This window comes from Homarus americanus, unplaced genomic scaffold, assembly GCF_018991925.1.
Source record: "Homarus americanus isolate GMGI-L3 unplaced genomic scaffold, GMGI_Hamer_2.0 scaffold5589, whole genome shotgun sequence".
Classification (NCBI taxonomy): Eukaryota; Metazoa; Arthropoda; class Malacostraca; order Decapoda; family Nephropidae; genus Homarus; species Homarus americanus.
Window position 1 is genome coordinate 7148962 of NW_024736650.1, and position 123732 is coordinate 7272693.

Genomic DNA, 123732 nt, shown 5'->3' on the forward strand with positions numbered 1-123732 from the left:
AATTGTAATTTACATATTATTCATATTATGCTAGAAACAACAAACATGAGAAACGCTTTGAGTACCCTAGTAGATGTCCGCTTCATCCACCCAGGATGTCCGCTTTTGTGTACTCGCTTCAGGGACTCAAGTATTTTATTACAGGATGATAAGGGAATTTGAATTTATTTGTTTATTACTTATATATATAATATACTGTAATATATTAAATATACTGCAAGTATTTTCTTTAATTTATATACGGTTTCGCTATTGTAAAGGGAGCTACATTTATGGTGATCGCTATGACCAAACTCCTAATCCATGACGTGACTTCTGTTCATTATTGGTATTCCCAATTTACCACTGTAGGGTAGTTTCAAGTAAATTAATGCAGTCATTTATCAATGATTTTGCAGAAAAATAAATTTTAAATTAATGATGAGTAGGAGATAAATATTACCAGTAACATACAGATATGCATTACTGACCACCTCCTAACACACAAGGACTGCTAAAAATAGCCACAGCGGTCACAGTCAAGGTCACTTTCCTTTCTTGTCACTGGCAAATGGGGGGTATGATAGCAGCTGTGTTTATTACGGTATGTCTGGGATTGGTTTATAATACATTTTTATTATTTTAATATACCGAAATCTCTATTTTAATCCAGCTTCCCAAACGAAGTTTCAGTATATAAAATAATGCGTACTGTAGGACCTTGTGGAGTGGTTTACTATACAATATTGATATTAAATTATTTCTGCAATTTTTTCAAACAAAACACATTATAAATCAAATTGAATATGTGATGTCTAACGTGAAACTGTAAACACTGTGTATGGGATGTAAAGAGAGCGGTGTAAAACGCTATGTAATTTGGATTTTCTTTATGTAAAATTTCATAATTTACTTATAATATATAGGTATACTGCATAAATATTAAGGCGCATTATTTCGCAATTGTTCACAAACAAAAACACATAACTCAATTGAACATGTGATGTCGAACGTGAACTGAAGTCACAACAACCGCTCGATTCGAATTCATAAATCGCGTTCGATCAAATTCGCGTTATCAAAACACGCGTTATAGCAGAACTCACTGTATTTAATGGGAGAATGAAGAGTCACATGGTCTGTCTGGCTGGCTGTTTATTCTCTGTTCTTAGAACGTGCCTAACACATTTCGTAAGAAGTAACATAATATATAATATATACATTCAATAAAGGCAGCATATAAACATACATATATATATAACACCCTCCCTACCAGAGAAGCTTTGGGAGAAAATAGTATATTTACATTTTTAGTAATATAAATAATAACTCAGACTAAAGTTAGGATAATATAATTGAGATTTCGGGATTCCTTGCAGGTCAGGGAATATTTTGAATGTAAACTTCAAATATTCTGCACAAAGGATAAAATATTTGCTTTGTGTAAACCAAATTATTACATAATATTAAAATTTGTATGTCTAATGCATAATCCATGATGTTTATATTCAAAATGATTATCATATTGTAAGAATTCCAGCTTTGTAAATTATATTCTGGCCGGGTAATTTGTATGAATTTTATGAGCTAAATAAAAAAATAAAAAATTATACTTCACCACAGAGTATGAGTAGATGCACCATGAAAGTGAAAGTCTGGTTCTGGCAAGGTATCGTAAATGAGAAATCAGGAAAGTGAAACCATGTAAAGCGGGTAATACTGTACACTTTTACTCTTAAATCACTACTGTAATGTGATGGATGATTAATAATATTTATCTCTCTTGTGCAAAAATACATGATGTTTATATTGAAATTGTTACTGTTTACAAGAAGTTCCAGCAAAACAGATGGGGAGAAGAGGGTGGGAGCGGCGAGGCGTGGGGGGAGGTAAAATGCGTTGACAGTTGGCACAGGCCCAGGTCTAACGTGTATATTTATCAGATCTTTGGTGACTAAGCTTCTCTTATAAAATGCCAGTGAAATGACCTGGGTGAATATAATTAACATAGCTGGGATTCTTGTAACATACTGATTAATTTGAATATAAACATGCTATATTTTGCACTAGACAAAACAATTTTAGTACTGTATTCAAATTAGTACATGTGCACTCAGCTTGCACTAAGAAATCTATGTAAATCTACCCAAAAATACAGTTGAAAAACTTTTTATAAAATGTACTACAGTACTGTACACTAATGTACAACAATTTTTATTTCTTGAGCAAAATATATGACGTTTATATTCAAATTATTGGCTGTCTTGCAAAGGATTCGGCAATGCAAATTATTATCTCTAACTTTAGTCTGAGATATTATATAAGATAAATACTAGCAGAAAGCCTAAGAGCCTGGTTGTGGGGGGAGGGACTGGCCGGAACCAGCCACGCCACCAGCGAGGGTTTAGAGTTGGGGGTTGAGGTGATAAGTTTGAGGCAAAGGTCTCTTGTGTGTTTATTTAACAGTCCTACTAAGCTTCTCTCATTTTAAAATGCCAGTGATATGACCTACGAGAATATAATTAACATAGCTGGGATTCTTGTAAGATACTGATTTATTTGAATATAAACATGTTGTAATTCGCACTAGACATAACAATTTTAGTACCGTAATCAAATTAGTACATGTGCACTCCAGCTTTGCACTAAGGTCATTTATTAATTTATTTTACGTTTATGTTAGTATGGTGTGTGAATGTAAATTGGTGAAAATAAATGAAGAAATTTATGTAAATCGACCCAAAAATACAGTTGAAAAACTTGTTATAAAATGTACTACAGTATTGTACACTAATGTACTACATTTTTTATATCTTGAGCAAAATATATAACGTTTATATTCAAATTAATCTCTGTCTTGTAAGGATTTCAGCAATGCAATATATATTATCGTAACTTTCGTCTGAGATATTATATAAAATAAATATAAAGAAATCACCAATCTTTTGTCTGGGGTGGGAAAACAGGGGAGGTGGGGAGGTGAGATGACAGAATGTCTGGTATTTGTTTGTTTATTTATTTAAGATAAGATTTGACAGTTGGCGCTGAAGGCCTGCCTGCGTGTTTATTTATCATTACTTAAGAGTGACTAAGCTCTTCTCATAATTTTCCACCCAAACGACCTGAGTGAATATAACTTACATTGGAGGGATTCTTGTAAGATAGTAATTTATTTGAAAGTTTTTTTTTTCAATTTAAATTTTAATTGTTTATTCCTTGATGGAGGAAGCGGGATCCTAGTGCTGTCACTTGGTACCCCTGTACCATAACACCAGAAGCAACTGGCCAGTGTCACAAGTATATACAGTCATCCCTTGGTTATCGCGCCTATTTGGGACCCCGCCGATAACGAAAGTACAGAACCTATGGGATTTATTCTAATTGGCTCAATCACCCATTTTATGACCATTTAGACCCACTAAATATATATATAATGTTATGGTAAATATCATAAACACACATAGGCATGGCCAGGTTTATTACAAAGTGATGAAAAGGGTACGCTTAATACTGTAGTCCACAAAAAATGTAGCTATGCTTTTTTTTTTATTTGGTATCCCGTCATACGAGTCCGTTTCCTCTCACACCAGGATGCCTGAGTCCTCCGTTTTCTCTCTTAATCTTAGAGTGCACCAGAAACTTTACTATTTTTAGTAATACCACAGAATTTGAAATTGCAACCCCCAAATGCAACTTGCAATTGTTGAGGCAACTAGATATGTCTGATTACAGCAAATGTGTTATTGTCAATTTGTAGGTGAAAGATTTTATCCTTAATAGATGTATGCTAACATTTCACCTGTAGGCAAATGCTTAGAAAAGCCTATGTAAGGAAGCATATTACTTTAACACAATATCTGACCAGTATGGGGAGGATCATCGTGTCTCCGTCAGGGGGTCGTGGAGTGGTGGTCCAGCAGGCGTCACGTGTTTTTATTTTTATTTTTGGGGGGGGGGGTTGGGGGGCCACGAATGTATATGCGATCGGACGTTGTTCGGTCGGACGTTAACCGGCGCATGACTGTATATGTATACAGTATATATAAATAGATATATTCACATATTCTCTTTTTAGTGAAGACGAGCCCGAGAGGGCGCAGCGATATTCACCGAGTGACTTAAAGGCAAGGAATAGTCACAACGATCTAAACGACTCACAAAGAAAATTTGTTTTGGTCGCCATGCTGACCCAAAGTCGTATAAGAAATTGTCCCAAATACAATAATTGAGAGACATAACAAAATAAAAGTCACTCTACTTCATCACTGTGCTATTAAGTACAAATACCGTATATAATATCCTTGCGGAGGTGAGTATTTCAGCAATTAGAACACAAATTCGCGGAGCTTCCCTTTGTGTGTATTATAGCTGAATCGTCAGGCAAGAGATGAGCTTTGCAGTGCGCATGGAGGCTGGATGAGGGAAGGACTTTGAAAATAGCAGTTAAATGCCAGGTAGCGACGTGTCCTCCTAATATTACAGTCGACCCTCGTTAAAGCGGACTAATAGGGGGGGGGGAAGGGTGTCCGTTTTAGTCGATTGTCCGAATTAACCGATTTAGGGGTTTATATTGCATTATACAGCTATGTGTATGTTCATTTGAGTGCCCCGTCATAGGAGTCCGTTTTCTCTCACTTCAGCACTTCTGAGTCGTCTGTTTTCTCTTAATCTTAGAGTGCACCAGAGACTGTTATATCTTAGTAGTGACACAGAATTTGATATTGCAACTGGGGTTGCAATTGTTGAGGCAACTTCGGTATGTCTGATTACAGTTGGAATATTCAAGATCCATTGTGAGTGATGTTTAAAGCTTCAACTGTCTTTATGGTTGGTAAAACTTGTCAAGTCTGTCAGTCTGAATGGCATGTGTGAGGCCTTGTGTTTCTACAACCGCTAAATATATAAATATATAATGTTATGGTCATTATCAGAAACACATAGGCATAACGAGGTTTATTACAAAGTGATGAAAAGGATACTGTACAGTGGCTAGTCCACAAAACATGGAGCCATGTATCTTTATTTGAGTGCCCCATCATAGGAGTCCGTTTTCTCTCACTTCAGGACGCCTGAGTCATCCATTTTCTCTTAATCTTAGAGTGCACCAGGGACTTTGTTATTTCTTAGTAGTGACACAGAACTTGAAATTGCAACCCCAATTGCATCTGGGACAATCCCAGAACCAGAAATTTGATATGGACAGTTCAGATTTCGTCCGATTTATCCGAAATCCAGATTAAAGGGGTCTGAATTAACAAGGGTCGACTGTACTTATTAAGTAATTATTAGATGTTTTAATTGCCTGTTTGTTGGCCTGTCGAATTGGCTAGGAATTAACATACCTAGGTAGCTTTGCTGAGCGTCGCATTCGAGCTATATTACAAAAACTGGTTTTTAGAAAAAAGCTGCTTTTTTTTATATTTATTTATTTATTTATTTTTTATCTATGTCGGACTTACGGCCTGGATTTAGGTCCCTAACCCCGTCGTAAGTTGGGGAGCACCTGTACTGGACTTGCCAGAGCTTTACTAAATAACTAAATAAATCAAGTAACACTTGGGTATTTACTTTTTAAAAAGTACTCTTATATTTTTAGTACATTTACTTATACTTAAGTATGGTTTTCTAATACCTTTACTCCAATACAATTGAAAAAATAAAAATCGTTACTCATTACTCATATATTTTTTAATTAATTAATTAATTATTAACTACGTATAGTAAAAGAGTTGTGTGGGTAGAGGGTATGGTGTGGTTGGAGCCATGAATGGTATGGTGTGGGTGTGTGGAAACACCACGCGGTCACATACCTAGAAGTCCCTTGAGGTAAGGTAATGTCAGGTCAGGTCCGGTGGCAGTGGTAACAACAGCACAATTTCCCTTTGATCTTCTTGTGTCCATTAGCACCTTGACAACCCACCTTACCTTGCCTCCCACATTGAATCCCCTCTCTTCTCCCCCACCTTTCTTCAGGGGCTTCCTCTTTCTGTTAGACATCAATTGCTCTTGCATATACCTGTACCTAAAATGAATTTGGAAGAGGCTGTGATTCTAAAATGCTTTATATAATTCTATCTTAGATATAAAGCCTGTATCTATACATACAGTATGTGTGAGATTAAGTGTATTTAAAATTCTGCTTGAATAACTAAGTACCACTACCCCCTACCCAAGCACCCGCCAGATATTACGTGGTATGAAAAATTCAGCCACTCATCAATTGGAATCGAAAAGTGATGTCACCACAGCCACACCCCCAATTAGAGAGATAGTTCACGGTGAGTATTGGTCAGACTTAGTCACTATGGAGGCAACAATCATCTTCAAACTCCTCAACTGAAGGAGCTTGATAGCTACTTGGCATGCCCAGGGGATGGAATGGAGCTACTTAGGGCTCTCCCAACATTATGTGACTTATCTCTCAAGCTTAACCCCCCACTACCTGCATCTGCTGGTTGCGAGCATCTCTTTAGTCATGCTGGTTTTATTTTTTTATTATTTAATTAATTTATTGCACCCCATGGGGTGACAAGCCTAGTCACAAGACCAGGTGGTCAGACATTAATACATTGGTATGTGTGTCTCACAGGATACGCTGTGACTTATGATATGTAGACAATATTAATATGATTTAAGGACAGTGATATGGAGACAATATATATGATTTAAGGACAGTGATATGGAGATAATATTGATACGATTTAAGGACAGTGATATGGGTACACTACAATCATGCGCCGGTTAACGTCCTAGATACGTTCTTGGAAACGTGACGTTAACTGAAATGGACGTTGTCCGATCATCACAAACTTTTTATTTATACTTGTACTTACGTGTATGTGGAATACTATATACGTACATATACACTTTTACTATTAAATCACTACTGTAATGTGATACAGGTGATTAATTTTTATCTCTTGTGCAAAATACATGACGTTTATATTAAAATTATTCACTGTTTTACAAGGATTCCAGCAACGCTGGGCAGTTGGGGGAGAGGGAGGGAGGGAGGGAGCGAGCGAGGGAGCTTGCAGGGAGGGGAGGTAGTACGTTTGACAGTTGGCACCGGCCCAAGGTCTAACGCGTGTACCTGTATATTTATTATTTATCAGTTCTTAAGTGACTAAGCTTCTGTCTTATAAAAAGCCAGTGACATGACCTGGGTGAATATAATTAACATTGTTGGGATTCTTGTAAGATACTGATTAATTTGAATATAAACATGCTATAATTTGCACTAGACATAACAATTTTAGTACCGTAATCAAATTAGTACATGTGCACTCCAGCTTTGCACTAAGGTCATTTATTTCTTTTACATTTCTTTTAGTATGGTGTGTGCATGTAAATGGATGAAAATAAATGAAGAAATTGATGTAAATCTACCCAAAAATGCAGTTGAAAAAATTTATATTATAAATGTACTACAGTACTGTACACTATTATGCAACAATTTTTATCTCTTCAGCAAAATATATGACGTTTATATTCAAATTATTGGCTGTCTTGCAAGGATTCCATTAATGCAAATTATATTCTCCTAACTTTAGTGAGCAGATTAGGGAGAGAGGGAGGGAGGGAAAGCGAGGAGTGGGGGGGTGTGGGGGATTGGGATGATAAGTTTCAGCCGAAGGTCTCTGTGTGTTTATTTAACAGTCCTACTAAGCTTCTCTCATTTTAAAATGCCAGTGATATGACCTAGGAGAATATAATTAACATAGCTGGGATTTTTTTTGTAAGATTCTGATTTATTTGAATATAAACATGTTGTAATCGTACTAGACATAACAATTTTAGTACCGTAATCAAATTAGTACATGTGCACTCCAGCTTTGCACTTTGGTCATTTATTTCTTTTACGTTTCTTTTAGTATGGTGTGTGCATGTAAATGGAGAAAATAAATGAAGAAATTTATGTAAATCTACCCAAAAATACAGTTGAAAAACTTTTTATTAAATGTACTACAGTATTGTACACTAATGTACTACATTTTTTATATCTTGAGCAAAATATATGACGCTTATATTCAAATTAATCTCTGTCTTGCAAGGATTTCAGCAATGTAAATTATATTATCCTAACTTTAGTCTGAGATATTATATAAAATAAATATAAAGAAATCACCAATCTTTTGTCGGGTGGAAAAACAGGGGGGGGGGGGTGAGATGACAGAATGTCTGGCGTTTGTTTGTTTATTTATTTATTTGAGATAAGATTTGACAGTTGGCGCTGAAGGCCTGCCTGCGTGTTTATTTATCATTAATTAAGAGTGACTAAGCTCTTCTCATAATTTGCCACCCAAACGACCTGGGTGAATATAACTTACATTGGAGGGATTCTTGTAAGATAGTAATTTATTTGAATACCTGTATAAACAAGCTATATTTGCAATAGACATAACAATTTTAGTACCGTAATCTATAAGAATACGCGATGCATACGTGACTGTGCCCGCTCTAGGGCCATTTAGGTTCGCTAGGTCCCATTATTTGAATGTTTTTTTTTTTCAATTTAAATTTTAATTGTTTATTCCTTGATAGAGGAAGCGGGATCCTAGTGCTGTCACTTGGTACCCCTGTACCATAACACCAGAAGCAACTGGCCAGTGTCACAAGTACATACAGTACAGTACAGTCATCCTTTGGTTATAGCGCCTTATTGGGACCCAGCCGATAACGAAAGTACAGAACCTATGGGATTTATTCCAATTGGTTCCAGGCACCTAAGACCCAACCCCAAGTTTCCCATTTTACGACCATTTATACCCACTAAATATATATATAATGTTATGGTAAATATCATAAACACACACAGGCATGGCTAGGTTTATTACAAAGTGATGAAAAGGGTACGCTTAATACTGTAGTCTACAAAACATGTAGCTATGCTTTTTTATTTGGTCCCCCATCATACGAGTCCGTTTTCTCTCACATCAGGATGCCTGAGTCCTCCGTTTTCTCTCTTAATCTTAGAGTGCACCAGAGACTTCACTATACAGTACTTAGTAATGCCACAGAATTTGAAATTGCAACCCCAATTGCAACTGGGGTTGCAATTGCTGAGGCAACTAGATATGTCTGATTACAGCAAATGTGTTATTGTCAATTTGTAGGTGAAAGATTTTATCCTCAATAGATGTAGGTTAACATTACACTTGGAGGCAAATGTTTAAAAATAGCCTAAGATAGGAAGCATTTTCCTTTAACACATAATATCTGACCAGTATGGGGAGGATCATCATGTCTCCGTCAGGGGGTCGTGGAGTGGTGGTCCAGCAGGCGTCACGGAATTTTTGAAGTGCCCGCAGATAACGGTTGTACCCTTAGCGATCAATTGAACCACAGAATTACGTGTCAAGTGAAAACAGCAATTGATTGATATGGAGATAAAGGTTAAGTTAGGAAAAATAAAGGTTAGGTTAGGAAAACTAAAAGTTATGTTGAACACTTACGTTAGTAGAAGAGATGGGTCGGCATACGGGGATGGAGGCTGGTTCCGAGGCAGAGGGCAGATTACTGGCCCTCAGGTGAAGCACCATTACTAGGTGCATCACCATCACTGTCACTTACAGTTGTCAGGGCTTCCTTGACAAATCCCTCAAAGTCACTTTCACTGTCACTGGCTCTGGCGGGTTGCGGGTGAAGAACTCGGTAATGCTTTTTTGACGGCTAGTGTTAATGTTGTCTTGATACACCATGATGTACGGCTCCATAGCTTGCACCAGCCGGGTTTGGAAGACTTCATAGCGGTCATCGTCATTGTCGCGGGAAAGGGAGGACTTCATTTTTTCTGCACACTCCATGGCACCCTTAATATTACTATGACTTAACTTGTGTTCTTCGGAGAATGACGCACCTTCTTCCTCTTCACTGACGTGCTCATCTTCCAATCTCATTGGCAGTCACTTCAGGATCTCTGATCACCTCCAGGATGTCTTCGTTGGTGGTCTCGGAGAAGCCTTCAGCTGTAATATTGTGCGCAGCTTCTCTGGCAAGGTCCACTGCTACTGCAACAGTCTGAACCTCACCAGTCACAGGTTGACTCCTCCTCTCACCTGGTATGCCATGCAACACATGTCTCCATGCGTGACGAATCGTAGCAATAGACAGCTGATCCCATGCCTTCACCAAGAAGTCTACAGCTTATTTGACGTTAAACTTCTTCCAAAACTGTTTGACGAGTACTTCTTGAGTCGCCACCTCTTGTTCCTTGTCCTCGTCGCTTTTGCTCTCGCTATCGGTGTCACCCAGGTTACGCAACTCATCCTTGGTGTTGGTAGAGTCGTTCAGGAGCTTGAACTTCTTTGCAGAGTATGCAGCTTTCACATTGCAGATCAACTCCTGGTCCATAGGCTGGATTAATGACGTAGTGTTGGGAGGAAGGAAAACCACTTTTACGTTTGGGTGACGATCCATAAGTATGGGCGAGTGTCCAGGTGTGTTGTCAAGGAGCAACAAAATGTTGAATGGAACATTCTGTTGCTCGCAGAATTTCTTCATGTCGGGAACAAAACAGTCGTCAAACCAGAAGAGGGCATCCACGCCTTACGTGCGGTTAGCCAGTGGACATTAAGCTTGTTCATGTCCATGCTCTTGTAGGCGTGCGGCTTGCGGGCTGTGTGAATCACCGATATCTTTGGTTTACAGATACCGGAGGCATTGGTGGTAAAGAGGACGGTGATGCGTTCCTTCTGCATCTTCCGACCCCTTACCTTGCTGGCAGACTGGACAACGAAGGTCTTGGAAGGTAGCTTTTTCCAGAAAAGACCAGATTTGTCCATGTTAAACACCTGGTCGTCAGTGTACTGTCCTTCCTCCATAACCTCACGTAAGAACAGAGGAAAATCTCTAGCCGCCACACGGTCAACACTCGCTTCCTCACCACCAATGTTGATGTTGGTGATCTTGTTCCTCTTCTTAAACCTATGCAGCCAACCAGAGGAAGCACTGAAGGGTTTGGGCTCTGCAATTCCCAGCTTACGTGACACTGCTGCGTACAGTTCACGTGCGTACTCCTGCACTGAGCGCGTGTCCACCGCCATGTTGCGTCGCGCCTGACGAATCAAATAACTCACCAACAAATTTTCCACCTTTACCAGCACCCTGTTCTGGCAATACTTGATCATTGAAGCACCTGCAGACTTTGTGATTTTCATGTGTTCTTTAATCTTGGCTGAATCCTTCTTAATAGTGCGAATCGTAAATTCGTTGACGCCATGCCGGCGCGCGAGATCAGCTTGACGTGTTCCTTTCTCCAAATCTTGAATGATCTGGTATTTCACTTCGTAGCTTAGGCCATGGCGTGTCTTCTTGGGCTTAGGGCGGCTGGGTCCAGGTAAGGAAAGGTTTCTCTCTGGTGGTGGTCCGGTGGAAGCCACTTCACAGAACAATGGATGCACGTATACACGGGGTGGCCTGGAGGGATGAAACTACCGCGGCAGCGTCCTCTTTCCTCCCTCCCTCCCTCCCCGGGTGGACACGTCATATTACTTTAAACCAATTACAGCTAGCAGCAGAGCGGGGTAGGGATGCATGGCCAATCACAGTCCGATATGTCATATGACGTCAGTGATAACGCAACAAAGACACACACTGCGCAACCTTACAGCGCGGCTTGCCCAGGCGGAGGGAGGTGGGAGGGGAGGGAGGGAGGAGGAGGAGGAGAGAGTGGCGAGGCAGGCGGGAGCGGGTGTTGGCGGGTGGGGCGAATCTAAAAATAGCGTCGAGCCGGACACTCTGCGCGTATATGGGTAGATGAACCGCATTAAGTGAAAGTTCGGTTCTGGCGAGGCACCGCGTATATGCGAAATCGCGCTAAGTGAAACCGCGTTAAGCGGGGTAATACTGTATTTGCGATCGGACGTTGTTCAGTCGGACCTTAACCGGCGCATGACTGTATTGATATGATTTAAGGATTATTGGAGTTAGCACCCACCAAAGTGTGGGTAGTATGCAAGAATTAAATCTAAATTATTACGAATAAGTAGGTGGTTATACAGGGTGATTCAGCTTAGAGTACATTGAATTGGAGGATGAAATCCTTGGATAATTCTAAACCACAATGTCTCTATTGTAAAATGTTAGATTCTGCATATTCCCAAGTGTTCGTGACAGGTGTGAGCAAATTAAACATAGTCCAGGCATTCTGGAACACGTCAGACAATCAGTGGTACTACGTGTACAGGCCTGCATTGAGGCAGAAGGGGGCAACTCTGAACATTTCCTTTAGGTTGTAACAAAGAGGGGTTATACTGTAGAGATCTGTGAATAAATGATTACAAAAACCTATGGGGGTTTCACTTCAAATTCACTCTCATTAATACATCTTAAATGTATTGTAACATGGAAACTATGCAGAATCTGACGTTTTACCATAGACAGTTAGACACATTGTGGTTTAAAATTATCCAAGGATTTCATCCTCCAATTTAATGTATAGTACTCTTTGCTGAATTAGCCCTGTATATAGTGGTTAGTGACTCGTCCTGTGGTAGGAGGTCCCTGACAGTGGGACAGTCAAGGGAATAGTGTTAAAGGGTGTTAATGTTGGGACAGTTACAGAGTTTACAGGAAAAGAAGTGTAGGTCATCCCCCGCTTCAGATACTTGCCAGATAGGTCTGCATCCTAACCTAATGCGAGCAGAGACAACATTATGTCTGCAGACCATAAGCCCATATCGACGATACTTGTGTGGATAAGGAAGAAAGTGATCATAGTGTAGGATGGGTATATTTTCTGCCTGTTTACCATCCCTGTGATGGATTGTAACGAGAAGAGTGGCTGAACATATCTTCTTTTGGTAGGCCACGCTGGGCTTAAATTTAGGCCTTAGAGATCCTGATTTGACAGCCACAATTCCGAGAATAAGTTATTGATTTATCTCAAAAGAAAGATTTGCAAATAAACATGTGTAATGCTATGTGTCGTATTTTTATCTTTAGTTAACTACTTTTTTATAATTTACTGTGGATTTAGTTTAATATTTCAGAAAAATAATAATTTTTTTGTAACTTTTTACTTTCAGTACTTGAGTACTTTATGAATAAGATACTTTTTTACTTATACTTGAGTAACATTTTGCCATTGTAACACTACTGTACTTTTACTTAAGTAACAAATTCCAATACTTTTCAACTCTGAGAACGACTATAGGTAACCAACTTAACCTTCTTAAAATGTAAATAATCTCACCTAAATTACATCTACATTATTAAATAAACATTTCAAGAAAGCCCACAATGCTAATTATGCGATACTCCACTGTCTCCACCGAATAGTAGAGGTCTGGGAAGCTCTGGGAGATGATGGAATGCCTGGGGATTTCAGGGACTGCTACGCTGCTGGGAGACTGCTTTCGCTCACATCCACATTGGCCTCGCACTGCTGGCTCATGGTTTTGTAATGGAGAGGATGCCTCCTCCACATTGTGATGACTGCCCGGTCACATTGACTGTTCGACACATACTGATGGAGTCCCTCAATCTTAGAAATCTTCATTGTAAGCACTTCTCTGCGCAGGGGGTGTCACCATCTCTCTTTAGTGCTGAGGAGGTCTTACCATCTCTCTTTGGTGCTGGGGGGCGGGTCTTACTGTCTCTCTTTGGTGCTGGGGGAAGCGGTCTTACTGTCTCTCTTTGGTGCTGGAGGGAGAGCGGGTAGCATGGGAGGGGACGTCCACTCCTTCATGGAGGAAGTCGGCCTTCTATACAAGCTTTGAGTTTTATCTATTAATTTTTATATGGTTTTTATGATAGTTTTATGCTAATTAATTTTTTTTTTTGCCAGCATTATTAGTTATTAGCCTTTTAGGCTTTTATTTTAAATCGGTGGCATATGACCTAAGTTGTCGTGTCGCCAGGAATAATCACCACAATCAATCAATCAATCAATCAATCTTTGAGATCTTCTTCGTAAGCACTTCTCAGAGTTCGGGGGAAGGGGGGTCATAACATCTCTCTTTGGTGCTGGTGGTGGAGTGGGTAGCATGGGAGGGGACGTCCTCTTCATCGTGGAGGAAGCCAGCCTTCTACATAAGCTTTGAGTTTTATCTGTTGATTTTTAAATGAGTTTTATGAAAGTTTTATACTAGTTATTATTTATGTTTCTGCCTTGCATTATTTGTTAGAGCATTGTAATTTTTTTAGTTCAATTCGGTGGCATATGACCTAAGCTGTTGCACCGCCTGGGATTTTATTACCACAATCAAATTAAACCCATAATCTGGTATCAATGGTAGTAACACTTAGTCATCTGAGGTCATAACTCCTGTCACCCTATGTCTACAGACTCTCAGCTTGGTGGTTCCTTTTAAGTGTTGAGAACTTGCCACGACCTGAGCAGAGGCTACTTGGTGGCTTAATGTAGAGATTAAATACCTGCACCTGATGTAGGTCATTAATCCTGCTATACTAATGTGCCGACCTGTGGTGTAATAGTCAGCATCCTCGCCTTGCCTGCGAGTGGACCCGGGTTCGATCCTCGGACAGGGTGAAACTTTGGGCAAGTTTCTTTGTGCCATTTGCCTCTGTCTACCCAGGAGTAATTGGGCACCTGGATATTAATCGAATTGGGGGTCGTATTCTGAGGTAGTGGTTAGCCAGTGCAGTTGGCGAGTTGTCCAGTCTTCTCGGACTATTCCTTGACACTGGGTCATGCAGCTCGTTAACTTAGGGCAATGGTTCTCAACCTTGTTTGCCCCATGCACCCCTTTCACCATATGTCAGAATGTCATTCCCCCCTCCTTTCCAAGATTGTCTGCCTCAAAAAGTGCATTCCAAATAATATGCATATAATACTGAAAATCCTTTATTTTTTCCATATTAGTATCAGTTCCCTGAAAACCTGAGGGGGGAAATTCCCCCCTGGTTGAGAACCCCTGACTTAGGGTGTGGTTGTTGTGTTGGCGACAGCTTCTACACCTTAAACAAATTCACACCTAGGTGGCCCTTGGGCTGGCCATCCTCGATTTCGAGGGGCTCCCATTATATATACAGTATTACCCCGCTTAACGCTGTTTCACTTAATGCGATTTCGCATATACGCGGTGCCTTGCCAGAACCGAACTTTCACTTAACGCGGTTCATCTACCCATATACGTGGGAAGCGGCGCGGGCACGATGCACACAAGGTCGCCCAGTCATCAAAACATTACCGAGTTCTTCACCCACCACCCACCACAGCCGGCCCAAGTCAGTGATAGTGATAATTATAGTGAGGATATGGACTTATATGGACTTTGAGGGGTTTGACAAAGAAGCCCTGCAAGCCTCTGTGGTGGATAGTGATACAATTGATGCAAGTGATACAGGTGAGGGCCAATAATCTGCCCTCTGCCTCGGAACCAACCCCCCATCCCCGTGTGCCCAGCCATCTTTTCTACTAATGTAAGTGTTAAAAAACCTAATATTATTGATATTTCTCTTAATTATTAATTGTGTGTGCATACCATCATAAAATTAAGATAATATTTTTACTACAACATAGTTGTGTCGTCAAAAAGTGGAGTTTGGGGGTCGGCCCGGTCTCTATTTCAATTAATCCCATATGTTCTATTTATTCATAGCAGTTTCATAACGCGGTACCTGTGAGTTCAATTGACCGCGTTAAAAGCGAGGTACTACTATACGGTGCTTGTGATCAGCGTTAAGTGAACAAACTGCTTAACTTTATGATGGTATGAACAAACACGTAATATAGAAGAGGTTAGGTTAGGAAAAATAAAGGTTAGGTTAGGAAAACTAAAAGTTAGGTGTAACACTTACGTTAGTAGAAGACACACACTGCGCAACCTTACAGCGCGGCTTGCCCAGGCGGAGGGAGGCGGAGGCGGGAGTGGAGGGAGGGAGGAGGAGGAGGAGGAAGAGGCGAGGCAGGCGGCAGGCGGGAGCGGGTGGCGGGTGGGGCGAATCTAAAAATAGCGTCTCGAGCCTGACACTCTGCGCGTATATGGGTAGATGAACCACGTTAAGTGAAAGTTCGGTTCTGGCGAGGCACCGCGTATATGAGAAATCGCGTTAAGTGAAACCGCGTAAAGCCGGGTACAACTGTATATATAATAATGTGTCATATCACTAGCCAGGAATGTTTATGAATTGGTAGGGAGAGAGTTGGTCTTGGCTCGAGTGAACACTTGACCTGACAAGATTTTGTCTAACGTGACACCAGGTGAGTCTTAGAAGAAAAGTGAGGTTCGACTGAATCATCCCCTGGATCCTTCACTTGTGTTTGATGAAGACCTTTGAATCATCATCAAAATAATTAGTCCTGTGCCTTAAATTTCAACTGACTGGCTCTGAAACTGAAAATGGGTGGAGCAAGTTTGATTGAATATCTTAAATCAGACTATTTTGTCAAAATTTTTCTTGAAAGTCACACGTAACATTTGAAAGATTGCCGACACAAAATCTGAAGGCTCAGTTTAGAGAGTTAAATTGACATCCAGAGTGGATCACTTGACAGAGCTTGGATTATGATCTCCCTCACAACATTGACCTGATCAGAATATTCATCATCTTTTCCATGAAACTTTATCTGAGTATCAAGATGGGTATACTGCATACATTTTGTCATTGGTTATTAAGACTGTCACTGGAATCAGTCTCTGATTCATCTGTGTTTTTGTATAGAACCAGAGTAAGCATGCTCATGAATGTACCATAAGTCAAATGTCGAATAAAAATTGCATAGAACAGGCCAAATATTGTTCACAGCTACAGTGCAGTTAAGGCTGGTATGACAAAGTGCTGGTGTAAGAAGTCCAAGAAAGAGTTTGTGGCTCATTGTAAGAGTAAATGAAGAAATTTATTATCTTATCCAAGAGTGGTTGATGGCACGGTAAAGGTAACTTTAGATTTCTCATTCATGCTCAGAGCCGCATCAAGACAATCTAGGGCCCGGGCACTTTTTTCAGGAAAAAGAAAGACATTGTAAATTTCAAATAAAGGTAGTTTATTTAATTTTTTTTTTTGTGAATTCAACTTATAAAATAATAAACTTTAAGGCCATTTTAAGTGTTTTCTCTTTAAGTTTTAGGTTGCATACATTCATTACCAGCAGTCGTACTTAGATTACTCAGAAACAAAAATTTACCTCTCAACAAAATAAAATCTGACAAAATTGTAGTAATCAGTATGTCTGATTTTAATTAATTTATTGGAAGAAACACCTGTATCTAGATGAAGTACTTTATAGATGTATTTAACTGAAAGTTAGCCTTTCGAGCTTTCATAGCAGCAAACTGGGAAACCGCATCTTCAAAGTCAATCACACGTGTTAGATCGCTTTCAATGGACATGATGGCAAGGCAGTTCAGTTTATCTTGTCCCATTGTAGCACGCCTTTTACTTTTCACCAGTTTCATTTTTGAGAAGCTGCGTTCACACACTGTGACAAGCAGTGACAGAAATATTCTCAGAGCTATGCTGACATTTGGAAAAGTTACTTCCAAATTCTGATGTTTTATGAAGTTAGCATCGACAGTGGTGAATCATTTACTCTTTTAATCTGTCATAAAATTAAAAAAAAATTCAAATTCATCAGCACAATCAGAATCAAAATCATCTCTGTATTTTGAGTGAGATGAATTACTGGCAAATGCTCTTTTGTTTTGATCTGAGAAACAGTTTAGAAATGCAAAATCATCTGCTTGTCCTCTAAAAGCTTCTTTACAAGTCTGCAGTTTATCTATGATTACAGTGAAAGTTTGCCCTCTGAACATCTGACCTGGGGATTCTGTGAATTCTTCATCTGCTGATTTGCTTTCATCAAAATATCTCTTTCGTTTTCTCTGACATTTTTCTTCATATTGATAATGTTGGTTTATGCATGGCATGGTGTTCTTTGCATCATCTTCAATCTCGTCAAATTTTTCACGCAGTTTCTCAGTGAACTCCTCTAAAGACTCGAGCAATGATGTGGCTGTCAGCAAATCCACACATTCATTTTGCAGAATTAGGCTCACTTTATTGAACCGAATAAGTATTCTATTCCATATTTTTGCCATGAAACCTGTTTCAAGTTTTTCTAGGCCAGCAATTAATCCATTTGCCTCTGATCTCATAGATTCAAGTTCATCATCATTAGCCACAAAGTCTTTCAGGTTTTCATATAGGCTTTTGTAGTTCAGGCACAATGCTTTTGTAGCCTCAGCATGGCAAGACCATCGCGAAGTTGACAAGCGTTTTAAAGTTAAAATCTTGTTGTTTTCATTTGGAGTGAAACCCTTTGTCAAGATAGCCCAACGATGTGTTGGTCCTGCTCAGAAAGCTTAACGTTTGTTCAGCAAACCAAAAAATTTTATGGCTTCCAAACAACAACTAACACTATGTACTCCTACCAGGTTCAGTGATTGGACAACACAAGGTAAATAATCAATGAGATTATTTACATCTTTGATTTTTCTTTGGAGACCTTCATATTTCCCAGATATATTGGCAGCATTATCATACGATTGTCCACGACAATTTTGAATATCTATGTCCAATTCATTCAATGTGTCCAGAACCATATCACACACATTTTCTCCTGTGTGACTACCGATGGGAAGGTAAAGCAAAAAATGATCCACTGGTTCACCAAACGAAGAAACATACCGAATAGTGAATGCAAGTTGGTCAGTTCTTGAAGTATCGGGTGTAGAATCTAAGCATAAAGAGTAGTATTTTGCACTCTGAATCTTTTTGGAAACAGTTGACAAAACCGTTTTTCCCATTACCAAAATGAGTTCATTACAAATGGTGGAGCTCAAGTAACTTGGATTTCCTTTGCTTTTATTTCCAAACTGTGAAATGTGATCAGCCAGAAATGGATCAAACTTGCTTATTAGTTCAAGATCCTCTAAATGCTAATCCACGCTCACTCAAAAACTTTATTACTTCTACCAAACGGAAAGATAATGAATGCCAATATTTCCTCTAATTTTCAGTTTGATGACAGAGTCCACTGCCAATACAATTACCAATTTTTTATCGCTGTACATAGGCTAGAGTTGTTTTTCTGTGGTCCACTGAACATTCGATTTACCCAAGTGCTCTAGTGGTGTGTGTACCCAGTCATTGAAACCATGCACAAATGGTGAACTTGTAGATGTACTAGAGAAGAGCAAACATGTGAAACAGCATAGTTTACCTTGTGATTTAGAGAAGAGTAACCATTCTCTCTTTACTGATTCGCCATTACTCATAAGTTCTGAAGAATGCAGACTTAGGGAGGAAATGGCATTTCTGATGCTCACCTGAACCATACACTCTTAATGTTCCTTTAAACACAGTGATGATGCTGACAAGCATCTGGCCCATCCTTTGACCAGTAAATTTGAAGTTCCTGTGATAATGGTCTTTTCCATTTCCCAGGATCAGTTTCAGTGTACTGAATATCTTGCCATTTAATTTCATCACCTTTCTTTAATTGGTCAGTTGTATGTGTAGCAGCTGAGGTACTACAGCCAGGTAAGTTTTCTTCGTTTTGTTGGTCAGTTGTAGGTGTAACATCAGCAGACAAGGTACTACAGCCAGGTAAGTCCTCTTCCTTCAGTTGGTCAGGTGTAGGTGCAACATCAGCAGACGAGGTACTACAGTGTGGCAAGTCTTTTTTTCTCACTGGCTTATATTTAATAAAACAAGTAACTTTTCTTATTTTAAGTTCAGCAGAATACTGTTGCTGTTTTTGTTTTCTGGCTTTGTGCTTCGCAGCTCCATTTAAACCTTTGCCACTCATTATTTTAATAACTGAAACTGAAAGCCTGAAATGCAGAATAAAATATGATAAATATCATAAATTCACAAATTTCATGCATAGGTAGACTGGTAGATATTTGCAGTTCCCCAAATTCACATTATACCATAACTCTAAAGCATAGAGCCATATTCATCCAATGCACAGTAAACTTCATAAAGACATAAAATTCAATGATAAATATGAATCAATGAGTGTCACGCCGAGCAGCTCTCACACAACACACCCAAGCAGGTACGTGGCGATCGAACGTGAACACAACGAGACTGAACGAGTGACAGATGACTCGGCGTATTTCTGCTCCGGGGTTGGGGGTGGGGAGGGGTGTGTGCACTAGCATTCATATTTAGATGAAAAGATAGTGCAAACTGAGAAATACCAGCATATATATTTATTAGTACTACTACTAATATAAATAATATAATGTGTCCTTATACAATACAGTACTGCAAACATTTACTGTTTATGCTGCAATGTAATGGGCTCCAAATTCTACATTATTATTACAGTGGTCCCTCGGTTAACGAACACAATTCGTTCCAGAAGGTTGTTCGTTAACCAAAAATTTCATTAACCGAAGCCATTGTTTCAATGGGTTTTTGGGTAATTGGTTCCAGCTCACCGAAAATTACCTAAAGTAAAAAAAAAAATGCAGGAAAGTACACTTACTTTGAGGTGTGTATGTAGAAGGCTCCTGGATGATGATGCTGATGTGAATTTGAAGTGGGAGGTGGAGAAGGGAGAAGAAGAGGAAATGGAGGTGGAAGAGAAGCATTTTACTGCTTCTTGGAAGGTGAGTCACCTTCCATGAAAATGTCAGGAACCTCTGGACTGACAGATTCTCCATCCTCTCTCCTTCTTGATGTGGAAGGCTGAGGGGTAGCATCTTTTTCCCGATGCCTTTTAGTGAAGAAACTGTCAATTTTTGGTTGTGGGGCATTTCTTCTCCTCATCATTAACTGATTTTTGAAGGAGGAGACCACTCTGTCCTCAACTTTACACAAAATAGGTTCTGTAGTTTCCACATCTGGGTGCTTTGAAGCCAGTTTCCTGAACTTATCCCAGTAGTGAACAACATCTTTCAAATGTGAAGTTGACATATGGTCATCACTTTCCCTTTCCTCCTCACCACTGTCAGCCTCTAACATCTCATCCAGTTGCTGCATGTCATCAGGAGTAAGTTCCTGCTCATGAGACATCACAAGCTCTTCTACATCATCTTCCTCCACTTCGAGGCCCAATGACTGACCAATGGACACAATTTCCTTGTCCAACTCTGCTTCTTCCTCAAATCCCTCAAAATCATGGACTGCTGATGGCCACAGTGTTTTCCATGCAGAATTGATGGATCTAATGGAGACTTCTCGCCATGATGACACAATCAATTTTACAGCCTCCAGGATGTTGAATTGTGTCTTCCAGAACTGTGCCAGTGTTAGTTGAGGATCAGTGGAAGTTGCCTGATAACACCTCCTGAACATTTTCTTCATGTACAACTTCTTGAAGTTGCTGATCACATTTTGGTCCATTGGCTGCATGATTGATGTAGTGTTGGGAGGCAAAAACAACACTTTGACAAAGTCGTCAAATTGAGCCTCCAATGTGCTGGCAAGTTCAGGGTCATGATCAGGGGCATTATCCATAAGGAGAAGAGCCTTTAAAGGGAGTTTATTGGTGGTTTGGTAGCTCTTCACAGAAGGGCAAAACACCTCAACAGCCCATTCATTAAAGAGCTGTCTTGTCACCCATGCCTTACGGTTGGACTTCCAATAAACTCCAAGCTTTCCTCTTTCCACTTTTTGTTGCTTGAACACCCTAGGGTTCTCAGAGTGGTAAACAAGTAAAGGCTTCCATCAGAAATCCCCTGAAGCATTGGCACCAAGCAATAGAGTGAGATGGTCTTTCATGGGTTTATGCCCAGGTAAAGAGGCTTCATCTCTGGTGATGAATGTCCTTTTGGGCATTTTCTTCCAGAACAGCCCTGTTTCGTCCACATTGAACACTTGCTGTGGAAGATAATTTTCTTCATCCACCAGTTTCTTAAACTTCACTACAAACTTTGCTGCTCCTTCTTTATCTGCACTGGCAGCCTTACCATGCATAATAACACTGAAAATGTCACTTCTTTTCTTAATTTTTCAAACCAGCCCTTGCTTGCCCGAAAATCTTCGAACTCTGTGCCAGAAGTACCAGGTTGATCTTCCTTTAAATGTTCGTAAATCTCCCTGGCTCTTTCACAAATAAATTCTGTAGAAACTGAATCACCTTTCATTTGTTTTTCCCTGATCCAAATGAGAATTAACCTCTCTGTTTCTGATATCATTGATCTACCTTTAAACAGTCTGGTAGATTTGTCTCTCACTTTCACTTCCTTGAACTTGTCTTTCTGTGCAAAAATTGTCGACACAGTTGATGCCGACATCCCATAGTCTTTACTAAGCACATTTGTTCTAATGCCCTGTTCATGTTTCTTTATTATTTCCTGTTTTACCTGGATTGAAATAACTTTTCTCGATTTCTTTAGAGCCATGCTGGATTTGATTTCAACACTGAAATTTTAAGTTTTATTGCTGTAAATAAAGAATATTTTCTTCAAATCAACGCTGCACTGCGCTATATATTATCAATATGTAAAATATATTTCAAAATGACCAATAATTTGACTGTAAAAATGGAAAAATAGTTAATGTTCAAGAGAGTTTCAAACAAGATGTTCCCTCCACTGAACAGATACATACACTGACGCCAAGCTTGGTGTGTTCAGTGGCTGTTTGACGTGGAAAAAACTAGTTTCCTGTAATTCAATTATGTTCAATGATTATTAAAGTGACTAAAAATTTTTATATAATTTTTTTTAAATTATTGATATTTACTCAAATGGTACGAATTTTAGCCCTAGAACTGATTACTGTATTGGCGGACTAATACTACAGCTGGTAAGCAAGCGAAAACATGTTGGGAAAAATTAGTAAGGAAGTCGTTAACCGAATTGAATATTCTTATGGAAGGTAATCCGTTAACCGAAATTTCATTAACCAAGGGGTTCGTTAACCGAGGGATCACTGTATTACTATTATTATTATAACAAATATTTGCAAGCTCAAGGGCCCCCCTGGACCCAGGGCCCCTGGCCCGGGCTCCTTGGGCACTGTTGTTAATGTGACCCTGTATCATGCTCACCTCTTCGTGTAATTTAACGAAAAATGTTTCTGGTACAGTAAAATGAGCTAGTCTTATGTTATTTCTGTTCTAATGAAAGTTAAAAAAAAAATGGCTTGGTTGATTTTTTCGGAGGAATGTTGGGAATTACATTTTAACAAATACCCCAACACCTTCACAGTTACAGTTGCATATACTGTACAAAACATTTTATCTGGCCTTACCAAAACTTATTATATAGTATATTACCTTGATCCATACTTCGAATACATGTCCAGTAATATTTACACCCGGTAAGTATGTCACCCTTGGTGACACTAATGCATTTAGTATTTCTCTTGAGTTATTGAGACCATTGATTTACTAATTACTGTACTTGGTAAAAGATGAAAATTTCATTAGTGGGAAGGATTGTGGAAGCAGTTGCATAATTACTTGCAAGAGATGTGAAACATTTCTTTCCTTGTTTTAACACTGATTTTTATTTTGTTTCTTCAGCTTGCCCTAGAGGAGGAAGATGTATGGCGTGGTGTATTGAATTGGGCCAAATATGGAGCAGGTGTTGCACAGCCCACCCCACATTGGACTGAGGAAGAAAGGTTGCGTGTATGTCAGCAGTTACAGGGAGTTATCAATCATGTGCGACTTTTGCTTATTGGTAAGTTAGAGACAGTAAGGAATCAAGCCCGTCTCTGTTGACGAAGTAAAGACTTCTCTACTGTTTGGGCTGAATGTGTGGCCTGCAGGAATACCAGGATATTATTTCTTAAGCGATTGTAATTGATATTTTCACCACATTTTAATCAATAACAATAATAATGAAACTGTAATAGCTTACATGATGTACAGTCAACAGCAGAAGTTTATCCCAACTCAGTAGTAAGATATGAGGTCGGTGATCTGGTAACACTGTTGTTGATTGTACAGCCATGGTCAAAAGTAATCATCCATTTCACCACCTAATCCCTGTACCTGGCTAGTTCCTTTCTGTACGGTAAGTCACATGGAGCGGACCTGATTTTATGATTATTATAATGTACCATCCATTTCCTTTTTAATAATTTTATTTTCAGGTTGTTGTTTCAGGTTTTAAACAATGGTAATTAGATATATGTAATAATGTTGATATGAAGAGAAATATTGAATACGGTGGAAGTCACATTTATTTTTAATATTTACCAACACAGGTCATACAGAATCTCAATAACCCATCCACTGCCTTGCTCTCTTATTAATTGTGGTCTTCCCGGCCTAAAATTATATAATTTATATGAATAAGAGTTCAAATATATTTTGCTTACATTACACATCCAAAATAAGTCATTTTAATATATCAAATGCTAGCTGGTTTCCCAAGTTCCCAGACTCCTCCCAGCAGGTTAACCAATGTCTCACAGTGACCTCAACCTCCCTTTTAATTTCTGACACATTGTAGCCAACCGTGCACAAACCGATAATTTGCCAGCGAATCGCCAGTCGACATTCTTTAGCGTCCATCCTGTGCTGAGTATGGAGCAGTGGCCAAATACCATTCCCAGTACCACCTCATCACCTTACATTGATTTTCACAACTCTAATAAACATAGTACAGGGTGGATAAGTCACATTCTATCCAACAATTCATTATTCATTTTTTTTTATCACTTAGTAGTGATATTTTTCAAGAACTGTAATGGTGAGAGGTGGAAGTGATGAAGTAATAATTTAGTCTTAATTTTTTCAATTGATATTGATAGTTCGAAGTGATCAAGTAACAGCCTAGTTTAGTGTTACTGGTGGTGAGCAAGCCATGCCACCCCCCCCTCTTATGTTGTCATATCAGGGGCCTTCCCTCACGGAAGCCAGACACCTTATCAACCCCTGTGACACATTACCTGCAAAAAGCTCACTCACATTCATCCCCGGAATCTCAAGTAAGGGCATAGATAACTACGAGAAAAGTTAATTCCATTTGACACCTCCCCGGACACCTGCCCTCCTGGTTGGTTGGTTGTTTGGGCCTTTGGCCTATCAACTGCCAGGGTCATTAAGGCCGTGAATGTCAAGCTACATCCACCAACCTTGACACCTTCTTCAGGTGTTAAGGATAATTCTAAGACTACATACGCACTCACTACATATATGGCCCTTTTTGTGTGCCCTCCTACCATACCTGAGTCCACCACCCCTAGCTCTGCCCCCATCAATACCTCCCCCCCCCATCAATACCTCCCCCACCTTATTGTAACCTGTCATGTAGAAAGGCCTTAAGCTAGCGGGTATGGTAGTAGGAGCGGTGGAATGTTCTTAATCTCCATTTCACTGTTGTTTGTCAGCTGTTGTTCCTTCACCATGTTTGTATCTTTTAATTATGTAAAATTTCATCTCTAGTATGACACAATTTTAGTGTGTGATTTGGGGCATCTCTCTTCTTTTACATGGTTTTCAAAGGAGGTTTTGGATTCTTTTAGCATGACTTTGCACAGTATGATACTTTTTAGGAACAACTTTTGTGTTAAGTGGAGACTACCTGTATAAGTTTAAAAATATGTGTGGGGTGTAGATAGCATAGCTACAAGTACAGGTCGACAATCCCTTATCTGAAACATTTTGGGCCAGATGTATTTCAGAATTTTTGGGATTTCAGAGCGGTAGTACGGTATATATAAAGTACATTATGGTAACACCCTACCAGGTTCTGTGGCGGCACCCCGTAAGCAAACACATAAATATTTCTGCAACGAATCTAATGAATATGAATTAAAAAGTACTTTCAAAGTACTGTATACCAGTAATAGAATAAACAAAACATTAAATATAAACAAAATACAGTACAGTTGGGTCTTCATTTACGCGGTCAATTGAACCCACGTTGTACCGCGTAAAACGAGAAACGCGTAAATGAAATTACAGAACACATGGGATTAATTGAAATAGAGACTGGGCCCTCCCCCAAACTCCACTTTTTCCGACACAATACCTACGTTATAGTAAAAATAACATCTTAATTTTATGATGGTATGCACACACATACAGTTTTACCCCGCTTAACGCGCTTTCACTTAACGCGTTTTCGCATATACGCGGTGCCTTGCCAAAGCTGAACTTTCACTTAACGCGGGTTTTTTCCACATATACGCGGTGAGTGTCCGAGACGCTATTTTTAGATTTGCCCCACCCGCCACCCTGCCTGACTGCCTGTTTTAGCTCATAAAATTCATACAAATTACCAGGCCAGAATATAATTTACATTGCTGGAATTCTTATAATTTGGTGATCATTTTGAATATAAACATCATATATTTTGCTTTAAACTTACAATTTTTAGATAAAATTTTTTCTCTAGGTAACTATGGTATCTTTTGTCCAAAATATATGACATTTATATTCAAAATATTCCTGGTCTTACAAGGAATCCAGCAATGTCAATTATATTATCCTAACTTTAGTTTGAGGTATTATTTATTAAAATTTAGTGGTTATCCCACACATCTCCTTGGGACGGTTGGTGGGGGGTGGGGGGGAGGGAGGGACCAACTGACCATCTGTTACGGTGTGAAGAATTATTATCTTTGTTTATTAACTGAAGATATTTGTTTTAGCTCATAAAATTCATACAAATTACCCGGTCAGAATATAATTTACATTGCTGGAATTCTTATAATTTGGTGATCATTTTGAATATAAACATCATATATTTTGCTTTAAACTTACAATTTTTAGATAAAAATTTTTCTCTAGGTAACTATGGTATCTTTTGTCCAAAATATATGACATTTATATTCAAAATATTCCTGGTCTTACAAGGAATCCAGCAATGTCAATTATATTATCCTAACTTTAATCTGAGGTATTATTTAATACTAAATGTTAAAAACTCTGGAAGGGAGGATTGGTGGGGGGTGGGGGGGAGGGTTGGGACTGACCGCGCGGTTGGAAGAGGGGGGGAGGCAAGGTGGGGTACTTTGATTGACAGATAGTGTCGTGAAGATTATTTTTTTTTTATTAACTGAAGATATTTGTTTTAGCTCATAAAATTCATACAAATTACCCGGTCAGAATATAATTTACATTGCTGGAATTCTTATAATTTGGTGATCATTTTGAATATAAACATCATATATTTTGCTTTAAACTTACAATTTTTAGATAAAATTTTTTCTCTAGGTAACTATGTTATCTTTTGTCCAAAATATATGACATTTATATTCAAAATATTCCTGGTCTTACAAGGAATCCAGCAATGTCAATTATATTTTCCTAACTTTAGTTTGAGGTTATCCCACACATCTCCTTGGGACGGTTGGTGGGGGGTGGGGGGGGGAGGGAGGGACCGACCGACCATCTGTTAGCCGGCTGTGTAGTGTGAGAGGGGGAGGGAGTTGAGTCCATTATTTGAATGGACATTAACTTGGCGACTGTATTTCTCTATTTCTCTTAAGTATTAATTGTGTGCATGTACCATCATAAAATTAAGATGTTATTTTTACTACAACATAGGTATGTGCCTTCAAAAAGTGGAGTTTGGGGGTCGGGCCGGTTTCTATTGGAATTAATCCCATATGTTCTGTTGTTCACTTAACGCGGATTTCACTTAACGCGGGACCCTCTGGGTTCAATTGACCGCGTTAAGTGGGGTACAACTGTAATATAGAAGAGAAATATCAATAAGAGAATAAAATACTGTACCAGGTAAAAGAAAATTCAAGGTTTAACACGTATATCAGGTTAGGTTAGGTTAGAAAAAATCAAGGTTTAACACTTATGTAAGGTTAGAAAAAATCAAGGTTTAACACTTATGTTAGGTTAGAAAGAATCAAGGTTAGGTTTAACACTTACGTTAGTAGAAGAGATGGGTCGGCGTACGGGAATGGCGGCTGGTTCCGAGGCACAGGGCAGACTACTGGCCCTCAGGTGAGTCACCATCACTGTCCTCCACATTTGTCAGGGCCTCCCTGACAAATCCCTCAAAGTCACCATCACTGTCTCTGTCACTATCACTGGCTTGGGCTGGCTGTGGTGAGTTGCGAGCGAAGAACTCGGTAATGCTTTGTTGACAGCTAGTGTTGATGTTGTCGTGATACACCTTGATGTACGGCTCCATAGTCTGCAACAGCTGGGTAGTGAAGACTTCATACCGGTTATCGTCAAGGTCATCGGAAAGGAGGAGCTTCAGTTTCTTTGCACCTTCGATGGCACCCCTAATATTACCATGCGTTAACTTGTGTTCTTCTGGGGATGACGCACCACCTGCCTCTTCACTGACATGATCGTCTTCTAACATCTTGTCGGCAGTCACCTCAGGATCCCTGATCACCTCCAGGGTGTCTTCGTTGGTGGTCTCGGAGAAGCCTGCAGCTGTAACACTCTGTGCAGCTTCTCTTGCAAGGTCCACTGCCACTGCAACAGACTGAACCTCACCAGTCACAGGTTGACTCTGCCTCCCACCTGGGATACCTTGCAACACATGCCTCCATGCGTGACGAACCGTTGCTACAGACAGCTGATCCCTTGCCTCCACCAAGAAGTCCACAGCTTTCTTGACTTTAAATTTCTACCAAAAGTGTTTCACGAGAACTTCTTGATCCGCCAACTGTTGTTCCTCGTCGCCCTTGCTGTCGGTGTCACCCAGGTTACGCAACTCATCCTTGGTGTTGGTACAGTCGTTCAGGAGCTTAAACTTCTTTGCAGAGTATGCAGCTTTCACATTGCAGATTAATTCTTGGTCCATGGGCTGGATTAATGCCGTAGTGTTGGGAGGAAGGAAGACCACTTTTACTTTGGGGTGACGATCCAACAGTAGGGGCGAGTGTCCCGGTGTGTTGTCAAGGAGCAACAAAATCTTGAATGGAACATTCTGTTGCTAACAGAATTTCTTCACGTCGGGAACGAAACAATCATCAAACCAGGAGAGGGACAGAGCAGAGAACATCCACGCCTTACATGCGGTCAGCCAGTGGACATTTAGATTGGTGGTGTCCACGTTCTTGTAGGCGTGTGGCTTGCGGGCTGTGTGGATCACCGATATCTTGAGTTTACAGGAACCGGAGGCATTGGTGGTAAACAGGACGGTGATGTGCTCCTTCTGCAACTTCCGGCCCCGACACTTGCTGGTAGACTGGACAACGAAGGTCCTGGAAGGTAGCTTTTCCAAAACAGACCGGATTAGTCCATGTTGATCACCTGGTCATCGGTGTACTGTCCTTCGTCCATAATCTCACGTAAGAACCGAGGAAAATCCCTAGCCACAACACGGTCAGCACTTGCTTCTTCACCACCAATGTTAGTGTTGGTGATCTTGTTCCTCTTCTTAAACCTTTGCAGCCACCCAGAGGAAGCATTGAAGGGTTTGTGCTCTGCAATTCCCATCTTATGTGACTGCTGCGTACAGTTCACGTGCGTACTCCTGAACTGACCGCGTGTCGACCGCCATGTTCCATCTTGCCTGACGAATCAAGTAACACACAAGTAAATTTTCTGTCTTGAGAAGCACCTTGTTCTGGCAATACTTGATTATTGAAGCACCTGTCGACTTTGTGATGTTCATGTGTTCTTTTATCTTGTCTTCATCCTTCTTGATTGTCCGGATCGTAGATTCGTTCACACCATGCTGGCGCGCCAAATCAACCTGTGTTGTTCCTTTTTCCAACTCTTGAATAATCTTGTACTTCACATCGTAGCTTACGGCACGTCGTATCTTCTTTGGCTTAGGGCGGCTGCGTCCAGGTAATGCAAGGTTTTTCTGTGGGGGTGGTGGTCCGGTGGCAGCCATTCTTACGGAAGAATAGATACCTGTATACACGGTGTGGCTGCGAGGGATGTAACTGACGCGGCTACGTGAAGCACCTTTTACCCGCCAGCGGGAATGTACGTCATATTACATTAAACCAATCACAGCTAGCGGCGGAGGGAGTTAAGGATAATTGGCCCAATCACAGTCCGATACGTCTTATGACGTCAGCGATAACGCAATAGAGGCATCCACTGTGCAGCCTACTCGAGCTGCGTGCCCAACAAGGCGGGAGGTTTGAATCCAAAAATGGCGGCGAGGCAGGACCGCCAGCCGCTCTCTGCGTATATGAGTAGATGCACCGTGTAAAGTGTAAAGTGGGCATTCCGGTTCTGGCGGGGTACCGCGTAAATGTGGAAACTTGTAAACGGGAACCGCGTAAACCGAGGTATTACTGTACTACACTACAGCTGCTCGACTTACGATGGGGTTAGGGACCCAAATCCAGGTTATAAGTCGAATTGGTCGTAAGTCGAAAATGCGAAAATTATACAGTGGTCCCTCAATTAACAAACACAATTCGTTCTAACTCACAGAAAAAGTACATACAAAGTAATGCAAAAAAATGCATAAAGTCAGAAACACTCCTAAAAATTCCCAAAATTGGCCTTAAATCACTATACAGTCAGTTCTGCTACAATGGAATAGTTGTGTTCTTGTAAAACCTCGCTTTCTAGAAATTCGCGCTATAGAAATGACAGGGCTTATGGAGAAAATAGGGTTAGATGCAGATTACTCGAAATCGAAAAAAAATTAGTAGTTAGCCTAACACAAAGGATAGCATAGTCTAAATAAATGCTACATTCATATCTAATAATGAAATCATACAGTGAATGTAACACTTTACCTTGAAAAAAATATGAATATAACTTGATGGGGGAGAAGGTTGATTTTGAGATTAAGGAGTCATGCAGACAGGAGTTGAGTGTGTTCATCGTTATCATCAGTATCATCATCATCAGGTGCGGTTTTGGTTGCATGGTTGGGACGAAAAAAACGTTTAATTCCAGAAGTGGATGGCTGTGGTTCAGTGTCTTCAGACTGCTTCTTTGGGGTTGACTTAAAAAAGACGTCTAATGTTTGCTGTATTGCCGCCTTTCTTCTTTCACAAAGAAGCTGTTCATAAGGTGCCAAAAAAGATTTAACACTACGAACTACAATCCTGCTCTGATCTGCAACTGCTTATCAACTTCCCTCAGGATAAAAGACAAAAGAGAAGTGGGAAGCTCTCGTGGTTTTGCATCCTGGACTTCATCATCTTCGGCATCTTCAATTTCACCAGTAGCAACAAGTTGTTGTAGATCAGCTGTAGAAAGGTCTTCATAATGGGACTCAAGCACTTCCTCAAGATCAGCACTTTCCACTTCACCAAAGCCAACTTGCTTTGCAAGAGAAACACAATTTTCTTTTATTTTGGGGAGCTCCTCTGATGCATCAAAGCCTTTAAAATCATGAATGAAATCTGCAAAACATTATTTGTATTTATTTTTTTCATACAGTATTTATGGGAACAGCTAAATTTGCAAAAAAATTACAGAAGTCCAAAAATCCGGATGCCAGAAATCCGGACCACCTGAGAATCCAGACTTTTTGAAAACTCAAACTTTCTAAATTTAGCGGGCTTTTGTGTGTGTGCGCGCATGCATGAGCGCCACAGCTGCAGAGCAACAACAAGCGACCACACGGTCGCCATTTTAAAACGAGCAATCAAACTGTGACAATGTATGTAATATTGTGTCCTATCTCTTTCCATTTACCATATACTATAGCATACGTATTTACAAGCCCATAGTAATAGCTCCTAAAATAGATGAACTTCGTTGTGTGAAGAGAAAGAAGAACACGTTGAAATTGAGTGACAAACTTGAAATAATTAAGAAACTAGAATGTGGTGTGAGCAATACTGATCTAATGGAAACATATGACATTGGAAAGTCTACAATTTACGATATAAAAAAGGCAAAGAATAAAATTTCAGAATTCACAGCCTCGTCTCAGTATTTGCTAATAATTAGACTATCAAAATTTACCTGTTCATCTCTTCTTTATTCCTCCTTAAATTTGAATTTTAAAAGTACTGCCCGAGAATCAGGAAAATCCGAAAATCCGAAACCGACCCAATCCTCGAGCAATCCGAATTTTTGGACTTCTACTGGATGAAACTTATAGAGTTCCTATCAAATAACACTTCACAAACAAAACACATGAATCAATTGAACATGTGATGTCGAATGTGAACTGTAAACACTGCATAACCCTGGGCCAAGCGACAGTACACTTAAAATGTTCGAGTGGAATCGCGTTACAGCCAACACGTGTTCGTGTTTTACAAATATCGTTTTTCTATTCATCAATCGCGTTATACCCAATTCGCGTTGACAAAACACGCGTTGTAGCAGAAATGACTGTATATATATATACACGTCGTACATGTACACTAGACTCTTAAATCACTACAGGTGATTAATTTTTATCTCTTGTGCAAAATATATGACGTTTATATTCAAATTATTCACTGTCTTGCAAGGATTTCAGCAATGCAAATTATATTCTCCTAACTTTAGTCTGTGATATTATATAAGATAAAACTGTAAGCCTAAAACCCTGGCTGGGCAGATGGGGGGGAGGTGAGGTGATATGTTTGACAGTTGGCACCGAAGGTCTGTGTATTTATTTATCAGTCCTTAAGTGACTAAGCTTCTCTTATAAAATGCCAGTGAATTGACCTAGGAGAATATAATTTACATTGCTGGGATTCTTGTAAGATAGTGATTAATTTGAATATAAACAAGCTATAATTTGCACTAGACAAAAATTTTAGTACCCTAATCATTTAGTAAATGTACAGTACAAGTTTGCACGTAGGTCATTTATTTCTTTTACGTCTCTTTTAGTTTGGTGTTTGCGTGTAAATGAATAAAAATAAATGAAGAAATTTAAGTTAATCTACCCAAAAATACAGTTGAATTTTTTGTACATTATTAAATACTAATGTACTAAAGCTTTTATCTCTTGTGTAAATTATATTCTCCTAACTTTAGTCTGTGATATTATACGGTATAAGATAAAACTTAAAGCCTACTGTATACCCACCAAGCCCTTGCTGGGAGGGGATGGGGGGGAAGGGAGGGAGGGGGTGACAATGACATGTTTGACAGTTAGCGCCGAAGGTCTAGTGAAGTATTTATTTGTTTATTTATGTCCTTTAGATTAATTTTTTCTTTTGCTTATAAAATGTCATAGAAGTGACTGGGGAAAATATAATTTACATTGCTGGAATTCTTATAAGATAGTGATTAATTTGAATATAAACGTCATATATTTTACGCAAGAGATAAAAATTTGAGTACATATTACGTTTTAATAGTGTAAAAATTTTTCAACTGTATCTTTGGGTAGATTTACATAAATTTCTGGGTGTCTCTTTTTCTTCTCCTCAGCACCGAGAACTCTCACTTTTACGCTTGCCAGCCATTTTAAAGGGAATTACAAACAAAAATTTTGTCAGTACACCGCGCAATCACTAACGTTGGGACTCGAAAATACATAATTAATTTTTTTTTTGTACGACTGGAGTGGTCGTATGTCCAGGTGGTCGTAGGTCGAGTATGTCATAAGTCGAGGAGTAGCTGTCCAGGACTAAAATTTTTATCTCTTGTGTAAAATATATGTTGTCTATATTCAAATTATTCGCTGTCTTGCAAGGATTGCAGCAATGCGTCACTCTGGGTATGTCGTGAACACGAGCGATGCTCCACGAAAAAACTTTCGGTTTTCATAGCTTTTCGGATTTCGGAATTGTGGATAAGGGATTGTGGACCTGTAATGTATAGTATTTTAACCTTGGAGATCCATTTTATATTTTAATGCTTATTAATCCAGTTACCATGATGCTGAGCTGTAACTATAAACAAAGTGTAACAATCTGCAATCCTGCCTCTAGTTTTATTGATGTTGTAGCAGAATTTTCTGCAATTTTCTTGTTACAGTATTCACTAATATAATTCTGAAGTTTAATATAGTATAGATATGTCTTATCTAAATTTAATGTGCCTAAAATTCCAGACAGTCAAGTGTTTGCTGAGGAAGTAGAACCCACAGGTGCAGTACCTATGGAGCTGTCCTTAGAACGTTACCGCTATGCAGCTCTTCCCAACAAATTCAAGGATAATTCAACCAATGAAGATAAACGGCTTCAACCTCGTGTTTCACTCAAACTTTTTGCAGGATCACAGATTCTTATCAATGTAAGTCTGTTTACACACACACACATACATATATGAATTCTCTTTATTTTCTTAACATACTTACATAGTGATATCCCCATTAGCTGCAACAATTGGTGCATAGGTTTTCTGGTGATGTGAGATTTCTGGGTAATGAGACAACACTCTCAGACACGGAAGAATCCCACATCCCCGGAATTTTTCTGGGTATAGGGGTGCGTCGTTTAGCGATCGTAATGCGTTCCTGAAAAGCTTATCGCTAAGCAAACAGAAACAAGAAATGATATCTTAAGCAAGAAATAATGAGGATTAATATCTGTGGAGATGGCCGACTCTCACCTAGTAGCACTCAGAGCAGGTGAGGCTGAATTGTGAGATATGTTATTTTTCAATTCGTAATTTCAGGTAGATATACATAATTTTTTTTCATTTTCTTGTACAGGTGTACCTAAATAACCAACGCGTACAAGGACCGGGAAAAGTCTTTGGTTAGTGAATCAGCGGTTATCGAAGCAATTAATCCCATAAAAACATAACAGTTTTGGGGGGGGTTAGGGACCAGCCACCCTCCAAAAACTCCCATCTACCCTTGATACAGGGTATATCTTTGTCGTACACACTGTCAAGCAAGAAAATAAAACAGACTTATAAAGCAAGCATTTATAAGCCTTACATAAGCAATGTACAGCATAAATTGAGAATGCTATTTACCTGCGTAGAGAATGGTAGAGACGGTCTAGGGTGGCAAGTTCAAGTCTTAGCCACTCTTTGCTGGTCCATCATCATTCTTATTATGCCTTATTATGCTTTATCACATCACATCAAGCTGTCCAGCACAACAGAAACTATCACTGTGGTGTTTAGGCATGACTGAGTAAAACACTAAGTCAGAAATAGCAAAAAAACATGATCAGAGACACATTACATAGTTAGTGTAAATAAGAGCAAAGATGGCAGGAATGAATCAGGACAGTGCGCAGAGTCCTGTTGTGGTAAGAATTCACACCACCTCACTGCCCGCCAAATTCAAAACAGCTCTGCCGCTCCTCTCCTGATCGTCGGAGCTCTGGGTTATTCAACGAAACTCTTGGGGTAACGCAGTCATAATAAGTTGTTCCACACACCAACCTCCCATAAGGTAATGTACCAAAGTTAAGCAGTATTTTATTATTTTTTCATGTATTCAGTAGTTATTTCATGTTTTAGGCAGTAAGTATGCAGATTATGGGAGAGGCAGAGAGTGCAGGTGGTGGGAGTATACTATGGTGTAATAGTTCATCTGGGATTGAGTGTGGAATTTGGGGGGGGGTGGGGAAATTAATTATTTTTCAGTATCATAAAATACAATTGCACATATTTTATGGGCAAAAAATAGCTGCTTCCACACTTAAGCATTCCTCTGAGTGATGCAACACAGTCACCCTGCTGACTCACAGATTTGTGGCTGCCGCTTTGGTGGCTGTGTGTCACGTCAGAGGGAGCTCAGCCACACATAGCCCAGTAACCCACTGCCACATAACACATTTACTTCCCACATATGCTCTTCATTTTTCTTATTTTATATTTTTATATTATATTTTTCATATTTCTAAGCCATATTAAAGTACAGTATTGTAATGATTTTTTTTACATCTTTTGTAGTTTCATTACAAGTAACAATAAATGCAGTAGCTGGGCTGACGAGTCGGAGATGTAGTTATAGCCTATCACATACACACATGTTCAATTCTCACACATGTACAGTAGTGTCGGATATATAGCGACTTTATATAAAAAACAATTATATCGCAGCTTCCAAAATTAAAGATATTTTCCTATACTTGTACGTATATAGCGATAATTTTTTTTTATTTTGCGAGGGAAATTGGGCAGGAAATATTTCAAATTTATCACGACTATCAAAATTATCAAAATTTTCCATTATACAGTAAAGCCTCCGATAACAACGGTTCGACCAACAACTTTTCATATTTAAAACCCTAGTTAATTTAGGACTCCATTCAATTTACGTCCTTATTTCATTCGTATTTACGACCAAAATATAATAAGAATATAATAAAATTACATTTTCATACCTGTACCAGTAAATAATAACTTAATCCCTATATGAATTATAAAAGAAAAAAATTACTGTAAAAAAAATGAAGAGCGCCTTGCACAAAGAAGCTGCCTTGCTAATTTTTGGTAAACAACAGTCGGAGCTTGGCAGGCCTTTTGTTTCCACACATATGGAACAGGAACTGGAGAAAAGCTTTCTAAGGTTTCTTACAGCATTTTTGCATCCCTATTCAACATGAGCAAGAGAGCAAGTGATGGTAGCGTTGTTTCAAACGCTAATAGAAAATGTCTAAGCTTAGCCGAGAAACTAGATGTGTTAAAACGATATGAAAAGGGAGAGAGGTCTGTGGATATTATATGGAGAAAGCAATGAACATATTTTCTGAAGTGGATCCATTAACAGAACAAAGCATTAAAATTTAAATAAATGCAAATGACCTCTACATAAAGATGTATAATAAGAAAAGAAAGCAGCTGTGCAAGGTTCTTTCGACAGATTTATTATTCGAAGGCCTAAACCATTAACTTCAGCTACACCATCAAATTCAGCATCAAAGCAGCTTCAACATCAACTTCAGTTTCAGTAACAGTTTCAGCAACAGCTTTATGGAAAGCTACAGCTTCAGCCAGAGTTGAACCTACAGCTTCAGCCAGAGTTGAACCTGATGACTTCGTCATCTGAGTAAAAACTTGCACAATTTTCATTGGCTGTCCTTATGTTTTCGACTTTACCACCATTGGTGAATAGAATTTTAGTTTTACATTCGCAAATATTGTTTAAAACATATATGAACAGAAAATAAGTGTTGCTTCCATATTCATATGTAGAGAAATGACGATATGTTTTCACATGTACACACTTACTGTTCATATGTTGGCATTCCCAATCATCTCATTGTATTTCTTTACCATTAGTGGTTAGCTACTCCAAGTGTTCCATTTATTAACATTAAATAGCATTACTTAAAACGTACGTAGATGTATTAAATTTTTTTAAATTAAGTTCACTACAGCTACAACCAGGGTCTTACCTTTTTCAGTTTCTTATGTAGAACCATCGTCACTCGCGAAAACAATGCCGTCTTGTCTCCTCGTGTGTGTTTTAATATTCTACGTATTATTAATGAATTGCATTGTTCATTTCACATATATAAACATTAATTCAATCAAATACATATTCAGTAATAAACAATAATGAATCTTTTGTACATATTCTTAACATAAATGATTATGTTTCCTTGAGTGTGCACGTATGCATTGGGTGTAAACACTGACAACAATGTCATCTCTTATCCTCTTGTGTTTTAATATTCTGCGTATTAATGAATTGTATTGTTCATTTCGCATATACAGTGGTCCCTCTGTTAACGAACAATTCGTTCCACAGAGTGGTTTGTTTACCCAAAATTTCGTTAACCGAGTCCATTGTTTCAATGGGATATTGGGTAATTGGTTCCACCTCACAGAAAAGTACATACAAAGTATAAACAAAATGCAGTAAGTACACTTACTTTGAGGTGTGTATGTAGAATGTTGCTGGTTGATGATGATGATGGGAATTAGAAGTGGGGGGAGGAGGAGGAGAAGGGAGAAGAGAAGGAAGTGCTTTGGTGGGTGAGTCAAGCGGTTGATGGGCGCACAAAAAACTAGTTCCCTGTACTGCATATATTATCAATATGTTAACTAAATTTTAAAATGACTAACAATTTTAATATAAAAATGCAAAAATATTAAAGAGCACAACTTTCTTGATATTTACTCCACTGGAAACGAATGTAAACATAAATCAGATTACTGAATTGGCAGACTAGTCGATCAGCTGATGCTCACAACAAAACGTGTTTGTCGTAAGGATTTCGTTAATCGAAGTTTTGTTCATTAACCGATTTCAAAATTCTTATGGGAGCTAATTCGTTAACCGAAATTTTGTTAATCGAACCGTTCGTTAACCGAGGGACCACTGTATATAAACATTAATTCAATCAAACACATATTCAGTAATAAACAATAATGAATCTTTTGTACATGTTCTTAAGATAAATGCCTTGAGTGCGCACTTATGCCTTGGGTGTAAACACTGACAACAATGTCGTCTCTTATCTTCTTGTGTGTTTTAATATTCTATGGATTAATGAACTGTATTGTTCATTTCGCATATATAAAGATTAATTTAATCAAATACATATTCAGTAATAAACAATAATGAATCTTTTGTACATGTTCTTAAGATAAATGACGCGGTATCCTTAAATGCACACGTATATGTTGGCGTACCCAATCCATCTCTATTTTTTTTCTTTGCCATTAGTGGTTAGACAAGTGATCGCGGGCACGTTCGTGCCCTTGTTAGAGTTTGAACGCTCGTGAAAGCGTACAGCGAATGAGGGTGTGCTAAGTCCGTAGACTTGCATGGTTAATTAGGGTGCGCCAAGTCCGTAGACTTGCATCGTTTCCCATCGTAAATAAAATTGTTAACTAATGCCTTCCTAAAGAAACCATCGACATGGGACCAGGTTTGTTCTACTCTGTGAATTTTTTGTGATTTTTCCACCAAGTTTGATGAAAAACGATTGTGCCGTTTCGGCTGCCCAGAACAGACACACACACAAACAGACACACGCCTAGTTCTATAGTATATTAGATACTTCGATTTTTCCATTTATTAACATTAAATAATGTTACTTAAAACATATAAATTAATTTTTTTACATTAAATTTACTACAGCTACAACCAGGGTCTTATTTTCTTCATTTTCTCGTGTAAAATTATCGTCCCGGACTCCCGGCCGTAAACCTAAACGAAAACAATGGCTTCCCATCTCCTCTTGTGTGACCATATTATTATTCATTTATATTGTATAAGGTGCATTCAGACACATTATTTAAAGAATATAGTTTGTAATTTTCGTTAACTGTATTGTTTTGGGGGGAAAAGAGGGTAAAAACCCACACAAAAGATATAAAAAGGTCACTCTTGGGAACGCATCTCATTATTATTGCTTATTTTATTGGTAATTAATGATTCGCAATAAGACGATTCACCTTATATTGCAATATTGGAGGACACCTTTACGTTGTTATTCGAGGGTTTTCTGTAAGTCGGGGAGGAGACACACACACACACACACACACACACACACACACACACACACACACACACACACACACACACACACACACACACACACACACGTCCCTCGGTTAATGAACTCAATTCGTTCCAGAGGGTCGTTTGATAATCTAAAATTTCGTTAACCAAAATCCATTGTTTCAATGGGATCAGTGCCAGATTTAGACCTGTGGAGGCCATGGGCAGCCTCTTTGTGGAGGCCCCCCTCATTATAACTACCCAAGAGGGTGGGGTGGCGAGTGAAGCGAGCCTAAACATCTGGGAGTTCCGGGGGGCGCTGTAAGCCCCCCAGGAAAATTTTGAAATTTGAACATTTCTTTGGAGAATTTTGAAGCCAAATGCAGTTATATTGAGGAAATTAGAACATTGAGAAATTTTTAATTAACTGTATATTTATTGATAGTGTACAAATTCCCAACACACACACACACACACACAAAAGTGAGACATGACTGGAGTCATTCATGTGGTTTCAAGTTGACCAGCCCTGATATAGCTACTACCACACATGTGGAGGCCCCCAGATTGTGGAGGCCCCTGGGCAGCTGCCCACTTTGCCCACTCCTGAATCCGGCCCTGAATGGGATATTGGGTAATTGGTTCCAGCTCACAGAAAAGTATATTCAAAGTAAAGCCAAAAACGCATAAAGTCGGAAACTCTCCTAAAATTCCCCTAAATTGCCCTTAAATCACTATACAGGTACAGTATTACCCCGCTTTACACGGTTTCACTTTCCGCGATTTCTCATTTACGCGGTACCTTGCCAGAACCGGACTTTCACTTTCCGCGGTGCATCTACTCATATACGCTGTGAAGTATAATTTTTTTTATTTTTTATTTAGCTCATAAAATTCATACAAATTACCCAGCCAGAATATAATTTACATTGCTGGAATTCTTACAATATGATGATCATTTTGAATATAAACATCATGGATTTTGCATTAGACATACAAATTTTAGATCTAATGTAATAATTTGCTTTACACAAAGCAAATATTTTATCTTTTGTGCAAAATATATGAAGTTTACATTCAAAATATTCCCTGACCTGCAAGGAATCCAGAAATGTCAATTACATTATCCTAACTTTAGTCTGAGGTATTATTTATTACTAAAAGTTAAAATCTATTTTTTTCACCCAACATTTCTCTGGTAGGGAGGCAAGGTGGGGGGTGGGGGCGAGGGTTGGGACCCACCGACCCAGCTGGTGTGAGTGTGAGGAGGCGGGGAGGCAAGTTGGGGTACTTTGATTGACAGATAGTGTTGTGAAGAATATTTTTTTTTTTTATTAACTGAAGATATTTGTTTTAGCTCATAAAATTCATACAAATTCCTCGACCAGAATATAATTTACATTGCTGGAATTCTTACAATATGATGATCATTTTGAATATAAACATCATGGATTTTGCATTAGACATACGTACAAATTTTAGATCTAATGTAATAATTTGGTTTACACAAAGCAAATATTTTATCTTTTGTGCAAAATATATGAAGTTTACATTCAAAATATTCCCTGACCTGCAAGGAATCCAGAAATGTCAATTATATTTTCCTAACTTTAGTCTGAGGTATTATTTATTACTAAACGTTAAAATCTAGTGTTTCACCCAATCATTTCTCAGAGAGGTAGGGGCCAGTGAGCTGGGAAGAGGGGCGACTGTATTTCTCTTAAATATTAATTGTGTAAGCATACCATCATAAAATTTAGATGCTATTTTTACTACAACATAGGTATTGTGTCGGAAAAAGTGGAGTTTAGGGGTCGGGCCAGTCTCTATTGGAATTAATCCCATATGTTCTGTTGTTCACTTTACGCGGTTTTCACTTTCCGCGGTACCCTGTGGGTTCAATTGACCGCGTAAATCGGGGTACTACTGTATATATATGTACATTACACTCTTACTCTTAAATCACTACTGTAATGTGATACAGGTCATTAATTTTTATCTCTTGTGCAAAATATATGTCGTTTATATTGAAATTATTCACTGTCTTGCAAGGATTCCAGCAATGCAAATTATATTCTCTTAACTTTAATTTGAGATATTATATAAGATATAAACTGTAAGCCTAAAACCCTGGCTGGGTAGAGGTAGGGAGGGAGGGAGGGACAGAGTGTGGGGGGGGGGAGTGGGAGGTGAGGTGATATGTTTGACAGTTGGTGCCGAGAGGTCTAGTGAAGTATTTATTTGTTTATTTATGTCCTTGAGATTGAGTTTTTGTTTTTTGCTTATAAAATTTCATAGAAGTGACCGGGGAGAATATAATTTGCATTGCTGGAATTCTTATACGATAGTGATTAATTTGAATATAAACAAGCTATAATTTGCATTAGACATAACAATTTTAGTACCATCAGTGCCGTTAGTACATGTACACTTGGGTTGCTCATTTTTCCCAATTTTAGAAAATTGTGGGTGGGGGTGTCTTTTCCCATTATTTCGTTACTCCTAAATTCATTGGTGCCAGAATTAATGAAATCCAACATGTTCTAGGGGTCGCGAATCCAAATATAAAAAATGAATTTTTGCGAAAAAACGTCAAAACTCAAGCTTTTTCTCTTATAGATCAGCAATCGCGCTGCTTTTCACTACTTAACCCTAATGGCTGGCTAGAGCAGCTATTCAGCTTTCCATTGACACCTAATTCGATTGCATGCACCTCTTAGTTGACCTTCTAGTTCAGGTCAAAGGCTTTACCTGCGTTAAGGGAACCAGATTCCAAAATATTCATAGTTTTGACTTTTCCATTTATTCGAAAACACATATCAATATTTTGCCATCACAGTCTTTTCCATGATATATTTCCCTCTTAAAAAAACAAACATCATTGAAATAGGTCAATAACTCTAGGAGGAGATGCAATTTGAAAGTTCAATCCCCCCTCTATTCAACTCTCACAGTTGCATCAGAGCAGACTTGCTGAAGCCACTCATCTGCTTCCTGTGCTTTTCCACAAGTTGCATGACATCCTGCAGCTGCTGCTCATCCTTCGTGACTGAACCAATGCAGTCCTGCATAAGCTTTATTCCCCTTTCGGCCACGTCATTGGTTACCTTCAGGCTTCTGGAGAAATCTTTCAGCTTCATGAACTCTTCGTTTTTCTCCCAGTCTTCCACCGGTGACATCAGCCATGCTGTGCCGCACACATGATGCTCCTTGAAGATCATCCATGAACGTTCATCTATCAGGTCGGAAAGCCGTGTAGTCTGTTGGATGACCAAGTTGTCGTTGGCGTAGTCGTTCGTTTCTTCTAGGCAGCTCAATTTGGTCGCCATCTCCTTTTTCTCTGCCGCACTCAACTTCTCGCTGCACAGCGACAGAACGACGGTCTGTGGCCTTAGATACCACAGGTGGCGGCTCGCGACCGCCAGCGCCGCATCAGCCACCTCACAGTCCACGGCCCTGTAGCGGAGGAGTTCGTGATGCAGTTGCAGGTCATTCACAGGCGCATCCTCGGCTACTGGTGATTTCAGCCACGCCGGTGTGTACAGCAGAGACACAAAGATCGCCATCCTCTGCAGCTTGATGCACAGGTCACTGCTGAGCTCTAGCTGGTGGCTAAACATGTAGATCTTGAGGTAGTATATGATCTTCGCCATCCAGCGAGCGTGGTGACATGCGCCAGGACGCAGAAAGTGCGTGCCGCGCGGAGGATTCACACCGAGGACGAGGAGCGTTAGTTCTGCCGCTTCTCGGTAATCCTCTCTGGCCCATTCTGTGACGGTCAGCAGGTAGCTAACGGTCCTGTGTCGGAGGTGACTGAGCCAGTCAGACTCTGGTAGATTTGCAATGTCCAGCCTGAGATACTGAGAGTGATCTAGTTGACTCCACCTTTTCTTAAGAGTCTGGAAGAGAGGGTCCGTAGGGGCCGATGTTTTGCCGAAGATGTTGCTGGCAGCGGCTCTCACCACCAGTTCCATGACGTGGTGTCTGCACCCAAGCCTCAACAGCTGTTTTTCCAGCAGCGCCTCCAGATGGACAACCGCACCTTGGACTCGCCCTGTGTTGGACGACGTTGTATCAAAGCACAGTGCCTTGACGTTTGAAGCGCAGCTCCAGTCCTCGATAGCACGAGCTGTTGCGCGTGCCTGGGTCAGGCCAGTGCCGTCCTTCACTGGCAAGACAGCAAGCAGCTTCCCTTCCTCATGGCCGCGCCCTGAGATGAAGATGGCCTGTCGGTGTTCTTCTTCTCCCACGACGTTCTGAAATAAGAGAAATATAAAAATTCAGACAGATAATGAAGAATTATCAAGGCTGCCTTTTTCTCCAAGCTTTTTGTTAATGATTTGATACATTTCTAACAATATATTACAATAGTCTAGGCTTTGGTAAAATATTAATGTAGTACCTAAACGTGTTCTCACCTTAACCAGCTTACCATCCCAGTGCACCACTGCATGTGGTGGAGGCGTGAAGGCTTCCCTTTGTGCGGCAGCTACCTGACGACGGTGTGAAGCTCGCGCCCGTCTCGCAGTCTCTCTCGAGATCCGGAACTCAGACAGATCGCCTGGCGGGTTAGCAGAGCGCAGCACTGCTGCGACCACCGAAACTATCTGCGAGCAAAAGCAGGCAAGGGTGTCAGTAGAAAATGTCGACTGTTTAAGTGCTTATCAAATAATTAACAGAAATTTCAAACATTCCAAACACATTTATGGATACACTTACTTCGTTATTGGATATCCGAAGACGGTCAGCGAGTTCCTTTAATGCTGGCTCTTGGAGAATGCGACGTGGAAGCTGAACCGTCACATAAGGGTGCTTTGATGTGTACCTGCCAGGTTGTATCGCTGTGTCCTTTTTCTCCATTTCTACTTCCGTTGGGGTGTCAGCCACCACAGAGGTTTGAGGTCTCGAATCACTGCTGCTTGGTTCACAGGCTGCGAACCTTCCCTGTTTCGACCTTTGCTTCTCGACTCGTTCCTCCTGCTTTCTCTTCTTAGCGGCAAAAATCTTATCGTTACCACTCATGAACGCTTTTCTTTCTCCGCGTTGGTCTTGATAGAAGGCGATGTCTTGTTGTTTGTCGGCCGGTGTAAGCAGCCGGTTCTTCTCGATGTCCTCTACGGCGTCCGGTGCTCCGATGTCCCACAACAGGTCAAGTTGAGACTTGAAGTTTTCAACCTTGTCCTTTGCAGCCCTGTCCCGACTTTTTTGTAGACTTCTCCAGTGCTCCCATAACCTTGTCAGCTTCTCCCGGCACCCCCTCTCTGAGATAGTCTTGATGCGAGCTAAATTCCAGAACGTGAGTACGTTTCTCACTGTTTCTTTAAACGTCTCCTGTCTGTCACCAGATTCATTCACTGTGTGAAAGAAGAACTTCAGGACTTGACGCATCGTCGGGAGTTTACTGCCTCTAATTGACGATGCTGGCTGGCCTACTAGATAGATTTCAGTGGCAGAACGGGTAGTGGATGATGTTGGCCTGACAGTCCCCTTAGCATTCTCCCCCGACTGCGACTCACTCTCTTCCATGATTGTATGTATATAAACAGATGAACTCTGTAAGAAAAAAACGTTTTGTAATAAAACAAAATAGGCAAACAAAATAGGGTCACATAAGAGCAATTTAATCACCTGTAGAAAATACAACATAAATAGATAACCATAAATTTACTGCCACACTATATAGCAGATTTGAGTAAATTATAAAATAACACCACAGTACCAACAACAACACAACACATGTCAAAACACTGCAAAGAAGCGCAGGGTTTTAAAGCTGCCAATGTGAACCTAGTGAATTTATAACTCCGTTAACGCAGGTAGGCTACAGCCTTTGACCTGACTTAGAAGGTCAAATAAGAGGTGCATGCAATCGAATTAGGTGTCAATGGAAAGCTGAATAGCTGCTCTAGCCAGCCATTAGGGTTAAGTAGTGAAAAGCAGCGCGATTGCTGATCTATAAGAGAAAAAGCTTGAGTTTTGACGTTTTTTCGCAAAAATTCATTTTTTATATTTGGATTCGCGACCCCTAGAACATGTTGGATTTCATTAATTCTGGCACCAATGAATTCAGGAGTAACAAAATAATGGGAAAAAACACCCCCACCCACAATTTTAAAAAAGTGTGAAAAAATGAGCAACCCTAGTGTACACTACAGGTTTGCTCTTAGGTCATTTATTTCTATTATGTTACTTTTAGTATGGTGTGTGCATGTAGATGAATGAAAATAAATGAAGAAATTTATGTAAATCTACCCAAAAATACAGTTGAAAACTTTACATTGTAAAATGTACTAATGTACTAAAAATTTTATCTCTTGTGCAAATAATATGACGTTTATATTCAAATTATTCACTGTCTTGCAAGGATTGCAGCAATGTAAATTATATTATTCTAACTTTAGTCTGTGATATTATATAAGATGAAAACTTAAAGCCTACTCAAAACCACCAAACCTTTGTTGGGAGGGAGGGAGGGGGGTGACAGTGACATGTTTGACAGTTAGAGCAAAGGTCTAGTGAAGTATTTATTTGTTTATTTATGTCCTTTAGATTGAGTTTTTGTTTTTTGCTTATAAAATTTGATAGAAGTGACCGGGGAGAATATAATTTACATTGCTGGAATTCTTATACGATAGTGATTAATTTGAATGAAAACATGCAATAGTTTGCACAAGACTAAAATTTTAGTATTCATTTTGTACTTTATTTTGATTACATGTACAATACAGCTTTGCCCTTAGGACAGTGTATGCATGTAAATGAGTTTCAATAAATGAATACAGTTACATATATCGAGCCAAAAATAATAGTTGAAAAGCTTTATGTAGACTGAGCTTGGATGGCTAAATTTTAGAATGACCAATAATTTTAATATAAAAAATGCACAAATATTAAAGAGCACAATTTTCTTGATGTTTACTCCACTGGAAATGAATATAAACATAGAACAGATTACTGAATTACTGAATTGGCAGACTAGCTCAGAACAAAATGTGATGTTAGTAGGATTTAAGTTAATGAATTTTGTTAGATTAACGATTGAAGACTCTTATGGAAGGTAATTCGTTAACCGAGGGACCACTGTATTACGTATTTTCGAGTCCCGTCAGTGTACTGACAAAATTTTTGTTTGTAATTCACTTTAAAATGGCTGGCAAGCTTAAAAGTGAGAATTTTGTGGTGTCGAGAATAAAAAGAGACACCCATTTTAGATTTTTTATGTATTATTTAAGCATTTTCGACTTACGACCTAGATTTGGGTCCCTAACCCAGTCGTAACTCGGGAAGGAGCTATATAAATATACATTGTAAAATGTACTAATGTAGAAGTCCGCGTGCTTTATTGGGCTAATAAATATATATATATATATATATATATATATATATATATATATATATATATATATATATATATATATATATATATATATATATATATATATATATATATATATATATATATATATATATATATATATATATACAGTAGTACCCCGATTTACGTGGTCATTGAACCTGAGGTACCGCAGAAAGTGAAAACTGGCGTAAAGTGAACAACAGAACATATGGGATTAATTCCAATAGAGACTGGCCCGACCCCCAAACTCCACTTTTTCCGACACAATACCTATGTTGTAGTAAAATAACATCTAAATTTTATGATGGTATGCTCACACAATTAATATTTAAGAGATACAGTCACCAGGCTAATGTCCATTCAAATAATGGATCAAATCCCCCCTCATCCCAGCTCACTAACTCCTACCTCTCTACTAAAATGATTGGGAAAACACTAGATTTTAACGCTTAGTAATAAATAATACCTTAGACTAAAGTTAGATAATATAATTGACATTTCTGGATTCCTTGCAGGTCAGGGAATATTTTGAATGTAAACTTCATATATTTTCCACAAAAGATAAAATATTTGCTTTGTGTAAACCAAATTATTACATTAGATCTAAAATTTGTATGTCTAATGCAAAACCATGATGTTTATATTCAAAATGATCATCATATTTAAGAATTCCAGCAATGTAAATTATATTCTGGCCGGTAATTTGTATGAAATTTTTAGAGCTAAATAAAAAATAAAAAATTATACTTCACCACGATATGAGTAAATGCAACGGGAAAGTGAAAGTCCGGTTCTGGCAAGGTATCACAGAATGAGAAAAAATGAGAAATCACGGAAAGTAAAACTGTGTAAAGCGGGTAATACTGTGTGTGTGTGTGTGTGTATATATATATATATATATATATATATATATATATATATATATATATATATATATATATATATATATATATATATATATATATATATATATATATATATATATATATATATATATATATATATATATATATATATATATATATATATATATATATATATATATATATATATATATATATATATATATATATATATATATATATATATATATATATATATATATATATATATATATATATATATATATATATATATATATATATTGATAAAATCACAGGAAAAGGGAAACAGTTGCCCTGAAGATGTCTTGAATAAAGATAAAGCTAAGGTGTCCGCTGTTTCTTTTCCCGTAATTTTATCAAGATTTATCTTATCCACGCTTTCATTGTGGATCTACATGAAATATATAAATATATATATATACAGTATTACCCCGCCTAACGCGGTTTCACTTAACGCGTTTTATCATGTACGCGGTGCCTCGCCAGAGCTGAACTTTAACTTAACACGGATTTTTTCCACATATACGCGGTGAGTGTCTGGCTCGAGACGCTATTTTTAGATTTGCCCCACCCCCCACCCTGCCTGACTGCCTGTTTTAGCTCATAAAATTCATACAAATTGCCCGGTTAGAATATAATTTACATTGCTGGAATTCTTATAATTTGGTGATCATTTTGAATATAAACATCATATATTTTGCATTAGACATACAAATTTTAGATAAAATGTTTTCTCTAGTAAATATGTTATCTTTGTGCAAAACATATGACATTTATATTCAAAATATTCCTGGTCTTGCCATGAACTAAGCGTCGCTCAATTATATTATCCTAACTTTAGTTTGAGGTATTATTTATTAAAATTTAGTGGTTTTCCCCACATCTCCTTGGGACGGTTGGCGGGGTGGGGGAGGGAGGGACCGACTGACCATCTGTTACCCTGTGAAGAATATTTTTTTTTTTATTAACTGAAGATATTTGTTTTAGTTCATAAAATTCATGCAAATTACCCGGTCAGAATATAATTTACATTGCTGGAATTCTTATAATTTGATGATCATTTTGAATATAAACATCATATATTTTGCATTAGACATACAAATTTTAGATAAAATGTTTTCTCTAGTAAATATGTTATCTTTTGTGCAAAATATATGACATTTATATTCAAAATATTCCTGGTCTTACAAGGAATCCAGCAATGTCAATTATATTATCCTAACTTTAATCTGAGGTATTATTAAATACAAAATGTTAAAATTTATTTTTTTCACCCACTCTTCTCTTGAAGGGAGGATTGGTGGGGGGTGGGGGGGAGGGTTGGGACTGACCGCGCGGTTGCAAGAGGGGGGAGGCAAGGTGGAGTACTTTGATTGACAGATAGTGTCCTGAAGAATATTTTTTTTTTTATTAACTGAAGATATTTGTTTTAGCTCATAAAATTCATACAAATTACCCGGCCAGAATATAATTTACATTGCTGGAATTCTTACAATTTGGTGATCATTTTGAATATAAACATCATATATTTTGCATTAGACATACAAATTTTAGATAAAATGTTTTCTCTAGTAAATATGTTATCTTTTGTGCAAAATATATGACATTTATATTCAAAATATTCCTGGTCTTACAAGGAATCCAGCAATGTCAAATGTATTATCCTAACTTTAGTTTGAGGTATTATTTATTAAAATTTAGTGGTTTTCCCCAAAAAATTTCTTAGAGAGGGAAGAGCCAGCAGTGTAGTGTGAGAAGAGGGGGAGGGAGTTGAGTCCATTATTTGAATGGACATTAACTTGGCGACTGTATTTCTCTATTTCTCTTAAGTATTAATTGTGTGCATGTACCATCATAAAATTAAGATGTTATTTTCAATACAAATATAGTTGCGTTTCAAAAGTGGAGCGAGGCCTCGGCTTGGTTTTTGGCTGGAATTAAATCCCTATATGTTCTGTTGTTCACTTAACGCGGATTTCACTTTTAACACGGGACCCTCTAATTCTATTGACCGCCGCTATGGGGTACAAATCGTATATATAAATACACACACACACACACACACACACACACACACAGCGTCAGTCACAGCTTCTGCGCCGTTAACGCCCAATCCCAACAATGTCTGGACGTATATACGCCCTGCGCTTCAAAAAAAAAAACCACTTCCATCACGCCTGCTGGACCACCACTCCACGACCCCTTGACGGAGACACGATGATCCTCCCCATGCTGGCCAGATATTATGTGTTAAAGGAATAATCTTCCTTCCTTAGGCATTTGCCTCTAGGTGTAATGTTAACCTACATCTATTGAGGATAGAATCTTTCACCTACAAATTGACAATAACACATTTGCTGTAATCAGACATATCTAGTTGCCTCAACAATTGCAATTGGGGTTGCAATTTCAAATTCTGTGTCATTACTAAGGAATAACGAAGTCTGGTGCACTGCACTCTAAGATTAAGAGAAAACGGAGGAGTCAGGCATCCTGAAGTGAGAGAAAATGGATTCCTATGACGGGGCACTCAAATAAAGAGAGACATGGCTACATGTTTTGTGGACTACCCACTGTACAGTATTGAGCGTATCCTTTTCATCACTTTGTAATATACATAGTCATGCCTATGTGTGTTTCTGATAATTATCATAACATTATATCTTTAGTGGGTTTGAATGAAAGCAGTTGTACAAACACAAGGCGTCACACATGTCACTCAGACTGACAGACTTGACAAGTTTTACCAACCATAAAGACAGTTGAAGCTTTAAACATCACTCACCATGGATCTTGATTATTCCAACTGTAATCAGACATATCTAAGTTGCCTCAACAATTGCAACCCCAGTTGCAATATCAAATTCTGTGTCATTACTAAGGAATAACGAAGTCTCTGGTGCACTGTGCTCTAAGATGAAGAGAAAACGGACGACTCAGGCGTCCTGAAGTGAGAGAAAACGGACTCCTTTGACGTGGCACTCAAATAAAGAGAGACAGCTACATGTTTTGTGGACTACCCGCTTTACAGTATCCTTTTCATCACTTTGTAATAAACCTAGCCATGCCTGTGTGTGTTTATGATATTTACCTTAACATTATATATATATATATATATATATATATATATATATATATATATATATATATATATATATATATATATATATATATATATATATATATATATATATATATATATATATTTATTTAGTGGGTCTAAATGGTTGTAAAATGGGAACTTGGGGTTGGGTGCCTGGAACCAATTAGAATAAATCCCATAGGGTTTATGTAATTTCGGACAACGTCCATTTCGGTTAACATCACGTTTCCAAGAACATATCTAGGACAATCCCTTGTCCGAAATCCTTGGGGCCAGAGGAATTTCAGATTTCGGAATTTTTCGGTTTTCTGAATGGTTAGTTATTTTTTTTTTTTAATGTGTATTGGCCCATCCGTGCGTGGATCACTGACCCGCATCGGGGCCTGGGGGGGGGGATATAATAAAAATTATAATAATAATAATAATAATTCCTAGGTCTAGGTCGTGTTTCTCACTTTTGATCTTTTTTTCATTCTTGTATTTCTTTATTATTATTATTATTATTATTATTATTATTATTATTATTATTATTATTTTATTATTATAGTACTCCTGTATTATTGTTATTTTTGTTAATTTTATTATTATATATTTTTATTATTAATGTTATCATATTATTTTATTTTGATGTATTTTTATTAAATATTTTATTTACGATGAATAATTATTATAATTATTATTATTATAATTATTATTATTATTATTATTATAATTATAATTATTATGACTATTACTATTACTATTACTATTACTATTACTATTACTATTACTATTACTATTACTATTACATTTTCGCCCCCCAGGCCCTGATGTGGGTCAGTGATCTGTGCCCGGGTGGGTTAGTCCCTGTTGGAAAAGGAAAAAAAAAATAATGCCCCACAAAAAGAACTTTCAGTTTTCAGAGCTTTTCGGTTTTCGGAATTTCGGATAAAGGGTTGTCAACCTGTATATACAGTGAACCCTTACTTTACGCGGTTAATTCAACCCACAGTGTACCGCGGAAAGTGAGAAACGCGTAAAGTGAACAACATAACATATGGGATTAATTGAAATAGAGACCGGGCCGACCCCCAAACTCCACTTTTTCAGACACAATACCTACGTTGTAGTAAAAATAACTTCTTAATTTTATGATGGTATGCACACACAATTAATAATTAAGAGAAATATCAATAATATTAGGTTTTTTAACACTTACATTAGTAGAAAAGATGGCTGGGCACACGGGGATGGGGGGTTGGTTCTGAGGCAGAGGGCAGATTATTGGCCCTCATCTGTATCACTTGTATCAATTGTATCACTATCCACCACAGAGGCTTGCAGGGCCTCTTTGTCAAACCCCTCAAAGTCCATATAAGTCCATATCCTCACTATAATTATCACTATCACTGACTTCGGCCGGCTGTGGTGGGTGGCGGATGGAGAACTCGGTAATGTTTTGATGACTGGGCGACCTTGTGCGCACCCTGCTCGCGCCGCTTACACAACATGGCGGATGGCAGGAGAGATGGCGGGAGGTTTGGATCCAAAAATGGCTCGGCTCGCCTGCCGCTCTCCGCGTAAAGGGCTACACGCACCGCCGAATGTGAGCATTCCGGTTTCGGCAGGGTACCGCGTAAACGTGGAAACGCGGAATGTGGGACCGTGTAAAGCGAGGGTTAACTGTATATATATTTTATTTTATTGTTTTATTTTTTTTCTTAGGTTTTTGATATAATACAATCAGTAGTCAGGCTCTTTTTTGCCTTAATATTAGTGAAATGTACCTTACCCTAATGTAAACTTACCTAACATAACCTAACCTAACTTTACTTAACCTAATCTTTACCTAACCTAACCTAACTTTACTTAACCTAATCTTTACCTAACCTAACCCAACCTTTACCTAACCGGTAATTATTCAGGAGTAACCCGCAGCCGAAATTGATCGAAAAAGAATATATAAATGCCAGATTTTCACTGCTTTTATAATGGACACTGTTGTAGTTTGTGCAAATGTGTTAGAAAATGCATATTTCTAAAATAACTTAACAACATTTGTTGGTGTGAAAACAGACCTCACCAACCTAACCTTACCTAACTTCCTTCCCGGGGGCTGTGCCCCCTTTCGGTATATCAAACAGAAAGAACTCACTATAATATGGTGAAATTTGAGGCATTTTCTGAACGTGAATTGATACGGCTGCATCGGCGTTTATGCAGCTCGGTCGGTGGAGTGATTTGTTGTGATGGCGGGAAACATCGAGCGTTGAGGAAATGCTGAACAAATTTCTTTCCAGTCTGAAAGCACAGGGATTCCAGCAGTGTGCATAGTTCCTATTAATGGAACAATGTCGTGGTCTTTGAACAATTGAAGGGTCTCGTTGTCTTTATCCCTAAATTCGCATATTACATCCAAATAAGACCAGAGCCACCTCCACGCATCATGCTGAAGCTGAAACTGCCGTGAGCCCGGGGAAAAGCGCTGCAGCAAAGCGCGGGCTCATTCCTGCTGGGAAGACAAATTAGTACACCTAACCTAACCTTTATAGTTTGGAGAAATGATTATAAAAAGTATTTTGTCTTTGCAAATGTATTTTTTTTTTAAATATTGAAAATTTTCTAGATAACTGAATTGTTTGTCATGTGCATTGCGGCTTTCTTAGGTTAAGTAGGGCAACGTTAGGTTATGTTAGGTAAGGTAAGGTAAGATTAGGTAAGGTTAGGTTATGTTAGGGTAAGACACATTTCACTAATTTCGCAGCGAATTAATCACTACTGAATGTATCGGATAGAAAGTTTATAAACATAATTCTTTTTCTAAGAAAAAATGCGATACCATTGTTAATTTTTACCCCCGTTTTTTATTAGTTATGATGAACTTAGATTGGGTTTGGGTTAAGTATTATTTAATTATGAGTCATGGGTACATTAATAAGGCCTATCTGCCATATGGCAACAGGGTCTACCATTAGACAATACATTAAGCTTCCAATATCTTCCCAAGCAGTAGTACCTCCCTGTTTGCTAGCTGCCTACTACCTCTAGTTATAATGGTCAATAGGTAAATCAGGTAAATTTAAACAGGTGTTCAGATTCATTCATATTTTTTTTTATGTTGGTTATGAGTGTTCGGTCAGAAATGACAACTTCCAGTTTCTAGCATTTCTGGGTGGGTGAGGTAGAAACTTGGTTAAATTCAAAAGTAATATAGCTCAGTACGGTATTTACTCATTACACTTTCCAAATTAGAAGATCTACCACCAATCACATTTCAGGACGCAATCATTCTGCCAAGTTGTAAAATAGATATACAGTACACTGTACTAGATCTCACCATTTCCTCTCATATGTCATGGAAATCACACATCCAAAACATTGCTAAAGCTGCCTCCTGAAAGCTGGGAATGCTGTACAGAAGCCGTAGCTACTTCACTCCTGAGTAGTTGCTTCACATTTATAAGGGACTCATTCATCGTAACCTGGAGTACTGCTCTCATATCTGGGGTGGCTCTTCTGTCCAACTGTTAGATAGGGTGGAATCAAAGGCTTATTGACTCTCCTCCTTTAGTTGATAATCTTTCTTCCCTCTCTCTCTTTGCTGCAATGTTGCTTCACTCTCTCTTTTACAGGTACTTTTAACGGGAAATATTCGGTGGATTTGGCATCCTGTGTTCCTCTGGCAAGGCCGTGGATTCGTAACACTCGTCTTGCCTGCAGTGCTCACAGTTTCTCTCTGGCTGTCGGTCACACTGGAATAACCCATTACTGTATACAGGTCCACCACCGATTTTCCGGCACCCTTAGTTCCAAAGCCTTGCCGTATTATCCGTTTTGCCGGACCAACCGAGGTCAGGTAATAATAATTCAACAATACACCTCTGACCCACTAATTATACACCTCCTGTGTCTCTAAAGCACCATGGACTGCTAGAAACTTAAATTAAACAAATATTAAATGTAAATTAAATGTGAAAATGCCATAATTTTGAGCAACATTACTGTACACACATTGTACTCAAATGTACTTCATTAGACTAAAAATTTTATCTCTTGTGCCAACTATGTGATGTTTATACTCAAATTAATCACTATATTACAAGGATTCCAGCAATGTAATTTATATTCTGCTAAGTCTAGTCTGCGACATTTTATAAGATAAAAACTTTAAGCCTAAACTGCCTTCACCCTGGCTGTGAAGGAGGGAGAAGGTTGAGATGTTGAGAGCTGTCAGGGAGGAGAGATAACAAAGTGCGTAGTTATTAAAACAGAAGGAGTTTTAGTTTTCCACTTATAAAATGTCATTGAATTGACTTGGCAGTATATAATTTGCATTGGTGTAGTTCTTGTAAGATAGTGATCAATTTGAGTAGAAACATCACATAGTTTGTACTAGACATAAAAATTTTAGTAATTAACTTCTTACAGGTTTACCCTTAGGACAATTATTTCTTTTACTTTTTCACAATATATATATTTAGGGTGGTGTGTGCATGTTAATGAGTAAAAATAAATGAAGGAAGTTTCATATATCTTCCTGAAAATATGAGTTAAATAACTTGTACACAAATGTACTACACCAATCTAGAATTTCTATCTCTTGTGCAAACTATGTGATGTTTAAGCTCAAATTTATCACTATCTTGCAAGGATACCACCAATGCAATTTATATTCTGCTAAGTCTAGTCACCTACATTTGATAAGATAAAAAACGTTAAGCCTAAAACTAGCTTCACCCCGGCTGGGAGGGAGGGAGGCAAGTGCCGGACCATCAGTTCCCGGATAATCGGATAATCGGTGGTGTACTTGTAGTACATCCTTTTTTCCTCACACAGCCAAACTGTGGAATGCTCTGCCATCTTCTGTGTTTCCATACTCATGCAATCTGTCTCGCTTCAAAAAGTTGGTTTTCCGGCATCTTCGTGGTGTAGAGTAATATAATCTATTTCTTTTCTATTTTTAATGTTTACTCCTATTTTTTCACCCCCTAGGTCCCATTGTGGGTCGATGACCTGTGCCCGGGTGGGCTATTCCCCGTTAAAAAAAAAAGAAAAAAATGCTTGGAGCATAACTGAGCCCACACACTTATAAGTGACATACATTATTTTGCTTTGTAGGTGTGTCCAGTTGTGTAACAACCCACATGATTGATTATCTAGCAAGATAAGTGCAGGGCTAACACAATCATACACTAAGAGAGAGAGAGAGATTATCTTGAGTCTGACTATACCCCTCGACCATAGGCCCATGATCCAAGTGTTGCACCCATATAGGGATGTTGGTTCTTTGTTATTGCTCCCATTAAGTCACAGCAGTTCACTACATGAATTTTCAGATGAAAGTCATTGTTAGATTATGTAATATAATGTTATTTTGTTATATTTAATGGCTTATTGATGTAATTTTTCTACTTGGTCATGATTCCCGTGGGCAGTACAGCACTTTGTTTTATTACTATATATTTCCTTCTATTTACTGTTTGATTTGTCATCTTCATTTTTTTCTTACTTTCTTTTTTCTCAGAATGAGCAAGTAGTTGGTGTTTGTTTCACTCATAATTGTCAGTTCAATTTATTAAAGTCTTCTTAAAAACTTCCAAGATTTGCTTCTCAGTACAGTATTATACTGAAATTAAGATTGCCACTCAAGCTATTTTAACACTCCATAATCATCTAACAATACTAATGAGCTTGTCATATGATTTTTTTTTGTGATCAGTAGATTTTGCTGCATGCTCCTTTTATTTTGCTATTATTGTTCCACTAAAATTTTACATTACAGTATAGTCTCGTTTTACGCGGTCAATTAAACCCATGGAGGTCCGCGTATAACGCGAAACGCGTAAATGAAATAACAGAACATATGGGATTAATTGAAATAGGGACTGGGCCGACCCCCAGACTACCCTTTTTCTGACAGAATACGTACGTTGTAGTAAAAATAACATCTTAATTTTATGATGGTATGCACACACAATTAATATTTAAGAGAAATATCAATAATATTAGGTTTTGTAACACTTACGTTAGTAGAAGAGATGGCTGGGCACACGGGGATGGGGGGTTGGTTCCGAGGCAGAGGGCAGATTATTGGTCATCACCTGTATCACTTGTATCAACTGTATCACTATCCACCACAGAGGCTAGCAGGGCCTCCTTGTCAAACCCCTCAAAGTCCATATCCTCACTATCACTGACTTGGGCTGGCTGTGGTGGGTGGCGGGTGGGCACGAGGGAGACAATGGGACTGACGCAGTCAAGGTCATCGACTCATCGCCCCTGGTGGCAGGGCAAGCAAAGTTAAATAGACCAATCACAGCTCGAGGCGGAGGGGGTGCGTGGGTGGTAAGAATACGTGGCCCAATCAGAGTCCGAAACGTCATCTGACGTCAGCGGTGACGTAAGAGCGACCTAGCGCGCAGTTTGTCCGCGCCGCTTCCCGCGTAAATTCAGGAATGTACCGCGTAACTAATAATTGGCGCATCTGGACAGGTGCCGCGTAAATGACCAACCGCTTATAAAAAATCCGCGTAAACCAAGACTATACAGTGGTCCCTCGGTTAATGAACACAATTCGTTCCAGAAGGTCGTTCGTTAACCGAAAATTAAGTTAACTGAAACCATTGTTTCAATGGGATTTTGGGTAATTGGTTCCAGCTCACTGAAAATTACATACAAACGAAAAATAAATGCAGTAAAGTACACTTAATTTGAGGTATGCATGTAGAAGGCTCCTGGTTGATGATGATGATGATGGGAATTAGAATGGAGATGGGGGCGGAGGAGAAGGGAGAAGAGAAGGCATTGGGGTGGAAGAGAAGTCACCCCATGCCGCCATTTCACCCATAAAATTTTAGTTCACTTGGTGTAATTCAAGATTATTTTCTTTAAATCAACACTGCACTGCATTATATATTGTCAATATGTAAAATAAACTTCAGAATGACCAATAATTGTACTGTAAAAATGTAAAAATAGTTTATGTTAAAGAGAGTCTCAAGCAAGATGCTTCCACTGAGCAGACACACAAACTGATGCCATTCTGGGTAAGTCAAGTGGCTGTTTGGCACGCTAAAAACTAGTTCCCTGTACTTCAATTATGTTAAATAATTGTTAAAATTACTAAAAACTTTAATATAAGAATTGGAAAATTATTGAAAGTACAACCTTCTTGATATTTACTCAAATGGTAACGAATTTAAACCCTAAAACCGATTACTGTATTGGCGGACTAATACTGCAGCTGGTGAGCAAGCGAAAACATGTTGGGAAAAATTCGTAAGGAATTTGTGAACCAAAATTTTTTCATTAACCGGAGTGAAGAATCTTATGGAAGGTAATTCGTTAACCAAAATTTCGTTAACCGAGGCGTTCGTTAACCGAGGGATCACTGTACTGTATAAAGATTTCATGTCCTCATTTATCATGTTCCCCAAATTAATTTTTTGTGTTATGTATGCATGTTGTAAAATAACTGCTGTTTCTCAGGAAAAGATGTCACTACAACGTGTGCTAAACAGCTGGTACGGTGTTAACAAGCAGATGTGGCGCCTTGTGTATCGAGCTTCAACTCACGGTTATTCTGCTGATGCATTTCATCGCCACTGTGATGGTGTTGCTCCAACTTACACAATAGTTATGGTCAGTAACATATACAGTTCTTTATTTATTTGGATTGATCTTTTAATTTCCTGTAATGGTCTTTTTTATTGTATCTCATTCACAGAGCTATTTCTTGATATTAAAGTAAAGTAAATGTATCAGGTTAATTTATTAGGATGAAAATGATCCAGAATAGTGAAACGAATGATCTTGACACATTTATTATATTTAATATTCCTTTAGAAAACAAAATCATCAAATACAAAAACCGGTTTTACTACTACGACCCGGTGTTGCTGCACACCATAGAGAACATGTCTTTCTTGCTTCGGTTTCTACTCATCACCTCCCTGCTGACCACCTGAGCTCGGATGTAGCCTTCCCTCCTCTCCTGGCTGTACACGTGACTGCTGGCCTCGCTCACTTGCTGTACACAACGCTCTATACTCTGGGTGTACGAGGGCCAGGCAGGGACATGCATGGGGTTGTCCAGGAAAGCTCTGACTTGAACATTGGTGAGGCTGCAGGTAAGAAGGGGCTCACTGCCAGCCTGGATGTTATCCAGATCTATGAGATCAGTGAGGGTCTTGGCACCTAGATTGACTTCAGGAGTCTTCCTGACCCTGAAGGAATCGTCACCAACTGATTCGTCATGCCCAGATCCTCTCATAAGTCTCATATCCAAGATCTTTTTGACTGCCACTCTTCTCTCCTCCTCATCCTTACTGCAGAGCATTGTCTGCAGAACTGCCTCAGGATGAGCATACCAGGAAGATCTCCTCACAGTCTGCTCCACAATCTGAACAACCTTCCTTGGCTGACTCCTCAGGAGCTCAAGCTGGAAGAGAACATGCCTCGGACCTTCGGAGAACGATGACTTGACCTTGGTGTTGAACCAATTTGGCAAGTAGACACTCACGATGAATTGGACAATAAGTCTCAGGTTGTGAAGCTGGTTCCCTTTCAGTTTATGATGAGCGACCCAAATTCTGCAGAACCTGAGAGCCGTTGTGAGCCACCTAGAATGTGAGACTGGACCTATCTGCAGGTAAGCAAGTCTATCAGGCATGACCCCAGTTTTGATGGCACTGCAAATCATGTAACCATAGTACTGGTCAGTACTCAGGTCGTCAATGACAGTATGTGCAAGCTCAACGAGTGGAGGGCCAACTGTGATTTTTTTCAAAGCTCGGATTTATTTCTAACTCAGTGGCAGAGTCCAGCATCTTGCCAAGAGGACCAGACCATCTGTTGTTTGAAAGAGTCTTGCCATCCAGCTCCTGGATCAGATGTCTGAGTGGCAACTCATTGGTGTGGAGGTCACAAACAATCCAGACCAGCTTCCTCCCAATCTTCCGCTCTATCCACTGTATGACCCCCCCTTGCCACCCTGTGTTCGTGTTGGTGCTGTCCCCTTCAATGGCCTGCAGGGTCTGGTCTACGTTCTTCTCTCTGAGCCAGTTCACAATGTTATCTGCCACTATCTCAGCTGGTTTCCTGATGTCATCTTTCTCTGGGGTGAAATGCCACAAATACTTCCCTCCTGGTACACTGCAGCAGGAGTAGTGTTCCTCCTTCACCATGGCAGGGAACAACTTGTCAGAATCTCCAACTTTCATGAACACTTTAGTGTCATCCCTTCTCCCATCAAAGAACAAACAATTGATTCTATTTTCTCTTATCCCCTTATCAAACTCCTCTTCTAGGTTACTGACAAGTTTCTCCTGAGCTCTCCTTACTTTGTTATGATCTATCATCAGGTGTTATCAAACCACCGTCAACCCAGGCAGCTGTTGCTATCTCTGCAGTTTCTCTGAGACCAGTGTGGTGTCGCATGCTGGCCAGAGCTATGCTCGGGATATCTTTCCTATTTCGAATCTTATGCCTGGAAAGTTTGGGATCATTATTTTCTGGGTTAGGGACAAAGTCACCATTCTCCTGGTCAGCACTCGGATCAGCCATGGGGAAGTCATTAAACTCTGAATCAGCTTGACTCCAATCATCGGCCTTTTTTACCTCACCCTGGGCCTTCTCAAGTCTCTTTTCCTCGGCAACTCTTCTCTTCTGTCTCTCTGTGGCAGCCTCCTGTCTCTTGGACTCCGGAATATCTTGGCTAGAAATCATGAGAGCCCCTATGCTGCCAGTCTTCTCTCTCTGTGCTTTGACAAATGCCAGTTCGATCACAGGAATCTTCAGTTCACGCTTGCAAATACAGGAGATGTGGGCCTCGGGTTTACAGTCACGATCGCATCCAAACTCAGGACAGAGAACAATTGGGCACTTGCAAGTAATTATGTCAAATAACTGGTCCAGTTGCTTGGCAAAGCTGTCCTTAACTGCAAGTTTTCCTCTCCCAAGAGAGATATCTCTTGCCTTTTCCCAACTGGCTAGCAGTCTCTCACTAATCTTCTTTTGACTTGTTATGACTGGAGGCTTGAACTGAGCGTTAGCCAGAGTGTACTGTGCCAAAACAGCTTTGGTCATATCACTGGCAATGTCTTTGTTTGTGTAAGTTCTTTGGTTCTTTTCACTGATTTGCCTGATTAAAACACCGTATCTCAAAGCATCTCTCAATGTAGACAACTCCGACTTCAGGAGCTCTCTCCCAGACCCAAGATAGTGACTGAGATGGCTGGATTTTTGGTTCCTCGTCCTGACACAAGCAGCCATCGCAAATATTATCAACTTATAAATGCATCAGAATCTGAAACAGAAAAAAATATTGTTAGTTGGGTTGTTAAAGAATGAAGTCAGAAAGCAATGTTCACTATTTAATTGTAATGCACTAATGCAGCTGTACGTTAGATTTTCGATAAATTTCACGCTAAAATTTACCTAGCAAAAGGTTGCAAAATATTGAAACTGAAATTATTTTCTGTTTATATACACTAAAATCTACCAAAAAAGTGATGGGCCATTAGTTTTAGCTGATCTTCCCTCCTATGACACACCCTATTATGGGAGGTAACTCGTTAACCGAAATCTCGTTAACCGATGCGCTCGTTAACCGAGGGATCACTGTATAAATGAATAATAATATGGTCACACAAGAGGAGATGGGACTCCATTGTTTTCGTTAGTGTTTACAGTCGGAAGTCCGGAACGATAGTTCTACATGAGGAAATGAAGAAAATAAGACCCTGGTTGTAGCTGCAGTAAAATTAATGTAAAAAAAATTAATATATATGTTTTAGTAATGTTATTTAATATTAATAAATGAAACCATAGATGTAGCTAACTACTAATGACAAAGAAAAAAAAGTGACATGGATTGGGAACGCCAACATATACATGCGCATTTAAGGATACCACATCATTTATCTTTTTAAGAATGTGTACTAAAGATTCATTATTGCTTATGACTGAATATGTATTTGATTGAATTAATCTTTATATGCGAAATGAACAATACAATTCATTTATAATGCATAGAATATTAGAACACACAAGATTATAAGAGACAACATTGTTGTCAGTTATCCACCTGTATGTTTTAGTTAGTGTTATTTAATGTACAGTAGAAATATCCACTGATATTAAAGAAAAAAAGTGAGACTGATAGTGGAACGCCAATGTATACAGTACGTGCGCACTCAAGGAAACATAGTCATTTATCAATTCAATTTCAATTTCAATTGTTTATTCCTTGATAGAGGAAGCGGGATCCTAGTACTGTCACTAGGTACCCCTGTACAATAACACCAGAAGCATCTGGCAAGTGTGACAAGTATATACAGTATAAATATTATAAAGGGGCTTACTAAAGCCTAAGGAAGGAAGGAAGGGTATTCCTTTAACACATAATCAATGTTATTTACATAATATCTGGCCAGTATGGGGAGGATCATCGTGTCTCCGTCAGGGGGTCGTGGAGTGGTGGTCCAGCAGGCGTCACGGAAGCGTTGTGTGTGGGGACATCTTAGGAGGGAGTGGATAAGGGTGTGGCTGTCGGGTCTTCTGCATAATGCACAAGAGCGTTGCTCAGGGGATGCGGCGATACCAATCTCCCAAGCAAAGTCATACCCAATGATGATACGGGCATCGTCATTTATCTTAAGAATACAGTCATGCGCCGGTTAACGTCCTAGATATGTTCTTGGAAACGTGACATTAACCAAAATGGACGTTGTCCGATCATCACATAAACTTTGTCTTTATACTTATGTGTATGTGGAATACTATATATGTACATATACACTCTTACTCTTAAATCACTACTGTAATGTGATACAGGTGATTAATTTTTATCTCTTGTGCAAAATACATGACGTTTATATTAAAATTATTCACTGTCTTACAAGGATTCCAGCAATGCTGGGCAGATGGGGGAGAGGGAGCGAACGAGCTTGGGGGGGAGGGGAGCGGGAGTTGAGGTGGTACGTTGGACAGTTGGCACCGGCCCAAGTTCTAACGCGTGTTTATCAATTCTTAAGTGACTAAGCTTCTCTCTTATATAGCCAGTGAAATGACCTGGGTGAATATAATTTACATTGCTGGGATTCTTGTAAGATGGTGATTATTTTAAATATAAACATGCTATAATTTGCACTAGACATAACAATTTTAGGACCGTAATCAAATTAGTACATGTGCACTCCAGCTTTGCACTAAGGTCATTTATTTCTTTTACGTACATGTAAATGGATGAAAACAAATGAAGAAATTTTTGTAAATCTACCCAAAAATACAGTTGAAATACTTTATATTATAAAATGTACACTAATGTACAGTATAGTCTGGATTTACGCGGTCAACTGAACCCGTGGAGGCCCGCGTAAAATGAGAAACGCGTAAATGAAATAACAGAACAATTGGGATTAATTGAAATAGAGACTGGGCCGACCCCCAAACTCCATTTTTGCCGACACAATACGTACATTGTAGTAAAAATAACACTTAATTTTATGATGGTATGCACACATAATTAATAATTAAGAGAAATATCAATAATATTAGGTTTTTTAACACTTACTTTAGTAGAAAAGCTGGATCGGCACCCGTGGATGGCGGCTGGTTGTGAGGCAGAGGGCAGAGTAGTTGCCCTTCGGTGAATCACTTTCACGACTCGCAGAGGTTTGCAGGGCCTCCCAGACAAACCTCTCAAAGTCCATATTGTCACTATCACTATCACTGACTTGGGCTGGCTGTGGTTGTGGTGGGTTGTGGGCGAGGAAGTCCTCAATACTACGTTGACGACTAGCATTGATGTTGTCGAGATAGATCTGGATATACGGCTCCATAAATTTCGTCAGATGGTTATTAGACGCTTCATACCAATGCTTGTCTGGGTCATTGTTAAGGATGAGCTTAATTTTCTCCCCCAACTTGATGATTTCCTTCACACAATCATGGCTTGGTCCAGGTAATTCAATGTTTTTCTCTGGTGGTGGGGGTCCGCAGAAGCCATTGTGAGTTGTGAGGGGAATAGCGGGCGCAAGAGAGAACTGTATACGCGTAGAACTGAGAACAATGAGACAGGCCTTGCTAGATCAACGACTTCTACCCTCTGGTGGCAGGGCACGTCATGTTACATTAGAACAATCACAGCTAGCGGCGGAGGGAATGCGTGGGTGGTAAGGATGTGTGGCCCAATCACAGTCTGATACGTCATATGACGTCACCGATAACGCAACAGCGACATACTGCGCAACCTTACTCGCGTCGCTTGTTGTCGCCTGAGCCGCTTGAATCCAAAATGCCCGGCGCATCTGGACCCTCCAGCGACTCGCCGCGTAAATGACCAAATTTACCGCGTAATTAAAGCATTTCAATTCTGGCAAGGCACCGCTTAAATGACCAAACGCGTTAACCAAAACCGCGTAAATCTAGACTATACAGTACTACAATTTTTATCTCTTGAGCAAAATATATGATGTTTATATTCAAATTAATCTCTGTCTTGCAAGGATTTCAGCAATGCAAATTATATTCTCCTATAGTCTGAGATATTATATGAAAAACTTAAGGCCTAAAACCCCCCACACGAGGGAGCGTGGGGGGAGGGGAGCGGGAGGTGAGGCGATGTGATTTCACAGTTGGCGCTGAAGGCCTGCGTGTTTATTTATCATTCCTTAAGAGTGACTAAGCTCTTCTCATAATTTGCCACCCAAACGACCTGGGTGAATATAACTTACATTGCAGGGATTCTTGTAAGATAGTGATTTATTTGAATATCTGTATAAACAAGCTATATTTGCAATAGACATAACAATTTTAGTACCATAATCATTTAGTACATGTACAGTACAGGTTTGCACTTAGGTCCATTGTTAACCGAGGGACCACTGTATTGCAGTGTACTTGTACTATACAATATTGACTAAATTCACAAGATAACGTACACAACTAATGGTTGGTAAAACTTGTCAAGTAAGTGAGTGTCAAGTCTGTCAGTATGAGTGGCATGTGTGAGTGCTTGTGTCCCCCATCATAGGAGTCCGTTTTCTCTCGCTCCAGGATGCCTGAGTCCTCCATTTTCTCGCACCAGAGATTTTGTTATTCCTTAGTAATGACACAGAATTTGAAATTGCAACCCCAATTGCAACTGGGGTTGCAATTGTTGAGGCACCTAGATATGTCTGATTACAGCAAATGTGTTATTGTCAATTTGTAGGTGAAAGATTTTATCCTCAATAGATGTAGGTTAACATTACACCTGGAGGCAAATGCTTACTAAAGACTAAGGAAGGAAAGGATATTCCTTTAACACATAATATCTGGCCAGTATGGGAAGGATCATCCTTTCTTCGTCAGGGGGTCGTGGAGTGGTGGTCCAACAGGCGTCACGGAAGTTTTTTTTTTTGGGGGAGGCCACGGACGTATATGCGATCGGACGTTGTTCGGTTGGACGTTAACCGGCGCATGACTGTGTGTACAAAAGATTCATTATTGTTTATTACTGAATATGTATTTGATTGAATTAATGTTTATATACAGAATGTGAAATGAACGATGCTGTAGTGAACTTAATGTGAAAAAATTTAATACCTTTATGTACTTTTTAAGTAATATTATTTAATGTTAATAAATGGAACACTAGAAGTAGCTAACTACTAATGGTAAAGAAATAAAGCAAGACGATTGGGAACGCCAACGTATGAACAGTAAGTGCTTACATGTGGAAACATATCGTCATTTCTCCACATATGAATATGAAAGTAACTCTTATTTACTGTTCATATATGTTGTAAATAATACAGTCATGCGCCGGTTAACGTCCGACCAAACAACGTCCGATCGCATATACGTCCGTGCCAAAAAAAAACAAACGTGACATCTGCTAGACCACCACTCCACGACCCCTTGATGGAGACACGATGATCCTCCCCATACTGGTCAGATATTATGTGTTAAAGGAATATGCTTCCTTACTTAGGCTTTTTTTAAGCATTTGCCTACAGGTGAAATGTTAACCTTCATCTATTGAGGATAAAATCTTTCACCTACAAATTGTCACTAACACATTTGCTGTAATCAGACACATCTAGTTGCCTCAACAATTGCCACCCCAGATACAATTGGGGTTGCAATTTAAAATTCTGTGGCATTACTAAAAATAGTAAAGTTTCTGGTGCACTTTAAGATTAAGAGAGAAAACTCTGGACTCAGGCATCCTGATGTGAGAGAAACCAGACTCGTATGACGGGGGATCAAATAAAAAAAGCATGGCTATGTGTTTTGTGGACTACAGTATTAAGCGTACCCTTTTCATCACTTTGTAATAAACCTAGCCATGCCTATGTGTGTTTATGATATTTACCATAACATTATATATATATTTAGTGGGTCTAAATGGTCGTAAAATGGGAAACTTGGGGTTGGGTCTTGGGTGCCTGAACCAATTAGAATAAACCCCATAGGTTCTGTACTTTCGTTATCAGCGGAGTCCCAATTAGGCGCGATAACCAAGGGATGACTGTTCCCAGGTGACCTCACCTGGGTACCTTCTTAATTCCTGATAGTCCACCAATCGAAAGTTTGGGACTCTGACCATATTGTCATTGTTTTTCGTTTCCCAATTTAGGGTGAACCTGACTTCTCTGTGATCACTGTTCCCTACGGTAGTTCTTCCCCTATTGTGATATCTCTGATACAATTTTTTTTATTTGTTAATACTAGGTCTAATATATTGTCACCTCTAGTAGGTTCTGTAATTAGTTGTTTTAAAAATTTTTCCTGTACTGCATCTAGGAAGTCTTCAGATTCATAGTCACCTATAATGTTGTCCCAGTCAATATTTCTGAAGTTGAAATCCCCCATGATGCACAGGTTGTTGTATTTTGCTGCCCTACTCATTTCCTGCCATTTGAGCTGAGCTGCTTCCTTCCCAAGACTTTGAGGCCTGTAAATCACTCCCATAATTAGTTTTTCTCTTCATTCCGCAATTTCTACCCATACAGACTCGGTTCTTATTTCACCCTTTATTGAATTATTAATACAACATTTTATTGTATCCCTGACGAAGAGTGCGACCCCTCCCTCCTTCCTACCTTTCCTGTCCTTGTGAAAAAGGTTGTACCCTTCTATGTGGTACTCTGATAAAATGTTCTTGCTCGCCAGATTCATCCAAGTTTCGGTGATTGCTATGACGTCTACATTCTCGGTACATTCAACCGCTCTCAGCAAGTCTATTTTATTTCTAACACTCCTATTGTTTGTATAGTATACTGTACATTTAAACCTACCCTTCCCTGGTCCTGTTTTACCCCTTGTCCTGAGTAACCAATTTTACTCCCCTGGACCTGCTTGTTTTATGACTCCCACTTACCCTGACTTCTCTCTACTGGCAACACCCCCCCCCCCCCCCCCACCTTTGGAGTGACAATTTCACGCTCCAGGGATGCAGACAACGTCTTTATCCCCGCGCGAGACAAGTGTACTCCGTCACGACTGTACAGGTAGTCGTTGCCATAGAATCAGTTATCAATGAACGCCCAACCAATGCTTTCACAATGTTTTTCCTGTTGACAATTTATAGCAATTTCCCCTGGACAGCCATTCACTGCCAACTCCTCTTCTTGGCAAGACACCACATATTATCGGTATCCCTCCCCTGTCTCTAACCTTCCTTAGCGTCTCCCTATACCTCTTGAAAAGTTCCTCACTCCTAATATTTCCTATGTCGTTACTTCTTACACTAAGACACTACTGGCTTGGTACCCTCCCCTGACAAAACCCTACCTATCCTCTCAGCTACATGCCATATCCCAGCCCCAGGAAAAATCACCCTAGTCCTACGTTTCCTGTCTCTTGCACAAAAAGTCCTATCTAAGAACCTCACCTGGCTGTCCTCAACTATCACGAGCTTACCACTGGGCAGGGTTTGAACAACTGCTCTTTTCCTCCCTGGCACCACACCGTCCTGCCTCTTCTCTTCCTCATAGTGTTGCTACTATTAGTAGCAGCACCGTCTACTAGTTTGACTGTGTGTGTATGTTCTGTTGTAGCAACATCTTCTACTCCAACAGTATGTGTGTGTTCTGTCGTAGTTCCACTGGCACCATGTGAATGTAGGGGTATGCCTATAATTTAGTAGCTGCTGCTAGTCCTAAGCAAATGTACACAGTCTAAAGTATACTTAATTGTCCAATACAAGGGCATATTTAAGGGGGGGAGGGGGGTTCAAAATCCCCCAAAATGAAAAGAACTATTCCATCCTGCCTCTGGGCTTTTAGATCTTGTGATCCCTGCCCCTTCCCAACATAATTCATGGATCTGGCCTTGGCTTAATAAGCCAATTGGATGAAGTACTTAATACTAACCTTAAAATATGTCCAAATACCCTTTGCTTTGCTCGCTGACTGTGGGGGCTGGTCTGAGTGAAAGTCCAGGGCCACTTTTCAGTCCCAGTCCGTCCCTGGTCGTAGATGTTACTCTCAGGTGAAGGTGTAGGTTCCTGTGGTGCTGAAAGTGACGAAGGAAGGTCTGGTAGGTTAACGGAAGTCTCAGCTTGTTTAATGTCGTCCTCAGAACTCAGAGCAGGTGAAGGTGATGCTACTGGCATGGAGTGTGGAATTGGAATGGTTGACGTGGGCCTGAAGTACTGGGTAACAGTGGTCTGTTTTGCAGCTCGTTGCTTCTGAGAATAAAGTTGTTTGTAGGGTGCAAGGGCAGACAGTATCACATGGTTGAAATGCTGGCTCCTCTCTAAACTATGGTCCATGTCCATAACACACTGTGCAAACTCATCAGCTGACTTGAAAAATTCAGCCATCTGCTTCGTCGTCATCTCCTTTACCTCCAGAACAATATCATCATCCGCTTCCTCCTTGTTTTCTTCTGTAGCAGTCAACATTACTAGATCGTCAACACTAAGTTGCTCATTGTGAGAGTCAAGGAGGTCAACAATATCTGAAGTCTCAAAGTCTGAGAACCCCTCACCACCTACTTTTCATCTGAAAATAAGTCTTGCACAGTTGCAGCTAAAGAAGGGAATCCAGTGAAGGTATGCACACACACACACTCCGGCTAGAGTGACTTCCAGGATGCTTTGAAAGTTGATGACCTTACTTCTTTCCAGGATTCGTCAATGTAATTGATGGCACATCTAACATTGAATGACTTCCACCACTCTCGGCTAGCAACACACCTTTTTGGTCCCCTTTTCCAGCTAGTCCGGCAGCTTGGTTGGGCCCAATCAAGTTATTCGGCTGGTCACAGTGTGGCTATAGGGTCAAGCAGGCATTAGGGGACTTGGCACTTCTATGGTCCAGGAGCTGCCATCTTGACCATCTGGTGGTTACCCACATATTCTCCCCCATTACCTTTGGGGTCACCAGGGTCTTATCTCTGGCATTGACCTTCCTTTGATGGGCTCTGTAATGGGTAGGGGGGGGTGGAGATGACCCTGCACCCATCCTTGGACATCCTCTAGATTATCAGATTGGAAAAGGTGGCTCTGGATCACAACAAACAACAACAACAGCACTCACCACCACCAATACTCACCACCACTCACCACCATTACCAACATTCCCTTCTGACTCCCACCCTTCCCTTCCCACGATTGCACTTGAACTACCACTGACGTAAGAACTGTTTTTATTGTCTTAATGTTTTTGACCTTGTGATAATCATTTTTCTTCTTTTTTCTTTGTTTTTTTTGTTCATTCTATATGGACATTTCTGTGTGTATGTAACAGAGTAAAAGAAAATTAATAAAAATACATATACAGTCTCTCCTCGACTTACGACAACCGGGACATACGATGGCCATGGTCGTATAAAATATTTTTCACATCACGTATTTTCGAGTCCCGACGTTAGTGGTCGTGCTGTGTACTGAAAATTTTTTTGTTTGTAATTCCCTTTAAAATGGCTGGCAAGCGTAAAAGTGAGAGTTCTCGTGGTGCTGAGAAGAAAAAGAGACACCCATTTTAGAATTTCTATGTATTATTTTCGCCTTTTCGACATGACCAATTCGACTTACGACCTGGTCGTCGGGACGGAACCCCATCGTAAGTCGTGGCGAGACTGTATCTACTCAAAATTGCTAGTTGAAAAATAACAATATCACATCTCCACCTGGTAGGAGGAGAGATAAGGCTGTGTAGTTATGGTGACATCTAACTTAGCGACCTGCCAAGTCCACACACACACGTTCTTGGGAGGTAAATTAAAATATTTTGTGAAAATTTATTGATTTTATGTCTTACTTATAAATTATTTGAGTTATTTAGACATTATTTAATCATTATAACAGCAGGATATAAAACTTGTTTGGGCTCTTCATGGGGTCAGGAGCAGAACCTATTTTCCCAGATTTGTTATTAATATCAATATAATAATCAATCACTTACCAATGGCTTTTTGATGTCCCATTCCCCATTGTATAAAGGTCATTGGCTGTATGAACCTGGTTCGAATGGGTCAGAGTGCCCCTTAAAGTCGAGGTCCATTTGTATCTCGAGGGATACCTGTATGCTGTATACAGTGGGGTCGCATTTTATGCTGGTCTCGCATGCATGGTTATAACTTATGTAATTACCGTATATACTCGTCTATAACCCCCCCTCGTTTATAAGTCGATCCTGATTTTTTGACCAAGAAATCGTTAATTTATGATATTCCTCGTTTATAGGTCGACCCACGTTTTTTAGGGTAATGGAACAACAAAACCTTCAGTAAAAACGCTCTACGTCCTATAACCTGAGGCTAGCCGTGCCCGAGACACCGAGTGCCGAAGGCAAATTGTTTACCATTTATTATTACGACACGACACTTTACACCACTTTACACTGAAACGCGGGTAGTTTCAACAAAAATATTGTATATTTCCATTCAAGTATTTACTCAAGTCAATTAGGAGGGAATATTATTGTAATACAACAGTTTTTTAACTAAACCATTCAAAAAGCAGTTACGGTAACATCTTTTGAACGAAAGAAAGCGAAAGTCATTGTTTTCGTCACGATTTTATCCCACTTTCCACTGTAATACGTATGTAATTTCAGCAAAAATATTACATTTCCGTGAATGCATTATATCAAGCACAGTATGAATAGAATATCATTGTAATATAACAGAATTTTAACCGAAAACTATTAAAAAAACGAGTAACATCTCAAGAACATCGGAAGCTTAGGTAAAGTCTTTTGTTTTCGTCATGTATTTTATCCTATTTTACATTGAAATACATCACGTTTCAGCAAAACTACTATTTAGTTCCGAGAATATATTCATTCAGGCGCAGTTTAGGTAAAATATACGTGTGATGTAATAGTTTTTTAACTGAAAACGATTAGAAAAACACGTAGCCTCTAGCCCAGATCAATCAGAGGATTGGGAGAAGCTGTTTGGTGCTGCAGACGATGACAAGGAAAATGATTTTGATGGATTTTAATGAAAATATTCAGAAATATTGTATCGTAGTATTTATTCAAGTCAATTAGGATAGAATATTATTGTAATACAACAGTTTTTTAACTGAAAACCATTCGAAAAGCGATTACGGTAACATCTTTTGAACAAAAGAAAGCGAAAGTCATTGTTTTCGTCACGATTTTATCCCACTTTCCACTGTAACATGTATGTCATTTCAGCAAAAATATTACAGTATTACCCCGCTTTACACGGTTTCACTTTCCGCGATTTCTCATTTACGCGGTACCTTGCAAGAACCGGACTTTCCGCGGTGCATCTACTCATATACACGCGTGAAGTATAATTTTTTTTTTTTTATTTAGCTCATAAAATTCATACAAATTAACCCTGCCAGAATATAATTTACATTGCTGGAATTCTTACAATATGATGATCATTTTGAATATAAACATCATGGATTTTGCATTAGACATACAAATTTTAGATCTAATGTAATAATTTGGTTTACACAAAGCAAGTATTTTATCTTTTGTGCAATATATATGAAGTTTACATTCAAAATGTTCCCTGACCTGCAAGGAATCCAGAAATGCCAATTATATTATCCTAACTTTAGTCTGAGTTATTATTTATTACTAAAAATGTAAATTACTATTTTCTCCCAAAGCTTCTCTGGTAGGGAGGGTTGGTGGGGGGTGGGGGGGAGGGAGGGACGGACCGACCGACCGACCATCTGGCCCGGTTGGAAGAGGGGGGAGGCAAGGTGGGGTACTTTGATTGACAGATAGTGTGTGTGAAGAATATATTTTTTTTTTATTAACTGAAGATATTTGTTTTAGCTCATAAAATTCATACAAGTTACCCGGCCAGAATATAATTTACATTGCTGGAATTCTTACAATTTGATAATCATTTTGAATATAAACATCATAGATTTTGCATTAGACATACAAATTTTAGATCTACTCTAAGTATTTTCTTTTCTCTGAGTAAATATGTTATCTTTTGTGCAAAATATATGACGTTTACATTCAAAATATTCCGTGACCTGCAAAGAATCCAGAAATGTCAATTATATTATCCTAATTTTAGTATTGAGGTATTATTTATTACTAAAAGTTAAAATCTAGTTCTTTCACCCAACATTTCTCTGGTAGGGAGGGGGGGTGGGGGGGGGAGGGTTGGGACCGACCGACCATCTGGCGTGGTGTGCAGAGGAGGGAGGCAAGGTGGGGTATTTTGATTGACAGATAGTGTCCTGAAGAATATTTTTTTTTTTTTAACTGAAGATATTTGTTTTAGCTCATAAAATTCATACAAATTACTCGGCCAGAATATAATTTACATTGCTGGAATTCTTACAATATGATGATCATTTTGAATGTAAACATCATGGATTTTGCATTAGACATACAAATTTTAGATCTAATGTAATAATTTGGTTTACACAACGCAAATATTTTATCTTTTGTGCCAAATATATGAAGTTTACATTCAAAATATTCCCTGACCTGCAAGGAATCCAGAAATGCCAATTATATTATCCTAACTTTAGTCTGAGGTATTATTTATTACTATACGTTAAAATCTAGTGTTTTCACCCAAACATTTCTGAGAGAGGTAGGAGCCAGTGAGCTGGGAAGAGGGGGGGGGGGAGTTGAGTCCATTATTTGAATGGACATTAACCTGGCGACTGTATATCTCTTAAATATTAATTGCGTGTGCATACCATCATAAAATTAAGATGTTATTTTTACAACAACAGGTATTGTGTCTGAAAAAGTGAAGTTTGGGGGTCGGGCCAGTCTCTTTTGGAATTAATCCCATATGTTCGTTGTTCACTTTACGCGGTTTTCACTCTCCACGGTACCCCGTGGAATCAATTGACCGCATAAATCGGGGTACTACTGTATAAAAAAACACTGTATTTTAGCTTTCATGGTTATTAAAGACATCTTCAGGTCCTCAAACCTACTAATCCCCCACTCAACAGTGTTGTAGTGTAGTACAATTGTCACTACTATTCATCAAAATACAATACAATACAATATTGTATTCATTAATTAATACCCCAACACCACATCAGGCATAAAATCTTTTGTGTTAGACACTGTGAGTTGGAGGGAGGCAGTGGGTGAGGTGTGGGGTACGTGATATTGGTTCACACTCTCTGTGCTCTCTGTATACCTATTGTATTGGATGTACAATGCAGCTTGGTGCTGGGAAGGCAGCATGGTTACAAGCGTTGAGTAGGGAGAGCTGGTTGGTGAGGGTGCTCAGAGGAGGACCAGCTTGTGGGTCGCCATGGTCGCCAGCTGGAGCGAGGGCCGCCAGGCAGGAGCGGAGGAGGAGGTGTTGCTTGCTGGTGGCTGTAGGTAGTAAGAGAGAGGTCACCACGAGGTGAGGTCTTATATAGTGGAGGTAGGCTGGCTTAATAGTTGACCTCAGTCATGTAAGGCGGCGCTGGTTGCTGACCTAGATCACGAGGCATACACTGGGGAATTCGCGGGGTCGGCTAGTCAGCAACAAATAGCGTTTGTAGGGGAGGAATCCACTACAGAGGCAATACAAACACCTCCAACACACACTCTCCAACATTTATTATAATATATTCTCGTATGATCAGTGTATGTTTTGTCATGGTTAATATAAAATATTAAACACATTAGAAAAATACAATGAATAATTATTAATTTGACATCAAAATTACCTGACAAGTCGAATAATAAGGCAATTTTTTCACTCAGACCTCTCTACTGGGAGGAGAGTAGATGGCGGGTAAGCTTAGCCATTGTCAAATTTACTAGTTTTTCATTTAATCATTACAGTACTGATACATTATAAAAAGTATTGTATTGTATTTTATATGAAGGGTACAGGTATTAAAAAGCACAGAATATTGCAGTAAACATACTGTATACCTTTATGAGTACAGAGTAAATAAAAAACGAAGTAAATTTTTTTACAATGGTAATGACAGGCATGGGGAGATGACGAGGAACCTTTTTGGGGGGTGTGCGGTCAGTTCTATCTCCCTCCCTCCCTCCCTCCTTCCTTCATACCTCTTCACCTTCTTACTCCTTACTGAATTTCAAAGGAAAGAAAACATTATATAATTTGTATAATGAACATTCTCATAAATTACCGACTCATGAATTATAGGAATAGAATATGAATTATACTGTACAGTACTGTATTAAGATACTATACAAAACTAGATTTGGGTGCGTACAGTACTGTACTTACTTGAGGGTGTCTTGGTACAGTAATGTGTGGTATACAAACAATGGCCACTGCTAAGTGAGGTAGTGTATACACAGTTGACCCTCGTTAATTCGGACCCCTTTAATCCGGATTTCGGATAATTCGGACAAAATCTGAACTATAATTTTTTTTTTTTTTATAAGGAATATTACCTACGCGGACCTTAAGCTAAAATGCTGATGCACCCACTGCTGGGATAAAACACCAGCCTGTTTTTGGTTAAATGTACATCTCCACCACTAGTGTGGGGATGTTAGGTGCGAGGGACTGTCCGTATCAAATTTCTGGCTCTGGGATTGTCCTATAGATGGCGTGCGCGCGCCAGACTGCCAGTCATTGTTGACTTAGCGCCATATGCGAGTATCAGTGTTGTGTTGCCCTGCAATTTTCGTTGATATTTCAGTGATTAGGCATCTTTCAGCCTTGTATTTTACATCATGTCTTCAAGGGGGAGTAAATTGCCGAAAAGGAAGTATGTGACCCTTTCTGTGAACCAGAAACTGGAACTTATAAGGAAGTTAGAGGCTGGTGCTTCGGTGGCTAGAGTTTGTGACGAGTATGGTGTTAAAAAGCAAACAGTTTCGGACATATGCAAAGCTAAGGACAAACTCACTGCATTTTCTTTTAAATATAATGCAATATTCACCCCTAAATCAGTTAATTCGGGCAATCGGCTAAAATGGACACCCTTCCCCCCCCTATTAGTCCGAATTAACGAGGGTCAACTGTACTGTGTTCGCGCAATGTTAGTTTCCATTAAAATTATACATTGAAATCACTGTTGATGTCTTAACACAGCTTAAACGCTGTGTTGTAGGTTGATTGTGTCCTATGTACAGCAATTGTACAGTGCTGCACAACAAACTACAAAAAAAACAGGAGTGAGCAACAGATGAACCTTGTGGGGAAACTGTTTACAAAGAATTATATTCTAAGCCTGCCCTGAGGCTAGCCTGGGGTGAGAAGGGAGGGGGTCTTCTACAAGATGCATCAACCAATTACAGATGCCCCATGAGGTCACATGACAGCATTAGCCAATCATTGCGAAGGAGCCTATGACCTAAGTTACCTCGAGCGTCTCAGCCTCCGGCCATCCAAGCACAGAGGACCCAGGACTCGGGAGCATGATGCAATATTTTGTCATTTTTCTATACATGTTATAGTATGTACAGTATTTAATATTATCAATGATAAAACATACACTATAAGTGGCTGATCATATGAGAACATATACAGTACAGTAATAATATTGGAGGTGTGTGTAACACTGTATCGGTATTAATAGCTAGGGCCCTTTTCTCAAAATTTATAAAATACATTAATGAAAATTAATGAAAATTAGAAGTAATAGATTTATAAAATTCAAAAAGTTGGATGGTCCATCATTATTCTTATTTGTATTATTTTCATTAATACTGTATACATACATATACAGGTATTCATTTTTTTTTTATCTCTCGATTATATACCGTATTACTCACTAATGAGTCATCCATCATGCCACAAGTTGAGTTGTGTTTCATGAACTATACACTTACTGTATGTGTAGTGGTCTTTTGGTGAGGCAGGAGGGGTGCAGTCAGTATCTCCTACCATATGGACAGGACTGATTCCCGTCAGCTTACAGTTGCCATTTAGAGATTTTTTCAAAGCAATTATCCAATAGTACAGTGGGGTATGCTATAACGAATCTAATTGGTTCTAGAACCTTGTTCGTTATAGCATTCGTTCGTTATAGGATTAATCCGTTCCAGGCCCCCAAATACAACCACTTAACACTGAAAAATATAATATAAAATTGTAAAAAAGTGCATAAATATGCATCTAAACCCCTGAAATAAAGAATATCATTAATACTTCTAATAAAAAAACAATAAATTAGTAAAAAAAAAAAAATTTTTTTTTTTTTAAATGTTCGTTGTAGGAGTTTCGTTCGTTATAGCATTCTCAATTTTATAGGTAAAACCATTCGTTATAGGAATATTCGTAGTAGGATCCGTTCGTTATAGCATACCCCACTGTATTTGGGATAAAATGAGTGGGTATTAGAGCTTATTGTATTGATCTTGTGTACATTAAAGCCTTGACTAACAATGGTTGTAGATGTACAGTAGTAAAATTAATGTAAAAAGTACTATATGTATCTTTTAATTAATGTTATGTAATGTACGTACAATAGAAGTAATCAATGAATTGGTGGAGAAAAAAGTGAAACTGCGCGGGAGGCCAACCTATGGACGTTGTACATACGTATAGTGAGAGATGATATGATGGAGGTGTATAAATGGAAGTCAGAGTTGAACAAAGGGGACATTACAAAGGTACGGTACTCAAACTATCTAACCAGGAGCGAACTCGTAACAATGGTTTTAAATTAGACAAATTTAGATTTAGGCGTGAAATAGGAAATCATTGGTTTGGAAATAGAGTAGTGGACAAGTGGAACAAGTTACCAAATATCATCATTAACTCAAATACGCTGGATAGCTTCAAACATCGGTTGAATGGATATATGAGCAATAGGGATTGGGTGTAAATGGGACTGCCCAGTATAGGCCAATAGTCCCGCTGCAGCTTCCTCCATTCTTATGTTCTTATGCACTCATGGAAACTGTGTCATTTATCTTATGTACACATGTACACACACACCACACAGACACACACACCACACAGACACACACACACACACCACACAGATACACACACACACAAGCACACACACACACAAGCACACACACACACAAGCACACACACACACAAGCACACACACATACACACATGGTGAATTAGGGGGGGGGGTTATCTCGGTCACTTTTACTTCCAATAGACCTATAGTGGATGCTCTCCCCTACAACTGCCAACCGCCATTTTGTCGCTAACCAGCCTACCCAGCGGCGAGTTCCTCAGACCAAGCCTAGCTTTCGGACTGCATGGCGATTGGCCAGTTACCGCCTTTCACCTCAGCCAATCTGCAGTGCCGCTCACTTCCGGCAGACTTGTATAAATATCCCCAGCCTAGCCGTGAAGAGGATTCTACTCAACGCGTTCAAACAGACAAGACCTCCTCTCAACAAGCTCCTCACCACACAGCAATTCCCTAGCACTGTATTGTACATATAATGTATTTTATAGAAAATGCCATTTTGAGTTTCCCGTCTCACCTCCATCCTTAGTGCGAGATCTCATTACGCTACGCTACAGACCCTTCTCCTCCGGCTGGGGTGGGGGGGGGGGGATATTAACGCATACAGTACTTAAGGATAAAGGCAGAGGGGTTTTATTGGTTTGCTTATAAAATGTAACTGAATTGACTTAGGAGAATATAACTTACATTGATGAAATTCTTGTTAGATGGCGATTAATTTGAGTATAAACATCCATTATTTTGCACCAGACATAATAATTTTAGTAATTAACTTAGTACAGGAGTACAGTATATTTGAGTACTGGTTATGATGCTGCAATTTATGTGATTGCAGTTTCAAAGCTTTGTGACATCACTAATGTATAATGAGTCTCCATATACAGTCAACCCTCACTTTACGCGGTTAATGTAACCCACAGGGTACCGCAGAAAGTGAGAAACGCGTAAAGTGAATAACATAACATATGGGATTAAATGAAATAGAGACCAGCTGACCCCCAAACTCCACTTTTTCCAACACAATACCTATGTTCTAGTAAAAATAACATCTTAATTTTATGATGGTACATGCACACAATTAATACTTAAGAGAAATAGAGAAATACAGTCGCCAAGTTAATGTCCATTCAAATAATGGACTCACTCCCTCCCCCTCTTCTCACACTACACTCGCTGGCTCTTCCCTCTTGAGAAATTTTGGGGGGAAAACCAGGTATAGTAATAAATAATACCTCAAACTAAAGTTAGGATAATATAATTGACATTGCTGGATTCCTTGTAAGACCAGGAATATTTTGAATATAAATGTCATATATTTTTCACAAAAGATAACATATTTACTCAGAGTAAACATTATATCTAAAATTTGTATGTCTAATGCAAAATCTATGATGTTTATATTCAAAATGATCATCAAATTGTAAGAATTCCAGCAATGTAAATTATATTCTGGCCGGATAATTTGTATGAATTTTATGAGCTAAATAAAAAAATTATACTTCACCCGTGTAAAGGGGTACACCCACCGCGGAATGTGAGCATCCTGGGTTCTGGCAGGGCACCGTGTAAACGTGGAAACGCGGAATGTGGGACCGCGTAAAGTGAGGGTTGTCTGTACTCTGGTTTATTCATTGATCAGTTGTCTAAGTGCAAAAGTAGCCCTATTGAGCCATCTTGTATCAATTAATTTTAAAATGGAAATTATAAAGTAAAATTTTAAAAGACAATGATTTAGAAGAGCTGCTACTGTGTGTGTTGTGTAAGTGTCTTGGCATGTCACCTCACCACCTGACTAACAAACTCTTCATCAACTTCTTCAAATCCTACAAATCTTTCTTGACAAGCTAAATCAAACACACACACACACACACACACACACACACACACACACACACACACACACATACACACACACATACACACACACACACACACACAAACATGCACACCAGAATTAAGACAACAAGCATCCAGTGAGGGTCTTGTTGTGTGACTGCATGGAGACGAATTAAGAATTAAAAGATCGGTGTTGAGGAGCTTATCGCTTGGCAACACTGGTGCATGTTATCACTACTTTCCACTCCATCTCTCTAATCCCCCACACCTTTCTGCTTTCTCAATCCATATTTTAAAATGTTATGTACAGTCAACCCTCGTTAATTCGGACCCTTATAATCCGGATTTCGGATAAATCGGCCGAAATCTGAACTAAGCGAGGGACTTTCCGTATCAAATTTCTGGTTCTGGGATTGTCCCAGTTGCAATTGAGGTTGCAATTTCAAATTCTGGTTCATTACTAAGGAATAACGAAGTCTCTGGTGCACTGCACTCCAAGATTAAGAGAAAACGGAGGACTCAGGCGTCCTGAAACGAGAGAAAACGGACTCCTATGATGGGGCACTCAAATAAACATACACATAGCTACATGTTTTGTGGACTACCCATTGTACAGTACCCTTTTCATCACTTTGTAATAAACATAGTCATGCCTATGTGTGTTTCTGATAATTACCATAACATTATATCTTTAGTGGGTCTGAATGAAAGCGGTTGTACAAACATAAGCACGTATCTAGGACATTAATCGGCGCATGATTGTATAATGCAATATTATGCAATAATAACCCCTAAATCGGTTAATTCGTATAATTGGCTAAAACGGACACCCTTCCCCCCCTATTAGCCCGTTTTAACGAGGGTCGACTGTAATGTAATGTTGAAGGGATACAACTTTGTTCATTTATACTTATACTTATTACAATCTCTCTAAAATATTTTTGGGTTCATGTTTGTTCAAGACGTCTTCAGGTCATAAGGCTCACTAATCCCCTACCCAAGAAAGGGTGACCTGACATTCCATCAGAAAGTCAGTAATATGAGACCACTAATCCCCTATTCTACCTCCACCTGACATTGAGTCAGGTCTGGTCCCTCCCCAAAATACTTGAGCTTTCGTCTTGATTCAAGACATTTCCAGGAAATCTCATGATTTTCGACCTCGTAAAATTTGTTCCCTAAGTCGGAATTTTTTTAAATTCCAGCTTTGGGAATGCTTTTCCGAGCAAAAATTTTTGGCTATCTGAGAGTTCTAGGTTTGAGGGATTCCAGCTAACAGAGATATTATTGTACAGTAAAGCCTCCGATAATGACGGTTCATATTTAAGACCTTGGTTAATTTAGGACCTAATTCAATTTATGCCATTATTTTCTTCGTATTTACGACGAAATTTGAAAAAATAATCCCTTTTCATATAAATAATAACTAAATCCCAATATGTATTATATAAAAAAAATAAATGAATTTCAGTAGGAAATATTAGCGGCAGGCCACGGGAGTTACGCTAAATGATGCACAGCGAGTGTTAGGCAGGCTGTTCCACTTGTTTACTACTATGTGGTACAGCTTCACATTTTATACTCTGAGTATAAGTAGACCCCTGGTTTTGGAGAGATTTTTTCGAGCTTAAAATGTCGACTTATGCGCCACAATTTATGGTATATATTAATTTTTTATACATTAATTTTACTACAGCTATAACCAGGCTCTTATTTTCTTCACTTTCTTATGTAGAACCATCGTCCCGGACTCCTGGCTGTAAACACTAATGAAAACAATGGCGTCCCATCTCCTCTTGTGTGACCATATTATTATTAATTTATATTGTATAAGGTGCATTCATAAACATTATTTGAAGAATATAGTTTGCATTTTTTATTAATTTTATTGTTTTGGGGGAAAAGAGGGTAAAAAACCACACAAAAGATTGAAAAGGTCACACTTGGGAACGCATCCCATTATTATTGCTTTATTTTAATGGTAATTAATGATTCACGATACGATGATTCACTTTACACTGCAATATTGGAGAACACTAGGCCAGCAAACTCATGTGCAAAGAAATGTATATTCCCTCTACGTGTTTGCCCTTAGGACGGTGTGTGCATGTAACTGAGTAAAAATAAATGAAGAAAATTACGTATATCTACCCAAAAATACAGTGATCCCTCGGTTAACGAACGCCTTGGTTAATGAATTACCTTCCATAAGAATCTTCAATTCGGTTAACGAATTCCTTACGAATTCTTCTCAACATGTTTTCTCTTGCTCACCAGCTGGAATATTAGTCCGCCAATACAGTAATCGGTTCTAGGGCTTAAATTCGTTCCCATTTGAGTAAATATCAAGAATGTTGTACTCTTCAATAATTTTAAAAGTTTTATATTAAAATTTTTAGTCATTTTAACAATTATTGAACATAATTGAAGTACAGGTTGTACCTCTAGTCCGGCATTCTGTGGTCCGGAAACTCCCGTGGTCCGGAACGATTTTAGTTTGTCCAACAGGTAGATAGGCAGCTTTTTTTTTTTCTTTTTACTTATCTGAATTATTATTATTATTATTACAGGAGTATTAAATTTTTGCCCCTCAGGCCCTAATGTGGGTCAGTGACCTATTCCCGGGTGGGCTAATCCCCTTACAAAAAAAACCCGCGGGTAATTAAGGTTTGTTTACATCCGGCAGTTCGGCTGCTCTCTCTCTCTGCTTGTCTATACAGAGTACAACATTTAACCCTTCAATATATATGAGCAGTAAATAAGTGTTGCTTTCATATTCTTATGTAGAGTAATGACGATATGTTTTCACATGTGCGCACTTACATACGCGCAGTCTCACTTTTTTTTTTACCATTAATGGTTAGCTACTTATATTGTTCCATTTATTAACATTAAATAACATTACAGGTACTTCAAACAACCATATTAATTTTTTTACATTAATTTTACTGCAGCTAAAATCAGGGTCTTATTTTCTTCAGTTTTATATGTAGAACCAATCAGTCACTGGTTTTGTAAGCTTTAACATAAACAATGCCGGCAGCCATCTCGTCTCCTCTAATATTCCACGTATTATTAATAAATTGTATTGTTAATTTTGCACACACAAACATTAATTCAATAAAAAGAAGTTCAGAAACATAAATTAAAATATATATGAACAGTAAATAAGTGTTGCTTTCATATTCTTATGTAAAGTAATGACGATATGTTTTCACGTGTTCTCATGCCCACTTACATACGCGATCTCTTTTTTCTTTACCATTATCGTTAGCTACTTCTATTGTTCCATTTATTTCCATTTATTAACATTAAATAACATTACTTAAAACAACCATATTAATTTTACTACAGCTACAGTCAAGGTCTTATTTTCTTCAGTTTTATATGTAGAACCAGTCAGTCACTGGTTTTGTAATCAACGAAAACAATGCTGTGTCATTTCCTCGTGTGTTTTAATATTCTACGTATTATTAATGAATTGTATTGCTCATTTTGCACACATAAACATTAATTCAATAAAAAAGACATTCAGTAATAAACAATAATGAATCTTTTGTACATAAGAGAAATGACGCTGTTTACACGATTATGCACGTCGTCTGCACGTTGGCGGGCCGTTCAAACCCGTCGAAATTCAAGTTTCCGCCGTCAAAATTTTTATTTATTTATTTTTTTGTGTGTTCCAATAAAATACGTTAAGAATTAAAAACTCGCGAAATTTGAGAAGCTACTATACGACATTTAACCCTTCAATATGTCTTCAAAGAGACCATGATGCAGAGAAAGTGGTGCTAGTGCTTCCAAGCATAAGCACAAGTCACTATCTATCCAGGAAAAGGGTGAATTTCCATGGTCCGGCACCGGTCAGGTCCCGAGGTTGCCGGACTAGAGAGGTACAACCTGTACTGTACAGGAAACTAGTTTTTAGTGCACTAAACAGCCACTTGACTCACCCAGCAGGAGTCAGTTTGTGTCTCTGCTCAGTGCTTGAGACTTTCTTAAACATAAACTATTTTTACATTTTTACAGTACAGTGAACCCTCACTTTACGCGGTTAATTCAACCCACGGCGGCCCACGTAAAGTGAGAAACGCGTAAAGTGAACAACATAACAAATGGGATTAATTGAAATAGAGACCGGGCCGACCCCCAAACTCCACTTTTTCCCGACACAATACGTACGTTTTACTAAAAATAACCTCTTCACTTGATGATGGTATTCACCCACACATAATATAGAAGGGAACAGTCAATAAGAGAAGAATAAACTGAAGGTTAGGTTAGAAAAAAACAAGGTTGGGGTTAACATTTACATTAGTAGAGGAGATGGGTCGGCGTAGGGGAATGGAGGCTGGTTCCGAGGCGGAGGGCAGGCTTCTGGCCCTCAGGTGAGTCTTCATCGGTGTCATCCACACTTACTAGTGCCTCCCTGACAAATCCCTCAAAGTCATCATCACTGTCTCTACCTCTGTCACTATCACTGGCTTGGGCTGGCTGTGGTGGGTTGCGGGCGAAGAACTCTGTTATGCTTTGCTGACGGCTGGTGTTTATGTTGTCGTGATAAACCTTGAAGTAGGGCTCCATAGTCTGCAACAGCTGGGTAGTGAAGATTTCATACCTGTTTGCGTCAGGGTCGTCGGAAAGGAGGAGCTTCACTTTCTCGATACACTCGATGGCACCCCTAACATTACTATGGGATAAGCGGCGTTCTTCTTGGGATGACGCACCACCTGCCTCTTCACTGACGTCATCATCATCTACCATCTCGTCGGTAGTCACATCAGGATCCCTTATCACTTCCATAATGTCGTTGTTGGTGGTCTCGGAGAAGCCTGCAGCTGTAACACTCTACGCAGCTTCTCTGGCAAGGTCCACTGCTACTGCAACAGTCTGAACCTCACCAGTCACAGATTTACTCTGCCTAACACCCGGAATGCCTTGCAACACATGTCTCCATACGTGACGAACAGTTGCTACAGACAGCTGATCCCATGCCTCCACCAAGAAGTCCACAGCTTTCTTGATGTTGAATGTTCTCCAGAATTGTTTTAAAAGTACTTCCTGCTCTGCCAACTGTTGATCCTCGTCGTCTTCGCTCTTGCTATCGGTGTTGGTGTCACTCAGGTTACGCAACTCTTCCTTGGTGTTGGTGTAGTCGTTCAGGAGCTTGAATTTTTTAGCAGAGAATGCAGCTTTTACATTACAGATTAACTCTTCGTCCATGGGCTGTAATATAGACGTAGTGTTGGGAGGAAGGAAGACCACTTTTACGTTGGGGTGACGATCTAACAGTAGGGGCGAGTGTCCTGGCGCGTTGTCCAGCAGCAACAAAATCTTGAATGGCACATTCTGTTGCTCACAGAATTTCTTCACATCGGGAACGAAACAGTCATCAAACCAGGAGAGGGACAGTGTAGAGAACATCCACGCCTTACGTGCAGTCAGCCAGTGGACACTTAGCTTGGTCATGTCCATGCTCTTGTAGGCGTGCAGCTTGTGTGCTGTGTGGATCACCGATAACTTGAGCTTACAGGTACCGGAGGCATTGGTGGTAAACAGGACGGTGATGCGCTCCTTCTGCAACATCCGGCCCCGACATTTGCTGGCATTCTTCACAACGAAGGTCTTGGAAGGTGGCTTTTTCCAAAAAAGACCAGATTTGTCCATGTTAAACACCTGGTCGTCGGTGTACTGTCCTTCCTCCATAATCTCACGTAAAAATGGAGGAAATTCCCTAGCCGCAACGCGGTCAGCACTAGCTTCTTCACCACCAATGTTGATATTGGTGATCTTGTTTCTCTTCTTAAACCTCTGTAACCACCCAGAGGAAGCATTAAAGGGTTTGGGCTCTGTAATTCCCATCTTTCGTGACACTGCAGCATACAGTTCACGTGCGTACTCCTTAACTGAGCGTGTGTCCACCGCCATGTTCCGTCGCGCCTGACGCACGAAGTAGCTCACAAGTAATTTTTCTGTCTTGAGAAGCACCTGGTTGTGGCAATACTTGATCATAGAAGCACCTGTAGACTTTGTGATGTTCATGTGCTCCTTTATCTTGGCTGCATCCTTCTTAATTGTCCTGATCGTAAACTCGTTAACACCATGCTGGCACGCGAGATCTACCTGTCTTGTTCCTTTCTCCAACTCTTGTATGATCTTATATTTAATTTCGTAGCTTAAGGAACGTCGTGTCTTCTTTGGCTTAGGGCGGTTGGGTCCAGGTAATGCAAGGTTTCTTTGTGGTGGCGGTGGTGGTCCGGTGGAAGCCATTCTTATGGAACAATGGATACCGATATACATGGTGTAGCCTGGAGGGGTGTAACTGACGCGGTAGGTCGAGGGGCTTGAACGTTCCCGCGGCGGGGCACGTCATTAAACCAATCACAGCTAGCAGAGAGGGAGGTAAGGATGCTTTGCCCAATCACAGTCCGCTGCGTCATATGACGTCACCGATAACGCAACAAAGACATACACTGCGCAACCTACTCGCGCCGCTTACACAACATGGTGAATGGCGGGAGAGATGGCGGGAGGTTTGGATCCAAAAATGGTGCGGCGCGAGAGGACCGCCAGCCGCTCTCCGCATAAAGGGGTACACGCACCGCGGAAAGTGAGCATTCCGGTTTCGGCAGGGTACTGCATGAACGTGGAAACGCGTAAAGTGGGACCGCGTAAAGCGAGGGTTGACTGTACAATTATTGGTCATTCTGAAATTTATTTTACATTTGACAATATATAGAGCAGTGCAGTGTTGATTTAAAGAAAATAATCTTGAAGTACACCTAGTGTACTTAAAATTTTATGGGTGAAATGGCGGTATGAAGCATGGGGTGATTTCTCTTCCACGCCCACATCCTTCTCTTCTCCCTTCTCCTCCACCCCCATGTCTAATTCCAATCATCATCATCATCAACCAGGAGCCTTCTACATGCTCACCTCAAAGTAAGTGTACTTTACTGCATTTATTTTTAGTTTGTAAGTAAATTTCTGTGAGCTGGAACCAATTACCGAAAAACCCATTGAATCAATGGTTTCGGTTTACGAGCAACCTTCTGGAACGAATTGTGCTTGTTAACCGAGAGACCACTGTAGTGAGTTGAAAAACAACCATAATACCTCACAGCTTGGCCCAGTAGCCTGGTGGTTACAGTGACAACATTAACCTGGCTATAATTCCATGATTAATCATGATTAAGCACTTTTATATCAGTAAACACTAATAATAACAGTAAATCCAGTGAAATATGGTAGGGAGGAGCAATGAGTTACAACAGTAGCCGACACGCTAACTAGCAAACGCAATCACTCACTTCCCTTACTGCTCCTGTTGCCAGGCATACTTATGGGAAAAATATATATCTTGTAGTCTAATTTGAAAATGGTGATGGGCACAGTGATAAACAGATTATATAGACCATGCAGTTACCTATGATAATGTAATAAGAAACATTGTATCATTACTAGAATGAATGAAATAATATTCCCACAAACAACAATTGACAACTCTCTATGTTTCCCGCCTCGGGCACCTATGTCCCGCGTGCTGACATCTTAGTTACACGGGCCTAAGATGATCTTTGCTTTGTTTTGGGAATGCTTCTTAGGGAGCCTTCTTGGCCTCCATAGCCCCTAAATTTTGTCCGAATCATTCAAAATCCTGATTTACTGGTTTCGAATTTTCGAGGGTTCACTAGACTAGAAATAAACATTTTGACATCTGACAACCTCACTGTGGCTGAGGTAGATGAAGTTCAAGCGTTATGTTAGCTGACATCACACTCTCTACTCTATACTTGTTCCTTTATGTTTTAAATTGTGAACTGCTGCAGCTTAAGGTCCCTCTTGGGACCTGGTTGTGACAGAGAAGCTTTAATAATTTATTTATATGTCCCAGTCAAGGATTGAATCTGGGTTTACACCCCATAATTCATGGGTATACTTCCTGCCTAGTTCCAGGCTCATCCATAAAATGGGGTTTCAATATCAGTCCTTCATTTTTTCTTAAATTTCAGAGCTTAAAAATCTTTCCCTGTATGTCTTTTCCTTCCTCTTGTAACCTGTAGTTCAACATCCACAAATTAAAAATTCTCTCTTCTTAAATGTGCAAATCAAAACAATATTTGAATTTATGTCAAAATATCTTTACCATTGCTGGATATGTTATTGTCATGTTCATCCTTTGCAGCTAATTTTACTTTTTTTAAGTATGGTAATTATCAATAACATACTAGCTTGTGTTGATGATGAAACTTCTTCATAAGTATAATTTGTATGAACCATAAAAATTATCTAATAATAAATACTGTATATCACTGAAAAACTTGTTCATCCAACAGGGTCAGCATGGTGAAATCTGTGGGGGCTTCAGTGATGTGCCATGGGGTAAGACTACCATGAAGGGCAGATATGTGGCATCAGACAAGGCGTTTCTTTTCACACTTGTTAATAACCAAGACATTCCACCTGCTAAATTCCCAGTAGTTAAAAAGATGTTTGCAATATGTTACCATCCTGAGTAAGTACATTACTGTTCATGTTTATTACTTTTTTTTAATGTTTAGTGTAATATTAATAGCCTGCGAGTTCTTGTAACTATTACCAACTGACACTTCTGGGTAATGAATAGAACATTCACCAAATGACCTATTTATTTACATATTCTAAAGAAATAATTAACCCCCTCTTCTACTGAGGTTGCCACAAATTGTAATCCATGCAATACTCATATAATCTCAGCCAACTGTAACTAGATACGTTCCTTAATCTATACTGAGGCTCCATCCAGTAGATGTACAGGACAGACAACCCAGAAGCGATGGGAAGCCAGAGGATCATCTGCAGTGATGTGTGTAGATTTGCAGCATGGGCATTCAGTAGAAAACAATTAGTTGCAGAGACGGACATATTTAAATAATGTGGGCATTCAGAACATGGCCGCCAGCTGCAGTGATGACTGAAGCAGAGCTTTGAGACCTTAATATTTCCCTCACAGGCAGAGACAGGGTGACCAAAAGTGATAACACAGCATTGTTAGGATGCCTCCAGATTCCAGCCTTCAACGCCAGTAGAATCCTGACAAGGGTACATACAAAAGAATATACATACAGTGAACCCTCACTTTACGCGGTTAATTCAACCCACGGCGGCCCGCGTAAAGTGAGAAACGCGTAAAGTGAACAACATAACATATGGGATTAATTGAAATAGAGACCGGGCCGACCCCCAAACTCCACTTTTTCAGACACAATACCTACGTTGTAGTAAAAAGAACTTCTTAATTTTATGATGGTATGCACACACAATTAATGATTAAGAGAAATATCAATAATATTAGGATTTTAACACTTGCATTAGTAGAAAAGATGGCTGGGCACACAGGGATGGGGGTTGGTTCCGAGGCAGAGGGCAGATTATTGGCCCTCACCTGTATCACTTGTATCAATTGTATCACTATCCACCACAGAGGCTTGCAGGGCCTCTTTGTCAAACCCCTCAAAGTCCATATAAGTCCATATCCTCACTATCATTATCACTATCACTGACTTGGGCCGGCTGTGGTGGGTGGCGGGTGAAGAACTCGGTAATGTTTTGATGACTGGCGCATGTATAAGCATGCCTCAACTATCGTAAAAGGGTACAGCGGAAAGTGAGCATTCCAGTTCGGCAGGGTACCAAGCGAAACGCGTAAAGTGGAACAGCGTAAAGCGAGGTTGACTGTATATATATATATATATAATATATATATATATATATATATATATATATATATATATATATATATATACAGCTAGACCCGACTTCTGACGGGTTAAGGGACCAAATCCAGGTCGTAAGTCCGACATGGTCGTAAGTCCGACATAGATAAAAAAAAAAAAAAAAAATCAAATTTTTTTTTTTAAAAATCTAAAAAAAAAAAAAATCAAAATTTTTTTTTCAACCCATCTATTAAAATACAGTACACTAAACGTAAAAATAATGAGGAATGGATACGAACAGTAAGTAATAAATAATGAGGGAATGGATACGAGGTGTGACTGAGCACTTACCTTAAATGTAGTCAGCTGGATCTGCCTTAGAGCCCCCATAATTTTCTGTTACAGGATACATAGGAGACTATAGTGGAAGAAACAGAAAGAGGAGACAGAGGCTGGGTGGGTCATCAATATGCATTTCCTTCAGACGGGATTTATGTACAGGGGGTAACTTTTACTGGTTTGAAGGTAATGGATCATCTTGAGGAGTGAAAGAGACAGCACTGGTGGGGCGTGAGAGCCAGTACTGGGAACTTCTTGAAATAGATGTCCAATTTTGACTACTGGTTGCTTTCTTTCATTATAAATTTCTCCTGCTTAACAACAAACATCTTGGATCATTCTGTCAACTTTGGCTTTCTTGCTCTATAGATTTTGATGTGTCATCAAACATTTGCATTCCTTTATTAATTCGCTTGTCACCTCCTACCATATCATTTCACTAAAGAAACTTTTTGGGGGTTTGGGTTCTTCTTCTACATTTTGTCTCTTGCTCTGCAGCTTTCTGTGCATCTAGTTCAATAAGATCCTCGTTACTGAGCTCTTCTGCTACACTTTCAACCAACTGTCAACATCTTCGAGTATCAATTTCCTACTCCGGCATTTCTTTCACTATCTTGTTACTAATATCCAAAATAACTTCATTTTCATTAAATCCTTTGAAACTTATTGCACATAACTCTTTTCAGGATTTTCTTCATATTCATTCATTAATGTTTTGTAACCTGATCCCCATGCTGTACTCATGTTCTTTATACATGATAAAATGTTAACTCCTTCAAAAACTGTCGGCGTTTTCTCACCTTCAGTAGCAAGCAACAGCCTGAAGCGGGGTTGATATGCGTAAATAATACCGCTTTAAAGGCAGCAGTAGCACCTTGATCCATGGGTTGGATGATAGAGGTAGTGTTAGGTGGAATAACACTACCTTAACATCAGGAATGCATAATAAGATGTCCAGGTAATGGTGGGTGATAGAACTTTATCCAAATCAATGGAAATCTTGAATGGAATCCTTTGTTGCAGACAACACCAGCAACAAATGGAATGAAACAAGTCATGAACAAATCTTCAAACAGTACTAGGGTCATCAGGGTTTCTTGTTATACGATAAAACACTGGCAGTGTGTGCTTGCTGACATGTTTAAGCCTGGGGTTCTCTGAAATATTAGATCATGAAGAACTTTAGCTTGAAACCAGCATTCCCCCCCCCAACCAAGTGTAATTCTGTCATGAATGCTGCCAGATCGGGGCATTTTTGCCCTCTTTGGATGTATGTCGCTCAGGCATGCGTTTAATAATCAGTCTCATCCACGTGAATATTTGCTCCAGGCAAATGAATTCCTTCCCTAATCACATCATCAACTCCTCCTTGAAGCTTCGGCAGCACCAACATCGGCTTTTAACCTCTCCACTCCTATAACATTGTGTGGAGCTGTAGCGTTTTTTAAATCCTATCAAACCACCCATGACTTCCTGTAAAGAGTTTGCTCACATTCATCTCCTGCCTGCTCCCTTTGGGCTTTGGAACAGAGCTTCTTGCTTTATGCCATGGATTTAAACACTTAAGGGTACATGCTTCTGTCTGAGGTCTTCTAGCCATATCTGTAATTTTTTCCATATACGTAGATGGGACCTTGTCTTTTCTTTGATGTATAAGTTCCCTTTATAGGTGTTGTTCCTTTCACTGCGCCTACGAATCGTTCCTTGTCCTTCAGAATAGTGGATATGTAAATTAGGAGTGTGAAAACCTAGGTGTGATAGAGATTGTTGCTACTGTTTTCCATTACTCATACTGTGTTATTATCTTCAGTTTCCATCTCAAAAGTAATTGCCTGTCTCCTTTCGCTTGGAGCACCACCAGCACTCACTTTTAAAGCTTTCCAGTAGTCATTATAAAGTCAATTAAATCACGATAATAACGAAAGTTCTGTGCGATCAGTATAGGAATGCGATAATAGCTTCAAACAAAAGCGCTCCACTGGTAAGAGTGTACTTACGAAAGCGACTTAAAGACACCTCCCTCTCGCCGGAATGAAGAAAGCGTTCGGTATAGAAAATCTTGTAGCGTCATTTAAGAAGAATTTTTATTTGACAGTGCATGATGGTATGTCCACGTATGGGCGTCACGGTCAAAGCAGGTCGTGGTACCTGTGGGCGTGAATCCGTAGTGAAATGAAGTCAGGGTCTGGCTGTATACAGTAGTGCCCATAGCGCGTCAATAAAACCCTGAGGGTACCGTGTTAGAGTGAAAACGCGCTAAATTGAACAGCAGAACATATGGGATTAATTCCAGCCAAAGAAACTGAGTCCGATCCCCAAACTCCACTTTTTCCTGTCGTATGTTCTAGTAAAAACTCTTATCGTAATTTTATGATGGTATGCACACAAATTAATACTTAAGAGAAATAGAGAGAAATATAATGCAGGAACAATGTCCATTCAAACAATGGACTCAACTCCCTCCCCCCTCTTCTCCACACTTACTGCTGGCTCTTCCTCTCTGAAATTTTTTTGGGGAACCACTAAATTTTAATAAATAATACCTCAAACTAAAGTTAGGATAATACAATTGACATTGCTGGATTCCTTGTAAGCCCAGGAATATTTTGAATACAAATGTCATATTTTTGCAGAAAAAATAACATATTTACTCAGAGTAAACATATATCTAAAATTTGTATGTCTAATGCAAAATCTATGATGTTTATATTCAAAATGATCATCATATTGTAAGAATTCCAGCAATGTAAATTGTATTCTGGCTGGGTAATTTGTATGAATTTTATGAGCTAAAACAGGCAGTCAGGCAGGGTGGCAGGGTGGGAGAATTTAAAAATAGCTCGAGCGGACACTCACCGCGTATACTTGGAAAAACCTGCGTTAAGTGAAAGTTGACTCTGGCGAGGCACAGCGTATCACGGTAAGCAGCGCTAGAAGCAGCGTTAAGCGGGGTAATACTGTATATATTCAGATGCAACTGTTGCCTCTCAAGATGTCTTGAATAAAGAAGAAAGCTAAGGTGCTCCGTTGTTTCCCTTTTCCGTGTGATTTTATCAAGATTTGTATTATCCATGTTTCATGTGGATCTATATGGAAAAAAAAAAAAAAAAAAATATATATATATATATATATATATATATATATATATATATATATATATATATATATATATATATATATATATATATATATATATATATATATATATATATATATATATATATATATATATATATATATATATATATATATATATATATATATATATATATATATATATATATACATATATATACATATATATATACATGCAATTGCCCCTCACTTTGTGTGTGTAACCGCAGAGGTCAGCGTAAGTGAACTCTTTCTCTTTGCTGTAAGGATTGGTGTAAGAAATGGGTCAGGCAGCCCCCAAACTCCCACTTTGGCGACACACAACTATATTGTAGTAAAATTTTATCTTAAATTTATGGCGATATGAAAAAAACAAGTAATATAGAAGAGGGTTAGGTTAGGAAAAATAAAAGTTAACATAGGAAAAATAAAGGTTAGGTTAGAAAAATTAAAGTTAGGTGGAACACTACGGTAGTAGAAGAGATGGGTGGGCCCTCTTTGAGGGATGGAGGCTGGTTCTACCGAGGCAGAGGGCAGATTACTGGCCCTCAGGTGAATCACCATTACTAGGTGAATCACCATCACTGTCACTACAGACTACTTAAGGGCTTCCCTGACAAATCCCTCAAAGTCTTCTTCACTGTCACTATCACTGGCTTGGGCTGGCTGTGGTGGAGTTCTTGAGCGGACTCGGTTATGCTTTGTGGCTGAGTGTTTATGTTGTCGTGATACACACCGTGATGTCTGGCTCCATAGCCTGCACCAGCAGGTATGGAAACTTCATAGCGGTCCTCGTCATTATGCATTAGGAAAGGAAAGGACTTCATTTTTCTCTGCACCTCCATAGCACCCTTAATATCACTATAGGTTAAACTGTGTTCGGAGGCAGCACTTTCTTCCTCCTCTTCACTGGCGTGATCTTCTTCCAACATCTAGAGTAGGCAGTCACTTCAGGATCTCTGATCACCTTTTCAGGATATAAATGGGTTGTGGTTTGGTCTCAGGAGAGCCTGGAACCTGTAACAGTCTGCGCAGCTTCTCTGGCAAGGTCACTGCTACTGCAACATTCTGAACCTGCCAGTCACAGATTGGCTCCTCCTCTCACCTGGTATTCCATGCAGCACATGTCTCCATGCGTGGCAATTGTAGCAATAGACAGCTGATCCACTTGTCCCACCAAGAAGTCCACAGCTTTCTTGATGTTAAATACTCTCCAGAATTGTTTGAACAGTATTTTTGCTGTGCCAACTGTTGATCCTCTCATCTTCTTAAACTCTTTACTATCGGTGGTGGTGTCACTCAGGTTATCAACTCTTCCCTGGTGTTGGTGTAGTCGTTAAAGGCCGTTTTTTTGTTGAGAATGCAGCTTTTACATTACAGATTAACTCTTGTTCCGCCAGGCTGTAATATAGGCGTAGTGTTGGGAGGCCACTTGCGTTGGGGTAGCCGATCTGTAGTAAAGGCGAGTGTGTCCTGCAATTGCATTTCGCCAGCAACAAAAGCCCGACTGGCACATTCTGTAAACTCACAGAATATCTTTACGCCGGGAACAAAACAGTCATCAAACCAGGAGAGGAACGGTGTAAAGGCATCCACGCGCTACGTGCGGTCGGCCGATGGAGCGTTTAGCTTGTGGTCATGTCCATGGTTTTTGTAAGTCTTGACTTCGTGCTGGCATGTGGATCACCCGATAACCCGAGCTTACAGGTACGGAGGCATTGGTAGTAAACAGGGCGGTGATAAACTCTTCTGCATCTTCGACCCCGAATCCTGCTGGCATTCTTTACAGAAAGGACTTGAAGGTAGCTTTTCCAGAAAAGACCAGATTCGTCCATATTAAACACCTGGAGATGCGTCACTGTACTGTCCTTCCTCCATAATCTCATATAAGCGGTGATGTGTTCGGCTCTTAAACCTCTGTAACCGCAGAGGAAGCATTAAAGGGTTTGGGCTCTGTAATTGCATCGCCATGCCACTGCCATGTACAGTTCACGTCGTGATCGTAACAGGCGGCGTGTGGAACATACATATGTTCGTCGCCCTGGCGCGCAAATTACCTCACAAGTAATTTTTCTGTCTTGAAAGCACCTGGTTGTGAAAATACTTGATCATAGAAACACCTGTAGACTGTGATCTTCATGTGCTCCTTATCTTAGCTGCATCCTTCTTTTATTATTTGAATCGTAGATTCATTCACACTGTCTTTGGTAGCCAAATCAACCTGCCTTGTTCCTCTCTCCAACTCTTGGATGATGGTATACTTCACCTCGTGGCAAGGAAAGAGTAGGTAATGTTCTTTGGCTTAGTGCGGCTGGGTCCAGGTAAGGAAGGTTTCTCTCTGGGGGGTGAGTGGTCTGGCGGAAGCCATTTTCTGGAACAAAGGATCTTGCGTTTACGGTGTGGCCTTGAGGATGGAAACTGCAGCGGCTAGGTCAGGCGTCGTCTTTCCTCCCTCCCTCCCTCCAATTGGACACGTCTTAACCTTTAAGCCAATTACAGCTAGCAGCAGGGGGTAGGGATGCGCCCGGTAATCACAGTCCACGTCGTCATATGGCGTCAGTGATAACATAACAGACACACACTGCTCAACCTTGCAGCGGCTTGCCCAGCGGAGGCCCGAAACGCACACAGGCAGGCAAGTGAATTGGCGGGTGGGGGCGAATCTAAAAATAGCGTCGCGCAGCACTCTCGTATGGGGTTCCGCGTGCAGCGTAATGTGAGCCGCGTTAGGTTCTGGCAAGGCACCGTGGCGTGGAAATCACGGAATCTTGGGACATAAAGTGAGGTTAACTTTATATATATATATATATATATATATATATATATATATATATATATATATATATATATATATATATATATATATATATATATATATATATATATATATATATATATATATATATATATATATATTTCAGCCCAATAAAGCAGCGGACTTCTACATACAATCAGCACCTCAACCCACCAGGATTGAACCCCACGGCACAAGCCTATGACTGTGACCGGGAGCATGGCACCGCTGGACCACCAGGATACTAAAGCAGTCTAGACTTTGTTATATTTCACAAAGCCTGTTCCAGGCAGGCGCCGTGAACCTCTAATAGGGGACCACCCGTATCACTTAGGTGGTCAGAATGTGAATACCAAATCGGCTTGACACGAGGATCCATATATATTTCATTAGCCCAATAAAGCCTGTGGAACTGTGACGGAGGCAGCACCGCTGGACCACCAGGATACTAAAAAAGCAGTCCTAGACTTTGTTATATTTCACACAAAGCCTGTTCAACGAGCTTATGGCCGTGAACCTCTAGGACTGCTTTTAGTATCCTGATGTCCAGCGATTATCCCCGGTCACATCATAAACTGATATATATATATATATATATATATATATATATATATATATACACATTAGTCAACCATCACTTTATGTGTTATTCAATCACCTGGTACCGGAAAGTGAGAAACGCGTAAAGTGAACAACATAACATATGGGATTAATTGAAATAGAGACCGGCTGACCCCCAAAACTCCAATTTCTTGACTACACACAACTATATGTAGTAAAAAATATTATCTTAACTTTATGATGGTATGCACACACAATTAATAATTAAGAGAAATATCAATAATATTAGGTTTTTTAACACTTACATTAGTAGAAAAGATGACTGGGCACACGGGGATGGGCGGTTGGTTCCGAGGCAGAGGGCAGATTATTGGCCCTCACCTGTATCACTTGTATCAATTGTAACACTATCCACCACAGACGCTTGCAGGGCCTCTTTGTCAAATCCCTCAAAGTCCATATAAGTCCATATCCTCTCTATAATTATCACTATCACTGACTTGGGCTGGCTGTGGTGGGTGGCGGGTGAAGAACTCGGTAATGTTTTGATGACTGGGTGACCTTGTGCGCACCATGCTCGCGCCGCTTACACAACATGGCGGATGGCGGGAGAGGGCGGGAGGTTTGGATCCAAAAATGGCGCGGCTCGCCACCCGCTCTCCGCATAAAGGGGTACACGCACCGCGGAATGTGAGCATTCCTGTTTCGGGAGGGTACCGCGTAAACGTGGAAACGCGGAATGTGGGACCGCGTAAAGCGAGGGTTGACTGTATATATACAGTCGGCCCTTAACATACGCGGGGGTTACATAACAGAGATACCCGTGGATGTTAAAAATCCGCGTATATGTGCTGCCCCCCCCCAAAAAAAAACCTGGTCCCCCCCATGTCCTTATTTACCTTATATACCTGTGTGTAGTTCAAGTTTTTAGGAACAAATTATTTGGCAAAAAATTGGGGGTCGACCTCTAAACGGGTAATAGTTTCGTTAGGTTGAAAAATATTTACCAGTAACTACCAGTAAACAATGGAAACGACGCACCACCAGCTGTGAGTGTCGGTACAGTTGCTAGATCTCTTGCGTCATTATAGCAAGCCAAGTAGCCAAATGCATGGTATGGTATGCACAGGACGATGTTAAACATAAAGTATTCATTTTTTAAAGTTTATTTATAGATACTGTACATAAATTTTTGTTCATTTCATTTGAAACATCAATCTTTGTTAATTAAATTTGAAACAAAAGAAAACTACGATACCGTATTTCTAAATACCTGGTATTTTCATTAAAATATTACAGTTGTACCCCGCTTTACGCGGTTTCACTTAACGCGATTTCTCATATACGTGGTGCCTCGCCAGAACCGAACTTTCACTTAACGCGGTTCATCTACCCCTATACGCGCAGAGTGTCCAGCTCGAGACGCTATTTTTAGATTCGCCCCACCCGCCACCCGCTCCCGCCTGCCGCCTGCCTCGCCTCTCCCTCCTCCTCCTCCTCCTCCTCCTCCTCCTCCTCCTCCTCCCTCCCTCCCCTCCCGCCTCCGCCTCCCTCCGCCTGGGCAAGCCGCGCTGTAAGGTTGCTCAGTGTGTCTTTGTTGCGTTATCACTGACGTCATATGACATATCGGACTGTGATTGGCCATGCATCCCTACCCCCCTCTGCTGCTCGCTGTAATTGGTTTAAAGTAATATGACGTGTCCACCCGGGGAGGGAGAGAGGGAGGAAAGAGGACTCTTCCGCGCTACTTTCATCCCTCCAGGTCACCCCGTGTATACGTGCATCCATTGTTCTGTGAAATGGCTTCCGCCGGACCACCACCGCCACCAGAGAGAAACCTTTCCTTACCTGGACCCAGCCGCCCTAAGCCCAAGAAGACACGCCGTGCCCTAATCTACGAAGTGAAATACCAGATCATTCAAGATTTGGAGAAAGGAACACGTCAAGCTGATCCCGCGCGCCAGCATGGCGTCAACGAATCTACGATTCGTACTATTAAGAAGGATGCAGCCAGGATTAAAGAACACATGAAAATCACAAAGTCTGCAGGTGCTTCAATGATCAAGTATTGCCAGAACAAGGTGCTGGTAAAGGTGAAAAATTTGCTGGTGAGTTACTTGATTCGTCAGGCAAGACGGAAGATGGCTGTCGACGCGCTCAGTGCAGGAGTACGCACGTGAACTTTACGCAGCAGTGTCACGTACGCTGGGAATTGCAGAGCCCAAACCCTTCAATGCTTCCTCTGGTTGGCTGCATAGGTTTAAGAAGAGGAACAAGATCACCAACATCAACATTGGTGGTGAGGAAGCGAGTGCTGACCGTGTGGCGGCTAGAGATTTTCCTCCGTTCTTACGTGAGGCTATGGAGGAAGGACAGTACACTGACGACCAGGTGTTTAACATGGACGAATCTGGTCTTTTCTGGAAAAAGCTGCCTACCAAGACCTTCGTTGTCCGGTCTGCCAGCAAGGTAAGGGGTCGGAAGTTGCAGAAGGAACGCATCACCGTCCTCTTTACCACCAATGCCTCTGGTACCTGTAAACCAAAGTTATCGGTGATTCACACAGCCCGCAAGCTGCACGCCTACAAGAATATGGACATGAACAAGCTTAATGTCCACTGGCTAACCGCACGTAAGGCGTGGATGTTCTCTTCTCTGTCCCTCTTCTGGTTTGACGACTGTTTTGTTCCCGACGTGAAGAAATTCTGCGAGCAACAGAATGTTCCATTCAACATTTTGTTGCTCCTTGACAACGCACCTGGACACTCGCCCCTACTTATGGATCGTCACCCCAACGTAAAAGTGGTCTTCCTTCCTCCCAACACTACGTCATTAATCCAGCCCATGGACCAGGAGTTGATCTGCAATGTGAAAACTGCATACTCTGCAAAGAAGTTCAAGCTCCTGAACGACTCTACCAACACCAAGGATGAGTTGCGTAAGCTGGGTGACACCGACAGCGAGAGTAAAAGCGACGAGGACAAGGAACAAGAGGTGGCGACTCAAGAAGTTCTCGTCAAACAGTTTTGGAAGAAGTTTAACGTCAAACAAGCTGTAGACTTCTTGGTGGAGACATGGAAGCAGCTGTCTATTGCTACGATTCGTCACGCATGGAGACATGTGTTGCATGGCATACCAGCTGAGAGGAGGAGTCAACCTGTGACTGGTGAGGTTCAGACTGTTGCAGTAGCAGTGGACCTTGCCAGAGAAGCTGCGCACAATATTACAGCTGAAGGCTTCTCCGAGACCACCAACGAAGACATCCTGGATGTGATCAGAGATCCTGAAGTGACTACCGACGAGATGTTGGAAGATGATCACGTCAGTGAAGAGGAAGAAGGTGCGTCATTCTCCGAAGAACACAAGTTAAGTCATAGTGATATTAAGGGTGCCATGGAGTGTGCAGAAAAAATGAAGTCCTTCCTTTCCCGCGACAATGACCGCTATGAAGTCTTCCATACCCGGCTGGTGCAGGCTATGGAGCCGTACATCAAGGTGTATCAAGACAATATTAACACTAGCCGTCAAAAAAGCATTACCGAGTTCTTCACCCGCAACCCACCACAGCCAGCCAGAGCCAGTGAAGGTGACTTTGAGGGATTTGTCAGGGAAGCCCTGACAACTGTAACTGATAGTGATGGTGATGCACCTAGTAATGGTGATTCACCTGAGGGCCAGTAATCTGCCCTCTGCCTCGGAACCAGCCTCCATCCCCGTATGCCAACCCATCTCTTCTTCTAACGTAAGTGTTACACCTAACTTTTAGTTTTCCTAACCTAACCTTTATTTTTCCTAACTTAACCTTTATTTTTCCTAACCTAATCTCTTCTATATTACTTGTTTGTTCATACCATCATAAAGTTAAGATAAAATTTTTACTACAACATAGTTGTGTGTCGTCAAAAAGTGGAGTTTGGGGGTCGGGCCAGTCTCTATTGGAATTTATCCCATATGTTCTGTTGTTCACTTAACGCGGTTTTCACTTAACGCAGTACCCTGTGGGTTCAATTGACCTCGTAAAGCGGGTACAACTGTACATCACAAGTATGTTTTACCTTAACTGTGACTGAATGAATACAGGTATTCTCAGAAATGAATATGGAAATATAATATTTTTGCTTGAATGACGTACATATTACAGTGGAAAGACAAAAACAATGACTTTCGCTTTCTTTCGTTATTCAAAAGATTTTACCGTAATCTCTTTTCGAATGGTTTTCAGTTAAAAAACTGTTGTACTCGTACTGTATTACAATAATATTCTATTCTATCATTAGCCATATAATCCCACAACTGAAAACCATTCGAAAAGCGATTACGGTAACATCTTTTGAACGAAAGAAAGAGAAAGTCATTGCTTTCGTCACAATTTTATCCCACTTTCCACTGTAATACGTACATCATTTCAGCAAAAATATTACATTTCCATGTTCTCAGAAATAAATGGTAGTTTTGTTGAAACGTAATGTACAATATTTAATATTAAAATGCAAAAATAGCTATAAAAACAATTAATACACCCGTAATGTACTGGCTGGCATCTCCACTCGTCCCTGCTCCCGCGTCCAAGGTCACCACTCCTCCCAACTCGCTCCCTCCGCTCCCTCCTCTCCTCCACCTCCTCTGCCTCCTCCACCCCCTCTGCCTCCTCCACCCCCTCTGCCTCCTCCCCGTCACTACTGCCGACAACGAACACAAATGTTTTGTGAATAACTGCACCTCCACTTCCTATGTACAGTACTGAACTGTACTGTGCTGTGCATTTTTACAAACAATAAACATGGCAAGAAAAGCTATTAAAAAAAAAGAGATAAAAATTTCACTTTACTGTACAGTACCTATCCTCGGCGACAGGACGGGGGTCATCGGGCTCATCGTCACTCAATTCCATAACGGGTGGTGAAGTGGGGGCGACGGTGGATTCAGCTGCTTCCTCACTGCCGCCAGTGATTGATGGTGTTAAATCTCTCCTTCGGTGATCAAAGAACATGGTGATGGGGAGTTGTCGTCTCTTTCTTTCATTTCTTCCATGATGTTTTTGTATGGAGCAAAAACGTCATCCATCCCTCGCATGAATTTCAGGGCACGCACCATGGAGGGGTCCATACTATAGGCCAGGTTTTTCAGTGCCTCAATATTCCTGGTCATCTCCCCCAACTTCTCCAACGTTATTTCTTGGTGCTCTTCCTCATCCTCTTTCCCTTTCGCTTCCTCTTCCTTGCCTGAGTCTACTAACTCCTGTAGATCCTCCTCGGTCAGCTCAGTGTCGTGCTCTTCAATTAGCTCCCTAATCTCGTCCTCTGCCATGTCCCGGAAGCCTTCAGCAGCCACTTTCCTTGACAGTGCCAGGGTCTTTCTGAATATTTTCATTAAAATCCATCAAAATCATTTTCCTTGTCATCGTCTTAAGCACCAAACAGCTCCTCCCAGTCTTCTCCTTGAACAGGGCTAGAGGGTACGTGTTTTTCGAATCGTTTTCAATTAAAAAAATGTTACAGCACATGTATATTTTACCTAAACTGTGCCTGAATGAATATATTCTCAGAAATAAATAGTAGTTTTGCTGAAACGTGATGTATTTCAATGTAAAATAGGATAAAATACATGACGAAAACAAAAGACTTTACCTAACCTTCCAATGTTCAAGAGATGTTACTCGTTTTTTTAATAGTTTTCGGTTAAAATACTGTTATATTACAATGATATTATATTCATACTGTGCTTGATATACTACATTCACGGAAATGTAATATTTTTGCTGAAATGACGTACGTATTACAGTGGAAAGTGGGATAAAATCATGACGAAAACAATGACTTTCGCTTTCTTTCGTTGTTCAAAAGATTTTACCGTGATCGCTTTTCGAATGGTTTTCAGTTAAAAAATGTTGTATTACAATAATATTCTATCCTAATTGACTTGAATAAATACTACGATACCATATTTCTGAATATTTTCATGAAAATCCATCAAAATAATTTTCCTTGTCATCGTCTTAGCACACAGTTGCCAGTTTCAAGATTTTCCGTTTAAAATTTTAAGTTACTGAGTATTTCTTTTCCCAAATCGTTTAACAATACTGTAGGTAAAACAGTTTACTATTGTGCAAACCCCACAGAAAAAAAATTAACAAATGGAGACACCAAAAATGTAAAAAAAAAAATGCTGTGTCTGACTTGCAACACTGTTGGTAGGGTCAGGTGGTTCTAACGGCACCTGCCAGTACCCGGTAATCAAATTTATAACAGTGTCTAACCTCGATTACTGTAGTTTATCTGATGTAGGCAATATGAAGTAAAAAATACCAGTTAAAGTGAGAAATTGGAAGAGAATAAACAAGAAAGATGTCGTTGGGCTATTTTTGGTAGGGCTGACGGAGAGAGTACCAGCTGTTTGGTCTTTTTTGGCGGGAGAGTCACGCAAATCGTACTGGTATTTGTTTGGTTTCTTCTGTATTTTTAAAAATTAATACTTGTAAATTAAAAGTACCGTAACATTGTATTATTAGGGTGTGTCATAGGAGGGAAGATCAGCTAAAACTAATGGCCCATCACTTTTTTGGTAGATTTTAGTGTATATAAACAGAAAATAATTTCAGTTTCAATATTTTGCAACCTTTTGCTAGGTAAATTTTAGCGTGAAATTTATCGAAAATCTAACGTACAGCTGCATTAGTGCATTACAATTAAATAGTGAACATTGCTTTCTGACTTCATTCTTTAACAACCCAACTAACAATATTTTTTTTCTGTTTCAGATTCTGATGCATTTATAAGTTGATAATATTTGCGATGGCTGCTTGTGTCAGGACGAGGAACCAAAAATCCAGCCATCTCAGTCACTATCTTAGGTCTGGGAGAGAGCTCCTGAAGTCGGAGTTGCCTACATTGAGAGATGCTTTGAGATACGGTGTTTTAATCAGGCAAATCAGTGAAAAGAACCAAAGAACTTACACAAACAAAGACATTGCCAGTGATATAACCAAAGCTGTCTTGGCATGATACCTCTGGCTAACGCTCAGTTCAGCCTCAGTCCTGCTCGTCAGAAAGAAGATTAGTGAGAGACCACTAGCCAGTTGGAAAAGGCGAGATATCTCTCTTGGGAGAGAGCTTTGCAGTTAAGGACAGCTTGCTTAACAACTGGACCAGTTATTTGACATAATTACTTGCAAGTGCAATTGTTCTCTGTCTGAGTTTGGATGCGATCGTGAGCTACAAATCCGAGGCCCACATCTCCTGTATTTACAGCGTGAACTGAAGATTCCTGTGATCGAACTGGCATTTGTCAAAGCACAGAGAGAAGACTGGCAGTATGGGGCTCTCTCATGATTTCTAGCCAAGATATTTGGAGTCCAAGAGACAGAGAGGCTGCCACAGAGAGAGACAGAAGAGGAGGATTGCCGAGGAAAAGAGAGACTTACTTGAAGGAGCCCAGGGTGAGGAGTAAGGCCGATGATTGGAGTCAAGCTGATTCAGAAGGTTTAATGACCCCATGGCTGATCAGGTGCTGACCAGGAGAATAGGCTTGTCCCTAACCCAGAAAATAATGATCCCCGACCAGCAGGCATAAGATTGAAATGGAAAGATATCGAGCATAGCTCTGGCCAGCATCACGACACCACACTAGTCTCAGAGAAACTGCAGAGATAACAGCTGCCTGGATCAGCGGTGGTTTGATAACACCTGATGATGTTCACCTGGTGATAGATCATAACAAAGTAAGGAAGAGCTCAAGGAAGCTTGTCAGTAACCTAGAGGTTTGATAGGGGATAAGAAAATGGAATCAATTGTTTGTTCTTTGATGGGAAGGAGATGACACTAGAGTGTTCATGAAGTTGGAGAATTCTGGCAAGTTGTTCCCTGCCATAGTGAAGGGAGGAACACTACTCCTGCTGCAGTAGACAGGAGGGAAGGCGTGTTGTGGCATTTCACTCCAGAAAGATGACATCAAAACCAACTGAGATATTGGCAGATAACGTGTGAACTGGCTCAGAGAGGAAGGCATCAGACCAGACCCTGCAGGCCATTGGAGGGACAACCTGCTTTTCTGAACACAGGGTGGCAAGGGGTCATACAGTAGATAAATGGGAAGATTGGGAGAGCTGGTCTGGATTGTTTGTGACCTCCACACACTGTGAGGTTGCCACTCAGACATCTGATCCAGGAGCTGGATGGCAAGACTCTTTCAAGCAGATGGTCTGGTCACTCTTGGCAAGATGCTGGACTCTGCCACTGAGTTAGAAATAAATCCGAGGGCTTTAGAAAAAAAATCACAGTTGGCCCTCCACTCGTTGAGCTTGCACATACTGTCATTGACGACCTGAGAGCAATGGTACTATGGTTATGATTTGCAGTGCCATCAAAACTGGGGTCATGCCTGATAGACTTCTTACCTGCAAGATAGGTTGATCTCACATTCTTGGTAGCTCTGGCTCCTCCAGGTTCTGCAGAATTTGGGTCCTCATCGCAAACTGAAAGGGAACCCAGCTACAGCCTGGGGGCTTATTGTCAATTCATCGTGAGTCTACTTGCCAAATTGGTTTCAACACCAAAGGTCAAGTCATCGTTCTCCGAAGGTCGAGGCATGTTCTCCTCCAGCAGGCTCCTCAGGAGTCAGCCAGGAGAGGTTGTTCAGATTGTGGAGCAGTTTGTGAGGAGATCTTCCTGGTATGTCTCATCCAGGGGGCAGTTCTGCGAACAATGCTCTGCAGTAGGATGAGGAGGAGAGTGGCAGTCAAAAAGATCTTGGATATGAGACTTATGAGAGGATCTGGGCATTTTGAATCAGTTGGTGGCCCGATTCCTTCAGGGTCAGGAAGACTCCTGAGAGTCGAATCTGGAGTCTGCAAGACCCTCACTGATCTCATAGATCTGGATAACATCCAGGCTGGCAGTGAGCCCCTCTTACCTGCAGCCTCACCCAATGTCCAAGTCAGAGCTTTCCTGGACAACCCTGGCCATGTCCCTGCCTGGCCCTCGCACACCCAGAGTATAGGCGTTGTGTGTACAGCAAGTGTGAGGCCAGCAGTCGTAATATTACAGCCAGGAGGAGGAGGAAGGCTACATCCGTGCTCAGGTGGTCAGCAGGGAGGTGATGAGTAGAAACAAACCCAAAGAAGACATGTTCTCTATGATTGTGCAGCAACTTTGGTTAAATAGTAGTAAAACCGGTTTTGTATTTGATGATTTTGTTTTCTAAAGGAATATTAAATTTAATAAATGTGTCAAGATCATTACGTTTCACTATTCTGGATCATTTTCATCCTAATAAATTAACCTGATACATTTACTTTACTTTAAATAAGCTATTTAGTGAAGTTGTTGTTAAAGGGTAGAATACTGAATTTCATAAGATTTCAAGTTAAAATTTACCTAGCAAAAATGAAAACTTTTCAAATCTGGAAAGATATCACATGATTCTGCTGTAGAACTACATCGTATTAATATGGGCCGATTTTTCCAAAAAAAAAAAAAAAAAAGTCGCCTCCATTATGACACACCCTATTGTAATTATATACAAACTTGTCATATTTCTGGAAAATAATAAGCAAGAAAATAAGAATATACCGTAAACACAATTTCAACGACGCTAAATTAAAGGCTGCTTAAGAAGGGCCGATGCAAAACAAAGCCTCTCGATGACCAGGGCTCTGCCGTATCAGCTAGACACTACACGGTTTGTCGAATCGCTTTCAGTTAAAAACTGTTGCATCACAAGTGAATTAGGATAGAATATTATTGTAATACAACAGTTTAACTGAAAACCATTCAAAAGCGATTACGGTAACATCTTTTGAATGAAAGCGAAAAGTCATTGCTTTCGCCACGATTTTATCCCACTTTCCACTGTAATACGACGCATTTCAGCAAAAAATATTACATTTCATATTCTCAGAAATAAATAGTAGTTTTGCTGAAACGTAATGTATTTCAATGTAAATTAGATAAACTACATGAAAACAAAAGACTTTACCTAACCTTCCAATGTTCAAGATAAGTTACTGTTTTTAGTAGTTTTCGGTTAAAATACTCTAATATTAGTGATATTCTATTCATACTGTGCTTGATATAATACATTCAAGGAAATGTAATATTTTTGCAACTACAATGTAGATGTCAACACAAGCGTGGTTACAGCGAGACTGACTGAGTGAGGAGAGCTATGCGGTGTGTGTGTGAGGTTATGAGCGGCGGTGTCCCGTGGTTCGTGCCAAGGTTGAAGTTGAATGGCGCCAGATTTGAATGTACTTCAATGTACAGAATATTCTCCGGCGGGGTAATCCGTGATTTGCAAATCCGGTATTATAAACTCAAGATATGTTATATATATATATATATATATATATATATATATATATATATATATATATATATATATATATATATATATATATATATATATATATATATATATATATATATATATATATATATATATATATATATATATATATATATATATATACACAACAAAGTTAGTCCCTCTCACTTAACGCGTCAATTGAACCCAGAGGGTCCTGCTAAGTGAAACTAAGTATGAACAACAGAACATAAGTGGGATTAATTCCAATAGAAACCAGCCCGAATTTCAAACCTCCACTTTCTTTTGACTTACACATAATATATGTAGTAAAAATTTATCTTAACTTTATGATGGTATGAAAAAACAAGTAATATAGAAGAGGTTAGGTTAGGAAAAATAAAGGTTAACATAGGAAAAATAAAGGTTAGGTTAGAAAAACTAAAAGTTAGGTGGAACACTTACGGTAGTAGAAGAGATGGGTCGGCATACGGGGATGGAGGCTGGTTCCGAGGCAGAGGGCAGATTACTGGCCCTCAGGTGAATCACCATTACTAGGTGAATCAACATCACTGTCACTTACAGTTGTCAGGGCTTCCCTGACAAATCCCTCAAAGTCAACTTCACCTTCACTATCACTGGCTTGGGCTGGCTGTGGTGGGTTGCGGGCGAAGAACTCGGTTATGCTTTGCTGACGGCTGGTGATGATGTTGTCGTGATACACCTTGATGTACGGCTCCATAGCCTGCACCAGTCGGGTATGGAAGACTTCATAGCGTTCATCGTCATTGTCGCGGGAAAGGACGGACTTAATTTTTTCTGTAAACTCTATGACACACTTAATATCACTATGACTTAAACTAGGTTCTTCGGAGAATGACGCACCTTCTTCCTCCTCTTCACTGGCGTGTTCTTCTTCCAACATCTCGTCGGCAGTCACTTCAGGATCTTTGATCACCTTCAGGATGTCTTCGTTGGTGGTCTCGGAGAAGCCTTCAGCTGTAATATTGAGCGCAGCTTCTCTGGCAAGGTCCACTGCTACTGCAACAGTCTGAACCTGACCAGTCACAGGTTCACTCCTCCTCTCACCTGGTATGCCATGCAACACATGTCTCCATGCGTGACGAATCGTAGCAATAGTCAGCAGATCCCATGCCTCCACCAAGAAGTCTACAGCTTGTTTAACGTTAAACTTCTTCCAAAATTGTTTGACGAGAAGTTCTTGAGTCACCGCCTCTTGTTCCTTGTCCTCGTCACTTTTGCTCTCGCTGTCGGTGTCACCCAGCTTACGCAACTCATCCTTGGTGTTGGTAGAGTCGTTCAGGAGCTTAAACTTCTTTGCAGAGTACGCAGCTTTCACATTGCAGATCAACTCCTGGTCCATGGGCTGGATTAATGACGTAGTGTTGGGAGGAAGGAAGACCACTTTTACGTTGGGGTGACGATCCATTGTCAAGGAGCAACAAAATATTGAATGAAACATTCTGTTGCTCGCAGAATTTCTTCACGTCGGGAACAAAACAGTTGTCAAACCAGAAGAGGGACAGAAGAGGACATCCACGCCTTACGTGCGGTTAGCCAGTGGACATTAAGCTTGTTCATGTCCATATTCTTGTAGGCGTGCGGCTTGTGGGCTGTGTGAATCACCGATAACTTTGGTTTACAGGTACCGGAGGCATTGGTGGTAAAGAGGACGGTGATGCGTTCCTTCTGCAACTTCCGACCCCTTACCTTGCTGGCAGACTGGACAACGAAGGTCTTGGAAGGTAACTTTTTCCAGAAAAGACCAGATTCGTCCATGTTAAACACCTGGTCGTCACTGTACTGTCCTTCCTCCATAATCTCACGTAAAAACGGAGGAAAATCTCTAGCCGCCACACGGTCAGCACTCGCTTCCTCACCACCAATGTTGATGTTGGTGATCTTGTTCCTCTTCTTAAACCTATGCAGCCAACCAGAGGAAGCATTGAAGGGTTTGGGCTCTGCAATTCCCAGTTTACGTGACACTGCTGCGTATAGCTCACGTGCGTACTCCTGCACTGAGCGCGTGTCCACCGCCATGTTGCGTCGCGCCTGACGCACCAAATAACTCACCAGCAAATTTTCGACTTTTGCCAGCACCCTGTTCTGGCAATACCTGATAGATGAAGCACCTGCAGACTTTGTGATTTTCATGTGCTCTTTGATCTTGGCTGCATCCTTCTTGATCGTACGAATCATAGATTCGTTGACGCCATGCTGGCGCGCGAGATCAACTTGCCATCTTCCTTTCTCCAAATCTTGAACAATTTGGTACTTCACCTCGTAGCTTAATGAACGTCGTATCTTCTTTGGCTTAGTGCCGCTGGGTCCAGGTAAGGAAAGGTCTCTCTCTGGGGGCGGTGGTGGTCCGGCGGAAGCCATTTTACGGAACAATGGATGCGCGTTTACACGGTGTGGCCTTGAGGGATCAAACTGCCGCAGCTAGGTCAAGCGTCGTCTCTCCTCCCTCCCTCCCTCCCTCCTTCCCTTCCCGGGGTGGTCACGTCATAATACTTTAAGCCAATTACAGCTAGCAGCAGAGGGGGGTAGGGATGCATGGCCAATCACAGTCCGATACGTCATATGACGTCAGTGATAACGCAACAAAGACACACACTGCGCAACCTTACCGCGCGGCTTGCCCAAGCGGAGGGAGGAGGAGGGAGAGGCGAGGAGCACAGGCAGGCAGGCGGTCGGGTGGCGCGTGGGCAAAATCTAAAAATAGCATCTCGAGCCGGACACTCACCGCGTATATGTGGAAAAAATCCGTGTTAAATGAAAGTTCAGCTCTGGCAAGGCACCGCGTATATGCGAAAACGCGTTAAGTGAAACCGCGTTAGGCGGGGTAATACTGCGCATATATATATATATATATATATATATATATATATATATATATATATATATATATATATATATATATATATATATATATATATATATATATATATATATATATATATATATATATATATATATATATATATATATATATATATATATATATATATATATATATATATATATATATATATATATATATATATATATATATATATATATATATAAATCACAATATTTTATAATTGCAGTCATGTACTGAATATTCTATGTAAAAAATATAAATTTTAAATGAATTATTTTAGTGTGGTCGACTTCCTACACAAAGACGGGCTATAAATAGCCGTCTTATCTCCCCTCCCCTCCACCCTCTGTTCTCAGAGAGAAGGTCTTGGTAAATAACTTTTGTTTGTTTATTTTCATTGTTTGTCTAATTTATCATGTTGTATCAAAGTAATATTACTAAAAGTTAGGCAGCTACCAAACAGGCAGATACTACCGCCTGGGAAGATATTGGAAGCATAATGTACAGTATTGTCTAATGGTAGATCCTACTTCCATATGGCATCACGAAAATTGTGACCAAGTCTTAGGTTGCTGATCTATTTTTCTGCCTCATTTAGACACAATTGCAGAGTTTCGATTGTTTCTCTTCCTTTGACAACACAACATACATACAATATAATGTTTCTCACCTTTGATCTTTTTCCTTTTTGCATTTATTTATGGTTGGTTATTTAAAATAAAGGCCAATTCACTTCAAGTATTGGCATCAAATTTTACCGGCTGGTGTACACTAGTGACTCACTTAAGCTTCAGTTATTTAACTGGAACTAATGTCGGTGTGAATAAAATATTTCCATTTTCTTGAAATAGATTTCTTTAAATATAAGGTTCAGTAATCATCATATTATTTCTGATAAGATTAACCTCCTATCTTATATTAATGAGACACAGTTTCCTGACTTACAGGATTCTTTTCCTTTATATTTATCTTCCGGTATAATCCTTCCTGGTTTTATTATAACTACCATCATATTTATCAGTTCCTTGATTGTTATGATAATTTGTTACAAGAAGATTTCTTCTAGGTACACAATAGTTTCTAAGAAGACTTTTCGGAAGGAATTGCAAAAGCATGTGCACGAAGAAAAAGTTTAGCTTAAACACACCTTTTTGTAAAAAGGTTAGGTACACCTAGGATTTAAACCATGAGGTCTCGGTTGGATGTAGCCGAGCGGTGTAACAGCACCATTTGTATTATATAAATATTAACCCAAATGTATAATACCAAATTATTCACCAAGTTATTCAACTGTGCCTCAGCTGTTGATGTTATGCATGGCTGAGGTTGCAGTTTCTTTGGGGAGCGGGCGAGGGCAGGCTGAGGTCAGCGCATGTTAACAACAGCAAGATATCTGACGCGTTTCCTTTATCACACTCTCAAGGCCTGCTTCTCCCTCTCTCCCTTGGTTAGGGAGATGAGACTCATATCATTTGTTACCCAGTAAACACCTCACTTAAGTGTTCTCCTATAAGTGCACTAAGACACTTCCCTGAGCAGAGAAGGTACAATATACTCTCAACTGAACTCAGTACCTGTGAAACTTTATTTTTCTACAATAAAGAAAAACCAACAAAGTGTTTACTTTAGTCCTGCCACTTATCAATTCCAGAACTAATATACACATTCAACCACGGGCTATAAATATGGCGCCGGTGGTCCATGCCTTCTTATTTGCCTTGTAGAACACAGGAAGGTGACCCTTAGAGAAACCTTTCAGGGCCAATGGGTTGGCATCGCGAGAAATCAGCATAGGCTTCACCTTGAAATCACTGGCAGCATTTGCGCCAAGCAGCAGTGTCAAGCGGTCTTTTGTCGCTTTAAAACCTGGCGCTCTTTTCTCTTCCTTGGAGATACAGGTCCTCTCAGGCATCCTCTTCCAAAAGAGACCATTCTCATCCACATTGAAGATTTGCTTCAGTGAGTAGCCTCCTTGTTGGATAAGCAGTTTGAATTCTGGCGGGAATGTCTCGGCAGCAACTGTATCTGAACTGGCCACTTCACCAGCCATCTTAATATTATGGAAGTTATACTTGCGTTTAAATCGTTGAAACCATCCTTGGCTGGTCGTAAAGGTCTCTTCCTTCGATCCTTCTCCCTCTTCCGCCTGTATGTCGTCAAACAAGTATCTGGCCTTATGCTGGATAACCATAAGTCACACAGGCGCATTGCGTTGATTCTGGTCCTCCATCCACATAGCCAGCATCTTTTCCACTTTTTCTATCACGGTGCTTCTAGTACCAGTTGTCTTAGTAGCACTCGGAGAAGAACCACTTCCAGCACTAATCTTTATCTTGTCAGCGTTGGTCCAGATAGTACGCACCATTGAGGGGGTTAGACCAAGCACAGCAGCTATGTCCACAGCACGTTCCCCTTTTTCAAATCGGTATAATACATCCATTTTTGTAGCAAGGGTAATGGTCTTATATTGCCTTTTCACTGCACTAGCATCAGTAGCACTTGATGGGTACATGGAAGCCATTTTGAATGGTTAGAGTACAGTTTTAGAGCAAAAGCACTTAAGCACACACGAATGATGTGAAGTCGTAACAGAGACTGGCTTGGCGTCGCTTGGGGATGCTGTGACCTTCCGCGAGTGAGGGCAGTGCGCCGAGCCGAGAGAGCGTAGCGCGGCCAGACAAGAGCGGGTGATGTGCCGTTGAAAGTAGTCCATGACGACGCAAAACGACGTAGTAGTTTCAAATCACCGGGACGTTAAACGAATTTTTGGTCTCTAAAGTTTAGCAACGTAGTACCGAAACAACGTTAAGCAGGACGACGTTAAGCGAGGACTTACTGTACATAATTTTCTGCACTTTTTTCTTTACTAAGTTACATGCACACAATATTACATACAGGATATTAAACTTCCTTTGTGTATTAAAGAGTAATCACACTAAGCAGGGAAGTGGGTAGTGAAGGATCTTGGCTGTTCTGAGCTGTTTGTAGTGAAGTGAGTGATAAATTTCGTTGTCCAGCAGCCAAATGGCAATACAGGAAGTCCTCACTTAATGTTGTGGTTACGTTCATGTAAAACACAATGTTAAGAATCAGTTTCCCCATAAGAGATAGATAAAATATGCTAGTTACTTTCCCCAGCCTCCCTTTGCCTTATAAAATACATTTCATATGCATAAATTCGATGGAATTTTTATAGAGAATATATATTATACATCAAAAAAGAGAAATAAACGCTTCTGCCATCCTCTTGGTATTTCGTGTTCATTGAGGTTCTTCTTCGTCGTCAGCGTCTTTAGCGGCACTTTGTTTTGTTAGCAGTTGCAGATCTTGATTTGTTAACTCTTCTGTATGGGTTGCCAGGACTTGCTCAATATCCCCAGAATCCAACTCATGAAAGCCTGCCTATCTAGCCAAGCTGAAGATATCCCTATTCAGAGTTGGGACTAAGTCCATGAATCCCATAAAATTGTTCATGCACTCGGGCCATAATTTACACCACACACCATTCAGGCAAAAACAGGCTGAGCATGCAGGTACGCTGTGGAAGCTTAACAAAGACTGGGGAGAAAATACTTGGGGACGCTGTGATGCTCCACGAGAGAGCGTAGTGCACTAAGATGAGAGAGGGTGGCACGCCGTGTTGGATGACAACGTTATAACTAATCGGTCGGGTCGTAAAACAACATTGTCGGAATCATGGGTATCTTAAGAGTAGCAATGTTATAACGAAACAATGTTGTCTGGGACAAATTTAAGCGAGGACTTACTGTATAATATTTTTTTGTATTTATTGGTATTACAGTATAGTCTCGATTTACTCAGTCAATTGAACTTGTGGAGGTCCGCATAAACCAAGAAACGCGTAAATGAAATAACAGAACATATGGGATTAGTTGAAATAGAGACTGGGCCGAACCCCAAACTATACTTTACACTTTTTCCGACACAATACGTACGTTGTAGTAAAAATAACATCTTAATTTTATGATGGTATGCACACACAATTAATAATTAAGAAAAATACAGTCACCGGTTAATGTCCATTCAAATAATGGACTCAACTCTCCCTCCCTCCCTCCCTCCCTGAGAAATGTTTGGGTGAAAAGACTAGGTTTTTAGGTTTAGTAATAAATAATACCTCAGACTATGGGTAGGATAATATAATTGACATTGCTGGATTCCTTGCAAGACTGGGAATATTTTGAATATACGTAAACGTCATATATTTTGCACTAAAGATAAAATTTTTGCTCTCTCTAATAAAATTCTTAAATTAGATCTAAAATTTGTATGTCTAATGCAAATTTTAACTTATTTATATTCAAATTAATCACTATCTTATAAGAACATCAGCAATGTAAATTATATTCTGGCCAGGTAATTTCTATGAATTTTATGAGCTAAAAACAAATATCCTCAGTAAATAAACAAATTATACTTCACCCAGACACAATACGTTTATGTTGTAGTAAAAATAACATCTTAATTTTATGACGGTATGAGGCACAGATTATTGGCCCTCACCTGTCTCACTTGTATCACCTGTATCAATATCCACCACAGAGGCTTGCAGGGCCTCTTTGTCAAACCCCTCAAAGTCCATATCCTCACTATCACTATCACTGACTTGGGCTGGCTGTGGTGGGTGGTGGGTGAAGAACTTGGTAATGTTTTGTTGACTGGGCGACCTTGTGCGCATCCTGCCTGCGCTGCTTCCCGCGTAAATGATGGAATGAACTGGGTAAATATAAATTGTCGGTCTGGCAAGGTGCCGTGTAAATGACCAAACGCGTTAACCAAATCCGCTTAAATCGAGACTATACTGTATTTATTCCTCACTGTTATTCATATACAGTTTCAGAGATGGTAACACTGTTCATAGCACCAGGTCAGACTCGGCTGTTGTGGTGGTGGTCACAGACAAGACTTATTGGTGGTGTCTTGCTACAAATTACAGTACGTCTAAGATTATACCTGGTATTTCTCAGAAGCTAAGGTCAAATTATAGGCTGATTTAACAATGTGTAAAGGGGAATAAATACTAATCCTTCATTATTCTGTATCGTTGTGATGTGGGCTGAGCTGGTGGGACCATGTGGTCCCAGCCACATCACTCAAGAACAATAACAATGACCCACAAGATGCCAAGATATTTTTTTAATGTTAAATAATTTTGTTCTCCAAGATTCAAGTCATTATTCAAATGTGTTGTTACTCAGGTGTCCGGTACTTGGGGTGTTTACTGCATTTCTAGCCTCTATTTTCATGAGTCTTCAACTCATAGATTTGGGCTGGTAATATATGATTCATCCATTCCAGACTCATTTATGAAACGGTTTCAGGATCAATCTTTCATTTCAAATAAACTCTGTCACATATACTGGGTAAGTATTTAATCAGACTACCCACCCAGTCACTCATGACTAGACTTAGGATAATTATGCATTTGCATATGTGCATATGCAAATGCATACTTTAGCCATTTTTGAGCTAAAGTGCATATTCATAATTTTTTGTTTTGTAAGGCATATATTTGGAAAATTCCAAAATATTATAAAACCTTCTTCAACCTCAAGGGTCAAAAAATTCGCGAGCATGCAAGCAATGCTGGGGCAGAAATTACTGATATTTGAAATATAAATATCCATTTTATTCCATTAATACAAAATTGAAGCTACGCGATTTTGTTTTAGCGTCATAATATCCAAAAGGAACATACTTAAGTGACATTTATATAGGTCAACATTAGGCTGTGGTTCGCTAGGCCGTGATTGGCTGGTCATTGGACATGAACTGTACGTGATGGGTTCGTGTTCAGCCAGGCAGGGTATAGATGCACGGGCTCCTTCGGCTCCTGACACTCCTTTGTTCTTCTATTTTCTTAAAAGGAATATTTGTTCAGTATTGTTTATTGAATTACTTTGTGTCAGTATATTGTTTTTTTGTATTTAATCCTTCTTTAAAATATCCTACTTCGGCGACATCCTGTCTGGTAAAGTAAATTTATTGAGAAAATGTACAGAAAAGGAGTTGTTAACTTAGTAGTTTTTATTTATTTACCTATTTTAAAGTGCATATTTAAGTGCATATTTTCTCAGTTTTTACTGCATATTTGCATGCATATTTAGCCATTTTTAAGTGCATAATTATCCTAAGCCTACTCATGACCCTCAGCACATGAGTATAGTACTAGATGTCTTGGAAGTGACTATATGCAGGACCATCCTACAGCTAATTAAAAAAGGCTATATAAAGGACTGTCCTGCAGCTACTTAAAAAAGGCTATACGGCATACAGGACCACCCTGCACCTAATTAAAAAAAGGCTATATAGCTCCTCCCCGACTTACGACAGGGTTAGGAACCCAAATTCAGGTCGTAAGTCGAAAATGCTTAAATAATACATAGAAAATCTAAAATGGGTGTCTCTTTTTCTTCTCAGCACCACAAAACTCTCACTTTTAAGCTTGCCAGCCATTTTAAAGTGAATTACAAACGAAAATTTTGTCTGTGTACTGACGTTGGGACTCAAAAATAAGTAATTTGACAAAATTTTGGTACGACTGACGCAGGTCGTAAGTGCGAGTTGTTATAAGTCGAGTAGGTCGTAAGTCTGGGAGGAGCTGTACACTATACTGTATGTAAAACAATTTTTTTGTTTTGGATGATCTCACAAGATAAAAAAATGGTGTTGTCTACAGTATAGCTATTTTTAATTAGCTACAGGATGATAGTACATATAGCCTCAGCCAGATAGCTCTGTCATTTTTTATTTCACATCAGAGTAACACATACAGAACCTATGTGAAAGACTTTACTAATTGTGAAATATTTTGTGTACAATTTAAAGGTTTTCAGTTTCATTGAAGTCTTATGTTTTCAGTTGTGGTCCCATATTTGGTGCTGGTGCAGATCTCTTCATAGCTGGCAATTGTAATCAGAATCTTGAAAGTTACTCCAACCTTCCACATTCATATGATGGTGAAAATGCATCTTGCAATACACTGATGAGTGATTACAACTTTACAGTTTTAGATTATGAGGTGTTTACCCCCTATGGAAAATGAGCAAAATGATTTTGTCTCAATTATTGTGATATACATTTCAGTACATTCCATTTAATTTGTATTATTGTATAATAGAAAGGTGACAACCTGGCATTGGGAATCATGCTGGATTTGCAGCTTTAAGAAGAGTTTATGATCCTTTAGCTGGGCAAAGTTAGGAGGAATACTATATACTGTACTCATTATGGTGTTCTCAGCTTTGGTTGCAGTTCTGTCACAGCTCTGAAATAGATAATTCTTCCTCCAGGAACTGCCATGTTACAAAGTGGGATATGACACTGCATATGTTAGTGATTTATTTTTGTGTATGACTGACTATTTGGTAATTGTAATTTCAGTGCTAAGTGTCTTAAAAATGTAATTTAGCTTAGATATGTAATTTGGTCTGTATGTTAAGATTATTCTTATTAATCTCTGTAACATTAAAATTTAATATTGATTGATATGTTTTACTGTTGAAAAAATGTTCACTGATTTCCAGTTCAAATTCCCTGTTATTTTAGTGAAGTACAGTACCAGAAAGTCATTATCTCTTCAGAGAAACATAGTGCAGTACAAACTTTACTATCCATGGACGTTCCTTCCTGGCCCAATGTAGATAGTTGATGCTGCCCCCCTTTTTCCCAACCCAATATTGCATATAACAATTGACAACAGTGCATTGAAATTATTGATAGTGTGTACTGATTGTGAATATGGTGTGTATGCAATACAATTCACTGCAGTCACATTCTTCTAACAGATGTTCGCTAATACACATATCCTTGTGGTAAATTATCACTTATGTTTATTTTTGTGGTATGCAGCTATTTGTAAAAATTACTTAAATACAAAGCAGATGTTTCGTTAATTATTCGTATTGCCAAGTTAAGGAAACATTTTTTGTCCATAGTTTCACCAGAGTAACAGTAGATTCAAATTGTTATGCAAACAAGTACAGCCTTTTAAAGTTTGTGCAGAAATAACCAAAGTCTCATAGATCATGTAACAATTACTAGAAATGAAACAGAGTACATACAGTAAGCCCTCCTCCAATGTGGGAGTTCCTCAAAAATGGCGTGTTAGGTGAATGCGCATTAAAAAACTTATCTTAAGAAATTAATAAAGTTTGCACACTTCATTCTGATTGGCTGAAACAAAACAGACAACTATAACAATGCATTCTTGTTGGAATCAATTACCGGTAGTTTTTCTTCTTGATTTTAAGAAAAAAGATGGGGAAACGAACTTTGTAATAAAGAGGCTGCACTATGCTGCTTTGTAACTTATCAAAAGCTTTAATTTTTTCTTCCGATGTCATCACTTTAGGCTTCTCACTATTCCACCTCTTGGAGATCCTCTATGTTTAGAATCCATAGTGTCTAAGGGTTAGTGTCACAAAAAACCCAGCAAAAAGTACATCAACTTGGATAACATGCATTAACAAGGCTACATCTTACGCCTGCACCCAGTAGGTGTAAGATGCAAATTGAAAAGATATCACAGGAGAGTGACAGATCTTGAAAGTTTGAGAGCACACTGTACCGAGTATACCTGATAACTTTTCTACATTCGGCAAATAATTGGTCACAGTTATTTTAGCATGTATACAGTAAACCCTCAAAAGTCTGAATTTCAGATATCCAGACCCTTTCCGGGCAAGAAACATTTGTCCGAATCCTTTAATATTTGTCATTTGAGATTCCCACTTCACACAATCTTTTGAAATTGCCTCGAGGCCTCTTTCCTCCTTGTGGACCTGTGAGTGAGCAGTTAATTCCTCCACTCTTAGAATGGATTCACCCATAATGCTGCACTGTGATTGGTTAGCTTTAAGTTCAATACATATTCAGCCACAGAAAAATGGCAAGATTTTAGGTGAAATAATTCAAACTATGGTGATGGTAATCCTCCAGTGAAGAGAACAGAAGATGAGTGTGTATTGCAGCTTCCATATGTCTCACACACACACACATACCTGCTGAAGTCCATCTCAGTCTGTTATTTTCAGGACAAATTACAGGTATATATCATATTTTTTCTATTACTTAATATTTTATATTATTAATGATGAAACATATACCATAAGAGGCTGATCATATGATAATTAATAAATAAAAACAAATGCGAACATGGCAATGGCCAGTCCCATCCCCACCCCCTCTTTTACGGAGGAAGGGAATCAGTGGTTAGAGAAGAGATTACCTTCTGATTCGACTTGTCCTCTTATTTTAAAGTCACGTTACAAATTTTGTATTGTAGTTTTTATATTATTCAATACTGTATGCTAATTATTTATGATGAATCATATGCCATAGGCTCTCATTAGGCTTATACCGGATCTGATTAGACCACTGTACAGTATCCCCACAAAAGACAATACATTATACTGAATATTGATAATGAATACGGTACTATATTTTATAAAAAATTAATTCTTTTTTTAATGAACTGTACAGTACAGTACTACTATATATAAAGAAAAATATACATGACATTTATTGCACTTTGAAATCAAAATTTAAGGATCATCGGGGGCTATTGAGTGGCTGCTTAGTGCGCAGTGGCTTCCAGAACCCCCACTTTGAGAAAGTCCGGACCCCCTTTACCCCCAAATTGTCCAGATTTTCATGGGTTTGCTGTATAAATGAATCTGCATTGGAGGAGGGCTTACTGTACGGTGTGTTTGATGCATTTGGATAAGCTGCGTTCCACGATGAGTAAAATTATTGAAGATATGAGTTAGTTTGAACTAAAATAATAACACTTTTGGCCTCACAATCTATAAGGACCTTTGAAAATCTAAACAAAATTATAGTTGCCAAAGAATGTGAGCTTTGCAAGCTTAATACTACAATTATATTTTTTTAGTTTATTATCTTTTTTAATTTTGAACTGAATAATTCAGCCCCAGTTAATGAGGCATATGCTCATTAGTGCATGTCAAAAATCAGTACAGTGTAAATGAAAGATTAACACATTTGCTTTCTAATCATAGATGCATCATGCCTTGGTGTGCATTGTCTGAGAATGTTTAGGCCTAGATTAATTCATACCTCTACCTGGAAACATTCTATGCCATAAATGTATGTATCATTGTGCAGGATGGAATTTCTACTTAACTAAAACAATTAATGAGCTTCAGCATTAGCTTTTTCTCAAATATATGCAACAGAGCATACTGTACAGTATATATTAGGTATGGCTGTTAAGAAAATACATTACTAAGGACATGTAAAGGGGAAGTTGCATACATTAAAAGGTCCTGTTTCTGCAAAAATTAGATTAAGTTTCTAGGACAGGTCAGAATAGTAGGAAATAAACTGTGCCAAAAAATGCAGATAATTGAGGTTTACAGTTAGTACTTAGGTGGATAGTCTAGGTTGTACTGTAATTGAAAAATGGCTTTTGAATGAAAATTTCACTGATATAGCTACCGTATTTGAATACACCTGCTAATTATTCAGTGCAAACTCACTTTTTGGCTTGGAATGCTCTTCCTGATGGCTTAGAGGATAGTACTGTCAATAAAATGTAACTTGGTGTAATTAAATAACTTATTAATGCTGTAATTTGTTGGCTGGCATGAGCTTAGGGGAGAGAAGGTATTATCAGAATTGTTTGTCCATAGAAGACTGCTTGCTGTGCAAGTTTTTGGTATTCGCTTCATTTCTCACCTTTTTGTATTGTTTTAGGAATCTTTAAATTTTAACTTCAAGAATCAAAGTTGTGACATTTGAAATCTCTCATCACATTTTCAGTTGTGTTGTGCAAAACTAAACCATCGTGCTGAATTCTTCATCATGTATAATATGAGCATCTTTATTTTATCTCTGAGAGTAGAATGTGAGCTAAGTAATGACTGGAAGGTTTGAAGAAGATTGTGTATGTGGCACCTTTAATACAGTGCAGGAATTAACTTATTGATACAGATGAATAAATGTATAGATAGATAAGTGTTTTACCTAACACAAATGTTACCTGTATTTGTGGTAGAAAAGATGTATTTTTAATTTTGTATATGCTCATGTGTGTAGTGTGATCACCAAAGATCTTAAATATTGTATTTTTAAATATATTTAACATTAAATGTGTATCACTGTTTCATCCTCTTCCTCAATTTATTTATCTTAAGCATGAAGTATAATTTCACATGAATTGAGTGAAGACACTGATGACTGCTCAGTACGTGTATACAGTAAAACAAAAAGAGTTTACTTACGTCTTTTGTAATTTAGTTAACACTTTGACGGGGCAATGATGAATATTTCATCATCCAAAAAACTGCTGTTTGTATTCCGATGATGAAAATATTGTCTTCTACTTCAAAACCTTCCCAAAAATCTTTTTATCAGTTGATTTTCAACGTTCAAGTCTCAAAATGTGTGCCATTGTCTTCCTATTCTGCGCACAACTGTGGTGAATGTGAGAAGTCGGGAGAACTGCCCTGTGGGGCTACCTGTTATCATGTGAGAACAGGGAGGCAGTGCCCCAGTTTTTTGTTACCCCAATTGTGCTGCGCCCCAGATTGTACTGCTGCCCCAGATTTAATGCTGCTGCCCCAGATTATATGCTGCCCAGACTGTACTGTTGCCCCAGGTGTGCTGCTCTACATTAATGCTGCATCAGATTGTACTGCTGCTTAGATTGTACTGCTGCCCCAAATTGTAGTACTGCCCCCACATTGTAATGCTGCACGGTTTGTACTGCGCCCCCCAGTTAACTGCGCCCCCAGATTGTACTATTGCCCCCAGTTTATGCTGCCACCCAGTGTACTTCTGCCCCGGTTTTGTACTGCTGCCCCAGATTGTACTGCTGCCCCAGTTGTACTGCTGCCGCCAGATTGTGCTATTGCTGCCCAGTTTGTACTGCTGCCCCAGATTCTGCCCCCAGTTTGTGCGCTGCCTCAGGTGTATTTGCCCCAGATTGTACTTCTGCCCCACATTGTACTGCTGCTCCCAAATTGTACTGCTGCCCCAGATTGTACTGCTGTCCCCAGTTTGTACTGCTGCCTCCCAGATTGTACTGCTGCCCCAGATTGTACTGCGGCCCCCAGTTTGTACTGCTACCCTCAGATTGTACTGCTGCCCCAGTTTGTACTGATTCCCCAGTTGTACTGCCACCCCAGGTGACTGCTGCCCCCAGATTGTACTGCTGCCCCAGTTTTACTGCTGCCTCCCAGGTGCTGCCCCAGATTGCTGCTGCCACCAGATTGTACTGCTGCCCCCAGTTGTACTGCTGCCCCCAGTTTGTGCTGCTGCCCTCAGATTGTGCTGCTGCCCCAGATTGTACTACTGCCCCCAGGTGTGCCCCAAATTGTACTTCTGCCCCAGTTGGCCTGCTGGCCCCAGGTGTGCCCCCCAGATTGTGCTGCTGTCCAGACACCATGCTGCTGCCCCAGTTTGTACTTCTGCCTAAACTGTACTACTGCCCCAGATTGTGCTGCCTCTACTTTGTACGCCCCCATATTGTCTACCTCCCCAGATTGAACTGCCTCCAGTTGTACTGCTGCCTGGATGTGCTGCCTCCAGATTATTGCTGCGCCCCAGATTGTACTTCTGCCCCCAGATTGCTGCCCCAGATTGTACTGCTGCCCCAGTTGTGCTTCTGCACCTAAACTGTACTACCCCCAGATTGTACTGCTGTCCCCAGTTGTACTCCTGCACCTAAACTGTACTACTGCCTGCAGTTTGTACTGCCCCCCAGATTGTACTGCTCCCCCAGAATGTACTGCTGCCCCAGTTTGTACTCCTGCAACCTAAAGCATGCTGCCCCAGGTGCTGCTGCCCCAGATTGTACTGCTGCCCCCAGTTTGTACTCCTGCAACCTAAAGCTGTGCTGCCTTCAGATTGTACTGCTGCCCCCAGTTTGTACTGCTGTCCCAGACTGTGCTGCCTCCAGATTGTGCTGCTGCCCCAGAATCTTCTGCCCCCAGATTCACTGCTGCCCCAGATTGTACTGCTGCCCCAGTTTGTACTCCTGCAACCCTAAACTGTACTGCTGCCCCAGATTGTACTGCTGCCCCAGTTTGTACTGCTGTCCCAGACTGTACTGCTGCCCCAAATTGTACTGCTTCCCCAGGTGTGCCTTTTGGATTGTACTGCTGCCCCCAGATTGTACTGTTGCCCTCAGTTGTACTGCACCCAGATTGTACTGCTGCACACCAGGTGTGCTGCTGCCCTCAGGTGTACTGCACCCAGTTGTACTGCTGCCCCCAGGTGTAATGATGCACCAGATTACTGCTGTCCCCCAGTTTATACTGTTTCCGCCAGGTGTACTACTGCCCCCAGATTGATCTGCCTCCGGTTTTGCTGTTACCCCCAGATTGTACTATTGCCCCAGATTGTACTGCTGCCCCCAGGTTATTACTGCTGCCACCAGGTGTGCTGCTGCCCCCAGTTTGTACTGCTGCCCTCCAGATTGTACTGCCACCCCAGAGTGCACTACTGCCCCAATTGTACTTCTGCCCGGGTAATACTGCTGCCCCAGATTTTACTGTTGCCCCAGTTTGTACTGCTGCCTCAGATTGTATTGCTGCCCCAGATTGTACTTCTGCCCCACATTGTACTGCTGCTCCCCAGACTGTGCTGCTGCCTCCCAGATTGTACTGCTGTCCCCAGTTTGTACTGCCCTCCCAGATTATTGCTACTACCCCAGATTACTGCTGCCCCAGTTGTGCCACCTCAGTTTGTACCTAAGTTGATATGCTGCCCCCGCCAGATCGTACTGCTGCCGCCAGTTGTGCTGATTCCCCAGATTGTACTGCCACCCCCAGGTGTACTGCTGCCCCAGATTGTACTGCTGCCCCAGTTTGTACTGCTGCCCCAGATTGTACTGCTACCCCCAGTTGTACTGCTGCCCCTAGATTGTGTCTGCACCCAGGTGCAATGCTGCCCCCCAGATTGTACTGCTGCCCCCAGTTTGTAGTGCTGCCCCCCAGATTGTACTGCTGCCCCCAGAGTGTACTGCTGCCCCCACGCAGATAATGCTGCTGCCGCCAGTTTGTACTGATTCCCCAGTTGTACTGCCACCCCCAGATTGTACTGCTGCCCCAGGTGTACTGCTGCCCCAGTTTGTACTGCTGCTCCCAGGTGTGCTGATGCCCCCAGATTGTACTGCTGCCCCAGTTTTTTACTGCTGCCTCCCCAGGTGTACTGCTGCTCCCAGGTTGTGCTGCTGCCCTCCAAATTGTGCTGCTGCCCCCAGATTGTACTACTGCCCCCAGGTGTGCTGCCCCCAGATTGTATTGCTGCCCCAGATTGTACTGCTGCCCCCAGATTGTGTCTGCACCCAGATTGTGCTGCCCCAGATTGTACTGCTGCCCCCAGTTTGTAGTGCTGCCCCCAGATTCCTGCTGCCCCAGATTACCTGCCCCCCAGTTTGTACTGCTGCCCCCAAGTTTGTACTGCTGCCCCAGGTGTACTGCTGCCCCCAGTTTGTACTGCTGCCCTGAGATTGTACTGTTGCCCCCAAATTGCTTGCCCAGAGTGAACTGCTGCCCAGGTTGTACTGCTGCCCCCAATTGTGCTTCTGCCCCCAGGTACTGCTGCCCCCAATTGTACTGCTGCCCCCAGTTTGTACTGCTGTCCTCAGCCTGCTGCCCCAGATTGTACCTTTGTACTTCTGCACCCTACTTCTTGCTACCTTTGAATTGTGCTGCTGCAGTTTGTACTGCTGCCCACCAAATTGTACTGCTGCCTCAGGGTGTACTGCTGCCCCCAGTTTGTGCTGACCCTGATTGTGCTGCTTCCCTCAGAATGTAATGCTCCATCCAGTTTGTGCTGATGCTCCAGATTTTACTCCTCTCCCCCAGATTGTACTGCTACCCCAGATTGTACTCTGCCTGGGTGCTGCTACCCCCAGGTGTACTGCTGCCCCAGTTGTACTGCTGCCCCCCAGTTTGTACTGCTGCCTACAGGTGTACTGCCTTTGGTGTACTGCTGCCTGGTGTACTGCTGCCCCCAGGTGTACTGCTGCCAGGTGGCTGCTGCTGCCCCCCAGTTTGTACTGCTGCCCTCAGTTGCACTCCTGCCCAGATTGTACTGCTGCCCCAGTTTGTACTGGTTCTCCCAGATTGTACTGCTGCCCCCAGATTGCTGCTGCCCCCCATATTGTATTGCTGCTCCCCAGTTGTGCTGCTGCCCTGAGATTGTATTGCTGTGCCCAGATTGTTCTGGTGCCCCCTTTGTACTGCTGCCCTCAGGTGGCTACTGCCCCCCAGATGTGCTGCTGTCCCCAGGTACCTGCTGCCCCTAGACTTGTCTGCTTCCCTCAGTGTACTGCTGCCCCTCTGTTTGTACTCTTACACCTAAGTGTACGACTGTCCCCAGTTTGTACTGCTGCCCTCAGATTGTAATGCTCCATCCAGGATTGCTGCTGCCCGCAGGTTGTACTGCTGCCCCAGTTTGTACTGCTGCCCTCAGATTGCACTGTTGCCCCCAGATGTACTGCTGCCCCAGTTTGTACTGATTCTCCCCAGATTTACTGCTG

General features: G+C 40.0%; 1 protein-coding gene across 1 annotated transcript; it reads left to right on the forward strand.

Annotated features, from left to right (window-relative positions):
* Window positions 1–22917: 22917 nt before the first annotated feature.
* On the forward strand, window positions 22918–115259 carry LOC121872257. The gene is made up of 7 exons (XM_042374923.1): window positions 22918–22926; window positions 23372–23531; window positions 33708–33889; window positions 57826–57978; window positions 86845–87023; window positions 113053–113153; window positions 115080–115259. The coding sequence occupies exons 1-7, from the start codon at window positions 22918–22920 to the stop codon at window positions 115118–115120; spliced, it is 825 nt and encodes a 274-aa protein (XP_042230857.1). The 3' UTR covers window positions 115121–115259.
* Window positions 115260–123732: the final 8473 nt, after the last annotated feature.

What these genes read in the sequence shown, in the direction of transcription:
- LOC121872257 (XM_042374923.1), top strand. An exon ending in CAACTTACACAATAGTTATG is followed by an intron (nt 57,979 to 86,844) that starts GTCAGTAACATA and finishes TTCATCCAACAG; the next exon opens with GGTCAGCATGGTGAAATCTG. An exon ending in GCAATATGTTACCATCCTGA is followed by an intron (nt 87,024 to 113,052) that starts GTAAGTACATTA and finishes ATTCATATACAG; the next exon opens with TTTCAGAGATGGTAACACTG.